The 144,179-nt window shown below is 36.1% G+C and overlaps 1 protein-coding gene across 2 annotated transcripts; it reads right to left on the bottom strand.

Moving 5' to 3' along the window:
• Positions 1-25,755: 25,755 nt before the first annotated feature.
• On the bottom strand, positions 25,756-91,487 carry CrzR (corazonin receptor). 2 transcript variants are annotated; one of them, XM_067790647.1, is made up of 6 exons: positions 91,166-91,487; positions 34,836-35,638; positions 31,412-31,595; positions 31,139-31,341; positions 29,497-29,639; positions 25,756-26,705 (listed from the first exon to the last, which is right to left on the bottom strand). In XM_067790647.1, exons 2-6 carry the CDS (start codon positions 35,553-35,555, stop codon positions 26,249-26,251), a joined length of 1,707 nt encoding a protein of 568 aa, XP_067646748.1. In that variant the 5' UTR covers positions 35,556-35,638; positions 91,166-91,487; the 3' UTR covers positions 25,756-26,248. The 2 variants fall into 2 exon arrangements, with proteins under 2 accessions (XP_067646748.1, XP_067646749.1); XM_067790648.1 differs by lacking the exon at positions 91,166-91,487 and adding an exon at positions 36,595-36,758.
• Positions 91,488-144,179: the final 52,692 nt, after the last annotated feature.

Below are 144,179 nucleotides of genomic sequence, written 5' to 3'. Positions count from 1 at the left end.
TAGTGAAACGGGATTCGCCGCTCGAAGGTGAGGTTGACAATGGAGAAGCTATACATTGCACTACACAACCCCTTGAATCACGAGAGCGCTGTTTTAACAGTGCTGTAGTTTCTTCCAGTGAGTTATCCCAGGATCCCAGACTTTATGATGCTTTGATTGACTTTGTCGAAATCTTTTGCCAGGCTAAACACCGTGAGCACATGCTGATGATAATCTAACCAAAGATTTTTGGTAAATTTAGGGAGCAGGACGTTTTATTAGTAGTAGGACAACCTTTGACCATTTCATCTTTCACGAATGTCAAAGGAGGATGAATACGTCCAATGAGCTACCAGTTTTTTGTTTTAAGATCAAACAGAAAAGTTAAAGTTATTGGTCTTATGTTATAAAATAACTCAGTCCTCTTGGCGAATAGATGGTTTCTTACTGCTACAACAACAGCAACAACAATAGGTTTCTAGGACCCAGTTTGGGGTTCAAGTTGTTGTGTAGCGCAATATATAGCTTCTACAACCCAATTGCCAAACTCACCTTCGAGCCGGGAAACCCGTTTCACTAACAGACGAGGCTCCTCATAGAAGTTGGGGGTGGGGAGGGAGGGATGGCCTGAAGGTTTAATGTGGCCATATAAATCGTTCCTGAGATGGTCGGGCTAGCACCTTAATGGTGCTGTGTTACCGGAGCGTACCGTATCTGTATCCGGCAAATGACCATCCCATCGATAACACTCCCAAAGCCTTCGGGGAGCAACCTTATCGCTACAACAACAACGACAGTAACAGGACCCAGTCAAATTATTGTCTCGAATTGTGATATCTAGTTCGCCCTTAGTAGCCGAAACCTTGAGCCCGCAAGCGGAAAAGACGAGCACCTAACGTTCACACTTCTTTTCCCCGCACATTCTACTTCTGCTCTTTCTTCATGTTGTTAAGACTTCCCTATCTTAGGCACAGATAAATACTGATCATGCCCTAGAACATTTTCCCATGCTCCGTGTACAACTATCCTTTTTCTTCAAGTAGCGATAAACCCTCTCCTCGAAAGTTTTGGAGAGTATTCTCGATGATGATGGTATTTTGCCGCATATTGATCTGGTTATTAACTCGAGAACAATCCGAACCTTTGAGGTGTGTGGATTTTAACCACTGCTGTATATTGCGCTTATCCTCTTTCGTGGATCGAAATACTCTAAGTACCTAACAGCTCCAACTCACTGGCCTCGTATCATGGGGATCAGAACTCTATATACGGCCTTAAACTGTTCATTTATACCTTTCTTTTCGAATAGCAGAACAACTCGCTTCGGTCATTTTAAGGTCCTGTTATTAATTTTTTTATTTTTATAAATTTTTTTTTTTTATTAAGATACCTTTCACACAGTTGTTTTTGTAGCGGTAAAGACACTCTCCGAAGGTTTTGGGTTGTCTTATCGATGTTGATGGACCTTTGTTGGATATAGATACGGTAGGTTTCGGTAACAAGCACCATTACGATATAAGCCCGACCATCCCGACTCCACCTCCTGCTTCCATCAGGAACTTGGGTCGCTAGAGCCTCGACTGCTAAAGAAATATGATTCGCCACGGGTGGGTTAGGTTGACAATTGGGTTGGAAAAGCAATAAATTGCGCTGGCAAGCCTTTGAAAGGGTTGCGCTACACAACCCCTTGAACCATACGGGTATTTAAGTCGCCTCTTACGACAGTCATACGCTTCCCAAGACAGCCGGTTCTATGTACCGGAGCGACACGGATTTTTCCCCACCAAGGGCTGCCATTTTCAGTGTAACCCCATTTAATTTGTTGCGTCCTTGGTCGCACCTATTGGATGGGCGAAGCACTGCTACAACAACAACAGGCATACCTCGCGGGTATATTCTAAGCCCCCTAGCCTGCTGGGGTTTTTGGTATCAGTCAAGGACTGCTCTTTGCTAACTCCTTTTGGAACATCAACCATTTCTTGCCATATCGTCGCCCGCTTGCCAGAAGCATGAATGTCCCAAAATGAAAATGTTGGGGAATCGATTTTCAAAGTTTATTGCTCCCTCAAAATTAGAAGAATTAGTTTGTACTGTAAAAGTGTATCTATATATTATATTTACACCATGCTCTTTCAACTGAAATAATTGTTCTGCTCGCATCCCTTCTATTTTCCGAGATTTAGCACATTCATTTTTCTGGCACAACAAAAATTTAAAAACTGATCTAATTTTTTGTTAACACAGCTATGCAAAAAAATTAAAAGTAGTCGGATCAGGTAATGCGACTCATGTTTTCTATACATTTTGATGCGCTGAATCCAAAGACGCTTTAAGAATTGGCCCAAGTGGTCATGGTATGGCCTTAACCTCAAAACACGTAAAAAAATCACTACAAATTGATTTTAAATAATGTTAGGGCCAATCCAATATCTGTTGGGCCAATCCGGTTGGCGGATTGGGATTCGGAGCATCACAGTACTTGGGAAAACATCCGCGGCTTTGACTTATCGAAAGGATGTATGTAAATGAAAAAGTTACACATTCAATTAAATTTCATATAGACTAATTTGTTTTTATTTAAGATATTATTGCAAACTAGTTCTTATTCTCATCAGATTCAGAATCTTCTGAAATATTGGGCTTGGGTAAAGCGCTGCCCTCAAGATTTTTATAAAAAGAATGATATTCTTTTGATATAAGCAGTAGGGTGGTCCACGTATATATAAAAAAAAAAATTTTTTTTAGAAATTTCACGCTAACTAAATTTTTTGTTACCCATACTTATACCTATATGACACTGCTTTATTTTCGTGTATTTCATCTTGTATTTTATCTTAAATTTTTTGTCGCACTCCTTCCTAAAGCGGCTTTAGTACTGGTGTAAGTGTGTAAACTATATTTCAAAAAACTAACGAAATACAAGGAAAATACAATCTACTTCATTAAAAACAAACGAGCCAGTTTGTATTTCGATAGGTTTTTTGACATTCGGCCGTTTTTTCTTTATTTTTTTCTGACACATGAAAATTTTGTTTTTAGTTTGAAAACTTGGTGCATAAAAACACAATTAAAATCAACTTTCTTGTGAAAAAAGTGAACCATTATAGACCGAAATAATTTTCGTGTGTTATTTGCATTGTTTTTATTGGTAAAAGTGTCAATGTAAAAATAAAATGTAAAACATAAACAAAAACATGTCAAACTCACCAATTTTGGAGGAATAGTGGTCTCGCTTTTTCATATAGAAATTGTTTTTGTGTTTTGAAGTTCCGATAAAGTTTCGTCAGTTTTTTTAGCTTGCAATCCAAGCAAAAATAAAGCAGTATCATATATGCTTTAGTAAACTTTAAATTTCAAATTGAAGGAAAATTGGTTGAAAGGAACAGGGTGCTCATCGATGTTATATTTTTAAAAATTCCCGAAAACTGCTTTATTGTAAATAAAAAGGCTTTATTTTAACACAACATATTTTTTTATAATTTTATTTTGTAAAGAAAACATGTAAATATAATTCATATAGTATTATTAAAAACATATTTGTAAAATATAATTCATGTAGTAAATATTATACAAAACATATTGAAACATTAGTGGGTTTTGTTTGAAACTATTTCTATAAGGGATTTTTTTGTTATATCAGCTGATACGAGTTTACGATTTAATTTAACAACTTGCAGCAGAAATTGGTTCTCATCTTCGTCTTTCGTTAGAGACTTGCTAAATTCTTCGAACAGTTTTACACCTCTTTCTGCAGTGTCACTGACCACGCGTAAGTGTTTGATTCGTGTTTTTCCCTCAAGGTAATCCAAATTGTCATTCCATGTTTCAGGAGAAAGTTGCAGGAAAGAATCTCTAAGATTTAATTTGGAAAGTGTTTCTGCCGTCCTTTTTGTGGCGAAATCGCCCAAAGTAGATTGAGGAGTTAACATTTGGGGACTACCTCTTACTTTTCGTGGCCCTGGTTCAATATTCATTCCTCGAATGATTTCTGCTTTTTGTAAACAAGTCAGATTGTCGGAAAATAGAGCGAGCCCGATAAGCTCATCAGATAAATATCACAAGTGACGTTCCAAAACACTTGCATTTCCAATTTCAGAGTCCATTTCTTCATATGCCCGGAGGTTTTTCCATAACTGCAAGTCACAATAGGGTGCTTCTGTTGCCAAGGGTGTTGTACCCACGCTTGGGTGTAAATCATTGCACCAAATTTCACAAATCGGGAAATTTGCTTTTCTTCTTCGTTGGTCAGGTTAAACTTGTTCTTTTGATTTTTAAACAAAAGTATTTTAAAGGCATAAAGTAACTTGGCCATCCATCGTGCATGATGTATGGGCCCAGGGGCTCGCCAATGAATTTTGGTCGGAGGTTTATTTAAAACGACCAACGTAAGTTCGACGAGCTCGTGATAGTCATCTCGAGTGTTTTCTAACGTATCAGTTCTTTCAATCACTGCTAAAGTATTTTGAACCAGTAAGTTAGAAGATGAACTTAAATCAAGGGTTGTGTAACTATCTCGCGAAATATTTTCCCAGACCTCCTTAAATCTTTTAAATAATTGGATTTCTGGGGATACAGATGGCCCAAAGCACAAATTAAACACTTTGGAAAGAATTATTTCGAGCACATGATGGCGACATGCTAGCCATAATAAGTGCCGATCAAGCTTTATTTCGAATAGAGCACATGCTCCACTTTTATAACCTGTATTTGAAGATGTAGTGTCGAAACTCATAGAACTAACTTGACCTTTTATTTCCCACTCCTCCAAAAGTTTACACACGGCACTTGCAATTTGTTCCCCCGTTCCAGCCTTCAATTTGGGAACACCCAGCAGTTTTTCACCTCCATCTCCAGACACGAGTATAGGTAGCCGCTCCAATTTTTTGTTATTTATATGATCAGGCAAACGCTTTCCATCCCAATGCACAACTATCGGATATTCTGTCGTAAATGAAGCTTTAATTTCAGCATGGAACTCGATTCTTGCTTTCTTTTTTTCTCGTCGAATCGAGCTTCTGGAAACTGGAAGTGCTGACGGGCTACAACCAAGTGAAGCAGCAATTGGAATGATCAGTTTGACTGCCTTACGATCTGATATATTGTTGCGATCCATAGCACTTAATACATGCGGTGTGAGCACTTTACTTTTGGATGGCAAATCGTCTGAAGTCAAAGCTGAGGCTTCTTTTGGTTTTTTTTGCATTGTTATTTGCCGAGTCTTTGATGGACAGCGGTTTGTCAAGCGTCACGATCTGAGACTGCTCAGCTACAGAAGAAATTTCATCAGCCAAGCGTAATACTTAAAGAAAACAGAAGCAAACGTATTATACATTAATTTAGAGAGGTGAGAACAATCTTTTTTATAGAAAAAAGGGAGTCTGAGCTATCAAATGTGTTTGAGTGAGAGTTATAATCTTGGCATAAACGCCGAAAAGGTTAATTTTGTTCGAAATTCGTTCTACATTGTTTCAGCAGAAGAGGTTTAAAGTGTCTCGATGTCCGAGAGGGAACGCAAAAGTTCACTTCATTCAGAAGGAATGGGCTCGAAATTGATCCATTTAAAAGTTTTGTCATAAATATTACACCAAGCATTTCCCTTCGACTAGCAAGAGTTGGAAGATTGATAACCTTTAATATCGTCATTTTCAAATTGTTCACTAGAAGAACTACTGAAGCTTAATTCAAGTTGGTTTGATGTTACCGAGGTAGAAACTGCATTTTGTTTTGCCTTCTGACGCAGCTCTTCCGCCCTTAACTTACGATTTTGCGAGCGTTTATTTACTTTCTCAGCCTTCTTATCAAAAGAAGTCATCAGCATTTTTCGGTCCTGCCTTTGATCGATTAAAAATGTTCGATCTTCGTCAATTTTTATCATATCGAGGGCATCCGCTCCTACGATATCAAATAGTTGGTCTAGTTCCTCAACAAATGACATTTCCCGGTCTTTCTGGCTTTGAGAAGCTCTGGATTTGTTCTTTTTCAAAAGCAACCATATATTGTGTATTCTTTCAAGCTTATCAATACAGTTTCTCGCCTCATTTGTTGGTATAAATGCCTTGCCCCAAACTTCTATTAGTTCCTCAATCACATAATTTGCCGCATTTCGAACACTTTTTTTTTATTCTCAAGAGCTTCTGAAAACCCAAAAGTATTTGTCTGAGAGTGGGAAGTTGATTGAAGCGAGTTAACGGTTGCAAATCTCGTACACCGAGAATGAAAATTCCATCTTTTTGACGTGTTGAGCAGGCCATTATTTTCACTAATATTTTTAGAAATATTTAATAAATGCTTGCATACTTAATTATTTTTTTTAAAATAATTTCAAACACTTGCCGATAAAAATAGTTATTTAGGACCAATACCTTTTTATATTATGTAATCTCCCACTTTATTTTTATTAAAACGCGGATTTACATGTGCACATTGTGCATAGGCACTCTGCGATCAAGTATTTCAAAATGAAATTTGAAATGGCAAACGTAAACACGCGCGACGCTAATATATTTGTGTGTGTGAGAAATGCGTTGCAATAAACTGAAAAATAAATATAAACGTTTAAAGAACAGTAAAATTATTCAACTTACCCATGAATACAGTACTTTAGTTTTCGGTGGAGCACTTAGTTTGAGACGATGTAAAATTTATAAAATCATGGAATGTGGTAATTTTTGGCGAAATACATTATTTCATTTGCGTTGAGCACCTCTTTCACAAGTCGCAAAACTCTGAAATTTCGTATAGATAATGTAATTGATTGGGGTAACAAAATTACGGGTTAGCCTGGGTCAAAATCACAAAAAAAAAAAAATTTGGACCACCCTAAAGCAGTTTTTCACACAATTTTTACAAGTATTTTAGTTTTGATTCGAGAAGAGGCAACGGCTTCGAATAAATCGGGTTGTCTTCAATTAAACAACTATCTTTTTTCGAATATTCAGCTATTAAAAACTCTTCATCGGTATAATTTTTTATGAAGAATACCTTATACAGCTCATCTTTTGTGTATATCAACTAGCATATATATCACATGGGTAGTTTTATAGCTCCCTGAGTAAAATAATTATAAATAACAAAATCGTCATACAGTTGTGTGTGAGCCTCGAAAAGTTTTGGTGAGTTACGAGTTGGTGCCCAACTCGTACTTATACCGCAACATTCCAACATAAGAATGTGTGCTGTTCTTACTTTTTTTCAAATTTTTTTTAGCCATATTAACGAATGTGTAATACAAACAGGAAAATCATTACCTTGTCGCCAGCCAGAAACATGAATGTGCTACATTAATTTTTCTTCTGTGATTGAATTGTACATTCATGAAAATGGCACTGCACATTATTGGGGTTTCCATGTGCATAGGAAGCTCTAGATTTAAGTAGAACCCAGAGAATCTGAAGGGTAATATAACGAGGTCTATAACACAAAATCGGAAAAATTGCACATTCCTGCTTCTGGTTAGTGGGCAACGATATGTACTACTACTATTTCTATAATTTTTATATTTTGCAGTTATTGAGGTACATATTGTTGGTTTGTTTGACGTACATAGTTTCTCGCTTTTCCAAGCCCCTCGTTCACTTTGCCTTACAGAGTCAGAGTATAGCTTTCCTCACGGTCATGAGACCGGATCGTTTCGCGCTCCCTCTTCTGCTTTCAGCAATGCAGGCTTATCGCCTTTAGCCGATCGTTGCATCTTCTTTCCACCAGAGGCTTCATCCTCCTCAATGTACACCGCAGCATGACTGCTGTAAACCTGCTTTCTATATCTCACAGGTTTATACTAGACACTCAGGTTGATTCGACTACATCGCCACAAAATTTGTTGTTGCTGCCCAGTATTGTGAGGTTATCTCAATTTCTTTGAAACGGCTCGCAGAGAGTTCCCTTATCCAGGTCCGCGTTCCCGCGTATAACGTTATTTTTTCCTAGATTGTGGGATTGGGAAGACCTTGGCCACCGACATCTCGCCGCCCTCCTATGAACCGGATGCAGGCTTCCAAGCCGCTCAGCCACATAGTCGGGAGCTATAGAGTTCGGGTAAACCCTCACACCGACGGCAAAGTTAAAATGGTTTTCTATAGGAAGGAACATAAAACTAAATAAGAATTCCAATGTGATTTAAATAGTACCTAACTGTTCTTTTGCAACATCATTTAACTTTAAGTTCTTAGATAAATAATACGGGATCTCAAAGAATGTTAACCATATCGAAATGTCAATGAGATAACAATCTTCCCATTAATGAAAAGGCTGTGACATCAAAGAAATGCGCAACACACAAAAATAACCAAACAAATTTACAACAAGTAAGGAAGGTTAAGTTCGGGTGTAACCGAACATTACATACTCAGTTGAGAGCTATGGTGAAAACATAAGGGAAAATAACCATGTAGGAAAATGAACCGCGGGTAACCCTGGAATGTGTTTGTATGACATGTATATCAAATGAAAGGTATTAAAGAGTATTTTATGAGGGAGTGGGCCATAGCTCTATAGGTGGACGCCATTTAGGGATATCGCCATAAAGGTGGATCAGGGTTGACTCTAGAATTTGTTTGTACGATATGGGTATCAAATGAAAGGTGTTAATGAGCATTTTAAAAGGCAGTGGGCCTTAGTTCTATAGGTGGACGCCTTTTCGAGATATCGCCTTAAAGGTGGACCAGGGATGGCCCTAGAATTTGTTTGTACGATATGGGTATCAAATGAAAGGGGTTAATGAGCATTTTAAAAGGGAGTGGGCCTTAGTTCTATAGGTGGACGCCTTTTCGAGATATCGCCTTAAAGGTGGACCAGGGATGGCCCTAGAATTTGTTTGTACGATATGGGTATCAAATGAAAGGGGTTAATGAGCATTTTAAAAGGGAGTGGGCCTTAGTTCTATAGGTGGATGCCTTTTCGAGATACCGCCATAAAGGTGGACCAGGGGTGACTCTAGAATGCGTTTGTACGATATGGGTATCAAATTAAAGGTATTAATGAGGGTTTTAAAAGGGAGTGGTGGTAGTTGTATAGGTGGACGCCTTTTCGAGATATCGCCATAAAGGTGGACCAGGGGTGACTCTAGAATGTGTTTGTACGATATGGGTATCAAACGAAAGGTGTTAATGAGTATTTTAAAAGGGCGTGGGCCTTAGTTCTTTAGGTGGACGCCTTTTCGAGATACCGCCATAAAGGTGGACCAGGGGTGACTCTAGAATGCGTTTGTACGATATGGGTATCAAATTAAAGGTATTAATGAGGGTTTAAAAGGGAGTGGTGGTACTTGTATATGTGAAGGCGTTTTCCAGATATCGACCAAAATGTTGGCCAGGGTGACCCAGAACATTATCTGTTGGATACCGCTAATTTATTTATACATATATATAATACCACGAACAGTATTCCTGCCAAGATTTCAAGGGTTTTTTTCTAAAGTAATATTTTGCGTCAATAAACCAATCCAATTACCATGTTTCATCCCTTTTTTCGTATTTGGTATAGAATTATGGCAGTTTTTTCATTTTTCGTAATTTTCGACATCGAAAAAGTGGACGTGGCCATAGTCGGATTTTGGCCATTTTTTGCACCAATACAAAGTGAGTTCAGATAAGTACGTGAACTGAGTTTAGTAAAGATATATCGATTTTTGCTCAAGTTATCGTGTTAACGGCCGAGCGGAAAGACAGACGGTCGACTGTGTATAAAAAATTGGGCGTGGCTTCAACCGATTTCGCCCTTTTTCACAGAAATAAGTTGTCGTCCCAGAATCTAAGCCCCTACCAAATTTCACAGGGATTGGTAAATGTTTGTTCGACTTATGGCATTAAAAGTATGCTAGACAAATTAAATTGAAATTTTCTTTTGTTTTTGCATTTTGTTGCACCATATCATTACTGGAGTTGAATGTTGACATAATTTACTTATATACTGTAAAGATATTAAATTTTTTGCTAAAATTTGACTTAAAAAAAAAAATGTTTTTTAAAAGTGGGCGTGGTTGTTCTCCGATTTTGCTTATTTTTATTAAGCATACATATAGTAATAGGAGTAACGTTCCTGCCAAATTTCATCATGATATCTTCAACGATTGCCAAATTACACCTTGCAAAAGTTTTAAATTACCTTCTTTTAAAAGAGGGCGGTACCACGCCCATTGGTCAAAATTTTACTAATTTTCTATTCGGCGTGGTTATAGTCCGATATCGTTCATTTTAAATAGTGATCTGAGATGACTGCTCAGGAACCTACATATCAAATTTCATCAAGATACCTCAAAATTTACTCAAGTTATCGTGTTAACGGACGGACGGACGGACGGACATGGCTCAATCAAATTTTTTTTCGATACTGATGATTTTGATATATGGAAGTGTATATCTATCTCGATTCCTTTATACCTGTACAACCAACCGTTATCCAATCAAAGTTAATATATCTGTGAGCTCTGCTCAAATGAGTATAAAAAGCTTAAACATTAAGCAGTCGTTGACATCTTAACGGGTCGCTAGCTATTCCATTAGTGAATGGAAGCAACAATACGCACACTTATCAGACGGTTCTCGTTTGGTTGCTTCTTTGTTGGTCTTGTTAACTTTGCATGTTGGAAAAATATCTTTTTAATATTTTTGTTTGTTGTTTGTGTGAAATACACACGCAAATGTTGAAGGTCGCTATGCCTTTTTACTTCCTTTATATTGGTTCCGTTTGAAGTGTCCATACAAAATTGGAGACTCTTGCAATCCATTTTTGAGTATCTTCCCGTAAAGCTAAAGTCTTGAAACTTGGAACAAACATCGGAGCCCGGTGACAATTTTACGAGGGAAAAAACTTTGCAAGGTGGTCCAGGAATCGTAGTAATTCTAAAAAACGTTCGAACTTGGAAATTTGCTTTAGAATTTTAAGAAATTTTCCCGATAGCCTTGTTTTTGAAAATAATTGTTCTAATCGTTTCTCTTCACTAAGAGAAAATCTTTTAGATACAATTTTTTTGATTGCATCATATTTATTGAAAAGAGGAGGAGGGTTAATAACGTCTAACATTTTAGATATAGCATCTCGTTGAAGAGTAACTTAAATATTTTGAAATTTTAAATTATCATCATTGATATTGCTAATTTCAAATTGTCCTTCAACAAGTAAAAACCAGGCATCGGGAGATTCTTGCCAAAATTGTGGTAATTTAATAGATTTAGTAGAAGAAATATTTGTAAAGTTATCTTGTGTTATATTAGAGATGTTGATTTGTGTTCTATTAATGTTGGAATTTTGAGTTGTATTGTGAGTCATTGTGTTATTTGTATAGTTGTTATTTTGATTTACCGAATTTGTAAAATTACGAGTTCGTATTGGGGCATGGCATAAAAAAGAAGGTAGTTCCACTCAAAATTTTGTGACGTATTTGGGGATTTTTGAAATTTCATAGTGTTTGTTGTGTTGTTAGAAGCGTTGCCATACCATTACTGTTTAAGGCGAAATTGCGCTTTTTCGGGATGGAAATTTCCTTCAGGATGAAAACTCAATGGTCATCTGAGACAATAATAAATGCTTCAACACGATTTATGTGCATACATATCTATTCAGAATACAGTAAAATATGCAGTTTTATTGAAAAAAAGTGGATAATGACTCATACCTTTATGGCAGCTTGATCCCTAGACAGAAAAAAATACACGAAAAATCCTGTTGCTCTAGCATGGCCCAATAATTATCATACCTCTACATCGGATATTTCTCAAGGCATGTTGAGAAAAAGTGTACCTCCAAAGTCTGCAGTGAGTGGTAGTTGTTTAATTTGTTACGTTTGTGGGACGCCACATCCATGTCGATTTTAAAAGGGTACATCATGTGTATAGACGAGGCTTGCCCCAAGGTTGACCCCACAACGGGCAAAAGAACTCTCATAACTAGTGGTTAACCTGCAGAGCAACAAGGCAATGTTCTCCCTAAAAAGTGGTTTAACAATTTCCTCAAGCGCTACGCTTGAATTATACAATAAATATAAAATGTGAACTTGTAGCCAATTTATCACCATTCAATTTCATAAAAATTGCGTTTAGGTATGCTAAACTCTTTAGAAATTGCGGTTATTTAGGACGTCCTTTGGGCAATCAATTAACAAACGTGTATGTTTTGTCAACTTGTTCTGAGAAAACGTACGGACTGGATCCACGTTTCTTCCACCAACGCAATTTTCGTATTAAAATATTCGTATTATTAATAATAAGATAATAGTTGATAGATAATATTAAAAATTGTATATATATTTAGATTTAAATCAATAATATTTAAAAAAATAATTAAATTTAATTAATTTTATAATATATATATATTAACATATGAATATATTAACATAAAAATTTAAAAAATATTTGGTGAAATTTTTATTTTTTAAATATTGATTGATGATTTGCAATGGCATTTACGTTATTCGAGAAATTTTGATTGCTGATATTGATAAATATTTTCGTTTTATTTGACGTTTAAATTTTGGTAGATATTTCTTGTCTTCTATTTTGGACACAAAATTTCACTTAATTAGATTCCAATTCCAATCAAATTGTAAAATACGATGAATTTGTAAATTTATAATATACATATATTCTATCAAAACTTTTATATATTAATATTAAATATGTGTCAATGATTTTGTAGTTGTTGCTGATGCTTGTTGTTGTTCGACTATTCGCCGTCTCGTTGGATATCCAATTAATTTCTTCGTTGTTAACTTTGTTTCGCAGATATTTCACATTTCGTCACAGATATTAAGTTAAGTAGATGTTTTTGTTTTCAAAGTTTAACTATGTATTTTATTTTTCAAGTTTACACTTAAATGCTGCATATTTTAGTGAGTTAGTATAACAAATGGATTAAGTTCTTTTGTGTTTAATTTATGGTAAAATTCTTAACAATCAGAATATTATAAAAGATTCGCGCAAGATCGCCAATATATTTGGTGGTTAACGAAATATTAAAAATATTAATTTTAGGTTTGAGGTATAAAAATATTATTTTATTTATTTGATATTTTAAAATATTAAGATAAAAAATTTTCTTTTTGAAGTATTTAAAAATTTTCATTTACCAAAAACTAATTCGATAACAAAATATTTAAAATTCAAAGTATAAAATACAAAGTTTATAATTTAACAAGAAATAATAAACACTATATATATATTGCTACACTTAATAGTTGAGTTATTTATCCGACAGTTCAGAGATTCGAACGTTAACAGAAGCTGTAATATAATCAGGAATTTTCCAAAATTCGTTACAATATTAAGAAAGTCCACTTACAAATTTTGCGACCGTTATTTGAGCAACTTCCCGTAGATCTAGATTCATCAAACTAAGAACATACTTCAGAACCACATGATGATGCAACATGGTGAAAAAACCCTTCAAACTTGAAAACTTTGCTTTCGAGTTTTAAAGAACTTCCCGATAACCCAGAGATCTGAAACTTTGAACGAAATTTAGGGCTTTATTAGGTTGCAATATTTAAGATAAAAGAGTATTCTTGATGAGACAGGGATCCAGATATTTAGAGGTAGTAAAAAGTGTAACCTTACACATATTTCATGTCACCTTGACAATGCAACAAAAGGAGAAAATAAAAAGAAGAGAGATAATTTTTAAGTACTTCCGTTAAATAAATGTGGAGTGCAATAAGTAGGCATTCGACATAATCTTTACCTAAGCCCGGCAATGTGCAATCCAACTTTATAGTTTTGTTCTTGATAAAAAATTTTACAGTGGATATGTCAAAATTTGAATATGAAAGTTCAACAATATTATGTCTTTGTTTCAAGAGGCATTTTTCGCTTCTTCTTGCACATTCATACAAAGGAAGTACTTAAAAATTTGTTATCTTCTTTTTGTTTTGTTAATGCGAGCATTAAGATCATAAACTCGAAATAGTTCACCCAGTTCAAGATGACCGATCTAAACGAAATAGGGAACTTTTGTTTATAATTGTTGTGTGTATGGCTGCCTCGATATAATTTATGTATACAAGTGTAATCAATTAAAAACGCTATTCTAATGAAATCAATAATTTCACACAGATAAATTTGGCAAACAGTTTTTACCTTATTAGCGGTAGACATGACAGCTAAAAAAGGAATGTGCAACTAGTCGCTAAATAGAGTCGTTACGGATTTCTCTTTATTGAATACAATTGCAAACTATGCCATTGTGGAAAAGACAAGAGTGATATATTCAGCATAGATGTCAAAATAACAAATAGAACCGATCACCTGATTTTTATCGTCGCCTCATCCTGTATCTTTTTCTATCCCCCGTTGGAGGTAGCCGAGCGTATGCGTCGCCAAATTGAACATCCTGTCAGGCAGATGACGGGTAAAATATCATGTACACAATAAGCTGATTTGGGTTCAGGGGGGCCCATAAGGACCGCTCGTATCAATTTTTTGGAATTATCTGCAACGTACAGATATCGACATATTAGCATTTTATTATACTTATGTATACATATATTGGATACATATATTTTTTTTACGTGCCAATGTACTTACCATTTTTTACATTGTGATGACTGCAGGGATAAGGCTTACAATTCTACAAACACAAATAAGTGGATTTTATAATGGCTTCACTCTGTGACGATATCCTTTGAAATATTTGAAAACCTGAATAAGTACCCTTTCAAGCCACAACAACAACAACAATAAATAAATGTCACTTTTAATTTTCAATAAATGACTTCTACTCGTACCTAAATTAATTCCTTAAATTAACAGATTTAAACTTATTTAAGATGGACTAGAAATTGAGTTTTGAATGTTAACCAAAAGAGCTTAGAAAGTACTTAAGTTCTCGTGTCACGTTTAAATTTTTGCTTTTCTTTCTTGTACTTCACAATTTTTCTGATGTCAATCTTTTATGCCGAATAAATCGAAATTGCATAAATCCTTAACGTTTCTTTTGCATTTGTTGTTTTTGTTTTCAAATGTTCTAAGCGTGCGTTACTGATAAATCAGTTGAACATAAATAATGTGTACATATTTACATATTTGTTGTAACAAGAATGTACAATTTAGAATGTTAAGGCCCAAACACATTCGACTTTTGCGTCACTTTGAAATTTCGCCTAGCAAGAAAACTCAAATTTTGACTTATTGTTATTAATTACATTTTTAAAATTACAAATTTTTTTAATGTAATTAGGGAAATATCATTATATTGAAAATAAACAAAATAAAAAGAATTCAAGGATTTTGTAGGGATTTTGAAAAAACGGAGTGACAACGTAACTGAGAATGTAAGTTTTTGAATTGTTTTTGGGGTTTGTTTTGGAGTTTCATTCCATAGCCTGTGGATTTGAAATATGATCTTTAAAGAATGTATTGAAAGTCACATGTTAACGCAACGTAAACATCAAAACGACGCAAAAGTCGAATGTGTTTGGGCATTTGGACATACATATGTATGTACATTGCCCTGCCTTCCTCTCCATGCAATAAAAAATTAGTTATATTTTCTATAGAAGCTGAACAGTTTTTTGGGTTTGGGGCAAATTGTACGAGTTTTTACAGTTTCCCTCCATGACTAAAGATAAACCAAGATTTAATGAAACAAGTAAGAAAGGTTAAGTTCGGGTGTAACCGAACATTACATACTCAGTTGAGAGCTATGGAGACAAAATAAGGGAAAATCACCAGAATTTGTTTGTACTATAAGGGTATCAAATGAAAGGTGTTAATGAGTATTTTAAAAGGGCGTGGGGCTTAGTTCTATAGGTGGATGCCTTTTCGAGATATCGCCATAAAGGTGGACCAGGGGTGACTCTAGAATGTGTTTGTACAATATGGGTATCAAATGAAAGGTGTTAATGAGTCTTTTTAAAAGGAGTGGGCCTTAGTTCTATAGGTGGTCGCCTTTTATAGATATCGCCATAAAGGTGGACCAGGAGTGACTCTAGAGTTTGTTTGTACGATATGGGTATCAAATGAAAGGTGTTAATGAGTCTTTTTAAAAGGAGTGGGCCTTAGTTCTATAGGTTGTCGCCTTTTAGAGATATCGCCATAAAGGTGGACCAGGGGTGACTCTAGAATGTGTTTGTACAATATGGATATCAAACGAAAGGTGTTAATGAGTATTTTAAAAGGGCGTGGGGCTTAGTTCTATAGGTGGACGCCTTTTAGAGATATCGCCATAAAGGTGGACCAGGGGTGACTCTAGAATGTGTTTGTACAATATGGGTATCAAACGAAAGGTGTTAATGAGTATTTTAAAAGGGCGTGGGGCTTAGTTCTATAGGTGGACCTCTTTTCGAGATATCGCCATAAAGGTGGACCAGGGGTGACTCTAGAATGTGTTTGTACAATATGGATATCAAACGAAAGGTGTTAATGAGTATTTTAATAGGGCGTGGGGCTTAGTTCTATAGGTGGACGCCTTTTCGAGATATCGCCATAAAGGTGGACCAGGAGTGACTCTAGAGTTTGTTTGTACGATATGGGTATCAAATGAAAGGTGTTAATGAGTCTTTTTAAAAGGAGTGGGCCTTAGTTCTATAGGTGGTCGCCTTTTATAGATATCGCCATAACGGTGGACCAGGAGTGACTCTAGAGTTTGTTTGTACGATATGGGTATCAAATGAAAGGTGTTAATGAGTCTTTTTAAAAGGAGTGGGCCTTAGTTCTATATGTTGTCGCCTTTTAGAGATATCGCCATAAAGGTGGACCAGGGGTGACTCTAGAATGTGTTTGTACAATATGGGTATCAAACGAAAGGTGTTGATGAGTATTTTAAAAGGGCGTGGGGCTTAGTTCTATAGGTGGACGCCTTTTCGAGATATCGCCATAAAGGTGGACCAGGGGTGACTCTAGAATGTGTTTGTACAATATGGATATCAAACGAAAGGTGTTAATGAGTATTTTAAAAGGGCGTGGGGCTTAGTTCTATAGGTGGACGCCTTTTAGAGATATCGCCATAAAGGTGGACCAGGAGTGACTCTAGAGTTTGTTTGTACGATATGGGTATCAAATGAAAGGTGTTAATAAGTCTTTTTAAAAGGAGTGGGCCTTAGTTCTATAGGTGGTCGCCGTTTAGAGATATCGCCATAAAGGTGGACCAGGGGTGACCCTAGAATGTGTTTGTACGATATGGGTATCAAAATTAAGCTATTAATGAGGGTTTCAAAAGGGAGTGGTGGTAGTTGTATATGTGAAGGCGTTTTCCAGATATCGACCAAAATGTGGAGTAGGGTGACCCAGAACATCATCTATCGTATACCGTTAATTTATTTATATATGTAATACCACGAACAGTATTCCTGCCAAGATTTCAAGGGTTTTTATTACGCCCTGCAGAACTTTTTCATTTTCTTCTTCTTAATATGGTAGGTGTTACACCCATTTTACAAAGTTTTTTTCTAAAGTTATATTTTACGTCAATAAACCAATCCAATCATCATGTTTCATCCTTTTTTTCGTATTTGGTATAGAATTATGGCAGTGTTTTTCATTTTTCGTAATTTTCGATATCGAAAAAGTGGGCGTGGTCATAGTCGGATTTCGGCACCAATACAAAGTGAGTTCCGATAAGTACGTGAACTGAGTTTAGTAAAGATATATCGATTTTTGTTCAAGTTATCGTGTTAATGGGCGAGCGGAAGGACAGACGGTCGACTGTGTATACAAACTGGGCGTTGCTTCAACCGATTTCGCCCTTTTTCACAGTCCTATAATCTAAGCCCTTACCAAATTTCACAAGGATTGGTAAATTTTTGTTCAACTTATAGCATTAAAAGTATCTTATACACATTAAATGAAATAGGACGGAGCCACGCCCATTTTGAAATTATCTTTTATTTTTGTATTTTGTTGCACCATATCATTACTGGAGTTGAATGTTGACATAATTTACTTATATACTGTAAAGATATTAAATTTTTTGTTAAAATTTGACTTAAAAAAAAAAATTTTTTTTTAAAGTGGGCGTGGTCGTTCCCTGATTTTGCTGATATAGTAATTGGAGTAACGTTCCTGCAAAATTTCATCATGATATCTACAACGACTGCAAAATTACAGCTTGCAAAACTTTTAAATTACCTTCTTTTAAAAGTGGGCGGTGCCCCGCCCATTGTCCAAAATTTTACTAATTTTCTATTCTGCGTCATAAGTTCAACTCACCTACCAAGTTTCATCGCTTTATCCGTCTTTGGTAATGAATTATCGCACTCTTTCGGTTTTTCGAAATTTTCGATATCGAAAAAGTGGGCGTGGTTATAGTCCGATATCGTTCATTTTAAATAGTGATCTGAGATGACTGCTCAGCAACCTACATACCAAATTTCATCAAGATACCTCAAAATTTACTCAAGTTATCGTGTTAACGGACGGACGGACATGGCTCAATCAAATTTTTTTTATACTCAGTTGAGCAGAGCTCACAGAGTATATTAAGTTTGATTGGATAACGGTTGGTTGTACATATATAAAGGAATCGAGATAGATATAGACTTCCATATATCAAAATAATCAGGATCCAAAAAAAATTTGATTGAGCCATGTCCGTCCGTCCGTCCGTCCGTTAACACGATGACTTGAGTAAATTTTGAGGTATCTTGATGAAATTTGGTATGTAGGTTCCTGAGCACTCATCTCAGATCGCTATTTAAAATGAACGATATCGGACTATAACCACGCCCACTTTTTCGATATCGAAAATTTCGAAAAACCGAAAAAATGCGATAATTCATTGCCAAAGGCGGTTAAAGCGATGGAACTTGGCAGATGGGTTGACGTTATGACGCAGAATAGAAAATTAGTAAGATTTTGGACAATGGGCGTGGCACCGCCCACTTTTACAAGAAGGTAACGCTTTGTGCCATATTTTTCGTTTATCGAGCGCCCGACGCTTTTTTACAATTATACTGGTATTTTTCATTCATTATTGTTTTAAACATATTTTGAAAATAATTTTTATCTTTTTAGTTCGATCATATTTAAAATCGTGTTTTTTTAAACTATATTTTTATATGTAGGCGGTGCCGCGCCCATTTTGCAAAATTTTACCATCTTTCTATCTCTTGTCATAAATGCAACCCAGCTCTCAAGTTTTATCACTTGTTTGGACTTTGGTGATGAATTATAGTATTTTCTCCATTTTTAGAAATTTCGATATTGATTTTTTTAAGAGGACGACCACCGCCAAACGATTTTGTTAATTTTCGCAAGAACAACCTAGAAAACGTGGGCGTAGTTCATTACGTAGTACCATTATCCCATTAAAGTTATAAAACCCGTGTGTACAAGTACACGACTTCTTATGACTAGCATGTTGGAGATTTTCGAGCAGTCTGTCTTATCCGTTAACACTGGAACCAAATGTTAATCCATTTATTATCGAATCGAGTATTGCTATAAGACCTGCGGGCGGGTGTCGAAAATCTTCCATACTTGCCGTTTACCGTTTGCAAATGTAAATTAACTTAATTAACTAAGAAGTCTTATGTACAGGGCTGTTGAAAAATTTTTATATTGAAGTGCAAATCACAATACATATGGGGTATTCCATCCCATTTAGACCAATTTTGAACCCCACCCCTTTAGAATTGGCTGAAAGTTTTTCTTCTTTTTCTAGCTTACGAAAGACGTTTTTCAGAAGTTTTTCAAAATTTTTCATCCAACTCAAAAAAAGTTATGAATTTAAAAAAAACACCGTTTTTGTTTTCAAAATGCTGTAACTTTTTCAAAAATTGACCGTTTGGGATCATTTTTTTTTAATATGTTTTTAAATGTACTTTTCGGAAAAAATACAAAATATAATTAAATAAAAAAAAAAAATTCTCGGCCCACTCCGGGATTAGTGGGGATGATTGCAGAACTGATTGAAGTTTTTTATGAGAAAAAAAAAGCGAAATTCGAAAAATCTCGAGAAACTGAAAAATTACAAAAAAAAAAACTTTAAACATTTTTTTGAATTTTTTCCGAAAAGTATATTTAAAAACAAATTAAAAAAAAAAAGATCCCAAACTTTCAATTTTTGAAAAAGTTATAGCATTTTGAAAACAAAAACGGTGTTTTTTTTTTAAATTCATAACTTTTTTTGAGTTGGATGAAAAAATTTGAAAAACTTCTGAAAAACGTCTTTCGTAAGCTAGAAAAAGAAGAAAAACTTTCAGCCAATTCTAAAGGGGTCGGGTTAAAAATTGGTCGAAATGGGATGGAATACCCCATATACAACACTGAAATTTTTTTAAAATTAAAAAAAAAATTTTTCATTTTAAATGTTTGAAGAATTTCGATGGTCCCCTTAATGAATAAATTTTGAACTCAAATTTTTGTCAGTGCTATAGCATTTTTGAAAAATTGTTTGGTGTCAATTTGTTAGTGCAAATTTGAGTCGCATACCAAAGTGCCTTGTCTCCTTATGGAAGTGCTTTTTCATTGAGCTTTCTTATGAATCGAATTTATATGCAAAGGCATATGGGACTGCTATGCCATTTTTTTTATATTCAAAGCAGGAACGGAAAATAATAATGAGTCGAAAAAGTCCTGGTCAAAAAATTGTCCTAGGTGAAAATGCTTGAGTTCCCAGGTATCCCTATAGCAATATCATGTCGAATCATGCATCCTTTTTATTTTTCGAACTTTTTCATGCATCCTTTTTATTTTTCGAACTTATTCCATAAAAGTCCACATATAAAAGTAAAATCTGTATTTTTATTTTTTGAGTCCGATAGAACTAGTTAAACTCGGAGTTTTAAAAATAAAAGTCCGGAAATAAAAGTTAAATCCGGACTTTTTCTTTTTAAGGCCAAAATAAAAGTCCCGCTTGATAACAAAGAAATTGCTTATCCGAATTAAAATTTTTTTATGTATTGTTTGTTCCAAATATGGACCAAATCGGACCAAAAATACGATTTTTTTTAATATCTCGATCCTTGCGCCACCTAGCGGCGATTTTTCTTCATAGGTCGCTTATTTCTATTCATGTATGTATTATGTGTTCCAAAGATGAACCAAATCGGACCACAAATACGATTTTTCGAAATATTTCGATCCATGCGCCACCTATCGGAGTTTTTTTCTTATTATTGCATTGTCATCGGGTGCTGAACTATATTCCAAGTTTCAAGCTTGTATCTTATCGGGAAGTTACTTAAATTTCAATTACAAAATTCTGGAAAAAAAGATCAAGTCAAGCTAAATAAAACCGTTTAAAAAAGTGCAGCTCACGTAAATTTTGATACCTTTCCATAATACGCAAAAATATACCAAACCGTCAAATAAATATTCTCATATACTTTGAAAATTTTCCATTCAATTGCAAAACATTGTATACAAATCTTGATTTATGATAAATCTCTGTTCAATCCAATAAAAAAATCTAATTTAGATAAAGTTTTTATACTAATTTGTGTGGTCCTTTTTGTTTTTCTTGGCTTTTGTGATTATGTATGTATGTGCTTATAAAGGTACATAAATACACATTACATTGTCCATTGTCCATCCATTATACTCTCAAAAAAAAAAAAAGCTAAAACGAAGAACTCGTGCGTTTTTTATTTAGTTTGCTATTGTTGATTCTTAAATATTTTTAAAGCTCAACGTTAACAGAACTTGCTGTGTGCTGATGTACTAAGTACTCAAATCAACATAAATATAAAGTTTCCTTGAAGTTTATTTGAATTTATTAAAATAAATGAATTTAAATTAATTCAGTATACGACTTTGGCTGCCCGTTTGTTAAATCATTTGTTTCAAAGTGGATTACGGATATTATTATATCAATTAAAGATCTTTAGCAAGTTAACGATAATTGAGAACTATAAGTAGAGCAATTATGTTATAGAGGGCTTTATCGCTGCTAAGTTATTTTAACCCGGTATTTTCCACAACTTTTTTAGCCTATTATTAATTTTAACATACGCTTATATATGTATAGGTTTCGACCTCTCGATCACAAAAATCAAGTCGTTCCAGTCAGTTTTCAATACCTTGCGACACTTTTCCGGAAAATTCAGAAAACAAGCAGTACCATATGGTAATCCTGGGAGTCCTGAGGTACAGGGTTTTGTTGAAATAATAATCAAGTTTTGAACATAGTGATTTTTTAATTTCAACAAAAGTATCACATGTTGACTGAAAACGTAAGTTGCTGTTGCCATAGCAATATGCCCATATGATTTATGATAAGCCCAAAATGGATAACTTCTAAGGTGATTATCAAATAAAAACGGAAAAACAAAACGGCTTCAATTCATCAGGAAAATCATCTACCAGAAAAATTATAGGAGAAGTACATTTTCTAAACTTGGTTTCGTATTTAATATTTGATTGACTCTTTGCTTGATAAATTTCGAAGTTCACCAAGTAGCCTGATGGGTTGCTTACATCTGTGGCTACCAAAATTAGATATCATACCATAACGAAAGTAAGATTTTGCTCGAAATTTTTGATTTCAAGTGATCAGTAAGAGGACGAAGTTTCTATAATTTGTAGGCTTTTGCACCTACTTTGCTGTGATGCTTTGAAATTGTCTTCGAAATGACGATGTCAGTGTGTCACTTGCAAAGAAGTTCTGTATGCTTCATCCTGCCTAAAATATTTTGTAGGTAGTAATGATCAGTATGCCGTTAAATACGCGTAGCTAACCGACATCTATATTTGGTGCACACGAGGCTACGCGTCATAGACGCTGCAGGCAAAATCTGTACGCTTTGATGCCGAACACATGTACTTGAATGGAGAGCTGCACACGAGCTGCACAGGAGCTGCATGAAGCGAAAAAGCATGAAAGCTTCATGTAACTAAGCGTACAGCAATGTTGGTCGCTGAGCGTACGTACGCTTGAAAAAAGGAAGAACAAGATGTTTGTTTACATTTTTATACTCAGTTGAGCAGAGCTCACAGAGTATATTAACTTTGATTGGATAACGGTTGGTTGTACAGGTATAAAGGAATCGAGATAGATATAGACTTCCATATATCAAAATCATCAGTATCGAAAAAAAATTTGATTGAGCCATGTCCGGCCGTCTGTCCGTTAACACGATAACTTGAGTAAATTTTGAGGTATCTTGATGAAATTTGGTATGTAGGTTTCTGGGCACTCATCTCAGATCGCTATTTAAAATGAACGATATCGGACTATAACCACGCCCACTTTTTCGATATCGATAATTTCGAAAAACCGAAAAAATGCGATAATTCATTGCCAAAGACGGGTAAAGCGATGAAACTTGGTAGGTGGATTGACCTTATGACGCAGAATAGAAAATTAGTAAGATTTTGGACAATGGGCGTGGCACCGCCCACTTTTAAAAGAAGGTAATTTAGTAGTTTTGCAAGCTGTAATTTGGCAGTCGTTGAAGATATCATGATGAAATTTGGCAAGAACGTTACTCCTATTACTATATGTATGCTTAATAAAAATTTGCAAAATCGGGGCCGACCACGCCCACTTAAAAAAAAAAAAAAATTTTTTTTAAGTCAAGTTAAAAAAAAAGTTAATATCTTTACAGTATATAAGTAAATTATGTCAACATTCAACTCCAGTAATGATATGGTGCAACAAAATACAAAAATAAAAGAAAATTTCAAAACGGGCGTGGTTCCGCCCTTTTTCATTTAATTTGTCTAGGATACTTTTAATGCCATAAGTCGAACAAAAATTTACCAATCCTTGTGAAATTTGGCAGGAGCTTAGATTCTAGGACGATAACTGTTTTCTGTGAAAAAGGGCGAAATCGGTTGAAGCCACACCCAGTTTTTATACACAGTCCACCATCTGTCCTTCCGCTCGGCCGTTAACACGATAACTTGAGCAAAAACCGATATATCATTACTAAACTTAGTGCACGTACTTACCTGAACTCACTTTATCTTGGTATAAAAAATGGCCGAAATCCGACTATAACCACGCCCACTTTGTCGATATCGAAAATTACGAAAAATGAAAAAAATGCCATAATTCTATACGATATACGAAAAAAGGGATGAAACATGGTATTTGGATTAGTTCATTGACGCAAAATATAACTTTAGAAAAAACTTTGTAAAATGGGTGTGACACCTACCATATTGAGTAGAAGAAAATGAAAAAGTTCTGCAGGGCGAAATCAAACGCCCTTGGAATCTTGGCAGGAATACTGTTCGTGGTATTACATATATAAATAAATTAGCGGTACCCGACAGGTGATTTTCTGGATCAACCTGGTCTACATTTTGGTCGATATCGCGAAAACGCCTTCACATATACATATAAGGGCCACTCGCTGTTAAACCCCTTATTAATAGCTTTAATTTGATACCCATATCGCACAAACACATTATAGAGTCACCCCTGGCCCACCTTAATGGCGATATGTCGAAAAGGCGTCCACCGATAGACCTAAGGCCCACTCCCTCTTAAAATGCTCAGTAACACCTTTCGTTTGATACCCATATCGTACAAACATTCTAGAGTCACCTTTGGTCCACCTTTATTGCGATATCCCTAAATGGCGTCCATCCATAGAAATATGGCCTACTCTCTCTTAAAATACTCTTTAATACCTTCCATTTGATACACATGTCAGACAACCACATTCCAGGGTTACCTTAGGTTCATTTTCCTACCTGGTGATTTTCCCTTATTTTGTCTCCAAAGCTCTTAGCTGAGTATGTAATGTTCGGTTACACCCGAACTTAGCCTTCCTTACTTGTTTTGTATGCAAATTTGTGTAATTAGTTAGAAAATGTTAGTTTAGTTAATAAAAGTGGGTCAAAGGTATATTACCAAAGCTAAAAAGAATATTAAACGCCACAAAAGCTTGGTTAGACATTGTTGAAGCGATTAAAAGGCTAAAAAGTGTTGGAAACTAGAAATCACCTTTTCTCTAGTCCGCGATGGTGTAAAGTTGCCTTTCATAATTTACAAAGGCACGGGGATGCAAACAACTTTTAATACCTATTTACCTTTGGTTTCGGGGACGGATATACCTGAAGAAATTTAATTTCTTATTATTTTCAATAACTGTTTGTTTTTGTAGCGACGCTCGAAAGTAGCTTCGTGTGTAGATCTTGAGGCGTAGAGAAATCGTAGCTACATATCATATCTTGTACGCGTCTATGAAGCTACGCATCGTATGCATCTTGCCTATTTCTCGAAGAAGACTAGCGCCGGTAGATTTGCTGTAGATCGTAAAGTATTTTCTATTTGTCTGGTTTTTATTGAACTAATATTTTGATTTTGTGGTGGCCACCGTGGTGTGATGGTAGCGTGCTCCGCCTATCACACCGTATTCCCTGGGTTCAACTCCCGGGCAAAGCAACATCAAAATTTTAGAAATAAGATTTTTCAATTAGAAGAAAATTTTTCTAAGCGGGGTCACCCCTCGGCAGTGTCTGGCAAGCGCTCCGATTGTATTTCTGCCATGAAAAGCTCTCAGTGAAAACTCATCTGCCTTGCAGATGCCGTTCGGAGTCGGCATAAAAACATGTAGGTCCCGTCCGGCCAATTTGTAGGGAAAAATCAAGAGGAGCACGACGCAAATTGGAAGAGAAGCTCGGCCTTAGATCTCTTCGGAGGTTATCGCGCCTTACATTTATTTTTTTAATATTTTGATTTGTACCCAAACTTATGCTTGATTGTCGGCCTTTCACTTTCGGCTGAGCCTGTCTCCGAACTCTCGAGTCAATTCAAATCAGCTGTTTATGGGCATTTTTGACAACAAAATCTGAGCTTGGACATTATTCCCAACATAAACCGCGATACCATCACTGAATCAAAATACGCACACAAGGAAACACCCGCTTAACTACGTTCCAACAATAAAAATTTAGGCCGGCTTAAAAAAATTTTTATTTCGCAAATGGTCATTAAAATACACAAATATATTATATCTATCTATTATTCAAAATAACTTAGCTATATTTAACATTAAAAACTTTTCGTTAACTTTTTATGTGTATTGCACACACCAGAGACGTCCTTATTTCAGAGACCATTTGATGATCCCGGAAATTGTTTGAATTTTTATTCGGTTTCAGTTTGATAATTGAAGCAATGAAAACGGAACTTAGAATAAAAAAATTGCATTTTTCAAGAGCAAAACTCTTATACACATAATCTTTGTAGGTAGAAAATATAAACAAATATATATAAACAACTTATTGATTAGCTTAATAAATATTGCCAAAAAAATTATTATTTACACTACATTAAGTTAGCATTTACATTAAGTACATAAATAAGTCAAATTTTGATAAGGAACCATTTTAGTGTTTTTTTTTTTTCGAAACATACATACTTATTTGTTTATGTATGCAAATGGCAATCAAACACTGGAAATGCTCTCAAGAAAACTCACAGACGCAGGTGCGCTTGGCGCGGAATGTTTACAATGATTTGAAAACAATTCTGGCGATTCAGAATTTTGTGGCCGCGCTTTCGTTGCATTGGGACTATTATTGCCATACACCACCGTACTTAGTGATGAATTTGCATTTTGTTTTGTATCATCACTCGCCCCACTGTCAGCGTCATCGATTTCATTGCAAGTTACTTGGGTGCCTTGGGTGTGTTGATATGATGAAAAGCGTGAACTTCGTTCGGAATTAAATTTATGCATAATTGCGCTTTTCGCGGGCATCTGCAGTAAGCTGACGTGCTCTTTAGAATTACTTCTACTGCTGGGCGCTCGCAAATAACTGGTCTGGCGGGAGGTACGTCGCCCATTGCTATCGAGTTGTGTTAACGCGGTCGTCAAGGAGTGAGTTCGTTGAGAATCAATTCTGCAAATGAGATTTTTACATTAAAAATATGGTGCTCGAGCTAATGTTTCTTGCGATATGAAAGAAGCCAATAATTTCTTCTCGAACACAAGCGAGATTTAAATCGAGAACGCGGCTTCTCGCGAAATTCCCGAAGTCTTGCGAAATTCTCGACATTCAATTTAGTCGCTGCATTAGTTGAACTTCATGTATTTCCGTGTTTTTAAGTGCGGTTTTGTAGAAATTTTCGCTTGTGCTTCAGAAGAAATCCTAAGCTTTATATAAAACTGCCAGTGCAGCGACAAAATTGAATATCGAGAAGCTCGCGAGATTTACGATTATTTTGAAATTCGAGAATCTCGCGAGAAGCCGAGACTCGCAAGAATTTTTTTTCGAACAAACTCGAGAATTCTTAAGCTCTGTTATGAATGTTGTCATATTATGAATGAGATTATGAACACCTAAGCATAACATAAAATAAAATTGCTAAAAGCAATGAACTATTTCAAGGTAATTCAAGTACTTATTTATTAGCAATAAGGTGCACCAATGTTTTTGCGTATTTATTATTGTTGTTATTTTCATAAACAATTTTGTACAGGATACTTTTGACCTCGCTATAATCCTATGAAGGGACGATACTGGAAAAAATTGATTACAAGATTTACAGGGACCACCCTAATGTTTAGGTAATAAGTGAGTGTACCCTATTCCTTCAGGTATGAAGTCACAATTCCCCCAAAAAAGAAGTAGCACTGATAAAAATTGGTCCTCTTGTGATGTAGAAAGAGAGTCATCCTAGAGGTGGGTCCGCATTAACCAGTTCAATTATGCGACAGGAGCAATTATCATCACTAATATTTCTGGCTTCCAGTTTTTATTGTTTGGTCTGTTCTAAAAACAATTCCAAAACAGCTCAGTAATTACCTCGAAACTATTCTGAAAATAATTTCTGAATGATACGAATTGATCCCCAAACAGTGTTGAAACTAACCAAGAAAGATTCCGCCATGGTCACGAATACAACTCTCAAAAAGTCCCGAAATATTTTCCTGGAATACTCCGGAATCTACACCGAAGTAGTTCTGAACTCTGAACACGATTTAGTTCGGGATAATTTCAGGAACTTTTTTGGATAATTTCAAGACTTTTTATTAACAATTTTCGAGCTGTTAAAGAATTTGTTTCGAGACTATTTTGGGATTTTTTCTGAGCTATTTCGGTCTGTTTTCAGCATGATTTATTGATTCTTATTTCACAATTATACCAAGCTAAACCATGTACAAAGCACGCACATTTTACAAGTGAATGTCTGGATTTCCCTAAATGGTGGCCTTAGAAAGGTCTGTCACCAACGGGAAAGGGGGATAGAATATACCCCTGGCAAGTAGGCCTGTCATAAGAGGCGACTTAAATACCCAAATGATTCAAGTTTAGTAGCGTAACCCTTTCAAGGTGTTGCCAGCGTAATTTATATCTTCTCCCATTGCCAATCTCACTTACCCGAGGCGAATATTGTTTCTTTAGCAGGCGAGGCTCTGGCGACCCCAAGTTCCTTATAGAACCAGGGGATTTGGGGGCGGAATGACCTAGAAGGTTCAATGTGGTCATACTAAATCGTTCCCGATATGGTTGGACTTGTACCTTAATGGTGATTGTTACCAGAACGTACCGGATTTTTATTAGATAAAGGACCAAAACCTTGGAGGCATGTATTTATTGCTACAACAACAGCAAAAACCATAGTCTTGCTAAATGACCAATCCTTTCAGCACATCACAGGCCCGCCCCATTGCCTTTCATACCAACAAAATCCGAACTGTGATTGACTTATCTGTCCTTAAAACAATTTTTTTTAATTCCAAATTTCAATATGATATCCTCAAATGACTTTTGATTTAAGGCTTCCATACTACTAAAATTTCCTTTTTTTTAAGAAAATCGGGGTCACATCAATTTTTCCAAAATATCACTAAATTTTTATTTTGCGCCATTGATTTAACCCTAGAAAGATAACGTTATCTCTTTACCCTGGAAATATAACGTACGTCTAAGATACGTGTTCAAGTTTAAGGACCCTAAAGATATAAAAAAAACTAACATTTTTTGTTTGTTTTTTTTTTAATCCTTTATTTGATATATATTCACTTGTTTTAAATGTTCTTTAAAGAAAAATATTGTTTTTTTAATATATTAAAAATTAAGTTTGACTTGTCTTGGACTTGTCCTTACAAAAATCAGTCTTTTTCGAAGGACCCTAGTTTATAGCAAAAAAATTAGAATAAATCACATTTTTTTGTACTTCAGTTGAATGAATTAACTGTTTTAAACTATACTTAAAAAAAGATTAGCTAAAATTACCATTAGTCACGTAAAAGATAATGATACGTCTTTAGACGTATTTTTAAAAATCAATCATATATATTCCAGCAAACAAAAAAGTGAATACTGAAAAACACCCCCCACTGACAAGCTGGTAATGGTAGCTGAGAAAACTGAGAATGGGAATGTTCTCTCTTTACGATTATGGGAGACTGAGAGCAAAATTATAACGACGTACGTCTCACAGACGTACGTTATCTCACTAGGGTTAAACCATCTGCAAAGTGTCAGAACTTTATTAGTTCGTTTTGTTTTATTAATTTTCCGAGAGGGTGAATAGTTGTTGTATTTTGAACGATTTTCAATACCAATCAACACTGGCTCAGAAAAGCCCATGTACAGCTAAAAAATATAGATATGCTTGAAAGGAATGATAATAACCATTTAGATGAGCTTTTCGAATACATTTATATTCTTCGCAAGAACTTACCTATTGAAGCTGTTTGCATTTCCATTTATTTGACTGGCTTTCCGTTTCATCGGACGCAGATGGAAGGCGCCATAAATCACAGGGTTCACCAGGCTATTTGACATACCAAAAACGAAAATCGCTGAAACAAGTCCTTCGGTTAACTGTCGATTGAAAAAATAAAAAGACACATTATTTTCTACGTATCCTGGAAATTTAGAAAATTTTCCGCCCGTGTTTGAATATCTGCTTTGTGAAGTTTAAAAAAATACCAACAAATAGTTTTCAACACCCTGTAAATCGGATAATTTCTACTTCGATCTTTGATGTTAATGGGCAATAAATTGTTGCAAAGCTAATCACCCAGAGCTGATTTTCGCTGTAAAAGTCATTTAACTAACTAGTTTCAGTTTTTATTTATGTGTTTCTAAAACCGCTACACTTCATACAAAAAAAAAAAATTATATATTAAGTATGAGCTAAGTTCATATGTCATTCGCGCGCCATTATCTGAGTTAATAAATTACAACATTTTTGTAATTTGCTACAGCACAAAAGTGAAAATCGAAGATAAAGGAGAGGAGTCAAAGGGCGAAATCCAATGTAAGATAAGAACTTACACATTTAACACAAGCTTATGCATTCCAATAACCTCGCCCCAATCAACCAAGATGTTGTGTTTGTAAATATGAAGGAACTTCAGACTTGGCAATTGAAGTTTATTACGCCTTGTCCATTCACATACAAAATTTCGCGAAGCACTCTTGTAAACATTCTCTCTATACAACAAAAATACTTGCTAACATATTTTGTGTCGTATTCGATTGTAATATTGCAGGTTTTAATTGTGAAAAATGTTAGAAAATTTACCAACCAGTGGGGAAAAAAAATTTCACTTGCAAAGTGTGCCAACACCCTTAGCCAAAGCAAATGTCAAATTCTTCATGATTTGCTTGGAACAAAATTGGGAAGTTGGCTACTTTTCAATATCAGATGGCGCCAGTGTCGCTCATTCTACCATTCTCCATAAAAATACCGTGCAATCTACTCATAATGCATAAGCTTGTGTTATACTGTTTTCACACAGACAGCTTATTGAATAATAAAGGCAGTTTTCTACATTAAGACGCTTATTGAGCTCAATCTTCCCTAAAAAATTCGAATCTATTATTATTTCATTAGTAGCTAATCAAATGCCTAATGAAGTCAACAGCACAATGCAACTCTGTTGGCAGCGTTCCGCTTCCGTTTCCGCTTCTTAGTTTTTGGTGTGTTCAGTGCTTAAAAATGTCATTTGTCAAAGCAAATGTCATTGTCTGCATGGCGGAACGATACAAGGTGGCCGCATCGAACAGCTGATTATAACCTTTTTTATTTGATTTGATACATCAACTACCGGCGCAGTTCGATTTTGACATTTGTCCATCGAATTTACAAGTACATGGAATTTTTTTTGTTTGTAGGTATGTCACCATGCTCCCACCTTGTATCGTTCCGCCATGATTGTCTGTCTCATCCTTCATACTAATCGAGCAGTTACTTCTGTGTGAAAGCAAAAAATTTACAATTTCATTAGCAGGTGAAATGAGATCATTAAGTTTCTGTGTGAAAACAGTATTAAACTCATCTATATGAAAAAGTGCTTATGTGTCGGAGCTGTTACCCTTTTATCTGGATTGAGAAACATTAGGGTAATCATCATCGCATAATATGGTGTCCAACAAATAATAAATGCAATTATAATAACAACTGAAATTCTCAGTGATTTCATTTTTGCTTTATGTATGAGACGTGTACGATTTGCTTGCATTGCATTTACGCCTGAATTTGTGGGCTGCTTTGGGGCCATAAACATTTTTTCACTGCCTGTAAATAATGAGATCGTAAAAGCCATGTTATTGTTTGCTAGAATTGTTGGTATTATTACACGACTTACTTGATATCGTACAAAATGTAGAAACGTAGGTGAGAAATAGTATACATAATGGCAGCAGAAATGTGAAGATCAGCGTAAACGTTGTGTATAATTGTTCTTGCCAACGCGCCGTATAAAAGCCGTGCGTGACGCATTGATGAAACTCTTCGACAAAGGGACCTCGAGCCAAGTGAAATATGAAAAGCTAAAAGATAAAAATCTTTTATTGAGTATGCGAATGTGTAGTTGTGTGTATGCATATTTTTTGTAATACTTAAATTAAAAAGCGCATTTCTCACACATACATACATAGATCAATATGAGTACCTCCGGGCTTCGTCATTCAATACCTTTCAATTTACCAACACATCCACTAATCAATGCGCAAAAGGTTTGTAAAAAAATAAAAATTGCACTATCGCATATGGGGGAGGTTGTCAGTCAGCAGTAAAACTATTTTATGTAAACGCATTTATGGGGACGCCAGTGAAATGTACAGGGTGACTAAGCTTGGTCTAATTAACATTTTATGCATTTCTTTTTGTAAAAAAAAATCCAAACGTAAAAGTAGCTTAAAATATAAATTTAACGCCCATGAAACCATTTGAGCCCAAAATAATTATTTTCAGATCTTGAAAAATAAGAAAAAACAAATAAGGACGGCTCTGTCTTTGGCTGTACCGAAGATTTTATATCTTTAATAAATGGAGCTGAGAAATAATCTTATCCCATTCGTAATATCCGAGTAATCGCCTGTAAAAATATGTAATATATAAAGATCAGATGTGCATAAGCGACATTTTCGATATATATCAAATAAATAATAGATCGGTAATTCTAACAGGAGGTGATGTCCAGAGAGTGCTTAGATTATGGAGGGAATACTTCTCTGCTCTCCTAAATGGAGGCAGCACTTCACCGCGCAGAGATGAAGAACCCGATCCCGCAATCGATGATGATGGAATATATGTCCCCCCGCCCGATTATGACGAAGTTTGAATAGCAATAACCAGATTGAAAAACAACAAGGCCGTGGGCGCGGATGGATTGCCTGCGGAGCTATTCAAGTTCGGCGGCGAGGAGTTGGTAAGGCGCATGCAGCAGCTTCTTAGCAAAATATGGGCGGACGAAAGCATGCCCGACGGTTGGAATCTAAGTGTTCTTTGCCCAGTCCACAAGAAGGGGGATACTGCAAAATGCACCAACTATCGTGGAATCAGCCTTCTTAATATCGCATATAAGGTCCTTTCAAGTGTATTGTGCGAAAGATTGAAGCCCACCGTGAACCGGCTGATTGGACCTTATCAGTGCGGCTTCAGACCTGGTAAATCTACCATCGACCAGATTTTCACAATGCGCCAAATCTTGGAAAAACCCGTGAAAAGAGAATCGACACACATCACCTCTTCGTCGACTTTAAAGCCGAATCAGAATTGGGAAGGACCTCTCCGAGCCGTTCGAAACTAAACGAGGTTTCAGACAGGGTGACCCCCTATCGTGCGATTTCTTTAATTTGATGCTGGAGAAAATTATACTAGCTGCAGAACTTAACCGCACTGGAACAATATACTATAAAAGCGTGCAATTACTGGCATATGCTGATGACATTGATATCATCGGCCTAAACACCCGCGCTGTTAGTTCTGCTTACTCCAAACTGGAAAAAGAAGCGGTAAAAATGAGTTTGATGGTGAATGAGGACAAAACGAAGTACCTGCTGTCATCGAGCAAAGAGTCAGCGCCTTAGCAACCACGCTACTGTTGGCAGCCATAATTTCGAAATAGTAAAAGACTTCGTTTATTTGGGAACCAGCATCAACACTAGCAACAACATCAGCACTGAAATCCAGCGAAGAATCAATCTTGCCAATAAATGCTACTTTGGACTAGGTAGGCAATTGAAAAGTAAAGTCCTCTCTCGGCAAACGAAAATCATACTCTACAAGTCACTTATCGTACCCGTCCTGCTATATGGGGCAGAAGCATGGACCATGACAACAGCAGATGAAGCGGCTTTGGGAGTGTTCGAGAGAAAAGTTCTTCGAAAGATTTATGGACCTCTACGCGTTGGCGATGGCGAGTACTGAAGAAGATTTAATGATGAGCTGTACGAGCTATACGGAGACATCAACATAGTCCAGCGAATTAAAACGCAGCGGCTGCGCTGGCTAGGCCATGTTATGCGAATGAAAGATGATGCTCCGGCCAAGAAAGTGTTTCTATCGGAACCCGCCTATGGAAGCAGAGGTAGAGGGCGGCCCCCACTCCGTTGGAAGGACCAGGTGGAAAACGATTTAAACTCCCTTGGTGTGACCAATTGGCGCCGGTTGGCGGAGCGAAGGAGCGACGTAGTCTTGAAATGAGGCAGAAATTGTGAAAAGCTTCTTATCTGAACAATCGTTTGTAAAGGATATACATATTGTAACGAATTTACTGCAAATCCTCTTATTTGCAACCTTCTGCTAAGTTCGAATCACTAAACTGTTGAATAAATAACTCCAATATTTAATAATGCAAAATGGCCTTTATTAAAGTACTTCACAATAAATAACTCTACTATTGCTCGACAGATAGCGTGCTTAATCAAAATAGGCGTGCTGACTCGCGCCTCTACTGGTGTCGCCTTTTATACTGTTTGGTTTACTCGTTGACATTTCTAGGCGGTTCTGTTCTAGAATCTACTAGTTGGTTATCTGCTATAAGTTTCTCAGCTATAACTACAGATGCACAATTTTTATAGCTTCTCTCACAGCTCATGCGCGTGTGTTTGTGAGCGACACTTCCACAATTATATTGCATATCTCAGATAAGATATCTGCATAAGATATCATCTACATATGTGTAGACATAATGATTGAATTATTGATGTGCATCAAGCCACTGCTTAGCATCGGCTTGGAGATGGCAGTACCCCTTAGTGTTGCTAATATTCGTAAGAATATATTACCTATAGAAAACAACATATACCGTATGCATAAGCATTTGGTGAAATTTGAAGCTTCTATCTGATAAATTGAGGAAGATATGACAAAAAAACCTATTCGGCCGATTCCGACAAATGTCTAATCGGCACATAAATATATCCGCACAACAAATTCCATCAAGATACCTCAAAAATTGAGGTAAATTTTGCAAACAGACGGACAGACGGACATGGATAAATCAAACCATATTGTCAACCTAAACAATTCGGTATACTTATTGGTGGGTCTATCTCTTCTTCTTTAAGGACTTACAATTTTGAGAATCGTGACAAACTTAATATACCCTTTCATTTTCATGAAAGGTAAAAAATTCAGCAAAATGTTACAACTAAACACCGCTTAACGTTCTAATGCCTTTATTTTACATATTTTCATCATGCGTATAAAGTCTACTAAAACGAAGCTGTGCCCGGCATCAGTTATTTTTATACCCACTAAATACATTTTCCATTTCCACTTACCTGAGGTAGACTAAGAATCAACGATATCACATAAGTCCCACCAATGAGTCGATAACTGCGCTTTGAGCGATTCAAGGACTTCATCGGGTATTTAACAGCAATCCATCGATCCACACCAATCAGCACCATAATATACGTTGACAAATATAAACTGAACATTTGAAAGAGTTTAACCAATTTACATGCAATTTCACCGGCTATCCATTGCACTGTGTAAAACCACGCTGCTTCACCAACAATACAAAATCCAGTCACCAGCAGATCGGCAATTGACAAATGAAATATCAATGAATAGATGGCGCTCCAAGTGTGACGTGAACTACTCCGTCGAATGCGCGTCTTATAAATATTCCACATGGTAAGTAAATTTCCAAAAAACGACAAAATAGCCATAATACCCAAAACATACACCTTTACCATAGTCGTTTTAGAGAGTCTCGGTGCATGTTCCAGTCGTACGCCATCATTCTCGGCAGATGTTCTATTAGGATTAAAATCCGAATTATTTGTTGCTATCATAAAAAAGGTTTCCGATAAACGTATAAGGTCCGTATCTGGTGGTAATGTTGTGGATAACATTTTTGCTGTTGTTGTGACATAGCTTTCATGGTATTTCTTTGCTAAATTTTGTGTGTCTGTTAAATTCGTTATAAAATTGCTGTTAAAAATTTCCGCTAACGTATGCTCAAATGTTGGTGCGGCAGCAATTTCTCCTCCCATTTAATTTGGTTGCACTCTTTCTTGTTTCTGTTATTCAGTAAAATTCTATACTTCTTGCAAATTGAATGAAATTTTCATGATGACTACACATTGCAAAAAGAGAATAAAATAAAAATAATTAATATTCAATTATCAGGCATTTAAGTTTAAAACTTGAACAATGTGAATAGCCATTTGTTACAATATAACAACTCTTAAATTCAACTTATATAAAAGTTTCGTAAATTGCGCTTTCAAAACTGAAATGAATGATTACAGCCAAAAACGACTGTTTTTAAGTTTTAGCATAACAGTTTGAAAGGTTGAAATCATTGCGCGGAATTAGGCGTTTGATTTTTTATGCTAAACTGGCTGCTGTCAAGGCCAATTCAGTACCAGTAGTGGAATCCACTAACTTTTTTAATCGCGTTTGCCATCGCTTTATTTGCGAATCGATAACTATAACGATTTCGTTATTCGATAACTATTTTGTATCGATATTTGTTTATCGACGATCAGCTGTGTTAAATAAACTGCAAGTAAATTGGCTGCATTAAAATTCACGAAATTAATATTTCTGGCATTTTTAGTTAAAAAAAAAGAAAATTGGAACTTTAATTTAATACTTTCAAACACGAAAAGCTGCGTTATCTATAAATCAAAAGGCATTTCAGTACTTGGCGTACGTTTTATCACAAGATGAAGAATTATAGGTAAACAATAGGTAAAAACTTGTACAATAATGACTTTTAAAAGCAGTTAGTATAAGTAATTTATTTATTTTTGGCATTCCTTTTGTGCTTTTCGCATTTTTTAGGTTTCGTTAAGCCGTGCTGCCACCTTTATACTATTAAAACAAAATTTAAATGTCAACCATTTCGAGTCGTTAGAACAAAGTTAGTGAATAGTACAATCGATAAAGCAAGCGACAAAATCGTTAATTAAAATCTCGACAAATCGCATCGTTATAAGTTAGAGAATTCCACTACAGGTGTTATTATCCCAACAGCTGATTGCTTCTTCTTGATTATTTTCCATACAACGCCTTGTACTACAACACCTGGAATGCATTCGCCTTGGGCTGCTGTGTAAATGTTGCTGTTGATGCCGGCGTATTTTATGCACAGCGTAGTTTTGTTAAAATTTTTGAAAATTCATGTGTTGTAAATGTTTCTAAAAAAATTCATTGTGTGTTTTATCGAAGTGGTAGACCGCTGAGCCTGCAAGACAAAGGATCATAGATTTCATGAAAAACCTTCAAAATTTTTCCTTAAGAATGACATATTTGTCCAAAATAAATGCATTTCATACGAATATTTTGTACGGATACCTCTCCAATATTGGGCTTATCATTAGAACATTGATAGCATATCAATATTTGCTGATCGGACAGCGTTATCAGTTTTATTTTATTATATCGAGTAAAATGAAAGGTCAAAAGCCGAGGGCATAACTGAAGCCTTTATCGTCATTTACCCTCAAGCTTCAGGATTAGGTGATTAAAGCGTTAATAACTTCTTAACGGTATATTTAGCTATTTGTATAAAAAGTAATTTTAAGGGAATACGTCAAAAAAAATGAGGTAATGCTTAATTTTTATAACCCTATGTAGGTCTGATGATCACTTCAGAATGAAACATCAACCAAAAATAAAATGACAAGTAAATAAAAAAGGCTATCAACTTTGATCAAAATTAGCAATAAATTGTAAAACTTCCAAAATGTCGCACTCTGTGATCGGCATTAATTTAATTTTTTTTTTTTTGTTAACTTGTTTCCTGCTGTAAACAAAATAACAACGTATTTGATTTATTGCGACAATTTGTTAGTATTTTATAACGCAGTTGGAATATAAAATAAATACTTTTGCACACAATTTAAAAATAACATTTTTTTACTCTCAATAAGCAAATAACTATAGAGAGAGACGCATATGTAAATTAGGAGCTGGGAGGATCCTTAAATACGATCAATTTTGTAGTCAAAGTAGTGGATCAGTAAAACCACTGAAAGTTTATACTTAAGTACCTTATTAAACTCAATTTATAAAAGTTCCCACTTTCGCAAATTTATAAATTGTGAGTTTCAAAAGTGTTCCGTTTACCAAATATTTTTTTGTGCAAATTATGATTTGAAAACACGAAGTATGATCCGAAGAATCGCTGCATCACTGAGATGAAAGGCTTTTAATTTGAAATTGCATAGCTAACTCTTTTTTGTGTTCTAGAGAGCTGAAAAAAGAATTGAGTATATATGGAACAAGCCGAATCATTAAGTACAGATTAGTAGGTGGCATACTTTTTCGTTTTGTTCGACGTTTAACATCTTTGGCACCCAACGCGTCGAGAACTTTTCCATATGCAATTCATTTGTAAGGATTCTTTGAATGCTGCCACAAGATATTCATTTTACGAAAACACGTTATTTTCCGTGTGGGACGTTGATTATCTTCTTCTGGCAAGGCTCCTCACAGCTTAATTTACTAATGCTTCCACGAATTCACTATCTATATCAGGGGTATTTTTTTCAATTTTGATTTTCACTTCTCTGCAGTTCGTATTGAAATGAAAATAACTTTTGGGAATCGTGGCCTATTTGAGTTTTTATTGTTTTCCTAAGCAATTGGGGGACAATTTATTTAATTTTTGTGTGAACTAGAAATAACCGATTCTCATTACTTTTAATTCAACCATCGCTGACCTAACCAATTCACCAAATAAAGAAGGTAAAATTACAACAAATATGAATATTTTACAAGTGCCTACATCCCTACATACATACATGGCACCTACTTATGTATGAGTAATTTCTAACTTTCATTCAGCAATCCAGACTAGCTGACAAAGCTCCTGACATTGCAGAAAAAGTTCATACTAAATTATATAAACAAACGATTTCGAGTGAGTAAACAATTTATCTCTCAGTGCACACCCCGTTCCCACCCCTATTAAAGAGACATCGTCAAATCAGCGAGAAAGTATAAAAGTGATTTTTATTATTATTTCAAAATAGACGAGTTGACGCACAAGTCTGAACTATAAAACAATTTGCCTGTCAAATAAAAACGATTATTTAAATTTTGTTTGGCTCTATAATGCGGAATATTAAAATGGAATCATTCCAAATGGTTTGAACTAAAATTATACAATTTCAGTTGGCCATGTTGAATTGTATTCGCACATAAATAAAAAAGTAATTGTTGTGCAAGAAAATAGAGCAACTTCATGTTTGTTGTTGTTATTTTATTCAGTTCATTTAAATAGCTCAATGAGCTTGCCAAAGTAACTGTCGTTTGAGCCGTTATGTTTAATGGCCTGCGGGCAGTGTTTATTTTGTTATGAGCGAAACTAAATTTAACTTAACACCTTGATCGCCAATGTATCACCGGTGATCACAGAGAAAAACTACTCCACGGAGCATGATTTATCCTTACAGCGGAGCTTTGCATGAACTATGAGACGTGTTTCGGGTGCCATTAAATATTATTCCACTGTAAAGTTTCAAAAACGTCTTAGATTCCAAATCCATTGATTTCATATTCCGTTTCATTTTAATTATTGAAAATGTAATTTATGTACATAAATTGGTATCAAGGCAGTATATAACATTTTCTCTACATGAACACAACACCACCTACATATTTCCTAATAGAGAAATTTGGAAAGACCTGTGTACCTTTTTTAAGAACTGTAATCCGACTAGAATTATTTCAACGTGGACAACTGTAGGTATTCATCATTATTTTGGACTACAACATATATAAATGTATAATTATTAAGTCGGTTAATAATTTTTTAATTTTTGTCTGCCAAACAAGCTCAAAACTCAAATCAGATATTTCAACTTTACTTTATTGTAATCAAAAACGAATCGAAACGTAGTACTTATTTGATTTGAGAAACAATACTGAGCACATTGAATCCCAAAACATTGCTTTTAAGGTTTCTATAACGAGCCGTGACTCCGATCTCAGTATAACCAACATCAAATTTTATTGGAGTAGATAATGTTTCTACATAAGGGATGACATGATCGTCGTTTCTTTACTTTGGCTATGCGCTTGGAACTATGTCCTTATACCTTAAAAGCCGACCACTGTAAAGTTTTATTTTTGTGGGGTACAAAGAAATGTTGTGAAGGCTCGATAAGATGCCGATGTTATCAACAGAATAAGGAAAAAAGAAAGCTAAAATAGTTTTCTCCATATGAACTTTATGTAAAATCGAAAACGATTGGGTTTTATTTCAACACGCCTCTCAGGAAAAAGGAAAACGAATCGATAGGAAGAAAACTAAAAAATCGCATACGGTCTAATGAAGCATATATATATATACAGCTGTTGAGTTTGAAATCCTTTGGTATTGCGGTACATTGATATTGTTGCCTTTTGCAGAACGAATGAATGTCATGAAGTGTCAATTTTATTTTTCTTCACAAATTTCTAAGTAAAACATACAATTAAGTGGAAATTTAAAGAGTATCCGTGATTGAGCATAAAAGGCGTTAAAATGTGGAAAGGACGCACATTGTTGAGCATATTAGAGTGCCTCACTAAAATACTTGCGCTTTTTTAAACTCTAAGGACAATATTAATATTTACGTGGATGCGCTGAAAAAGTGAGTTGACGTAAGTACAAGTAATTTTAGAAATTTTTTTCTTTCGCTAGTGTCCCGGTTCATTTGCTTTTTGTTTTGTGGCGGATGGGATGTGAGAAGCCTTGAAACTTCATCACTTAAAGGTCGACTTATCGCTAAAACCTAATATTTCCAAGTGGTGGGACAACGAAATCACGTCCTATGAAAATGAACGATTTCACTAAATAATTTGAGACAAGTTAGAAGAATATTTCCAACCAATTTGTTTTAATGAGTATCAAAGATAAACATTTTATTTTCACGACACTAATATATTTGACAACAAAAAACCCCCGCGCGTTAGGGGGTTAGAATATACCCGCGGTAGGTATGCCTGTCGTAAGAGGCGACTAAAATACCAAATAGATTCAAGGGGTTGTGTAGCGAAACCCTTTCGGGTTGACAGCGCAATATATATCTTCTTCAAACCCAATTGTCAACCTCACCTATCCGTGTCGAATCCTGTTACATTAACAACCTAGGCTCTGGCGACCCCAATCTCCTCATGGATTTAGCGGGTGTTATGGCGTGTATGGTATAGAAGGTCGCAGGTCATAACAAATCGTTCCCGATATGGTCGGGCTTGGTACCGGAACGTACCGGATCTGCATCCGGCAAAGGACCATCAACATTGATAACAGTCCCCAAGACCTTCGGGGAGTGTCGTTATCGCTACAACAACAATAACAACAACAACAACAAAAAATATAAGCTCAGCTTAGCTTGTGATCGGTCGGACAAGTTTCATTTAATCAATTTCCAGTGGCTGCTTATTCATATTTATTTTCTCTCTATTTTTTTAAAAAAGTATGAACAAAAAATTGTTCTAGTGCAATGGTCTAAAATGCGTTTCAAGGTTGTGGAATATGCCACTGACAAAAAACAACTATGGTTCAATTTTAAGTTACTAAACGTTTCGAATGCTTTTTTTTAATTAAATTAAATTTCAGCCTAACAGAGTGTTACTTTCTAGTAGTTTGAAGGTGGCTCTGAGTTTTCAGAATTTTTTTTAAGGCGAAATGCACTTTGCTTAAAGCTTATATCGAGACAGTTTTGCCAAGAAAGTTCCAAAAACTCGGGCGAACAACTTAAAAGTTACATTTTACACTAAAGTTTAATGGGCTACAAAATTGCACTATCGGGTTTTTTATTTGAATGTTTTAAAATTTGTTTGAAAAGTTTTTGAATTTTTATGAAATAGGCAACAAATTTAGAGCTAGGTGTAAACTAATCCGATATCTATAAGAAAAATATTATTAGATAATTGCGAGGTAATCCGCAAGCTTTTAATTCGCAAACTTTTGACACAAAATTGGTTTTTTATTGAAAAATTGAGATAAAGTCACACACTTTTCTAAACACAGCTATGGGTGAATTACTTGTTTCGAGACCTTCATCATACCGTTTTCCGGGAACTGGGATTCGATCCCAGTACCAACATGACGTTGTTTAATGCAAGTGCTTTTAACCACTAGAATACCATGCCTGTGCTGTGAAAAATGTGAAAATTGCAACGATGTTAAGTAAATGTTCCACAGGAGCGGTGTAAGATTTACGAATGAATCGTAAGTAGGGCTAGTATTTTAGCTTCACTTTTATACCCAGCTGTACTTGTACACACGGTAGTATAACTTTAATTGAATAACGGTTGCTTGTACAGGTATAAAGGAATCAAGATAGATATAGACTTCGATAAAAAATTGATAAAACCATGTCCGTCCGTCCGTTTGTCCGTCTGTCCGTCCGTTAACACGATAACTTGAGCAAATATTGAGATTTCTTCATCAAATTCGGTATACAGGCTTATCTGGACCCAAAAAAGATTCGATTGAAAATGAGCGAAATCGGACGATAACCACGCCCACTCTTTCGATATCGAAAATTTAAAAAAATGGATAAAATGAAATTTCGTAGGTTGATTAGTTTTATGGCGCAAAACATAAATTACAAAAAAAAAAGTTCGGAGTATGGGCGTGGCACCACCCACATTTAGAAGAAGAAAATTTGGAAGTTTAACAACATTTAACTGATATTCTACCTCAGTAGTGGTGTGGTTGAGCGGTGCCCCCCATAAATTCAGAAAACAAAAATTCAGAAACACATTTTTTCAGAAAGACAAAATTCAGATGTCCAAACTCAGAGTCAAATCTTAGAAGTCAAATTTTAGAAGTCAAATTTCAGAAGGCAAAATTCAGAAAGTAATCAGACGACAGAAAAATAATTAAATTTTAATAAGTTATTGCATATTCTTTTTTATTTTATTTATGAAATTAATGACGTTCTGCCACCTTTCGATAGAATTATTTGTGCGGACTTCACCCAATTTAGTGATATTATACATATTCCATAATTCGATTGGATATATAACGCCTTCTTTCGACGTTGCTGTGTTCCAGGCTGAAAAAAATTTCAGAAGTCAAAATTCAGAAAGTAATCAGACAGCAAAAAAACATAAAATTTTGTGCAGAATTTAATGTTTTTATGATGTCTGAATTTTGATTTCTGAATTTTTGTTTCTGAATATTGATTTCTGAATTTTTGTTTCTGAATTTTGGCTTCCTGAAAAAAGGGTTCTGACTAATGTTTTCTGAAAAAATGTGTTTACGAATTTTTGTTTTCTGAATTTATGGGGGGAACCGGTTGAGCTAAGAACAAAACTTAAATCAATTTTGAAAATGAGCGTGGCCCGGCCTTTTTGTTGCTCTTTCCAAAACACTTTTAATGCAATAAGCCGAACAAAAATCTCCCAATCCGAACGAAACTTGGCATAAACATTTTTTTCATAGCCACAACTGTTTGCCTGAAAGCCATTCCTACTTCAGTGTTTCAAGTGCACAGCTGTGTATAAATGTTTCACCCGAACTTAGACTTTCTAACTTGTTTATCATTCAAATTGATCATTTGAAAAAAATACATATATTAATTTTTTAGTATTTTTAATCATACAATAATAAAATGTCGAAAATTTTTGTAAGAGGTCTTAAAATAAACAATATATTTGAATTCTGATCTTCGCTTGAGTGGTGACACACTCTAATGTACAGACAATGGTTTGTAAATAAAAGGTCATTTAATTTGAATAATGACAACGCAAAAAATGTTCACAATTTCAAAGGACAAAACTGAATAAATAAAAACGCATAAATTTACTCAATTTTAGAAATTTTGTCTGTCATTCTTTAACAAGCCAACCTAATATAAACGCACGCAAGTCATTTTCTGTCAAAAATGTCTCATGCACATACAACTTGTATGAGAGCAACCCAAATTGAATTTGCTGCGTGAAAACCTAACTCGAGTTCCAATTTTTGTTCTGCGTGACATTTAGATTTGACGTTTGCACACATGCTTTACAATGTCGCAACGCATGCTTATTTGGGTTAGAGCAAAAAACGCCGGTTGTTTGCGTGCACTAAAAAGACGCAGTGCGTTTTTATTAGGTTGGCTTGTAAGAGCTTAGTTAGATTTATATAAGGCTGGATAAACTAAGCAACAGCTTGCCAAATCTTTTCAAATGCGCACAAATGTCTTTAACATACATACAAACATAAAAAGAACAATTTTAATAAAACAATTTCTTTTGCAGTGAAAATGACATCAAATATCAGCTTTGCCATTTTCATGTATGCTTTCAATTAAAGAAAGTAATATTCTTTCGCATACAAAAGTCAAGGCCAAGACGAGGATTACCGACAAAGCAACCAACGCAAATACCAATTCAAATTAACTTTTACGCACAGTCAGATCATAAATAATATTTCATTAATATGTTTATGCTTCTGTTATTTATTCAAAATATTAATTGAGTGCCTTTTGCATTAGTCGAAAGATATACATACATACATACGTTTTGATATAGATATTTAGACACTTGAACTTAAGACCAATTAAAAGCTACTTAATTATATGATCACAAGACTGTATATATATATTTCTGTAAATTGACGTATATAATTCAAGATTTCTCGTCTCGATATATTATTCATACAATTAAGCATGGAGAACCTAATGCTGAACTGAATACTTGAGTAGGTGCCTTCTTCGCATAGTAAGTCCTGAGTACTCATGCAGGGTGACAGTCTGGTTGGTGTTAGCTCGGTTTGATAATGCTTTATTCAATTTAAAACTATTTTTCATTTCAAATGAAATAATTTTTTTATTAGTGATTTTGGGCCAATAATTTTTATAAATTTTTTAAAAGGAACTTTTTGGCCGATACATAAAAGACAACAACTTTGGTAGGAGAATAAAAAAAAACAAAGTTTTTGTCTTTTATTTAGTGGCTGAAAAGCTCCTTTTTAAAAAATGATTTATTGTCTTTGAGTTAAAGAATGTACTGTTGTAGTTTGATATACATACATATGTAGTGACTTCTGAGTGGGTTGTCACTCTATATCGGCTGCCGATTCAAAAAGCTGTTGTACAACAAACTATTGTACTTTTCAAATTTTAAAATCTTGTTTCGAAGCCACCCCATTTCAGATTTTTATTCAAAACCGAGCCTCAGAATTTGTTTCAAAAATGCGCTGTCTGAGCATAAACGCAATACGTTCTAATTTGAGTTTGGACGATTATGAACAAATTCTGATATAGCGCGTTCTGCAACCGGATTCTTAGAAAGACCATTTTTGAAGTAAATCTGAATTGTGAACTGGCAGCCAAGAAAGGGTGATATTCCGCTCACCAGTCCATATATGAATGTGTTATTATGAGTAATACAAGTTCTTATAAAATAAAATGTAAGATTATATGTGCTAAGTTCATTTGTTGTTGTTTCATTCATATTGAACTATTACTTTCTGATAAAGTTGAAATAACTATAATTGTGTTCACATACTCTGTAGGTAAAAATACTGACCTTGATTTTGAGTGGGAGTTTAAACTGCGGTTAAAGTGACTAGAGTTTAACAATGCCATTTTTTTTACCGAATTCTATTGGAACGACTTAAGTTTTTTGAGTAAATCGGCCTTAACTTAACCGCACCTCAAACTCGCTTTGAAAACTGGGCATTCGACGAGAAGGACTGACTTCAATAGGGAAAATCAGTATAACACTTTTCGGAGTGATATCAAAACTGATTTTCGATTTAACGATGTTGCTCGTTGTATTCAGTAATGGCAGATGTGAAAAGCAAGCCTCAGTGGCGTGGTGGTAGCGAGATCCGCCTTCCACGCCGAAGGTCCTGGTTAGTGGTCCCGGTCGAAGTAGCATCCAAATTTGTTATACTCAGTTGAGCAGAGCTCACAGAGTATATTAACTTTGATTGGATAACGGTTGGTTGTACAGGTATAAAGGAATCGAGAAAGATATAGACTTCCATATATCAAAATCATCAGTATCGAAAAAAAAATTTGATTGAGCCATGTCCGTCCGTCCGTCCGTTAACACGATAACTTGAGTAAATTTTGAGGTATCTTGATGAAATTTGGTATGTAGGTTCGTGGGCACTCATCTCAGATCGCTATTAAAAATGAACGATATCGGACTATAACCACACCCACTTTTTCGATATTGAAAATTTCGAAAAATCGAAAAAGTGCGATAATTCATTACCAAAGACGGATAAAGCGATGATAGTTGGTAGGTGAGTTAACCTTATGACGCAGAATAGAAAATTAGTCAAATTTTGGACAATGAGCGTGGCACCGCCCACTTTTAAAAGAAGGTAATTTAGTAGTTTTGCCAGCTGTAATTTGGCAGTCGTTGACGATATCATGATGAAATTTGGCAAGAACCTATTACTATATGTACGCTTAATAAAAATTAGCAAAATCGGGGCCGACCACGCCCACTTAAAAAAAAAATTTTTAAGTCAAATTAAAAAAAAAGTTAATATCTTTACAGTATATAAGTAAATTATGTCGACATTCAACTCCAGTAATGATATGGTGCAGCAAAATACAAAAATAAAAGAAAATTTCAAAACGGGCGTGGTTCCGCACTTTTTCATTTAATTTGTCTAGGATACTTTTCTAAAAATTTACCAATCGTTGTAAAATTTGGCTGGAGCTTAGATTCTAGGACGATAACTGTTTTCTGTGAAAAAGGGCGAAATCGGTTGCAGCCACGCCAATTTGTTATACACAGTCGACCTATGACCTTCCGCTCGGCCGTTAACACGATAACTTGAACAAAAATCAATATATCTTTACTAAACTCAGTCCACGTAATTATCTGAACTCACTTTGTATTGATACAAAAAATGGCCGAAATCCGACTATGACCACGCCCACTTTTTCGATATCGAAAATTACGAAAAATGAAAAAAATGCCATAATTCTATACCAAATACGAAAAAAAGGATGAAACATGATGATTGGATTGGTTTATTGACGTAAAATATAACTTTAGAAATAAACTTTGTAAAATGGGTGTAGCATATTAAGTAGAAGCAAAATGAAAAAGTTCTGCAGGGCGGAATCAAAAGCCCTTGGAATCTTGGCAGGAATACTGTTAGTGGTATTGCATATATAAATAAATTAGCAGTACCCGACAGATGATGGTCTGGGTCACCCTGGTCCACATTTTGGTCGATATCTCGAAAATGCCTTCACATATACAACTACCACCACTCCCTTTTAAAACCCTCATTAATACCTTTAATTTGATACCCATATCGTACAAACACATTATAGAGTCACCCCAGTTCCACCTTTATGGCGATATCTCGAAAAGGCGTCCACCTATAGAACTAAGGCCCACTCCCTTTTAAAATACTCATTATCACCTTTCGTTTGATACCCATATTGTACAAGCCCATTCTAGAGTCAACCCTGGTCGACCTTTATAACGATATCCCGAAAAGGCGTCCACCTATAGAACTAAGGCCCACTCCCTTTTAAAATACTCATTAACAGCTTTCATTTGATACCCATATCGTACAAACAAATTCTAGTGTCAGCCCTGTTCCACCTTTATCGCGATATCTCTAAATGGCGTCCACCTATAGAACTATGGCCCACTCCCTCTTAAAATACTCTTTAATACCTTCCATTTGATACACATGTCATACAAACACATTCCAAGGTTACCCTAGGTTCATTTTCCTACCTGCTGATTTTCCCTTATTTTGTCTCCATAGCTCTCAACTGATTATGTAATGTTCGGTTACACCCGAACTTAGCCTTCCTTTTCGAACATTACATACTCAGCTAAGAGGGAAGAGGGAAATAAGGGAAAATCACAATTTAGGAAAATAAACCTAGGTTAAACCTGGGATGTGTTTGTGTGACATGGGTATCAAATGGAAGGTATTAAATAGTATTTTAAAAGGGAGTGGGCCATAGTTCTATAGGCGGACGCCATTTCGGGATATCGCCATAAAGGTGGACCAAGGGTGACTCTATAATGTGTTTGTACGATATGGGTATCAAATTAAAGGTATTAATGAGTATTTTAAAATGTAGTGAGCCTTTTCAAGTTATCGCAATATGGGTGGACCACCTACTAAGTTTCATCGCTATATCCGTTTTTGGTAATGAATTATCGCACTTTTCGGTTTTTCGAAATTTTCGATATCGAAAAAGTGGCCGTGGTTGTAGTCCGATTTCGTTCATTTTAAATAGCGATCTGATATGAGCGCCCAGGAACCTACATACCAAATTTCATCAAGATACCTCAAAATTTACCCAAGTTATCGTGTTTACGGACGGACGGACGGACATGGCTAAATGAATTTCTTTTTTCGCCCAGATCATTTTGATATATAGAAGTATATATCTATCTCGATTAGTTTATGCCGTTACGGATTACCGTTATACGAACAAAGTTAATATACTCTGTGAGCTCTGCTCAGCTGAGTATAAAAATATATATTATGTACAATATGGAATTTATGGAATTTTTTTGTCGCAGACGAAAAAGCCTAATTATCGCTAAAGGTTACAATGAACTTATGAAGTGTTATATTTCTTTACAGTCAATTTATTTTTTACTTTTTAGTTAATTTTATTAACCAATAATAAAAACTTAATTTTAAAGAAGTTTTTTTCTTTAATTTTATTAACTTAAGTAGTCCTGTGGTGGCAGTTTTCCTCTGAGTGTACAATGAAAGTATTAACTTACGCGTATACTTATGCTAACAAAACAACTGGTGGCTTTTGTTTCAATTTCTCCGTTTTTCCCTAACAACCATTCCTACATGTACCAGGTGGTAGTTCGGCATTACTTAAGTATGGTATGAAAGTACATGGGTATGAGCTAAAACGTTCAATAATTAGATATCAGATAACTCTGCAAATGTAATAGTATTGCTTATATATAAACATGTGTATGTGCATATGTAAACATATAAAAATAGTACTTAAATAAAATAGTAAACTACTGATAATCTTTTATTTATTGGAACGATTCTTGGTGTGTGAAGGCGTGAAATATTTAGTACAATGGCATAAATATTTATTATAATAGATATTTCAAACAGGCGAACACATATGGAAAAAATGAACAAATACTTGGCGCGGTTTACCTCCAAGGAAATATAGGCCCAACTTCTCTTCCAACTTGCGTCGTGCTCGCTCTAATTTTCCCTATAAATGTAAGTCCCTCATGTTTTGTGCCGACCTCGGACGGCATCTGCAAGGCAGATGAACTTTCACTGAGAAGCTTTTCATGGCAGAAATATACTCGGAGTGTTTGACAAATAATTGCCGAGGGGCGACCCCGTTTAGAAAAATTTTTTTATAATTGAATAGGCACGAATAGTATATAAATTATTTATATAATCTCTATTAACCTGCCCTTGAAGATTGTTAGGTAAGAATAGCAGACGGTTTGACAAAATTTTGCTTGTAAATCTTGAAAGTCATGCAGTAGTTGCTAAGAAAAGTCCTTTCGAATCGTTGTATACACTGATTTGCACAATTTCGGACACGTTTCTGTGAAGGCAAATAAAGTTGATTTGTTAGTTTTGTTAACATAATTTAAGGCACGTAAACTTGATTGCTACTTCGCTGACTGAGATGTCTACAAAATCATACAATTTCCACCCAATCTATTTATAGTTAATTGAAAGTACTCCAGCAAAAATTCGAATAAGCGTTTGTAAGCAATAAGGAATACTATTTTCACTCCTGATAGATATACCCTAGAATAAAGTAAATAAAGCACATCATACGCCTTATAATAACGCCATATTATAGGCTTATTTACGATACAAAATAAGCCCTATCCCTAAAGTAAATAACAATAAAAATAAAACTTTACCTAAACTTAAACGAGTTGAATGATAAATAAATACTAACCATAGTCGTTAACTTTTCGTAAAACTTTTAAGGAAACTGGATCTTCCTTTTATTTGAAAGGTTTTAAGCGCAAATAAAACTAGTTTCATTAAGTAAATATCCTTTTTATGGTTTCACAAATTCAATTAAATTCTATACTTTTCGCTATCTGAGTAAATCTTTTTCCGGCTTTTGGTATAATGCGCAACTTGAACGTAGGAGCAGAAAATGAATTTTCGATGATAGATTACCAAATTATACTTAAATAACGACTTGAAAAATGTGATTATAAAGACGAGTAAGGGAATTTAAAATCAGACGGTGAAAATAAATGTAAGACGCGATAAACTCCGAAGAGATCTAAGGCCGAGCTTCTCTTCCAATTTGCTTGTGCCTCTCTTGACTTTCCCTACAAATTGGCCGGACGGGACCTACATGTTTTATGCCGACTCCGAACGGTATCTGCAAGGCAGATGAGTTTTCACTGAGAGCTTTTCATGGCAGAAATACACCCGAAGCGCTTGCCAAACACAGCCGAGGGGCAACCACGCTTAGAAAAATTTTCTTCTAATTTAAAAACTTTATTTCTAAAATTTTGATGTTGCTTTGCTCGTGGTGTGAACCCAGGGCATACGGTGTTGCAGGCGGAGCACGATACCATCACACCACGGTGGCCGCCAATGTATTCTTATATTATAACGCCTTATGTAAGCCTGATTTTTATTGCCTTTTATAAGCCTTATTATAAAGGTCAAACTACAACAAATTGTATCATAAATTAAGACCTTATGGAAGCCTTATTTTATTTAGTCCACAGGTCTTATAATAAGATTATAATATTTTACCTTATGTAAGCCTTTTTAATGGGCTATAAGCCTTATTTACAACGTTATCTTTCAGATAAACCTTATTACAGGAAAATAAGGAGTATTATAGGCAATACGACATATAGCTAATAAGTTAAGGTCTAGCTTACGGCACATAAGTGTTCGGAAAGTTTATTTAAAAAAATACGATGGCTGAGTCCGTTTAAATTTTATGCTTAAAAAAAGCAATCTGTAAGTAGCTTTTAGTAAAAGAGAATGTAGTATACTGATAATTTTACGAACTTACTTACTTACTTAATTGGCGCTTAACCGTTTAAACGATTATGGCCCTCCGACACGGCGCGCCAGAAGTTTCTTCGCTGGGTTAAGCGCCAATTGGTCACACCAAGTGAGTTTAAATCGTTTTCCAGCTGGTGCTTCCAGCGGTGTTGGGCCGTTATCTTTTTCTGCTTCTATTGACGGGTTTCGATGAAAATACTTTCTTAGCCGGATCATCATCTCTCATCCGCATAACATGGCCTAGCCGACGTAGCTGCATTTTAATTTAATAATTTAAATTTTCCGAAAACTAGTCGTAGTAAGCAGCAATAATTGAAAAAAATGTCTATTAAGGTGAATATATAACACAAAAACAAGTAAGGAAGGCTAAGTTCGGGTTTAACCAAACATTACATACTCAGCTGAGAGCTTTGAAGACAAAATAAGGAAAATCACCATTTAGGAAAATGAACCTAGGGTAACCCTGGAATGTGTTTGTATGACATGGGTATCAAATGGAAGATATTAAATAGTATTTTAAAAGGGAGTGGGTCATAGTTCTATAGGTGGACGCCATTTCAGGATATCGCCATAAAGGTGGACCAGGGGTGACTCTAGAATGTGTTTGTACGATATGGGTATCAAATTAAAAATATTAATGAGGGTTTTAAAAGGGAGTGGTCCTTAGTTTTATATGTGAAGGCGTTTTCGAGATATCGATCAAAATCTGGACCAGGGTGACCCAGAACATAATCTGTTGGGTACCGCTAATTTATTTATATATGTAATACCACGAACAGTATTCCTGCTAAGATTCTAAGGGCTTTTGATTTCACCCTGCAGAACTTTTTCATTTTCTTCTTCTTAATATGGTAGGTGTCACACCTATTTTACAAATTTTTTTCTAAAGTTATATTTTGCGCCAATAAACCAATCCATGTTTTATCCCTTTTTTCATATTTGATATAGAATTATGGCATTTTTTAATTTTTCGTAATTTTCGATATCGAAAAAGTGGGCGTGGTCATAGTCGGATTTCGCCCATTTTTTATACCAATACAAAGTGAGTTCAGATAATTACGTGAACTGAGTTTAGTAAAGATATATCGATTTTTGCTCAAGTTATCATGTTTTTATTTTTTTTTATCATGTTAACGGCCAAGCGGAAGGACAGGCGGTCGACTGTGTATAAAAACTGGGCGATTTCACCCATTTTCACAGAAAACAGTTATCGTCATAGAATCTATGCCCCTACCAAGGACTGGTAAATTTTTGTTCGACTTATGGCATTAAAAGTATTCTAGACGAATTAAATGAAAAAAGGCGGATCCACGCCCATTTTAAAAATTTATTTTATTTTTGTTGCACCATATCATTACTGGAGTTGAATGTTGACATAATTTACTTATATACAGTAAAGATGTCAAATTTTTTGTTAAAATTTGACTTAAAAAAATTTTTTTTTAAAGTGGGCGTGTTCGTCATCCGATTTTGCTAATTTTTGTTATTGATATTAGAGAAAAATTGTAAGTTTACAAACGGCGATGGTTACTAGAACATCTTTCTGAATTTCACTTCTTCCTCAGCTAGCTTTTCGGGAGCTGAGCGTTGAACTCGAATCTCCAACATTCATATCAGTGCAAAGGCAGATACCTTTAGCTGCTAAGCCATATGAATGTCCCGTTGTTCGCTGTACAGTTGGTCTCTAAGAGTTGCCTTTTTTGTTTCTATTGCTTTTAATCACCGTGTAGGCACATACACTCTGTATGTAGTTTATTCCTAATAGTGTGGATATGATTTTTTTTTTGCTAATTTTTATTTAGCACACAAATAGTAATAGGAGTAACGCTTCTGCCAAATTTCATCATGATATCTTCAACGACTGCCAAATTACAGCTTGCAAAACTTTTAAATTACCTTATTTTAAAAGTGGGCGGTGCCACGCCCATTGTCCAAAATTTTACTAATTTTCTATTCTGCGTCATAACCTCAACCCACCTACCAAATTTCATCGCTTTATTCGTCTTTGGTAATGAATTATCGCACTTTTTCTGTTTTTAGAAAATTTCGATATCGAAAAAGTGGGCGTGGTTGCAGTCCGATTTCGTTCATTTTAAATAGCGATCTGAGATGAGCACCCAGGAACCCGCATACCAAATTTCATCAAGATACCTCAAAATTTACTCAAGTTATCGTGTTTACGGACGGACGGACGGACATGGCTAAATGAATTTCTTTTTTCGCCCAGATCATTTTGATATATAGAAGTATATATATATCTCGATTAGTTTATGCCGTTACGGATTGCCGTTATGCGAACAAAGTTAATATACTCTGTGAGCTCTGCTCAGCTGAGTATAATAATAATGAAAAAAAAAAAAATGATTGTTAGGATCTTGAGCCCGATTGGAAATAATGATCATGCAAATCAAATAGGCCGACAAAGGGCAACAATTGTAAATAAAATACTCGTGCAAGACATTTACATTTGCCAACAAGCTCAAGTTTGTTTAAGTTTGTTTTATGTAGTTACCTTTTATGAGAAAAAATTTGGGCAAAATTATCCATTCTTAAATTGCCAGGTTTGAGGAACTCCTGATAAAAGCGCGCAAGTCTATTATAAAAATTATTGTGTGAAATGATCAAAAGGATGTATTTCTCAGCATTTGAAAAAATTCTATAAAAAAATCTTTCCATGAACTTTTTCAATTTTGCCGGCTTCGGGACATTGTGCGCCGATTTTTAAGAAAGCAGCACCAACTCTTTCGTACATACACACGTTAGTATATCCTAAGAACCTTGAACACAAATCGGCTCCGATTTCAGAAAAGTCTTTTTGCTGCAACGTAACAAAAGCAAACTAAATATTGGACAATATAGGCACATATGTTCATATGTATATACATACATACATACATATGTCCTTTGGGAATAACGAAATAAGAAGTCGTGTGTCGAGGTCAAGTTATGGGCTGGTAAATGCTTAGAACTCTGCGTCCCGCATTTGATTAATTGGGTGCGTACATATGTATGTATATTTAATAGAATTTCATTGGAGTCCTACATTACTTAATTTACATATGTTAAAAGTTGTCAACGTATTATTTTATGTACACACATACATATGTATGCGTACGTATATTAGGGTAGGTCAATTCGCACGGCGCTGAATTTTTTTAACATTGTGGCTATAAGATTTAATATACTAAGCGAAAAAAGTCCACAAACGCTTGACTATAGTTTTAGTTTTAAGAAACTAACTACTTAGGTCCTTATTTTAAAAGGTTATTTCATTTGACGTATCGAAACTTGTGGTATTTTGTGTTTATATCTGCATTGGGTATGTAAGAAAGGTACTGGGGATTCGTTGACGTGACGTTGCCATCTGTACCGTTCAAAACTTACGCTTGCTACCTAGAATTTAATCATCCATCAATCACCATCCGTTTTCAGCTACATTGTTTTGATGAATACCCGAAGTGATGACCTGTGTACAGCTGTCATTTATACATATAAAAGTGTAAGGCATCAAAGCGTAGAAATATCCTTCGTACGTGACATATATTACACATCTATGACCATATAATTCGTATACAGTATATCTGAGGAACAGTGTCGCAAAAAAATTTACCCATCCTAGTGTATATGTAGGAAGGTATGTTTTATATACTTAGGTAGCTTATGTACATTCTCAAGTTTTCTCTACGTATTCCAAAAGGAATTTCAAAACAGTTAAGTGCGCACGGGGTATTTTTTTTTATAGATAGAAGTTTGCAATGTGAAAGTAAGTACAATTGTATGTACATTACATTGAGTTCATCCCCATACCGAAAAAAAAGTTGTGAGTTTTATTAAGAACACTTTTGGCCTTATCGATACTACAAATAATCTCAAAAAGATATTGTGACGAATATTAGTGACACTACCGTGGCGGCCACCGTGGCGGCCACCGTGGTGTGATGGTAGCGTGCTCCGCCTACCACACCGTATGCCCTGGGTTCACACCCCGGGCAAAGCAACATCAAAATTTTAGAAATAAGGTTTATCAATTAGAAGAAAATTTTTCTAACGGGGTCGCCCCTCGGCAGTGTTTGGCAAGCGCTCCGGGTGTATTTCTGCCATGAAAAGCTCTCAGTGAAAACTCATCTGCCTTGCAGATGCCGTTCGGAGTCGGCATAAAACATGTAGGTCCCGTCCGGCCAATTTGTAGGGAAAAGCAAGAGGAGCACGACGCAAATTGGAAGAGAAGCTCGGCCTTAGATCTCTTCGGAGGTTATCGCGCCTTACATTTATTTTTATTTTTTTTATAAGTGATACTCCCATCACTAATCTGATACTTAGTAAATAAAGGCACAACATCAATGAAGCAAGCTGCTACACTTGTATGTACGTAAACGAATAAATCATTATGTCTACACATATGTACGTACACGCAGCAGAAAAGAGATGCACAAACACATGCAGATATCTTATCTGAGATGCTCGCGAAAGTATGCAATTGTAATTGTGGAAGTGTCGCTCACAAATCCACGCATATGAGAAGCTATATACGTGCATCTGTAGTTATAATTATATGGCGGTAACTAAGTAAATTCTGGAAGCACCTAAAAGATGCCACGAGGAAATCACAGAGTATAAAAGCACCAGCGGTAGAGGCGCTAGAAGCAGTTTTCAGTTAAGCACGCTATCTGTCGGGCAATAGATCAGTTTCATTTAAGCTATCAGTCAGTTTGGTTATTAGGCAAGCTAGTTGCAAAGTATAAGTGTTATTGTGAAGTACTTTAATAAAGGCCATTTTTCCATTATTCCATATTGGAGTTATTTATTCAACAGTTTAGTGATTCGAACCTTAGTAGACGATTTGAAATAAGCGGAATTGCAGTAAATTCGTTACAATATGTTGATGTTATAAAACTCAGGTTGATTAGTAGCTATAAATAACATAAAAAGTGCTATAACTTTCTGTTTATGAACTTAGGAAAATAGTTCAGAAGCAACAATCTCATGCATTTGGAAGGAGTTTAGCCTGCTAAAACCAAAAGGGTGCTTTAGGAGTAGGATTAAACCCGATTAGCTGACCTCATCATGCGAAAACGAATTCATAGCTCGCAAGGGCATTTAAGGCAAATATTTCTAAGACAAAGATAATGACGCAGCAATTCTAAAAATCAGACGTCAAATAACGAAGTTGCAATAAAAAAACTATTTCGGCTTTATTTCTATGATAAACAAAAATTTAAAAAAATTTTTAAAAAATTTTCCGAGACGCTTTCAAAATAATCTTCATATTTAGGGGCGGACCTTTACAACTTTTTTTGCGACCCAGTCTTATGTACATGAATGTATGCGTATGTGGCTCATTCCACAGCAGTTGATGTCGAACAAATAGATATTTTAGTTATACTATTTTTAGAAGTTTTAAACAATTATAATTAATTTCTTGTTTTTTTTGATTTCGGAAATTTTTACTAATACATAATTGATAATTTTAGGTTGTTCTTGAATAAGATGTATGAGACCATACGAAAAGTGGGAATTAGATGGGCAATATCATGAAAGACTTTAAGAATAATTGTGGGTAGGACTAAGACTGGTTTTCGAGCTTTGAGTTTGAAGCTTGTGTCCACCTAGAATATTCATCCGCCCCAGTGTGTATCGCAAAGTACAAACAAATAAGAAATCTGTTGCGATTGAGTTAGCAATTTATACTGGTTCAAAGATTTGGCAATTAATTGGCAAAAATTCAATCATTTTGCCAATTGGCACGTAGGGGGGAGGTAATCGTTTCAATAAGAAAAAGTGTTATTTTTGCATTTTGTTTACTTCTGCTTATTAAATAAAAAATGATTACCTTCAAGAATGTAATGTTTCAGTTAAAGAACACAAAATGTAAGTTAAGATGTCGCATCCGCCACAGTGAAATGTGCCATATTTATGTGCCTTTGAAATAAAGTAAACAAAACACCTATTCGATTTATTAATAGCCAAGTTGTGTTATGGGTTCGACATGAAAGGCGCAAGCTCAAATTAAATAAATATTTAATTTAGAAAAAAAATGTAACTTGCAACGCAAAGCGAGTTGAAAGGGGCGAAATGCTAACAAATTAATAAACTTTTTTGTATGACTGTAAGTATATTTCTATATCAAAACGTTAAGTGTCGCAATCAAACTTCTAACTCAATGAAATTAATCATGTACGCCCGTGTAATATGTACAGATGTATGTATGTATGTGTGTGTTGTGGTGTTGTCACTGTATTTGTTTGAATTGAAATAGCACCACAGTTACCACTTTGGTCCATTTGGACCAAAAATCGTCGCTTCCAACCCCATTTGGTCCGCTGGTGCTTTTTCTTCAACTTTGGTCCTTTTTAGGTAGTAGCCACGATTTTGGTGCAGTTTTTCCTTTTCCAAATTACTTCAATGGATTTATTACCACAAAAATTGCTCAGTCAATAAAATATACAATGAACAATTACATTTCACTCAGGAGATAATTTAGGCGAGACATTAAAAAAAGAAGTTCTGGATCTTTTAGCAAACACATAGTCATTAATTTTTGATGAAACAACGGACTTATCAGATAAAAGTCTTGTTGAAGTGGTTAGATATTTCGATTGGTTATCAAAAACTTTTCGTGATAGATTTTTATAACTAGTCCAGCTAAAAGAATTTATTTTAAGAACACGACTGTCTCTAAGAAATACGGCAATGAACTGAAAACTAAGTAAAAGAATGAAACTAATTTGTTTTTAATCAAGTGTACTTGCCACTCACTTAATTCAAGCATGGCGAGAGATATAGGAAAATTATAAAAGTGCCACTGTAACAGTGCCAGAAATTGCTTCACACCTAGCATAGCTTATAGCGAGCACTCTGCCTTGAGCCTAACACTCTCAAAATGTTTACAAAGAAATTCTGTGCAATACTCCTCGTTTGGAACGTCGATATTTAAATCTTTCTCACACAGCTCAATGAGTTCAAGGAATTCCAGGACTATAGTGCTGCTAAATCAAGCAAGGTATTTGAAAACTAAGTATCTTGGCACAAGAAATATTTTAACTGGAAGGCAGAAATTCTTCTTGAAAGCGATACATTTATAAATGTACTACGAATTGGGATTACAAAAATATATTTTTATATTCAGCTTTTGAAGCAAATGCAAAAGAGATTTGATTTCGGAAGTGTTTTGTGTAAAATGTTTCCTGTAGGTTTATTTAATAATTTGGGAAAAATTTAAACAACGTAGGTGTTTGCAGAACCCCATAAACTTCAATAACCACACTGTTAACTAGTTTCCCGTACTGATTACATGTAGTCCGGTTCCGGTATGGCACAGTTAAAACTTTAAAGACGCTTCATTTTTAATCTCAGTCTCAGGCTGATTCAGTAAATGTGAATTAAAAATTCATACTTTCTGAACCTAGGCTATGGTATGAAGTTTAAACGTTAAGCATCTATAAAAATAGCATTAACAGCATTGCTTAATTTCATTATCGATTTACTGAGTTAGCCACAACGTAATTTTTTGAACCGTTCCTTACTAAACCTAACTGTGCCATACATTTATACTTATCTTAGAAATGCGAAAATGTAATACCTAAAGGTTTATACAAATTTTATATAGGAAACAATGGAAACGTCCTAAAATTTTTGCATTTAAAAACGAATACGACAATGTAGTAAACTGCCGAATTGTATGTATACTAATAAAATAAAACAAAAATGTTGTCATTTTTTTCGCTGAATTTTGGTCCCAAATGAAAACATGGTGTGGCAAACGTGAAAGCACTTGTATTCGATAATTTGCTGTTACTCGCTACTTCGTATGCGTGGAAGTTTTAAAAATAGTTTTAGTTTTTATTTTTGCAAAGAATCACGACCGGGTTTTTGAAAACCATTTACGTATTCAATATTGCAAATTACACAAAATTGTTTAAAGCTGATTACGGGTGAGCAAGCAAGATACCGCGGTCCGGGCATATCCTTATGGGAAATTTCTGACTTTTAAGTTGAGTAGGATAATTGTTTGATTGTATGATTAAACCAGATATAAATACTCCATGGCCCCGAATAATTTTTGCTTCAATGACAATTTTTGGAAGTTATGTCACTCTAAGACGCCTTTGTTAACCTTTTTCAAAACACTGTAAATTATGATAGTTGGTCATTTAATTTTAAGCTCTCATATAGCCAAGTATTTTTCTAATGCATTACCATAGGTAATTATGTCTTCGGCAGCAGGCGTGTTGTGGTGGTAGCGCACTCCACCTACAACACCGATGTTCCTGGGCTTAAGTCCCAGTTAAGTCTCAGTTAGGAAAACGTTTTTTTCAAACGCCTCGATAGTAGTTTGCCAAACGTTCCAACTGTATTTATGCTGAAAAGCCTCTCACCGAAAATTCATCTGTATTGCAGCTGTCGTTCGATGTGGCATAAAACATGTTTGTGGGTCTCGTCCCGCCAATTTGTAGGACAATTTAAAATGGAGCACGAAGCAAATTGGAAGAAAAGCCCGTCCAAAATCTTTCGAAGGTAAATTGCGGAAATTATCATTATTTTATGTGTACGTGCATAATCATAAAGGATGGTTTGCGGTAGTCATTGAGTTGTGAGTTACAAAGTTCACTTTCGAAGTGTCATTCTTATATTTCCTGTAAGCTGAGCAACATACCGAACTGAGTACTCTACCATGCCTGTTCTCTTTTGTATCTCATACTTTTTTACAAAAGCTATTGTAGAAATTTAAGAACCACTTTTCGATCAATTTGTAAAAATGCAACGAGCGAAAATAATTTTGCTAATTTTATATTTATATTTTTTTAAATATCATGAATTGTCAACACTCATGAGACCTAATTCCGCGAATGACGTCACTAACGTCATTGGAAATTTATTTTATTATAACCAATAATCATTACAAATGTATGTACATACATATCGACGTGTCAACTCCAAAAACCACGGAAGATCAAGTTTTACTCTATCTGTTTCGTTGCCCAATTATATCTCCATAAAGCTCGTCATTAAACCTTTTTTCTATACATGCAGTTTATGTTGAACCATTCCAGCCGTATCACTAGCTCTAACGTTGGTTGATAGCTTCTAAACTTGTTGGAGTGAAATTTTCCCTTTATCAAAACTCTCTTGAGTACATGTTGTTTGCTACCTATGCCAACTTTTGAAATTAGTCTCATAGGGCACTCGAATCTCATTGCTACACCGCCATTTTTGGTTGAAACTCTGGTAAAAAACTTTCGGCTAATACTTTTTCTATCACTCTTTTCTGTCTTATCAATGTGCTAAGGTACCGAAACTGGATTTGAAAACGCTGTTTCCGGAATGTTTCAGTTACGCGTAAGGCGTCTTTTGACTCTTATGATCAATACCTACAGAAAATTTGAAATCTATCTATAAACTCATTAAATTTGCGTATGTAATAATTGAAAAAATCTATATTATTGTAAACACACTGCAAAAAAAAAAAAAAACAAGTAACTGAGTTTGAGTGTTAGTTTTCGTCAGACAAAAGCATTTCAGTGCTAGTTTTCATATGGCACTTCGATATAATAATCACGTTGTACTTACATTAATTGTTTAAGATAATATTTCTACAAAAAACTCAAGTCTGAGTGAGTATTTGCATGAGATCTATCAAAATGTAAGATGAGTTTCGTTGCAGGTTGGAATAGCACTCTGTAAATCCAGAGTTATCGACGTAGGATTTCCTAAAATAAATGGTATTAGAAACTAAATGAGGTTACACTTAGTCGGGAAAAATTTCGGCTGTTGTGGAATGCGATCTCCTTTGTTGATGAATACCTATTGGTGCTATAGTTGTAAGGTCGATATGAAGGGCAGATAAGCGGTAGATGGCTAAATCGGTGATTCAATATCATAGGTATGAAAAGCGTTAACGAAACTTGACAGACATTCGAAATTCCGGTATATTGGAAAACGTTAAATAAGTGAATGCTAGCTCGGATATACATTCCAGATTTTTACTTTTGTATTTTATTTGAATGCCGGTGGTCTTTAGGTGAAATATTCTCTGAAAATCAAATCGCCATCAATTATTTGCAATGCGCAGCACAAGTACAGTTATTTTGGCCTTCCGATGCAAAAATCTTATCAGATTTATTGAAAAAAAAAACAATAGAAACTATTCAAATATCCATTTTATCAACAAACCCTTCTACAAACTAATTAAAACAAAAATAAAACAATCGATCCAACGCTCAATTACAAAAGCAATAACGTACGTTCTAGGCACTCATAACACTTATTTTGATGGATTGACTAAGGCCTGCTTGGGATACACACAAGTTATCTGAAATTAACTACAAAATTTCCTTTGTACCCTTGATTGACAGTTTTGTTTTTCGATGTTTTTTATGCTTTATTCCTATGTAAATCTGTTAAACTCTAGGCGTTTACAAAAGTAAGCCAGAGGATTTGTCTGCATGCATATATTACCACACTAACATATGTATGTACATTAGACTGGGTCGATTTATTAACCGATATCGCGCCATCGATTTTTCGATAGGATATTGCCTCCGGAAAAAAAGTTCCACTACGCATACCAAAAAATAATTTTCGAGCCTGCGAAATTTCATTTTTTTGTTTTTTTTTACATTTTTTCGACTTTGATTTTTAAGGTTTTTTTCATGACCTACTAAAAAATTTTCATTTCATTGTAAAATTTTCATGTATACCCTGTCCGACCCAAAAATGCCCGCTAAAAACGTTGGCGATAACAGTTTTTTGAAGAAAACTAAATTTTTTTAGTAGGTCATGAAAAACACCTTAAAAATCAAAGTCGAAAAAAAGTAAAAAAAATTAAATTTCGCAGGCTCGAAAATTATTTTTTTGGGTATGCGTACTGGAACTTTTTTCCTGAGCCCAAATCCTATCGAAAAATCGATGGCACGATATCGGTTAACTTTCGTCCATACAAATCGACCCAATCTAATGTAAATACATCATTCCCTCAGGTATCAACTTTTTACAATTTCATAGCAAATAATTTTTTTTTGGTCCACAAAAAAAAAAAATAGGGACGCTCATGAAAAATAACACTAAAATAATATGGCATATACAATAATAATAACAACAAACACTAGGTAAAATCTTTGTTTGTAATTTGAAGTTGAAAGCTGCAGAAAAGAACATATTTTCTGTTCATCTATATGTATGTAAGAATGAATGTCCGTTTGTGTGAGGCTTATAGAATCAAAAACTAACCCGGCGATTTTGTTCAAACTTTCACATAAGTTGCATATACCTCAAGTGGTGGTTTGTACATAGGTTTGGTTGCGATCGACGCACAGGGTCTCGAGATATAGGCCAAAACGTGGACCCGGGTACCCCTAGAATGTGTTTATAGAATATGGATATCAAATGAAAGCTTTTGTAGAGGGTAATTTTCATACCCCTGGGTGACTAGGGTCTCGAGATATAGGCCAAAACGTGGGCCTGCTAACGCCTAGACAGTGTTTTTACGTTAGGGGTATCAAATTGAAGCTGTTGATGAGTGCTTTAGTACAGAATAAGTTTTATGCCGCTGGGTGACTAGGGTCTCGAGATATAGGCTAAAACGTGGACCCGGGTACCCCTAGAATGTGTTTATAGAATAATAATAATATTTATTTAGTCTTGAAATTATTACATTTCTTACAGACTATGTACAGGTAAAGATAGACTACCAACTAAGTTAACAGGTCATTTAGTAGCATTTTAAATCTTTTTCCACAGTAGGAGAAGTCCAAAACTGAAGAATTTGGGAGCAAGTTAAACTCTTTAAGAGCTCTAACAACAGGCGTATTGGCCGCATAATTGGTCCTCGCCAGCCCAACGTAAAATGTGGCAAGATTCCTTAAACAAATATTAGGAATAAGAAAGAATATATGTACGTTCAAGTAAAAAGGGGCAGTCAACCACCCCAGATATTAAATTAAAAATGAAAGTGAGAGATAGGAAGGTTCTCCTACAATTTAATGTCTTGAGATCAATAAGCATACATCTAGATTCATAAGCCGGAACAGGAAGATCAAAATGAAGGGGGCGCAGAGCGTACTTTACAAAGACTTTCTGAACTCTCCCCAAATTACTTATATGAGAGGAATAATACGGACGCCAAATAATAACAGCATATTCAAGTCTCGAGCGCACCAGTGAGGTAAAAAGAGTTTTTAAGGTATACGGATCCGAGAAATCTGAGCTGAAATGTCTGACAAAAGCCAGCATAGAGTAAGACTTAGCTATAATATAATTAAGATGGCTTTGAAACGAGAACTTCGAGTCAAAAACCACCAAAAGATCAGTGATTTTGGAAACAATGCTTAGTTGTGAGCCTGCAACAAAATATGAAGTAGGGATAGGAGAGCGGGATTTGGAATAGGAGACATGGGAGCATTTTTTAATATTTAAGGGAAGCATATATTTCTGGCACCAATATGGAATATGGATAACAAATGAAAGCTGTTGATGAGTGCTTAAGTAGAGGGTAATTTTCATACCCCTGGGTGACTAGGTTCTCGAGATATAGGCCAAAACGTGGGCCTGTTAACGCCTAGTCATTGTTGTTACATGACCCGAATACCCCTAGAATGTGTGTGTAATATGTATATCAAATGAAAGCTGTTACATCAACCTGGCAAAACTGATAAATATGCATGCGAAGCCGAAATAAAGACATGAATTAATAATACCCACAAACCTATTTACATACGACCTATTCGATTTGCCTGAAATTTGGTATAAAAATTTGCCTATATTAGTATTTACGATGCTTTTTTTCGGGAAGTAGACCAGAGACGGTCTGGGACTGGGATTGAAACTCGAAGTGGGACTGGGACTAGGACTCGGAATGGGACTGGAACAAAATACATACCACCCTCTGGGACTGGCAATAAGGGATGAAGAAGAATGAAAAGAACTTGAGAGAAGAGAAAAGAGAGAAGGAGACTTAGAAAGAGATAGAATGAGACGAAGATGGAGATAGATGAAGCGAAAAAGACGGAGGGAGGAGTGAATAAAAGGATTAGGAAAAAGTAGGGTGGGGGGGGGGGGGGGGATGAGGGCAGAGTTAGAAAGAAAAAGCTTATTAAAATGTATGCAGATATACCAAATTTAGGCCAGAACAACGTCTGCCGGGTCTGCTAGTTTCATTATAAAATTAAATTTATTGCTGTGTGATGGCATCTCTGACTTAAGTGACTACTTGTGCATTTAAATAAACTAATCTTATGTCCCGTTCCATAAATACTAATATTTTGTATGTAAATATGCGCATAGGGCACTTAGAATATAAATGCAAAAAATATATTTAATATTTGCCATTAACACTGCATAATTTTTATTTCATCAAAGAAGTCTCATAGAAAATTATGTTAGTTTGTTATTGTTGTTTTTTGTATGTAAATACAAGTTTTTAATAAGAATCCCTAAAACAGTATGAAAAATTTACATTTTTATGTTGAAAAGTCGTTTTATTGAGTATTTTTTTTTTTTTCAATTTCGTTTCTCGAGCAATTTCACAAACTTCAAACTTACAAAAATTTATTTATTATTTTATATTATTACACATTCATTAAATCCGTAAAATATACAAAGTAGAAATCTTAATAACAAAAATTTTGGTCGATTTAGTGGGAAAAATGCGCGCATGTATGATTTCACATTCGGTTTACATATGGGCCGCCGTTCGACATGGCGTATGAGCAACATTTTGGCATTTAACGAAAAGAAGCGCACAAGCATTTGGTATGGAAAAAAATAAATAAATATACATACATATATGATCTACTAACATATTTGTTGATGTGGTGTCCACTAAGGAAATAATAAATTTATATTGTGCCAAGTGGCATCAACTTTGTCATAATGTCACAACAACAACGAAGTCTATTATGATTTCCATAGTCAAAGTTAATTCATATTTATGTAGGCATCGCTACTGATTCCCTTACTTTCAAAACTGTCACGTTCTATGACACGTACAACGCTTATACACACTCACGTTTCGCGTTAATTTAATAAGTTGGTGCACAAACCAAATATAAAAAATTAATTTCCATTTAATGTCTTAAACTCGTTTAGTTTTGAACGGGTTGGAAAGGTCCTTCCCAATTCCGACTGAGCTAATGGTGTGGCTCAATGTCATTTTGCACAACCATTTAAGTTTTGCGGGGAAACCAAATTCAGACATAGCGGCGTATATGCAGCTTGTTGTTGTTATTGTAGCAGTGCTCCGCCCCATCCAATAGGTGTGGCCGATCACAAATTGCCATCAATATCCTCTAACGGGTGTCCAAGGAAACTTGCTGTTTCAACAGGGGTGGACCATAATGAGAGGGGTGTTAGAGGCGTTGGTTCCACATTACAATTGAAGAGATGGTTATGTGGGGACACAGTGCAAGCAGGGCATATATTTTTTATGTCGGGGTTGATTCTGGATAGGTAAGAGTTTAACCTGTTACAGTATCCAGATAGAAGTTGAGCTAGAGTGACACGCGTTTCCCTAGGGAGTGTACGTTCCTCTTCTGCAAGTTTAGGGAATTGTTCTTTGAGTACAGAATTCACCGGGCAATTCCTGACATAGAGGTCCGACGCCTATTTGCGGAGTTCACTGAGGAACTGCTTGTGTTATCAAGTGCCGCATTTCCTCATAATGCTTACGGAGATGACTCCTTAAGCCTCTGGGCGGTGTTAGCTCATCAATCAGATGTTTGTTGTGATGCCCAGGTTTCTGGGTATTCAACAGGAACTGTTTGGTTAGCAATTCATTTATCTCCCTGATGGGGAGTATTCTCGCCTCATTATGTAGATGGTGTTCTGGGGACATAAGAAGACAACGCGTGGCGGTTCTGATGGCAGTATTTTGGCAGGCCTGTAGCTTCTTCCAGTGAGTAGTCTTTAGGTTTGGCGAACCTGTCGGGGACGCGTAGCATGCAATCGGCTGGCCAATTGCTTTGTAAGTGGTAATGGGTGTTTCTTTGTCTTTTCCCCAAGTACTGTCAGCAAGAGATTTGAGGATTTTATTACGGCTCTGGATTTTCGGTACAATTGCGGCTGCATGCTCACCAAAATGTAGATCCTGATCGAACGTCACACCCAAGATTTTAGGTTGTAAGACAGTCGGTAGCGTAGTGCCATTGAGGTGCATGTCCAAATGTTGTAAATAAGGTCGCCGATGATTTAGTCGGTGATAATGTCAGGTTTCGCGAGTTGAAAAAACTGGAGAGATCGGGGAGGTATCCGCTTATTTTGTTGCAAATCTCATCGATCTGTGGGCCTGGGCCTGTGGCCATTATTGGGCAGTCATCGGCGTAGGAAACGTAACTCCTTTTGGTGGCGAAGGTAGCTTTGATATGTAGAAGCTAGACAAAAGTGGGGATATGACACCACCCTGTGGCACGCCTTGTTTAATTCTTCTGCATATAGGCAGCTCTTTTCGTGCTATTGAAGGCGGTTTTAAAATCGACGAAGAGGTGTGTCGATTCTTTTTTCGCGGGGTTTTCCCGAAATTTGGTGCATTGTGAAGACAGGACCTTAAGTGCGATATTAATAAAAGTGATTCCCTTTCTAGGAACTGGGCAAAGAACACTTAGATTCCAATCGTCGGTCATGCACTCGTCCGACCATATTTTGCAAAGAAGCTGATGCATGTGCATCACCAGCTCCTCGCCGCCGTACTTGAACAGCTCCTCAGGCAATTCGTCAGCGCCCGCGGCCTGTAGTTTTAATCTGGTAATTGCTGTTCTAACTTCGTCATATTCGGGTGGGGGACATTTACTCCATTTTTTTTTTTCAGTCAGAATGCGGCATTCTTCATCGTACTAATGTTTTTCCGTAGTCGCCGGTACACGGTTGCCACACCATGTTTTCATTTGGGACCAAAATTCATCGAAAAAAGGGCCAAATTTCAAAGAAATGGACCAATTTTTTTTAGTTTTAATTGGCTTACAAACAATTCGACAATGAACGAATGTGTCGAATTCTTTGTAAAATCTTTAATTTCAGGTTGTGGTAAAGTACAAAGTCACACACACTTTCATTCTAACAAAAAGCGTTATATAAATAATTGTTTTAACGAAAAACCTTAGAAGAAAACCCGTGCCGGAAGCCAAACTAGTTCTGTTTTATTTAAATTAAAATCTTATTTTTAAACTAAATTTCTCCAGAGCTCGGTTGTATAAATTTTATTATAAAATCAGTCTAAAAGTTAAAAAAAAAATGTTTCCAATAGCTGGGTGCTCCAATTTTTGTAAATTTAATTCTTTACTCTTCCCTTTACCAGTGCACCCTCACGCTTCAGTTTTCCCATCTAAGGCCTAGGTTCAGTAAGTGCGGGTTTTGAAATGTACATTTTTTCCATGTAATTTGTGTTAGAGAATAATGTACATTTCAAAACTCACAATAATTGAATGTAGTCACAGTCCTGAGATTTACTTTTGAAAAGTCAAAAAAGTTTGAGTTGTGTAGTAATGGTCGAAATTTCATTTTACGAGGTACGAGAAATTACTTATTAGTAACAATGTTATTAGCTGTGTTTTTTTTTTTTATATCTATAGACGTTTACGCTTAAACTTTATATGGACTACTAAACGTCAAACTTTAAATACACCTCTGAAATTGCTGCGCATAAAATTTGTACTACTAAATTTCAATACGCATTATACTCAGATGTAACTGAAATATGTGTCTATGTTTCAACTCTTAAAATGGTGCGTAAACATAATTCATCGCAGCTGATTCAGCTATACAGACATGCAACAGAGGTTTGTGTCTCCGCTTTTCGGTACACCCTGTGCTGTAGCTAGTTATATAACCAGCCGCTAGATGGGTATCCTAAGCTTTATCTAAGCGAGGATAAGCGTTTTTTTACGCGCAAACGTAAACGTATACGCTTGTAAAAAAACACGGCTATTATTAATGTTTCTGGGGTTCTGCTCACCAACGGGAATAATTTGGCACAAAGCGTTTATAGCAAATCTACGTTAAGTTATCGCTTTCCAAAAATATTCCTGCCTTACTTCCAATAAAAATACTCCTTGTGTTAAGATACTTAGTATTCTAAATTATGCCCAATTTTAATTGTACACAAAATTACTCAAAAGGTGCCTCATATTGATGGAATTATATCAGCAGACTAACTGTTTCTGATTGAACTCTTTAGTGCAGGCCGGAAATATGGAGAAACTTTTAGTTTTGTTACTGACATTGAATTTTATAGTTGTATAGTACAAATGCTATTAACTTCCGCAGTGGGAAGAACATAATAGCCTTGGAATTCCTAAAACTCATCAGTTTGTTTTGTGCTGTGTGAAAAAATTTGAAAATCGATATCCCAAACGAAAAGTAACACTCTCAAAATGTTTACATAGGATTTCTTTGTAAAAATTTTTTAGGGGTCACTATTTGTTGGCATGTCGATATATTGTTTCACAAACTCTCATTACCTATCGATTTGCTTGCGTGCATAACTTGAACATAAAACAGTGGTAAATGCACTTAATACAAAACAAATTAGTTGTTGTTGTTGTTGTTATTAAAGCAGTGCTTCGCCCCACCTAACAGCTGCGACCGATCACAAACAACAACAACATCACAAATTGTCACAAAAGGGAGCCCAAGGAAACTTGCTGTTTCAACAGGGGTGGACCATAATGCAAGGTGTGTTAGAGGCGTTGGTTCCACATTACAATTGCAAGCGGGACATACATATTGTATGTCGGGTATCCAGAACGAAATTGAGCTAGAGTGACTCGCGTTTCCCTGGGGAGTATGCGTTCCTTTTCCGCACGTTTTGGGTACTGCTCCTTGAGTTCTGGATTCACCGGGCAATTCCCGGCAGAAAGTTCCGACGCCTGTTTGTGGAGTTCACTAAGGACCTGCTTGTGTTTTTTTGCTTCATACGGCTGAGTTCTCAGGTGCCGTATTTCCTCATAATGCTTAAGCCCCTAGGCGGTGTTGGCTCATCAATCAGATGTCTGTTGGGAAGCCCAGATTTCTGGGTATTCAACGGGAACTGATTCGTTAGCATCTCATTTCTCTCCCCGATGGGGAGTATTCTCGCCTGATTATGTAGATGGTGTTCTGGGGACATAAGAAGACAGCCCGTGGCGATTCTGAGAGCAGTATTTTGGCAGGCCTGTAGCTTCTTCCAGTGGGTAATTTTTAGGCTTGGCGACCATATAGGGGACGCACAGCACGCAATCGGCTGGCCAGTTGCTTTGTATGTGGTAATGAGCGTTTCTTTGTCTTTTTCCCAACTACTGCCAGGAAGGGATTTGAGGATTTTATTACGGCTCTGGATTTTCGGAACAATTGCGGCTGCGTGTTCACCAAAATGTAGATCCTGATCAAACATCACACCCAAGATTTTGGGGTGTAGGACAGTCGGTAGCGTAGTGCAATCGACGTGGATGTTCAAAATGGTCGACATTTGGGACGTCCATGTTGTAAATAAGGTCGCGGAGGATTTAGTCGGTGATAATGCCAGGTTTCGCGAGGTGAAAAAACTGGAGAGATCAGGGAGGTAGCCGTTTATTCTGTTGCAAAGTTCATCGATCTGTGGGCCTGGGCCTGTGTACATTATTGTGCAGTCATCGGCGTAGGAAACGATAGTAACTCATTATTTTATTTAGTTTTCAGTACGAGAATGTTTTCACCAATTGGACAACTCCGTCAAATTTCTTTGAGATACACGTGCATTTGCAACAACTTTTTTTAAGCTCAAACAGTGACAAAAATCTATCACGAAAAGTGTTTGATAACCGATCGAAAAACACATCTAGCCACCAAAACAAGATTTTCTGATTGGCCGCTTGTTTCATCAGCAATAACGATTGGTTTGTTTTAAGATCATCACTTTTCTAAACTATCTGCTAGGTGAAGTGTCATTATTCTGCTACATTTTAATGACATCAATTTTTTTTGTAGGAAATCCATTGGGATTAATTGTAAATTATATAAGAGTTAGTGAAGGTGTGGAAAGTTTTTTGGGCAGCGTTGAACATTTTTCCTGAAAACAAACAATCTTTATTACAGCCTAAAAAGGACCAAAATTGGAAAAAAGCGGCCAGCGGACCAAATGGGGTTGGAAGGGACTATTTTTGTCCAAATGGACCAAAGTGGCAACGGTGCGCCGGTAATTAGTTTTTTCCTCGGCTGCGATACAAAGTGCTGTAGAGATACGGGATCGGGTTCACTTGTACTCTTAGAGAGCAGGTGTGAGAGTCAGAAATCATTAGCAGTCTATTGTAATTGCAGCCTTTCGACGTCTAGCTTTCCTTGTGTTTACTGTCCCTTGGTTTTAGCCGCGCAGAGTCGGGCGCATATTTTGGGAAATTGTCTACCGAAACTTGTTAACGAGAAATTATCATAATTATTTATTAGCAGTGCATATTTAAATATTTATTTATTTCTGTTTTTACACCCCCAATTTATTATATTTTGATCGTTTTGTTCTTTTCAAAGCAAAGTGCAATTTATCGCTAATAGCCAAAAGACTTTTCGTTATCGGTCGTCAATAATAAATTTGTATGACAATGACACGTACAAAAACATTTAAAGGAAACCAACAAAGTATGGGTGCTAAGGCGATTGCTTTATTCTTTTCTAATATTTCTGTGAAACTTTCGTATGTGCAGGTACGTAGCTGTATATATATTTCTATGGTATGTATGTAATTGCAAAATTATGCGAAAATCTGCAGGGCTTATTGCTTTCTTTATAAAATGTGTACAAAATTTCACGATCTCCTATTCGCCGTATGTGCTATGCTTTAATCAAATTTTACATTGGGAACCATGGAAACAACTCAAATCTTAAAATTTTACATGAATACGATACTGTTGGGAATTGTCAACTTGTCATATCTTTGTTTACACTAAAATAATTGACTATGAAAAATAAATATATAAAATAAACGCCAACGCCTCATTCGACTCATTCTATGCTAAGTTAGCTTAGCACTTTTCAGAATTTAATTAAATTTGTAAATAATACGAACCATAAATTAAATGCTGTCAAAATTTTATATTATCCGCCCATTACAAGCAAAAGTTAAAGGCAATGATGTACAACAAACGAGAATTGTCAAATATTAAGTTTAAGAGCTTTTCATGAAAAAATCAATTTCAAACTTAACAGAAATTGTTGTGAGTTATCAATAAATAGGCACATTCAGCAAAGATAGGCAGATGCTTAAATGAGGAAAAATATTCTTAAAGAAGAAGGATGACACTACAGCTTGCTAAATGGCATATTTTTGTATCGGGTAGATTTAACTCACTACGGTGATATCCTAGACTACAGTGATAGATGGATAGTCTGCCTAGACTACAGTGATAGATGGGTAGTCCGCCTTTTCATTACCTTCATGTCCCTGATGGCCTAACAAAACCTTGTCACCCACTAGCTTAAAGTATATGTGTATTACTGTAAGGCATGTAAGTCTGACTGACATATTGAAGATAAGCCTCTTTGTATAGATTCTCTACCGCAAGCTTCTTTTGCACTTTGATTTCTTGAAGTTCGGCCACCGTTTGTGTGTCATCGAATTTTGATCCTTCAGTGAGCAAGACCTCCGCGTCAGGGTCAGTACATGGGGTCCCCGCTCTTCAAAAAGTTCTTTTACTTTATATTATTTTAATTAAATTTTTCCGCTGCTCGTTTTTGATCACCTTTGAAAATACGTTTCACCCCAATGTACCTTAATTATTTAACTTTGATTGTAAGCCATTAATCAAACTCAACAAGTTTGCCAATTTTATGAGGCCTCCATGAAAATCAATTCTTAGTAAATATTTGCTGAGTGTAGGATCATTACTACCAGAAATAAAATTCAGCTTTTCCATCCATTATCCACGTTTTTATTTGCGTTGGGTTGAATTGATTTTCTTTGCTCATTTCTACCCTCCGTCTATGTAACGCATAAATCTATTAACTGGGATTTTAATTATGTATAAACATAACAATGAATGATTAAATTTTTCTCTCTAGGAGCTATCCCCGGATATACACGCAAAGTACCGACTTACACGTATGCCCTGCAGTGAAAATGTATGCGTTGCGCAATGCCATGCGTGTATATATACAAAAAACGTAGCAAATGAGGCCAATCCTCGGAAGGGAAATGTCGTAGTTTTTTGGAAACTTTGAAGGCGACCAATAGTTGTTATAAGTTCGTAACTTCACAAGTGTTATCATTATATTCTTCTTCTCTTTCTTCTGGCAGTAATATACTCCCCAAAGATTTTGAGGAGTATTGTCGATAATGATGGTCCTCTAGCGGATATTGGAATGGAACGTTTCCGAGATCAGCACCATTAAAGTACTAATCCGACTATTCCAGCAACAATTTGATGTGAGCACGTCGAACTTTCTAAATCTGTGGATTTAAGTCGCTTCTTACAGCAGGAATACCTAAAGCGGGATTTAGTAAGTCCCTTAACCCGCGGGGTTGATATGGCTTTGCATTTAGTGAAAATTAGAGGAAAGCAATATGTTATGCCACTGTCTCGAAATACTTCTAGTAACCACTATACACGCATCCACTGTATTATGTGCTCAACAAGAGAATGAAAGAGACAGACACAATACAGGTGAGCACTTGCAGGCATTTTATTATTATTATCAAAGCTGAGGGTTTCGTAACGCTAAGTTTATATCATGGAATCATGGAATCTCAGATGAATTGCGTATCCTGCACAGGCCTTCCACTTTCGATAAAGTTTCAGATTCACCGATCTAACTCTGTCGGTATGTCTGGACATCAGCCAGCTTTTCAAAGATTACACGATCCACTGGTCATATTTGGTATCCGCCAACTGATTCACCGTTATCCTATTTCACAGACTGGGTATGGTGTCAACAATCCTTTAACCGTTCTTCCATTCTGCCGGCGGCTTTGGCATAGTCCACTAACATCACTGCGGGTAGCAGACGACTTAGTCTTTTATCGCTCAACTCCCCATCATTCCGACTAGTAAGAACTCTAAAATGTGTAATACTTCGTTTTCACTAGGTCACATTTGACCACAGACTTGGCCATATCATGGAAACGGCTTGTCATGCGTTTTCCGTCCTTTTTGACTACAAAGGACAACTAAATTGCATATTTGATGTTAAAATTTTATTTTGACCTAATCAAAATCAAGCATAAGAAACTGATTCAAATAACAACAATAATCTGACGTGCTTACGTAAGAAAACGAGTTGGCATCTCTTCTCGACTTAGAATTGGCTGAGTGGTGACCCCAGCATTTGACGAAACCCACCTTATAGGAATGTAAAATAATCGTTTTCCAACTTGATTGAAGTACATAATGAACGTATGGGAATCCAACAAAGGACTTCTGCCGCAGACTCCCAGCTCTGGCCAAGCCGCGCATCGAATACCTGAAAAAGTACTTCAGCAACAGTTAAGCAAAGCTACGCTCTACTGAAATTGAAGTACTTACTTATACTTAAGACAGATATCACGGTCCAAAATCTTGCTCATACAAAGCAGGAATAGATCGAGCTCATATAAATGGTAGGTTAGTAATCAAAACTAAACCTCATCTCGGAACTTCGAAAAACTGTTACTGTTGTTGCAGCAGTGCTTCGCCCCACCTAATAGGTGCGACTACTCACAAATTGTCATCAATGTCCTCTAACGATAGTCCAAGGAAACTTGCAATTTCAACAGGGGTTCAACGGATTGAAAGATGGTTGGAGTCATGTGGGGACACACTGCAAGCAGGACATACATTATGTATGTCGGGGTTGATTCTGGATAGGTAAAAGTTTAACCTGTTACAGTATCCAGATCGAAGTTGAGCTAGGGTGACGCGCGTATCCCTATTAAAAGTGCTGTCCTATTTGGCGAGTTCTGGGTATATATCTTTAAGAACTGATTTCGCCGGGCACTTCCTGGCCTAGAGATCTGAGAAAGATCTTTTTGTGGAGCATCCGTTTGTGTTTTTTCCTTCATACGGCTGTGGCGCTGAGGTGCCTTATTTCCCCATAATGCTTGCGGAGATGATTTCTGGGAGGTGGGGCCTCTTCAATCAGATGTCTGTTGAGATGCCCAAGTTTCTAGGTATTCAACAGAAACTGCTTGTTCAGAATTTCATTTTCTCCATAATGGGGAGTACTGTGTAGATGGTGTTCAAGGGACATAAGAAGACAGCCCATAGCGGTTCTGACAGCAGTGTTTGGACAGGCCTGTATTTTCTGCCAGTGAGTAACCTTTAGGCTTGGCGACCATATCGCATATTGCTTTGTAAGTGATGATGCGCATCTCTTTGTTTTAACCACAAGTGCTGCCGGCAAGAGATTTGAGGATTTTATTACGGCGCTGGATTTTAGGTACAATTGCGGTTGCATGCTCGCCAAAATGTAGATTCTGATCGAACGTCACACCCAGTATTTTTGAGTGTAAGACAGTCGGTAGCGTAATGCCATCCACGTTGATGTCCAATATGGTCTACGTTTTGTAAATAAAGTCGCCGACGATTTGGTCGATGACAATTTCAGGCCTAGCGAGGCGAAAAACCTGTGATACATTTTCATAAATTTCAGATTTTAAAACAACTCAGACAAGTCCTTGCATTCTGTTTCCGCATACCTAGTTCCTAAGGGGTTGACTCAAGTTGACTCAACTTCAGCCACGTGATTGTACAAGATCATTGTTTGCAGCTTATGTTTTAAGTTCCATTTGTAACACAATGAATGGTGTGAAAAGGAATGAAACATTTTATTTGTCGGTACTCAAACGCTTATCCTTAATTTGATAAGCGCAGACCTCTGCGAACTTCGTGATTCTAATATCATTTTTCATTTAACTTTTTACTTTGGGCAAACGACATCATTTACTTTTTATATCAGATAAGTAATTATGAAGTGAGCTCAATTTGTGAGCAAGTTAGGTATGAGGAAGATGTTTCGATACATTAAATAAATACCTTCTCATTTCAAAATAAATTTTAAGATAAAACAATTTTTAGTTTTGCTTAATTTAAAGAAATATTTTGAAATAGAGTTTTATATTTTAAACCAAGTATCGCAATTTGTTTCTCTCCTATTCTAACATAATTAAATACAAAATTTAGATAAACAAAACATAAATTTGTTGGCAAACTAAATTTGTTAGCTCTCTCACCGTTCCCCCTCATAAGTTAAGGAGCTACTGCCGCGTCCATGTGGAAAAGGTATTGTGTAATAACGATGAAAAAGTACTCACAAATATTGTCCATCTGTTAATAAATATTTTTAATTATGTATTTTTAGACAGACAGATCTGCGTAGTTTTTAGGAGCATCTTAAGAGGCCACTTTGTTTTTCACAATGAAATGTGAGTTATTTTTCGCCAATTTGAATAAATAAAAAAAAAAAAATAAATGTAAGGCGCGATAACCTCCGAAGAGATCTAAGGCCGAGCTTCTCTTCCAATTTGCGTCGTGCTCCTCTTGATTTTTCCCTACAAATTGGCCGGACGGGACCTACATGTTTTATGCCGACTCCGAACGGCATCTGCAAGGCAGATGAGTTTTCACTGAGAGCTTTTCATGGCAGAAATACAATCGGAGCGCTTGCCAGACACTGCCGAGGGGCGACCCCGCTTAGAAAAATTTTCTTCTAATTGAAAAATCTTATTTCTAAAATTTTGATGTTGCTTTGCCCGGGAGTTGAACCCAGGGCATACGGTGTGATAGGCGGAGCACGCTACCATCACACCACGGTGGCCGCCGCAATTGAAATAAATTTGAATAAATGCATCACTATTTATTGGCTCATAACCCCATGGGCGATTTTACCCGTTATCATTCAGCACTATATATTAGACCTGCACATGAGATCGCGACATTTTGGTTCAAGTATTATCTGTAGATCAATTTTAGCAAACACAGCATTCTTTGGGACGAGTAGTCAAATATTAATATTGTCCATATAATGGCACACAATTTGTTACAGTTGGCCATATTGCCCTCAGTGGGTACTGGATTAACGCTTAGAAGTTGCAATAATTTTTCTCCGGTAAAGGTTTTGATTCAAAAGAGTTCCTAATTGAATCATTGTGGATAAGTACAAGTGTGTTGACTTCTTTCTGACGGGCACTCGCTTAAGTTAGCATAACGGGAAATTCTGGGTTGCCATTGTCTTTTCCGTTGAAAACGGTCAATTAGGGCTCTGTGCAGGGACGTAAAAGATTGAAACAGGGTTTATGTAGCCACAAAAGTGTTGCTCCTGTTCCTCAGCATTTAATTTTATATCAAGGCGAAAATTGTTCAGTTCAGAGTTATGGATTTTCATTAAAAATTTAATTTATTACATAAGGTTACTTCCCTCATAGAAAACGTAGAGTTCTTCAAATTATTGTGAAAAACTTGTTAAACTCAACCACAAAGTATATCGGTAAAATATTTTCTAGGATTTCTGAATTTCTGCACCCAAGTTCATTATATTTGTGTAATACAAGAATCTGGTAACAGCATTTCAAAAGAAAAAACAACAATGTTATTGCAAAAAAACGTATCTAATAGTCAAACTTGTATTCATTCATATTTTTGCCTGCTCCTTCGGTTGGCTTCCACTCGCAGCACCGTTTTATTTGTGGGGGATTTACACAGACGCTTTGGTTGTGTTACATCGATCTAACGCCTTGGCAGGCCCATAATATAACAATGAGACGCCTTGCTATTTTCTTCACTTTGAAGCCATCAAAGGGTTGTAAATCCTCCTTTGACAATTTCTCAACTTTTTGAATCCCTTAGCATTCGACAAACTTTGCATAGCGAGATATAGGAGATACTATACATTTAGCGCATATGTCGCGCGAAGCATCGCAATAAAAGGCATATTAACATAAACGCTTTGATTAACATAAACGCTTTGATTACCCGCCTTCGCTTTGACAACGCCATACGAAAAACATTGAAACGCCTTGCGTTATCTTTTCTTTGAAGCGACCAAAGCGTCCATATAAATTTGCCCTTATCATTTGTGTAAACAGACATGGAAATTTTTCAATGAGGGAAACATATTACACGTGTAGCGCTTTATATTTTGTTAAGTTTCTCATGACTTTTTATTAAACTATCAAATGCAACTCAGCTTAAAGTACTCTTACGTGCCAAAAATGCAACTCTAGACCTGAGATTTGCATCAGGTGAGCGAGGCTGTTTGTAATTTTGACATTTATCGCTTAGTTGACACACTTCGTATTGTACACAATGGATTGAATCGTTGTTCGACTAATTGAATTCATTGGAACACGAGGAATATTTCAAATTCACTGGGTGGCGTGTAATTAAAACGCAGCCAAATACTACTATGTATAAAACAGCTGATAGGGTTTTTGTATGTCAAATGGGTTTAGTAGCAAAGTTGGTGAAACCGAAAAAAAACTTAGCCTCAATTCTGGGCTAACTTAAGTTGCAATTAAGTTTTAGCCTAAGTCGAGTTCGTGAAATCGGCCCTAAAATTCGACAGCGGTAACTTCGCTTAACCACAATTTTCATAATTCTGCTTTTCACTAACATTTGCCAAATCCAAAACTTGACAAAATAAACACAGCTATTATCGCTATCGATTTGGAAATTTACTTTTATGGTGGTCTTTGTTGATAGGGTTAAGCTGACGAGAAAGTTGTTTAAATATATTTATTTAAAGTGGTGTTGAAATGAAGTTAGTGAATGACTCAATCAACAATGCAGCCAATAATTGACTACAGTAAAAGTCTCGATTTTAAGAATGTATTATTATGTATTAAGGAAATCTAAATAATTTGTTTTTTAATAAAAAATTTAGACGCCCATCTTTTATCTTTTGTTGTGAACAATAATAAATAAGTTTTAAATTTGTTACTTCGTATTCAATTGCAATCAAAAAACTAGAACTGTTTCTGCAAAAGAGTAACCATGGTAACTATCTTTCGTGAAATAAACTTCTTACAGACCATTTTCGCTGAACATATTTAACTACAGTCTAGGACCCCTGAGTTATTTTTCACTGGTGTTTAAAGGTATGTGGTGACAAGCGGTCTTTGGCCAAGCTGTAAAAATTGTTGGCGTCAAGACCTCAAATCTTAACTATTAACAACACGTAGCAACTTCTTGGGGCCTGAAGAAAAAAATAGAAACATTGGTGGATGGGGATGAAATGATGGTTATGGTGTAAGGACCATTAATGCTTAGGAACTAAAGCTTAAACTCTTCAGGCTTCTGCACACATGACCGACGGTAACCTTTTCACCAATTTAACCTTTAAATGCAGATTTTTGGTGCAGCATCGTGCATTGCCAGATGAATAGAATGTATGAATTTCATGTAGAACGGCACATCGCGCGACACTAGTGCTATCTGACATACAAATGATGGCCACCTTCAACTTTTGCTATATGTAAATCATAAGAGAAAGAATTTTACTTTTCTGCAAATTTGCTGTTGTATAGTGATATTCGAAAATCTTTAATATTTTACCCAAATTGGTTTAATTGGGAAGTAAGGACGATGGTCCATACTGTTGTTGTTGTATCTTGGTACAATTTGAGACTCCAAATTTTATTTACATTTATTTCCTGTACCGCAGTTGCAGTATTTGGTACGTAATTGTGAGGTCTTTATTGACCGACCAGTTTACGCTTACCTAAAAGGTGCAGTACTATTTAGAAAATATCGGTTGAAGATATACTGAAAATAACCATAACTGTCTTCTACCTACAGTGTCGCTTACGATAAAATTAAAATTACGTACATAAAAAAATCAAACGATAAAACAAACTTTTTACATTTTCTATGAAATCGAACTCAATGAATTTGAGGGGAGTTGTGACTACATAGATTAGCAAGCTATTTCCGATATGAAAAAAAAAAAAAAATTGTAAAAATTGTAATTGAATAAATGTAACTATAACCATTTTTCTTCAGTTATTATTTTCTTAATTCATTGCACTGAATTGATGTATTGATCATTAATGATTTATATCTGACAATTATGGCTATAAGTATATAGATCTATTTACATATATACTTATGTATTTACATATGTTTATATCGCACGTTTTATTGTAAACAGAAGTAATCTAAAATTGAAACTTTTTGGGAAAACGAAAAAAAAGGTTTATTTTTTCATAGAGTTCCATTATAAAATGTTATTCGCTATTGTGGTCTTTTTGGATATTCTATAAATGTCAACATAATCTCGTCTGATGGTTATCTTCGTGGGTCATTAAATCAAAATAATCAAAATTTCGAGTTGAATCAGTTTACAATAAAACGTGCGATATATAAAATAAAAATGCTTCTCTTATCGCAAAAGTGTAACCAAGCGTCACTACGAAATGCATTTTGTTTTGATGAAAATGAAAGTTCAAAGTTTAATCAGCACAAATAGTATATGTATATTAGAGATATACGACGCCGCTGCCGCCGGTACCGATTTTGGTCGTTTTTCGCACGCCGCCGCCGAATGTCAAAAATATCAACGCGGCAGCGGCGGCGGCGGCGTCCGGCACGTTACTATATTTTCTACTCATTTAAGACTGTTGGTCGGATATGGTCGAAAGTGGTATCAACGGATGCGCATCACTGCAGTTATAAGAAACTATTGCGAAATTTAACTCTTTCCAACTGTTCAAAAGTTATTTAAAAAAACAGACGCTTTCGGTGTCTGCTTAACACGGACTTTGCATTACCCAATTCACAAATTATTAAAACAAAACACTAAAAGAAAAGCTATATAATAAATTTATATGCTCACTTTGCATATTTTTTTTTTTAAATTAATTATGAACAATGAATTCAAATAAAATGCCCGAAGGCGAACATGTTTTCAAATTGTCTTCAAGTTGTTAAAAAACGCAAATTAACCAAAAAAGGTACCGATTTTTTTTTTTTAATTTATATTGCGATTGGCTGAAAGAATAAGCGAAGTAAGTGATGCAAAATCCTTTAGTAGGTTCTAGGGGCATAAACACTCCTTTGAAATGATTCTTAGCTCATACTTAAGTTGAGGATATATGTACGCATGAGAAAGATTTGAAAAATCACTTGGCCTTATGTTCACACTTCTGTTGTTTATTTGCGAAACTATATAATAGCGTCTGAAATGTTAATTTTGATTTTCACTCTTCATCCTTCAACACCGAAGTCTCATTTCCCAAAGTGGGCGGCCCTATCCAAAACTAGTCCCTTGGAGTGAATCGCATTGATTATAGCCTATCAACCAGTTTAAATATCACCTACGCGTTACGGATCCTTTTACAAATGTGAATACTTAGGCACATATATTTACCAGGTGAGACTTTGTCCTTCGCAAGAACACTCAAAGTGGTGAAGCAAAAGCTTTCGCAAGACAGTCGAACTAATGACCGTGTGTGCTACTACTCTAACGTAGTGGACAGTCCAACCAGTCTGAAAACTGAAGCTACGCGGTCATCCATAATGAGCTCTTATATCAACTATGTTTATTTATTTACTATATTAAAGTCAACACATATACAAAGCGGTCGACTACTGGATACAAGATACAGTACAAATAATAAGAAAAAAATCATAAGTGTAGAAACAAAATTTAAAATAAAAAAAAATTATAAGCAATTAAATTAATTAGGTTAAATTTTAAGTATAATCAATATCAAAATCAAAACTAATATTGAAATAAAAATTGACATCTTATTAAAAGTCTTAGAAAAATATCATGCCAGACGTGAGAGTATTTCCTTACGGATAGCAGCAACCGAATACTCAAAACTAATACAGTTGTACAGTTAATTATAGCGCGAGAACCAATTGCGAAGAGTATATTTGACAAAATTAGCCGGAGTACATAGTGTCTTGTAGTTCTCGCAGGAACATAAAAATTCAGTCTACTCATAAGGTCAGTGGAGTCTATCTCACCGATAATCAGTTTATGAAGGAACATTACCCCGAGTAATGTTCTTCTATTCTCTAAAGTTGGCAAACTAATGAGAAGAAGTCTATTTCTATAAGGCGGATATGAGAATTTGATTCCCAGTTAAGACCACGTAATGCGAAAATTAGAAACTGCTTCTGTACCGATTCAATTCGATCTATATGATTTTCATATCCCGGAGACCATATACAGGAACAATACTCTAGCATTGGGCGTACCTATGATGTGTAAAGGGTCTTGTTAAGATAAGGATCGTAAAATTCTTTAGCCCATCTTTTAATAAATCCAAGTACACCCGATGCTTTGTTTATGATAGATGAGATATACATGTTAAAGCTCAGTTTCGCATCAAAAAGAATACCTAGGTCACATACTACTGATATGCGCTCCAAGGGAGCACCATCTAGCATATAGGATTTTAAAACTGGGTCGACTCTATGAAATGTCATTAATTTACTTAACACAGCTGTCGCCTTGTCCGTCCTGATGTCACGTTGTTTAAATTTTTCCCAAATTATTAAATAAATTATAAAATTAAAAAAATTGCTTCAAATAAATGTTTTTATACATTTAAAAAAGCAATATGGACAATCCCCGATTAAGTCATTAATTTACATTTGCAGCTATTCAAAACTAGTAGATTTACTGTACAACATAATTTAAATGATTCTAAATCGGCCTGAAGTAGATCCAAACGAGAAGAGTCAGAAGGCAAGTATGTATAGCATAGTTTTACATCATCTGCATACATTTGAGCTCGCGAATACGAAATAACCTTAGGTAAGCAATTTTTGAAGAGTGTAAAAAGTAATGGACCCAAATGACTACCCTGGGGCACACCAGAAGTTACTTCTATCAACTCAGAGAAATTGTTTTTGAACATAACTCGCTGAGTTCTATTTACAAGATAGCTGCGAAGCCAAAGTAATAAATTCTTCGGAAAACCCAGTAAGTCAAGTTTATGAGTTAAAAGCTCATGATTAACAGAATGCTTTGCTGAAGTCGGTATCGGTTAACATCGGTTTGCTTATTGGATAAGAATACATCCATAACTAGAGAAGTGAACTCAAACAAGATGGTTGTGGTTGATCTTCTACGCACAAAACCATGTTGGCTGGGTGATAATAAAAAACCACATATTTGCAGGTGATGATATTTTCAAACATTTTTGGTATAGCCGAAAGTTTAGCCATGCCCCTTTAGTTCTCAATCTTGGACCTACTACCTTTCTTATGTAAGGGAGTAATAAATGATTGCTTCCATATTGAAGAGATTAGAGAAGATTCCAGAGATAGTGTAAATAATTTGACGATCGACTTGGATAAATTGACAGCGCAGAACTTTAGCACACAACTAGGAACACCATCTGGATCCGGAGAAAAATTCGGTTTCAACTCAAGAAGACTCTTATGAACAATATCTATATCTATGACAGGATCAAGAATACAATTAGAACTGTCTAAGGTGTACGTATAGAGATCTGATTGAAAAAGTTCAGATGAATAGGTCAACTTAAAAAATTTTGCAAATAAGTTGCCGACATCATCATCAGACTTTCATCCTTACATCCATAGACAAAAGCAGATGGAAATCGTGAAGTTTTTCTCTTCGAATTGACAAAACTATAGAATTGTTTAGGGTTGTTAAAAAATGTAAGCTTACACCGGTTTAAGTAACATTTATAGCACTGTTGATTAAGGCGATGAAAGTTTGATCTAGCAACTAAATATTTAGAAAAATCGGAGCATGATCCTGATATTTTAAAACGTTTGTATAGTCTAGATTTAATATTATATAGTCTCACAAGATGTCTTGAGAACCACGGCGGTTTGCCCTTTCAGCACTGCCATGGCGAAGAGGCACACAGCAATCGAAGAGGCCATCGAGAGAACTGTAAAAAATATATGTTGCTGACTCGATATCATTACAGGCGTAAAGATCCTACCAGTCATGGGTAGAAATAAGATAATTTAGTTTATTAAAATTTGCCTTATAAAAAAATATTGATCGAAAACTAGATTTTCCTTTTGCTGCTTCAAACAACACAGGCTGATCATAATCAAGCATTATCTCAAGTGTAGGATGTAGTGGATCCTCTGGAAGTGATAAAGGAGGATTTCGTTTGAGGGCAATACCCACAGGGTTATCCGTGAGCGAGATGGCTGCAAAGCTACAATATGATTTGGATGAAATATATAAGTAGCTGTGCTTGAACAAAAACTTAAACTTATTATAAGCAAAACAAAATTGATGGTCATATCGAGAAGAAATTTCGATGTAAATAACCTTAATAACATAAATATAAACCATCAAACTATAGAAAGAGTATCAAGTATTAAATATCTGGGTATTAAAATCGATGAAAAGTTAAGTTTTAATGATCATGTTAATTACACCGTCAGCAAAATTACAACAAAGGTATATTTTATGCAACGCACTTGCAAATTTCTAAAGAGAATGTTCAAAATAATGATATACAGAGCAATAATTGAAGCTCTTTTAAACTATTGCCCAACCATATTTTTTATAATGAATGATAGCCAAATTTATAAATTGGAAAAGCAACAAAATCGAGCAATGAGATTCATTCTTCGTAAGCGCTATGACACGCCCATCAGGGATATGTTGTCGGCTCTTAACTGGTTAAGTGTTAAACAACAGCACTTTTATTACACAATGACGGCGGCCACCTAGGTGTGATGGTAGCGTGCTCCGCCTACCACACCGAATGCCCTGGGTTCACACCCCGGGCAAAGCAACATCAAAATTTTAGAAATAAGGTTCTTCAATTAGAAGAAAACTTTTCTAAGCGGGGTCGCCCCTAGGCATTGTTTGGCAAGCACTCCGAATGTATTTCTGCCATGAAAAGCTCTCAGTGAAAACTCATCTGCCTCGCAGATGCCGTTCGGAGTCGGCATAAAACAAGTAGGTCCCGTCCCGCCAATTTGTAGGAAAAATTAAAAAGGAGCACGACGCAAATTGGAAGAGAAGCTCGGCCTAAAATCTCTTCGGAAGTTATCGCGCCTTACATTTAATTTTTAATTTAATTTGTTAAAAACATTGTCGATGGTACCCTACCAGAATACTTAAGGGTTAATATTAAGTATGGCAATGATATACACAATATACACACTCGTAGAAGAAATGATTTTAAATCACCTGCGTTCAGATGTGAGTCAGATAAATGTAATCTTTATTACAAAGGGCTAAAATGTTTTAATGAATTACCTAATAACATTAAGCAATGTAATAGCATAACTAAATTTAAAAGAAATTTGTTTGAATATTGTAAAACTATTTTTATTTCTTAGATTATAGCAAAGAGTTTATCTCATATTTATAAATGTTTTTTTTCTCTCTCTCTGCAGTTATAAATATTTTCCCCCTCTTTATTTATGTCTTCCTTTTGTTTCCGTTAACTTTTAAAACTTATTATGAATGAATGAAAGCATATGCTTTATCCCTTGAGTTCCTATAGGCTTAAGTTAATTGTAATTAGTTTTAAGCCTACTCTGTAGAAATTTGTTTTGATCTAGACTCAATAGAGTCGTAATAAATAAATAAATAAATACCAAATCCAGTATTTAATTTTTGCAATTTAGTATATTGTTTAATTGTAGTAAATTTGAATCAAGCAGGCTTTTACAAAACTCGTGCTGAGTAGTGGACGTCAAAAAGTTTAATTCGCTGTTACTAATCCAATTTACCACCATGCGGGTCTCTATCTCGCAACTGAGAGTAAGCACTACATATAGATAAGCTATGTTAAGTATAAACATGCATATCCGAACGTGGCGGTATATAGCAGCAGCAAACAAATAAATTGAAACATAAATTCAATGTCAAAGCCGATAAGGCCGAAAACAGCAGTTAACATCTTTCAACTTAAAATCGGTCGACTTTCATTCTAAAATAACCTTTTGATTTAACGAAGACTATTGAAATCAATGTTATGAATGAGTTTCAAATGGAAGGTATTGAAGAGTATTTTAAAAGGGAGTGGGCCATAGTCTTATAGGTGGGCGCCATTTCCGGATATCGCCATAAAGGTGGACCAGAGGTCACTCTAGAATGTGTTTGTACGTTATAAGTAAGTTATATTTTGCGTCAACAAACGAATCCAATTACCATGTTTCATCTCTTTTTTCATATTTGGTATAGAATTATGGAATTTTTTTCATTTTTCGTAATTTTCGATATCGGAAAAGTGGGCGCGGTCATAGTCGGATTTCGGCCATTTTTTATACCAAGATAAAGTGAATTCAGATAAGTACGTGAACTAAGTTTAGTAAAGACATATCGATTTGTGCTCAAGTTATCGTGTTAACGGCCGAGCGAAAGGACAGAAGGTCGACTGTGTATAAAAATTTGGCGTGGCTTCAACCGATTTCGCCCATTTTCACAGAAAAATGTTATCGTCATAGAATCTTTGCACCTACCAAATTTCACAAGGATTGGTAAATTTTTGTTCGACTTATGGCATTAAAAGTATTCTAGACGAATTAAATGAAAAAGGGCGGAGCCACGCCCATTTTGAAATTTTCTTTTATTTTTGTATTTTGTTGCACCATATCATTACTGGAGTTGAATGTTGACATAATTTACTTATATACTGTAAAGATATTAAATTTTTTGTTAAAATTTGACTTTAAACAAATTTCTTTTTTCAAAGTGGGCGTGTTCGTCATCCGATTTTGCTAATTTTTATTTAGCACACATATAGCAATAGCAGTAACGGGCCTGCCAAATTTCATCATGATATCTTCAACGACTGCCAAATTACAGCTTGCAAAACTTTTAAATTACCTTCTTTCGAAAGTGGGCGATGCCACGCCCATTGTCCAAAATTTTACTAATTTTCTATTTTGCGTCATAAGGTCAACGCACCTACCAAGTTTCATCGCTTTATCCATCTTCGGTAATGAATTATCGCACTTTTTCGGTTTTTCGAAATTTTTGATATCGAAAAAGTGGGCGTGGTTGTTGTCCGATTTCGTACATTTTAAATAGCGATCTAAGATGAGCGCCCGGGAACCTACACACCAATTTTCATCAAGATACCTGAAAATTTACTCAAGTTATCGTGTTTACGGACGGACGGACGGACATGGCTAAATGAATTTCTTTTTTCGCCCAGATCATTTTGATATATAGAAGTCTATATCTATATCGATTAGTTTATGCCGTTACGGATTTCCGTTATGCGAACAAAGTTAATATACTCTGTGAGCTCTGCTCAGCTGAGTATAAAAAATGATAAAATTTGAAGGTGTTTGTATGATATGCTATATGTTTTAAACGACTAATATTTTCTTAGACACCAAACCTTAAACCCTTCAGTATTCTGCACACATTGCCTAAGGACACCTTGTGGCTAGTTCAGTTTTCCCGGAAAAGTTATCTGTGCGATGCCATCTTTTAAATAAATAACATTATTAATTTGTTGCGAAATTGCTGTTGCGCAGTATAATCAAATATTGTTTTTATACCTTTCATGAAAATGAAATGGTATATTAATTTTGTCACGAAACCCAAAATTGTAAGTCCTTAAAGGAAAAGAGGTAGACCCACCATTAAGTATACCGAAATAAACAGGATGAAGAGCTGAGTTGTTTTAGCCATGTCCGTCTGTCCGTCTGTCTGTTTGTATTCAAACTAGTCCCTCAATTTTTGAGATATCTGAGAGATGAGATCGGTCGTATATATAGTATATATCCCCCACAACCGATTGTTCAGATAAGAAACTTTTCGTAAGTACAGCCCTATTTTAAGAGCTAGAGGCTTCAAATTTCAACGTATGCTTACGTATATAGCATATATTGTTGTCTGGAAAAATCATAGAGATCGGTGGTATATATATTATATACCCCATATAAACTGTGATTTTTGCCCCATTTTTACGGCTAGAAGCTTCAAAATTCATAAAATGTCATCAAATAGTTACGTTTACGTCATATCTTGTTGAAATACGTGATTCGTAGTCATAGTTTTTACACGCAGACCACAAAAAACCTGAAACTTTGCATCCCCACACAAAGTACCTACTTATTTTTATACTCAGTTGAGCAGAGCTCACAGAGTATATTAAGTTTGATTGGATAACGGTTGGTTGTACATATATAAAGGAATCGAGATAGATATAGACTTCCATATATCAAAATACTCAGGATCGAAAAAAATTTGATTGAGCCATGTCCGTCCGTCCGCCCGTTAACACGATAACTTGAGTAAATTTTGAGGTATCTTGATGAAATTTGGTATGTAGGTTCCTGAGCACTGAGATGATCGCTATTTAAAATGAACGATATCGGACTATAACCACGCCCACTTTTTCGATATCGAAAATTTCGAAAAACCGAAAAAGTGCGATAATTCATTACAAAAGACAGATAAAGCGACGAAACTTGGTAGATGAGTTGAACTTATGACGCAGAATAGAAAATTAGTAAAATTTTGGACAATGGGTGTCGCACCGCCCACTTTTAAAAGAAGATAATTTAAAATTTTGCAAGCTGTAATTTGGCAGTCGTTGAAGATATCATGATGAAATTTGGCAGGAACTTTACTCCTATTACTATATGTACGCTTAATAAAAATTAGCAAAATCGGAGAAGGACCACGCCCACTTAAAAAAAAAATTTTTTTTTAAGTAAAATTTTAACAAAAAATTTAATATCTTTACAGTATATAAGTAAATTATGTCAACATTCAACTCCAGTAATGATGTGGTGCAACAAAATACAAAAATAAAAGAAAATTTCAAAATGGGAGTGGATCCGCCCTTTTTCATTTAATTTGTCTAGGATACTTTTAACGCCATAAGTCGAACAAAAATTAACCAATCCTTTTGAAATTTGGTAGGGGCATAGATTTTATGACGATAACTGTTTTCTGGGAAAATGCGCGGAATCGGTTGATGCCACGCCCAGTTTTTATACACAGTCGTCCGTCTGTCCTTCCGCATGGCCGTTAACACGATAACTTGAGCAAAAATCGACATATCTTTAATGAACTTAGTTCACGTGCTTACTTTAACTCACTTTATCTTGGTATGAAAAATGAACGAAATCCGACTATGACCACGCCCACTTTTTCGATATCGAAAATTACGAAAAATGAGAAAAATGCCATAATTCTATACCAAATACGAAAAAAGGGATGAAACATGGTAAGGTAATTGGATTGTTTTATTGACGCGAAATATAACTTTAGAAAAAACTTTATAAAATGGTTGTGACACCTACCATATTATGTAGAAGAAAATGAAAAAGTTCTGCAGGGCGAAATAAAAAACCCTTAAAATCTTGGCAGGTATTACATATATAAATAAATTAGCGGTATCCAACAGATAATTTTCTGGGTCACCCTGGTCCACATTTTGGTCGATATCTGGAAAACGCCTTCACATATACAACTACAACCACTCCCTTTTAAAACTCTCATTAATGCCTTTAATTTGATACCCATATCATACAAACATATTCTAAAGTCACCCCTGGTCCACCTTTATGGCGATATCTCGAAAAGGCGAAAACCTATAGACGAAGGCCCACTCCCTTTTAAAAATACTCATTAACACCTTTCATTTGATACCCATATCGCACAAACAAAGTCTAGAGTCACCCCTTGTCCACCTTTATTGCGATACCTCGAAAAGGCGTTCACCTATAGAATTAAGGCCCACTCCCTTTTAAAATACTCATTAACTCCTTTCGTTTGATACCCATATTGCACAAACGAATTCTAGAGTCACCCCTGGCCCACCTTTATGGCGATATCTCGAGACGGCGTCCACCTATGGAACTAAGGATTACTCCCTTTTAAAAAACTCATTAACACCTTTCTTTTGATACCCATATTGTACAAACAAATTCTAGGGTCACCCCTGGTCCACCTTTATGGCGATATCTCGAAAATGCGACCACCTATACAACAACCACCACTCCCTTTTAAAACCCTCATTAATACCTTTAATTTGATACCCGTATCGTACAAACACATTCTAGAGTCACCCCTGGTCCACCTTTGTGGCGATATTTCGAAACGGCGTCCACCTATAGAACTAAGGCCCACTCTCTTTTAAAATACTCATTAACATCATTCGTTTGATGTCCATATTGTACAAATAAATTCTAGGGTCACCCCTGGTCCACCTTTATGGCGATATATCGAAACGGCGTCCACCTATGGAACTAAGGATTACTCCCTTTTAAAATACTCATTAACACCTTTCATTTGATACCCATATCGTACAAACGCATTCTAGAGTCAACCCTGATCCACCTTTATGGCTATATCCCTAAAAAGCGTCCACCTATAGAACTATGGCCCACTCCCTCATAAAATACTCTTTAATGCCTTTCATTTGATACGCATGTCATACAAACACATTCCAGGGTTTCCCTCGGTTCATTTTTCTACATGGTTATTTTCCCTTATGTTGTCACCATAGCTCTCAACTGAGTATGTAATGTTCGGTTACACCCGAACTTAACCTTCCTTACTTGTTTATTTTATATTTATCTTAAAAATCGTTTCGGTATGTACACCTGTTCACTATATATTTCTTATCTTATACATCCGATTATTTGGGATTACGAACGGGATAAGATTATTGTTCAGCCCCATTCATGAAAGGTATGAAGTCTTCGGCAGAGCCGAAGACAGTCCCGTCCTTACTTGTTTTTTTTTTATTTTTTTTTTATTTTAATAAGTTGATAGCAGTATTTTTGGGGGGAAAATCAGTGAATACTATAAATAAGAAAAATACAAAAAGCGATAGCCGCTGAAGATTCTCTGCTAATTTGCGTCGCCCTCTTTTTTATGTTTTCTACAAATTGGCGTGACCCACATGTTTTGTGTCGACTCCGAACGGCAAGGCAGATGAGTTTTCACTGAGAAATTTTTAATGGCAGAAACACACTCGGAGTATTTGAAAAATCACTACCTAGGGGCAGGGGCTGAAACTGTTATTCCTTTTATAATATAATTCCTTGCAAAACTATTAATTTTGGACTTTAAATATATTTGGATCAAGATAAAAATTATTTTCGAATTTTTATTCTTTGAGTCCGATGGAACTAGTTAAACTCGGACTTTTATTTTTTAAGGCCAAAATAAAAGTCCCGCTTGATAACAAAGAAACGGCTTATCCAAAATAAAAAAAAAACCAGATTTAACTTTTATTTCCGGACTTTTATTTTTAAAAGTCTGAGTTTAACTAGTTCTATCGGACTCAAAAAATAAAAATACAGATTTTATTTTTATATGTGGACTTTTATGGAAAAAGTTCGAAAAATAAAAAAGATGCATGATTCGACATGATATTGCTATAGGAATACCTGGGAACTCAAACATTTTCACCTAGGACAATTTTTTGACCAGGACTTTTTCGACTACGAAAAAAAAAAATAATTATTTTCCGTCCCTGCCTAGGGGTGACACCGCTTAGAAGAAGCTTTTTTCTAATCAAAAAAAAATTGTTTTTAAATGTTTGCTATTGCTTCGCTCGCAACTTGAACCTAGTCTTCGTGGGGTAGGCGGATCACCCGATCACCACACCACGGCGGCCGCCAATCGGTGAATGTCAGCAAAATTAAAATTTATGTCTCAACTTTTTAGCCTTGAAATAATATAGTATAAACAAAAAAACTTCAAGTGATATACTTTTTTTACAAAACTTATCAAAACACAATAATTTGAAAAAGTTTCTTGATAAAATATAAAAGGAAAACAACACGAACTCTTCCTAAAATGTTTAACCCCGCTTACAATAGAGGGAAAATGTAGAAAAAATAACAGAGACGATCTCTCTCGTGTAGTACAAAAGGTGGCCAACTTTCGGCAAAATCAGTTAGTTTGTATGGAAGGCACCTTAAATACAGCAACGAGGAGAAAAATAGCAATAGCAATTTTTATCAGATTACGTCAATAAATTCGTTTTTTTTTTGTCGAAAAAAGTTGAAAAGATCGCAAAAATTTCTAAAAATCGAAAACCAAAAAAAAAGAAATAGAATTTAATTGACAAACTTTGATAAAAATTGGCACTGCTATATTTCTGTTTGCTACTGTATGTATGAATTTACATATATAGTTCTGCCATTATATATATAAACATACATATGTACATACGTATGTATGCAAGTTTATATATCTTAATTGTAAGCTTTGCTTGCGCTTCCAAACTGGTAAGCACTTTTTTATGTTCTCCAGCACCGTTAATGTAATAAATTCCGTTTTTAATTTTGTCTATCAAAGCAGAGTATTTTACTAATTAATTATGAATTTCATTCACCTTAAGCAATTTTTATGTATATGAAGTAAATAAGAACAAATACAAATTATATACGAATAAAGCAGTTTATAAATCAAATTTTCTGAGTTTGTATTTGAAAGTGAATTTGTGGCTTTTAGTAACTTTTTGATCGTTATACACAAAATGCTTGATACTTTCAAATATTCCACTTAGTATTGTGTTTGAACAGTTGCTGAACACTTTGCCAGCAGTACAAACGAATTAAGTAAACACAAATATTTATTTTCACCTTAAATTTATTAAAAGGAATAATTTATCTCTTATATTGTATATGTCTGTCATACACATGTCTACTTATTTATGTATTTTTGTACACTTTTCAATTTATCTTTTAACACGAAGTAATTTGTTACTCGAAAGCACCAAAATATTTTTCCATTAGCCAATATTCTAAATCATTAATCACCTGAAACATTTGAATTTACAATCACCAAAACCACAAAAATAAATGCAAATTCAATTACCAATAACAAATCTGTAGCGACTTTTCGAATATTAATCATTTAATTGTGCCAATCTTTGAATGCTGCTATTGTTTTATTATTTCGATTTATATGTGCATATAAATATGCATAAAGATTGTAGATATATTTTAACAGCGACACTTAAACGTTCGCCGGTATATGGACGGTTGTTGTATGTAATAACAATTTTCTCTTTCACCTAATTGTGACCTTTATCGTGCTCTCCGATTTCGATAAACACTTGTACGCTTTGTATTTTAACGGTATTTACTTAGTTGGCATTCTCACAAACATCCGTTTTACGCGACCGACTTGCCGGAATTATTATCATCAACTGAATGACAAGAATGATTTTTCATTCGAGCATTCGAGCCAACTGAATGTCGTAGCAGTGACAGCAGCAGCAGACCGAAGCTGCACACACAATTGTACGCACATACGCACATACAAACACATGTTTAAACAACACTGAACGTTGGCTCGACGGTGTATTATGTTCGTACAAGTTGCTTCGGAAAATTCGCATCTGTGCGCTTCCGTTTTCATTCATAAAAACGTAGATATTCCAACACAACCACAACAAGCTCCATAACATCGCTGCATTTAAAAGCGCCGTCATGTCTTTATTTATTTATTTTATTCATTTATTTAAGTCTATAAATTTTAAACCTTACATATACTACAAAGAAAACTTGAAAAATAGTTATGCCTAAAAGTAATCGGTGTGCATAGAAAGCAGACTTCAAAATATTCACAAATTCAGCCCTTTGTATAGAAAAATCTAGAGCGTAATTTGTTCTAAAATAATCGCAATAAAATGGAAAGGAATTTCTGAGAGATCTCTGGGGAACATTAAATCGAATCCTTTCCAGCAAATATGGGCAATCAATGTAGCCATTAATAATATTATACGTGAATGACAAGCACAGGATAGATCTACGATTTTCCAAAGACTTGAGGCTTAAAAGTATAAGACGTGCAGAGTAGGAAGGAATCGGCTCCGAAAAGTTTAACAGCCGCAGGGCATATTTAAGGAAAATTTTTTGCATTTTCACAATTCTACAAATGGCCGTTTGGTTGCTTGGTCTCCAAATGAAGTCATCATATTCAAGATGAGATCTAACGTATGACGTGTAAGGCAGCTTAAAGGTATAGGCGTCTGAGAATTGTTAGTCTTAGCGCCGTAAAAATCCGAGCATAGAATACGCTTTCGATGTTACGTAGTTAATGTGATTAATGAAAGAAAACCTTTTGTCGAAGACGACACCCAGGTCTTTAATCTCATCAACACAATGAAGTTCATAGTTAGATATACTGTATTTTGTAGACAAAATGTTAGTTGATTTTGAATAAATAATTTAAAAGCATTTACGCGTATTTAAAGAGAGGTACCATTGGTGAAGCTTATTTACATCATCCTTCAGATTGATGGCATCTTCTGGCGATTTAATAGCTGAGAATATTTTTAAGTCATCTGCATAAAGTAAACACTTTGCAAACTAAAGACAACTGCTGATGTCATTAATAAATAATATAAATAAAAGTGGATCTAGTATACTTCCCTGGGAAACGGCAGAAGTCGCAACAAACGGACTACACATTTTCTCATCAATGGTAACAACGCAGTGTCTATTACTTAAATAAGAACATATCTACAAAAGAAACGTTGAATGAAAACCGAGAAAAATTTTTTTTTATCAGAACTGTGTGAGGAACTCTATCAAACGCTTTGGAGAAGTCAGTGTAAATGCAATCAACCTGTAGTCCAGCAGAGAAAGACTTTACACAGTATTCGTTAAAAAAAGGAAGATTTCAATCCGTAGACCTATCAGCAACCAACCCGTGCTGGTGGGGGATATAAGGGATTTAACAGCAAAACTTAACTCAACGTTACAGCATGCTCAAAAATTTTAGAGATCGTAGACAGCTTGGATATTGGTCTATAGTTACGCACGTCGTTCTTCTTCCCACTTTTGAAAACGGGCGTAATCGAATCATTGATGAACGTCCCAGATGATAATGATTTATTGAAAATCAAACCCAAAGGATAGACCAAGGCTGGAAAGTTTTTTAACAAGGCAGAAGAAAACCCATCTACGTCAGTTTGGGAGGAGGATTTAAGTATACTAATAGCTTTACTAACATCCTCACAGGAGAGGCTAAGTGCACCGAACTTCAGAATAGTAACAGCATTCATTGAAAAATCAAACGGTTTATTATCATCCGGAGAAAAATTTGACTTAAAAAACTTAGCAAATAAGTTAGCTGCCTCATTTAGAGATCACGCAGGCTGATCAGCAAGCAAAACTCCGAAGGGTACACTGGAGCCACCTTTTTTTGAATTTATATAGTTCCAAAAAGTTTTAGGATTCGATTTAATATTCGACTCAATATTATGAATATAGCTATTGTACAGAAACTTATCTAGATGATTAAATATCTTTAAATAGTGCTTGTACTTAGTAAAGAATATATGACCCTTGAACGTTTGAAGTTGCGCAAGTATTTGTTTTTTATGTTCTTTAGTTTTTTTTAATTCTTTCGAATACCACGGAAGTTTATACGGCCTCTTTCGCTTTCGCGTGTCGAATGTGGATTATGTTGTAAGGCGCGCAAATGTTGTTAGGCAATTAAAGCAAAATTTATTTTTATTGCATACATTAGGGCGTTTGTTCAATATCATCGAAATATAGCAAATATTCACAAGCGTTTACATGTGTTGATGTAGGTGTATATGTGTAAGCACGCGCTGGAGTTAAACATGTGTAAGTGCAACAATAAAAGCGAATTGTCTTTTAACTCACAGGAACAAATAAAATGAAATATTTGAATTCGATTATATGTATGGATGTATGGAAGCAGCCCTCGTGGTATAGTGGATAGAGTGCGCTCATCCCATACAATAGATTACAAGTTCAAGTACCGTGGCAGGTGACAACAGTAGTGCTACGCAGATTGCAGTTTAATTTGTTTTTATTCTATTTTTATTCCGACTAAATATACTTATAATAGAAAGAGTAGATATTAGATAATTTAAAATACATAGTTGTAAGAGTGTTACAGATGAACACGTATATATGCTCAAAAAGGAGCTGTATGCCCAGTTGGGGGCTGATGTGAGGTTCCGAGTAAGGAGCTGAAAGGAGCAGTCGCAGAATGCCCGGAATTGGCGCGTTCGGAAGAAGAAATTAAAAAGAGCAAACCTCAAATTTTAGAAGACGCTCGGCCTTAAACTTTTCGAAATTATATTACGAGTTTATTGGTATTATTATAACATATGTCAATATATGTAGAATATATATCCATTTGTTTATATTATTGCACATCCATGCGTGAATTATACAAAGGCTTTCGTTTATCAAAGCAACAAATGATGACAACCTTAACTGATGTTAAATTGATATCGATAAGCGCTTCGATGCTTAATAATATAAAATGTGTAAACTATGGGTATTTATGTACATGTGTTCGTATGTTTATATGTATTTATTTGATGAATGCTGAGGAATAGCAAGTTAAAATGTAAAAAAAAACTTCCTCGATATTGAGACTGCCGCCAACAACGCAAAAACTAAGGCTATCTGCATCTTATACGACATGAAACCCTGCACTCTATAGATGCATGGATCGATTCTATGCTCAGGAGTATGGTGGTCAGCGCAACTTTAGAAAATGGCTCCATACCTCCGATACGGGCCCGACTATCACGTTTTATTCGTATTCCTTTAAGCTAGCCTGGCTATAGACAAGGATTGTAACATTGGTGCCGGAGAACGTATTGTCCCGCAACAGTCTCTTTCTGTGGCATAGATCCCCGCCTGCGGTACGACTTGTTAACCTGTTATAATCGTTTACAGAAATTTACCTGTGATCAGAATAACTAAATCGTCGGCGTATGCGATTGCGTATTGTACTAACTTCTAGTGTAATAAAGTCGCTGCCGTCTATATGGCGTCTCAATAGCTCCCCTCACTGGGTCCTTTCGCTCCGCGATTTTGAATGGAATGAATTTACAGATGAAATGGCCAGGAAAGTTTCCGAAATGTTCAGGAAGAGTTCCAAAATGACTATATCCAGTGGAAAATCGAAAAAATATGAGATTAGGGAAACGGACTTGCTATGAACCAACTCATATGATATGCGAGGTCTCAAGATCCTTATGGCCATGCTCTCAAGCTAAACAAATCTCCAGTAAGACTACTTTCGAGTAATGTAGGATTCTTATTATTTTTATTTAACTTTGTATTTTAGTTACTTTGAACTTTGTAATTTTAAAATGTTTTATCAATATTTTAATTTTCAATATTGATTTTTCAATTTGCAAACATTTTCATTATGGTGAAAATTTTAAAATAAAAAGACGCATACATTTAGGCGCATTAAAAAATATAGTTTAAAGTTTTTATAAATAAAAACGTGGTTTAAATCTCCACATTGGCGATCTCTGCCTATTTAAAAAATTGTGTTGTCTGCAACTTGAAAGCCAAAAGAAGAGCAATTAAAATTATCTCAATTAGAGAAGTCACGTGAACGCGAAGAGAAACGCAAGCCATTGCACATCAATATTATACTGTTTTCACACAGACGGCTTATTGAATAATAAAGGCAGTTTTCTACATTAAGACGCTTATTGAGCTCAATCTTCCCTACAAAATTCGAATCTATAATTATTTCATTAGTAGCTAATCGAATGCCTAATGAAGTCAAAAGCACAATGCAACTCTGTTGGCAGCCTTCCGCTTCTTAGTTTTTGGTGTGTTCAGTGCTTAAAAAAGTCATTTGTCAAAATAAATGTCATTGTCTGCATGGCGGAACGATACAAGGTGGCCGCATCGAACAGCTGATTATAACCTTTTTTATTTGATTTGATACATCAACTTCCGGCGCAGTACGATTGTGACATCTGTCCATCGAATTTACAAGTACATGGAATTTTTTTTGTTTGTAGGTATGTCACCATGCTGCCACCTTGTATCGTTCCGCCATGATTGTCTGTCATATAGCATTGCCATTTTATTCACTTGACATTTCATCCTTCACACTAATCGAGCATTTACTTCTGTGTGAAAGCAAAAAATTTACGATTTCATTAGAAGGTTAATTGAGATCATTAAGTTTCTGTGTGAAAACAGTATTAATTTCGACAAGACAAAACATCTTAGCGATGCACAAACTCAACGCCATAAACGTGTGTGCAATCGCTTAATAAAAGCAGCTGAACCGCTCTAGTGAGTTGAATTACTGAAGATAAAACGAAATACACATTTGATTGTAACTGCTTGTCGAACGAACCATGTTTTAAAAAAAAGAGCTAAAAAAACTAACGAGAGAGCGACTTATTTTTGTATTATTGCAAAATTCTCTTCGCCAAAAATATTAAAAATAACAAAAATATAAACTTTAAAAATTTTAACAACAGTTCAATCATATGAATTTAATTGAGCATGAATGAATATGAAGTTATTTGTATGAGAGTAAAGCAATCCAGACATTGTATAACAAAAATTTTAAAATTTCAGTAAAGGGAGAAGGACTACTGTCCAACTAAACTTTTTGAAAGCAGCGGAGTGCATTTTCAAAACTACTATCAAACTTGAACCCCTTTGGTATACAATTTATGAACGTATACTATACATATTTGTTTGGAGCCACATTTAAGCGGCGTCTATAATAGTTCTTATCCATATTACACCCATCTACCCCTTCATCAAAGCCATTGCATAAACATCAGTTGCAGCAGCAGAAAGAATATCCGTATCAAGTATTTTTTAATAACGACGTCATTCACCTGCATTGTAACAATTATTTTGGCGAGGAGTCATATCTATTTTGTATTTGTGTATGAATATATTTCATGTATGTAAGTATACTGATATATATAGAACATATATTTTAAATTTATTATAAACTCTCCTTAAATTATTTATTTAATACATTTTTCGAAATTCATAATATAATTACTGGTTTATTTTACGGTTTTGTTTTTGAACTCTCTTTTTCAAATTTTTCAACATGTTTCGTTCACCACAACAGAATACACAAACATCTACACTTTCTAATAATCTAAATGATTCATTTATAAATATACCAAATGTCACTATACAACAAAATATTATAAATCCGTATGATAATTACAATCAAAACGAAATTTCAGCAACATCAGTCAAACTTCCACAATTTTGGTTTATACGTGCTTAAACACAATTTAGCACTAAAAATATAACCCAAGAGAATACCAAATACGAACACATTATAACAGCACTTCCACGAGAAATAATAGTAACAATTTTAGATTTTATCCAAAATCCTCCGCTTACTAACAAGTTTAGTGAACTTAAAAAAGTTTTGATATAAATACATTCGCTTAGTGAAAATTCAAAGCTAGACAAAATTTTAAGTGATTCAGAAATGGGTGATCGAAACCCTTTGAGTTTTATCGGTCATTAATTTTGTTAGCCGTTCAAATTTTAGTGAAAATATTTTAAAAAGAATTTGGTTGAGAAAACTTCCCAAAAATTTAAATGCCATTTTGGCAAGCTCAAGTTCTGACAATATTAATGAATTAACAAAATTAGCGGATAACATTTTTGAAGTTATGAATAAAAACGAAGTTTTCTCAGTAAATACAATTTCAGATACAAAAGTTCAAAATTCTGTTGTTGAAAATCTAGTTAAAACCACCTCTTTGATGTGTGAGAATTTTCAGAAACTTTCGTTGGAGTTAGCTGAAATTAAAACAGAAATGTATCGGAATCAATCTAGGTCGCGTTCTAATTCTAGGAACAATTTTAGAAATTCTTTTAGGCGTCGTTCTAACTCGCGTAATAATCCAAATTGGTTGTGTAGATTTCACTACAAATTTGGAAATAATGCTAGAAGTTGTGAACAACGTTGTTCTTATAACAAAAACAAAGATTCAACAAACTAAATTCTTCCGTTGTTGCAGCGACGAACAACGGAAATTTAGAATTTTCGACGCGTCGCTTATTTATTTTTGATAGAGAAAACAAACAAAATTTTTTAGTTGATAGTGGAGCAGAAATTTCGGTATTACCCGCGTCTAAATTTCCTCATACGAAACGTTCAGACATAATTCTCACTGCAGCTAATGGCTCAACAATTGCCACTTACGGGAAAAGGATTTTAAATGTACATTTAGGTTTAAGACGTGAATTTCCCTTTACATTTTTGATTGCGGATATAGCCAAGCCAATAATTGGTGCTGATTTTCTTTGTAAATATGGTCTTTTATAGACACTAAACATAAACGTTTAGTAGATCCATTAACCAATCTCTTAATACAGTATCCTACTTTTGTGATATTCCATTACCTAAATTATTTGTGGTTGGCAATTGGCCTGGGGCCGGAAGGTTTTTGGGGGCCTTGTCGGGCAAAGCAGTATTGACAGTACGCTAACTAGGATTTCATAGATACATACATATTTTGTTGCTACAAAAAATTGTTTTAAAATTGAAGACCACTAAACTAAAATCATAAGCATCCAATCAAATACTATGGGGCATAGTCATATTCGAAATAAAATGTGATTTTAAGTTAGATAAACGTTTTTGACACAATTTTATAAGCGCTATCTGTCAAAAATGCTTCAACTAACTTAAAATCACATTTTATTTCGACTATTACTATGCCCCTATCAGTTTGGTCGTATTGCTTTTTCATTTTTGTAAAAGTCAGCGTCATCTGTAAATACAGGCTGATAATAAACTAGAGCGTTAATTTGAAAAAATTAGTACACTTGACTTGTTTTGCGAAGCGCAAATTTGTGTAAACATACGTACGTATGTAGGTCAGTTTCGCGTTAATTGTTGCAAGCTTCGTATTTCTTTTATATTTGTCAGTGGTGCAATTATTTGTAAATTTTTTAATTTGTGAATGTAATTTCGGTTGTAATTCTTCACGGGCCTTCTAAAGACATACACTAAGCACTGATTTATAAAATTTAAAGGTAAGAATCTATTAAATAAATGAAATGAAAAAAATGAATGCATCACTCATTTGCTTCGAGAGTGTCACAACTCAAAAATCACGATTTTACAGTTAAACACAAAAAAAAAAAAAAATTTCCATGATATATCTATATTGTGTAAAAAATGCTTGATGATTCGTGGAAAATTGGGGGCTTAAGATAAAAATTAATTTCTAGCTTCACGCGCCCAATAAATGAAGGGTTTAGAAGCAAAAGGCTCAAAGTGAAATTTTTTGGACGTGGAAACAGAAAATATACGTAGCCTGATTGATGATTTGAAGAAGTTCAGGGATCAATGGTCGATCATACTTCAAGAATGTAAGGTTCTGGCAGGGAGTATAAGAGTTGTGAATACCTTCGCAGAGAAAAGAAGGAAGATAAGAAAGCGCCAGTTCGATGAATTACCTGACGAATCACCTGAGTGTGATTCCGAAATTCAATTCAAGCAGCAAGTTTTTTACGTTCTTTTGGACTGCTTGATTGGTAACATGAAAAGATGTTTCGAAACCGTAAATGACATTGCGATTAAATTTAGTTTTTTGTGGAAGTATCATCATCTGACGGAAGAAGAGCTCAGAGAAAAGGCAACGGCATTATGCACGATTTATGGCATCGATATTTCTACGGATCTAATAGATGAAATCATTCATCTCAAAGCCATCCACTTAGAAAAGTTGGGATGTGATTCGCAGCCACCATTTCAACTTCTGAACAAATTTCAGGACTTGAAGATGGAAGTATTATTTCCTAACATCTGCATAGCATTAAGAATATTTTGCACACTTCCAGTCAGTGTGGCTGAAGGGGAGCGTTCTTTTAGTCTATTGTTATACTAAGAGCCAAAATCGCTTGACAAGCTTTGGAAAACTGGGCTTGGAGTCCAGCCTTGCTCGCCGCATTAGTTTTGAATCGGTAATTTTCAAATTCGCACACCAAAAAGCACGGAAGGTTTTCCTTGGCTGATTCAAACTCTTAAAATGTACATATTTAGAAAAAGTTAATGTTTATGTAAGTGCTCCAGTAAATCTTATTTTATATGAAATAAAACTGGCAATGTGAATTGAGAAATGTATGTATTTTATGTTATTTTTTTACTGGATTGAGTTTATTTTTTAGGGGGGTCCGTAAACGCGAACTGTCCCAGTGGCCCCGCTCGCCTCTCTGCGGCCTTGCAACTCCTTTCGGTATGTTTGAATTCATGAGAATGCCTTTCGGACTTAGAATTCTGCACAAACCTTTTGTATATGCTTATATCGACGACTTACTTATTGCAAGTAAAGACGAAGAACAACATTTAAAAGATTTATGTATCCTTTTTCAACGCCTTACAGAGTACGGTTTAAACATTAAACCAAGTAAATTTACTTTTGGTGTGCAAATTATTGAGTTTTTAGGATATAACATTTCTGGAACAGGTATTCGACCTTCTGATGAAAAGGTATCAGCTATTCGCAATTTCGAACGTCCAAAATCTGTTAAGCGGGCACATAAATTTATTGGTATGGTAAATTATTATCATAGATACATTCCAAAACTAGCAGAATTTACAAACAAAATTTATGATCTAATTAACAAAGCAAGTAAGAAACGTGACAAAACTTTGGTATGGGACGAGAATTCGAATGAAGCTTTTGAATGCATTAAAGATAAATTTGCATCTACGATATTGTTAAATCATTTTAACAAAGATGCTAAATTATCTTTGACAGTAGATGCATCTAACACAGCGATTGGGGGCGTTATACAACAAAATTACAATAGTAAAATTGAACCCATTGCATCCTTTTCTAAAAAAACTTTCTCCAACTGAAATTAAATATAGTGCCTTTGATAAGGAGTTATTGGCGATTTACTTAAATATAAAACATTTTAGATATCTTTTGGAAGGACGACAATTTAGAGTTTATACGGACCATAAACCTTTGACTACTGCTTTAAATTCAAAAACAGAACGAAGTCCTAGACAAACGAGACACTTGGAATTTATAGCACAATTTACTGATGACATACAATACATTAAAGGATAATCGAATGTTGTAGCAGATACGCTATCTAGCGCTTTTGAGGGTAATGCAATATATAATGCAGAACTGAATTCTAAAATTTTACAAACTGAACAACAAAAAGATGATGACTTAAATCAACTTGTATCTGATTCTCAATATCTAAATTTAAGGCTAATTAGTATTCCCATTTTAAATTTTAATATTTGGTGGGAAATTTCAGGAGAAACTCCTAGGCCATTTGTACCGAGTAATTTGCGAAAAACAGTATTTGATATTTTACAATAGCCCATCCGGGTACAAGAACTACACGACGGCTCATAGTTAAGAAATATTATTGGCCTAATATGAATAAGGATATTAATATTTGATCAAAAGAATGTCTTAATTGTCAAAAGTCTAAAGTTTATCGTGATACTAAATCCCCTGTTGTCCAAATTCAAATTCCCAAAAATAGATTTGAACACATCCATTTAGAAATAGTTGCACCATTACCTATTTCAAAAGGACATCGCTATATTTTAACGATTATTGAAAGATTTACCCGTTGGCCTGAAGCATATGCATTAAAAAATATTTCAGTAACTACAATTGCAAATAAGTTTTTATATTTCTCGGTTTGGAGCTCCGTTAAAGATAACAACTGATCAAGGTAGCAAATTTCAATCGAAATTGTTTTCAGAGTTAACTAAATTACTTGGTAGTCACCAAATTAAAACATCCGCATATCACCCTCAAGGAAATGGTATGGTTGAAAGGTTTCATAGACAATTAAAGACTAGCTAGAGAGGACACAAATAATTGGTATGACGAGTTACTTGGTTTGCGATCTATTTAGAAAGAAGATATTTCGGCTACACCAGCGGAAATGGTTTTCGGTCAGAATTTACGTTTGTCAGGGGAACTTGTGCCATCAGCTAAAAATGTCTCATCAACTGAAATTTTAAGTAATTAACGTGAACATTTTCGAAATGTTAGATCAAATTTAAGTAATCATAAAGATTCTGATACTGGAATTTACGTTCCAAAAGATCTTCAAATTTGTAAATTTGCTTTTGTTCGAGTCATTAATAAATATTCATTACAACAACCATATGAAGGACCTTACAAAATTGTGGAAAAAGACCAAAAATGTTTTAAACTTGAAATAGATAATAATATTAAAACTATTCCTATTGATAGATTAAAACCTGCAATAATTGAAACAACAGACACAAACAATACCAAGAATTTACATAAAAAGAGAGTTATGTTCAATTTGTTTGAACTTTGTAATTTTAAAATGTTTTATCAATATTTTAATTTTCAATATTGATTTTTCAATTTTCAAAAATGATCATTATGGTGAAACATTTAAAATAAAGAGACGCATCCATTTAGGCGTATTAAAAAATATAGTTTAAAGTTTTTATAAATAAAAACGTGGCTTAAATCTGCACTGTCAACACATGGTGTTTATAATTGAACGGATGCTCCGACGGCGTTGCATTTCAACTACATACCCATTCAGGATGGGGAAGAAGATGAGTCGATTCATCACTTCCTCTACAGTCTGGCAGAGGTCGGTAAGGTGGATCTTTCGTCCTACTTGAGTTCATCAGGAAAGCAAGGGCTTAGGGAATCACTAACAGCGCTCACATTGGATAAATGTCCACGAGTGGAAGTGTGGAAAGTACTTAAGCTCTTCCTCTTAACCTAGCCTAACCTAAGTGAATAAGTGGGCTAATGTGTTTCTTTCTAGGCTTTCGTAGTATGACCGTAAAGTGCTTACCTAAAATACACAGACTCTAGGTTCATAATCTGGATGATGTTAAGGCAAACATGAAAATGCTTCAGAAAAAGTTTTTAAAACCGGTCATTCAAAACCATCAACCGAGCACAAACGCATCTCATTTCTACCACCACCATATTGAGCACTTAATGCGCCAACTATTGAAGATCTTTCAACTTTTAATTTTCTCCAAAAACTCGCGGCAACTTTACCAATGACCAACAAGAAACAAACATCCAATTTGGTTTAAATAGTTTCATTCAAAACAAAGCATAAATACCAATTGTTTTTGTTTTATCGGCCTATTGATAAATGAGTGTTTTTTTAAGAAAAATGTTACCCTCATTCGTTGCACTTTAAAAATATATATTTGGAAATAACTAGGCCACCTAGCGCTCTGCAAAATTTTCCATTCAAGGGGAAATATATCATGAAAGGAGCCTACAAACCTACGAGAACGCAGAGAAAAACCAACAGGGTGACATTATTTTCAGAAAGAAAACATAATAAGTTATGCGAAACGACACATTTTATCGATTGTCTGGCCGCTCTAAATCAGGCAAATTATGATTGTTATATTTTTGTGAATATATAGGAATCCTTTTAAAAATCAAATAAATATATACACTTATTGGAAATGGGACAGTTTTAAGATTAATTCCAGAAATTCTTACAACATCCCCAAATAAAAGTAACTGATATTTTCTCTCTCCATAGAATGCAGCTACCTATTCTAATTCGGCTATGTCCTAGGAGCAACTCAATTTTCTAGCTCTATATTTCATCAAACGTCCTAATAAAAAGTTATGAAGTCGACTGGAATTGAACACAATGAGCAAAAAAAAAGTCAGTTATTCAATTTTCTCAAATAATGAAATTATTTTAAATGACAGAAAACTATGAAAAACACGTTGAAGTTTTCCAGACAATGACACGCAAAATTGCAAAGACTATAAAAACATTTTGATTCTATGATAGAATGCATTGTAAATAATAAGTGACTTCGCATTAATTTCCAAGCGAGTTGTTTTCAATTACTTTTAAAGTGAGTAAATTTTGAGACTCTGCTTTTTCCCGCACGGGAAGGACTTGAATGTATGTGTGGTCGTATGTGTTTACACATGGGATTATATAACATCCACACAAACTTGCCATTCACATCTTTCATTGTGGCAAGCCCACAAATTAAATTATTTAATTCAATTAAGAAAACAACCAATCCTTCCAAAGTGCTTTATGGATAATTTTAAGTGCAATTTGTTGGCAGATGCTGATACAGGGGCAAGGTTAGGAAATATTTAATGTCGGCTAAAAGAAAATACAAAATCTCAAGCAAAAACTCTGAAAGTAATCAAAGTAAAACGCAAGTTTTTTCTTTGAAGGTCTGAAAGTCTGTTGTAGAACAACGCGTCACATGCTTATAAGTTAGGCCTCGTCAGTAACAGCAGATATGGGAAATGCTGCAGGAAGAAACTGTTGAGCACGTTCTGCTGTTGTTGCTGAGCACGCGCCAGAGCTGCCAGATCTCGAGGCAGCAATTAAGCAAGGTCCTAGAAAACTTGTAGTATTTGCCAAGAGGACGAAGTTAAGCTATAACATAAATCTTGGCGTGTAATTGGTCTTCTTCCATTTGTTCGTCAAACAAATTCTGGATACATTCTAACTGAGGTATTTTTTGACGGGCCAGTTCAACCTAACATAACCTAACCTCATAACCGCAATTTTTGCACTTATGACTTTTTTTGCAAATATCTCGAAGTCTTAAATTGTATTAATATAGGTACATGGATCTAGTCCAGAGTACAGACCACTTTATTTTTTTTTGTGCCAGTGTAATTGATAGCTTATATGATTTCAAAAATCTGCTCGTACATATTGTAACGAATTTTGGGGATTTCTGATATTTATGCACCTTCTGCTAACGTTCGATTTGCTAAGCTGTTGAATAAATCACTCCAATATTCAGCATTGCAAACTGGTCTTTATTTAGATTAGTTTGGGGGTAGTACTTAACAATTATACTTCACAACCAATAGCGTGTTTAAATCAAAACTGATTAGTCATTCCTAAGTTTGCGCTTTTTTTATACTCTCTGTTGACTCGTCCGCATATTTCTACTAAGATCTAGACGTTTCGCCTTATAGAACTGTTGTATCTCCTGCTTGGTAATTGAGCTATATGCGTGTGTAATTGTGAGTAGCTACTTCGGCTAATGACTTGTGTTCATGTACACAAGTGTAGCTTGCTTTAATGTTTTTGTTGTTGTGCCTTTATTTACTAACAGCTTACTGATGCTAAAATTCGCCCAATATGTACATATATTAGACTGGGTCGATTTATTAACCGATATCGCGCCATCGATATTTCGATAGGATTTGGGCTCAGAAAAAAAGGTCCACAACGCATACCCAAAAAAATTATTTTCGAGCCTGCGAAATTTAATCTTTTTGACTCTTTTTCATTTGATTGTAAAATTTGCATGTATACCCTGTCCGATCCAAAAATGTCCGCTAACAACATTGGCGATAAGCTTTTTGAAAAAAAAAAAAATATACATATGAAAATTTTTTAGTAGGTCATGAAAAAAACCTTAAAAATCTCAAAGTCGAAAAGAAGTAAAAAATAAAATAAAATTTCGCAGTCTCGAAAATTATTTTTTTGGGTTTGCGTAGTGGACATTTTTTTTCCTGAGCCCAAATCCTATAGAAAAATCGATGGCGCGATATCGGTTAACATTCGTCAATACAAATCGACCTACCCTTATGTGTATACCTAAAGCGCCAAATACACGACACGAACATTTCCGCGAACATTCCCGTTATGTCATGTTTCTGCGACCTTTTCTGTCGTGTATGGTGGTGTTTGCCAGTTCGCGCAAATGTTCGCCAAATATCAAAATATTTTAATTTTTGGCGAACATTTGCGCGAACTGTTCGTGTGTGTATGGCGAAATAGCTCATAATCGTAGTAATTTCTGAACGGAACAGACGTGCGCGGAAAAGTAAAATGGACAATAAAAAATTTCTGAGTGAATTTATTGAAATGTATAAATCTTTGCCATCATTGTGGCAAGTAAAAAGCAATATTGCTGCAGCACAATTGTTGTCCGTATTCATCGCTGTCTGAAAGAGAACTAATGTTCGGCCAAAAGTTCGTATGGTGTATGGCCAAAGCTGCGAACAAGATTGCGGAATGTTCGCGGAAATGTTTTAACGAAACCTATCGATGAGTTATCGATTACTTATCCAAAGTTGTATTGTTTTGGTTTTCGAAGAGCTATCTACTTGTTATCGCAGTGGACCCAATTTTCTTTTGGCATGTTATTAAACTGTTTTTGATTTGTTGTCGAAAGTGGTCGATTTGATATCGAAAAGTCATCAATTTTTTATCAGAGTTTCGCCAATTTCTTTTTCGGTGCGTTGCCGACGTAGTACAGATGACTCGGCGGTTTATTATGAAACAGATACCGATAAAATTATGTTATAAAATCGATGACACACCTTTAACCCTGCAGAAACTTACGGCCCACCATATTTTATATATTTTTAACTAGAAGACCCGGCAGACGTTGTCCTGCCCTAAATTTGGCCTATCTGCATACATACATTTAATAAACTTTTTCCGTCTGACTCTGCCCTCCCCCCTCCTTTTATTCACTCCTTCCCTCCGTCTTTTTCGCTTCATCTATCTCCATCCTCGTCTCATTCATCTCTTTCTCAATCTCCTTCTCTCTTTTCTCTTCTCTCAATTTCTTCTCGTTCTTCTACATCCCTTATTGCCTGTCCCAGAGGGGGGTATGTATTTTATTCCAGTCCCAGTCCCAGTCCCACTCCGAGTCTCAATCCCAGTCCTAGTCCTAATCCCAGTCCCAGTCCGTCTCTGGATAATATATTACTCTGTACTAAAGCACTCATCAACAGCTTTCATTTGATATCCATATTGTATAAACACTGTCTAGGCATTCACTGGCCCACGTTTTGGCCTATATTTCGAGACCCTAGTCACCCAGGGGTATGAAAATTACCCTCTACACAACTAAAGACTCCCCTGAATTAAAAAAAATGTCATAGTACTTCCCTCTCGGCGGGCCTGGTGATTTGCTATACTTGATATCATGTTGTTTAATTAGGAGTCCATCGCGGCCTAAAATGTTGTGACACGTGTTTTTTATATATTGTCACGGATATTAGCATCACTAACTTATCCCATCACTAAGGCGATGCTAAGGCCATGCCAAGCAGTATTTACGTTAATAATCAAATCAAGTATACACATATATAAGGCAGTCCAGAGAGATGTCACACACAGATGCATTTACTTATACGCCTATGTATGCGCGAGAGACTGTAAACTACAAACATTCACATAAATAATTCAATCATTATGTATCTACATAAACGAATAAATAATTGCGTCTACACATATGTACGTATACGAGCAGCGGAGCGGCAATGCACAAGCACATGCATATATCTTATCTGAGTTGTCACAAGAGAGAGCAATAATTTGTACACGTAGTTGTGGCTGGCGATTTTGTAGCCGAACTAACTAGTAACTTCTGGAAATCGAAGAGCCTAGAAGTATGCAGCGTAAACTATAAAAGCGGAGCAGGCGAGTAAGAAGTAATTCAGTTTGATTTGAGTTTTCAAGCAGTTGCGATTAAGACGATATCTAGCGAGCAATAGCAGTATTATTTTGAATAGTAGAGTTTCATTGAGCTATCAATCAGTGTGGTTATTAAGCAAGCTATTCGTTGCACAGTTTGTTATTGTGAAGTACTTTAATAAAGGCCATTTTGCATTATTACAAATTTGAGTTATTTATTCAACAGTTTAGTGATTCGAACTTAGCAGAGGATTGCAAATAAGAGGATTTGCAGCAAATTCGTTACAATATTAAGATTGGAATGGAAAGTTAAGTTGGTCATAAGGTGTTTTTTATACATATATAGGTAGATAAATGTGCGGAAGCCTGTGGAGTTTTAGCTTTCCTAACCAGGGATACTTTTTAAGGCCATCGTTTCTTCTTCTTCGTGCAAGTATGGAATGTAAAGATTTTTATAAGGAAGAATATTTACTTTGGGCACAATTCATCAATGTTTTTATGCAAATAAAAATAAATTAGACGTGATTTATAAGTGTATTCATTATATAAAACACTAGCAGACCTGCCAGACGTGGTTCTGCCCTAAATTTGGTCTATTTGTATACATTTTAATGAGCTTTTTCCGTCTAACTCTGCCCTCCCCCTTTATTTTTCTTAATCCTTTTATTCACACCTCCCTCCGTCTTTTTCGATATCTATCTCTATCTTCGTCTCACTCTATCTCTTTCTCAGACTCCTTCTCCTTTCCTCTTTTCTTTTCTCTCAAATACTTCTCATTTTTCTTCATCCCTTATTGCCAGTCCCAGAGGGTGGTATATATTTTGTTCCAGTCCCATTACGAGTCCCAGTCCCACTCCGAATCTCAGCCCCAGTCCTAGTCCTAATCCCAGTCACAGTCCGTCTCTGGTCTACTTCCCGGAAGAAAGGATCGCAAATACTAATATGGGCAAATTTATATACCAAATTTCAAATCGAGTAGGACGTATGTAAATAGGTTTGTGTGTATTATTAATTCATGTCTTTGTTTCGGCTTCACATGCATATTTATCAGTTTTGCCAGGTTGATGCGACTAAGTCGGAACTGAAACTAGATGGCTTGTTAGCAATTTCTCATCGAAGTGTTAAAGGTAATAGAGTTATCGGCTTGCTATAGAAATATTACCAATTTATTATCGAAAGTTATCAAACTTTCAACGAAAACCTAGCGATGAGTTATCGATTACTTATCCAAAAGTTATCGAAAAGTTGTCAAAAATTTATTGTTTTTGTTTTCGAAAAGCTATCTACTTGTTATCGCAGCGGACCCAATTTAATTTGGCATGTTATTAAACTGTTTTTGATTTGTTGTCGAAAGTGGTCGATTTGATATCGAAAAGTCATCAATTTTTTATCAGAGTTTCGCCAATTTCTTTTTCGGTGTGTTGCCGACGTAGTATAGATGACTCGGCGGTTTATTATGAAGCAGATACCGATAAAATTATGTTATAAAATCGATGGCACACCTTTAACTCTGTAGAAACTTACGGCCCACCATATTTTATATATTTTTAACTAGAAGACCCGGCAGACGTTGTCCTGCCCTAAATTTGGCATATCTGCATACATACATTTAATAAGCTTTTTCCGTCTGAATCTGCCCCCCCCCCCCTCTTCACTTTTTCTTAATACTTTTATTCACTCCTCCCTCCGTTTTTCTCAATTCATCTATCTCTATCTTTGTCCCACTCTATCTCTTTCTCAGTCTCCTTCTCCTTCCCTCTTTTCTCTTCTCTCAAATACTTCTAATTTTTCTTCATCCCTTATTGCCACTCCCAGAGGGTGGTATGTATTTTGTTCCACTCCCATTATGAGTCCCAGTCCCACTCCGAATCTCAGCCCCAATCCTAGTCCTAATCCCAGTCCCAGTCCGTCTCTGGTCTACTTCCCCGAAGAAAGGATCGCAAATACTAATATGGGCAAATTTATATACCAAATTTCAGGCAAATCGAATAGGACGTATGTATGTAAATAGGTTTCTGGGTATTATTAATTCATGTCTTTATTTCGGCTTCACATGCATATTTATCAGTTTTTCCAGGTTGATGCGACTAAATCGAATAACAAAATGAAAATTACTTTAAAGCTCTCAGAAACAGCTTTCATTTGATATCCATATTACACACACATTCTAGGGGTATCCAGGTCCACGTTTTGGCCTATATCTCGAGACCCTAGTCACCCAGCGGTATAAAAATTACTCTGTACTAAAGCACACATCAACAGCTTCAATTCGATACCATAATGTAAAAACACATCCTAGGTTACCCTGATACACGTTTTGGCCTATATCTCGAGACCCTATTCACAAATAGGTATGAAAATTACTCTGCACTAAAGCACTCATCAACAGCTTTCCTTTGTTATCCATATTGTATAAACACTGTCTAGGCGTACCCGGGCCCACGTTTTGGCCTATATCTCAAGACCCTAGTCACCCAGGGTACGAAAAATACCTCGTATCAAAGTAATCATAAACAGCTTTCATTGGGTAGCCATATTGTACAAACACATTCCAGGATTACCCCACCACGTTTTGATCTCAATAACCTAGCCATAATGTGACAAAAAGTATCCTATGTCCGTCTCCTGGTTCCAAGCTACCTCTCCACCAATTTTTAGCCAAATCGGTTCATCCGTTCTTGTGTTATAAATAGTGTAACTAACACCACTTTCTTTTATATATATACATCACATTAGAAACTTCAAAAATAACAGTATTTCTCCACTATTTAATGGATGTTATTATACACATAAACCTTCCTCTTCAATCACTCTATCTATTAAAACAGTAGGGAAGGCTAAGTTCGGGTGTAACCGAACATTAGATACTCAGCTGAGAGCTTTGGAGACAAAATAAGGGAAAATCACCATGTAGGAAAATGAACCTAGGGTAACCCTGGAATGTGTTTGTATGACATGGGCATCAAATGGAACGTATTAAAGAGTATTTTAAAAGGGAGTGGGCTATAGGGTGACTCTAGAATGTGTTTGTACAATATGAGTATCAAATTAAAGGTATTAATAAGGGTTTTAAAAGGGAGTGGCCCTTAGTTGTATATGTGAAGGCGTTTTCGAGATATCGACCAAAATGTGGACCAGGGTGACCCAGAACATCATCTGTCGGGTATCGCTGATTTATTTATATATGTAATACCACGAACAGTATTCCTTCCAAGATTTCAAGGGTTTTTTAATCCGCCCTGCAGAACTTTTTCATTGTCACACCCATTTTACAAAGTTTTTTTCAAAAGTATATTTTGCGTCAATAAACCAATCCATTTACTATGTTTCATCTCTTATTTCATATTTGGTATAGAATTATGGCATTTCTTTCATTTTTCGTAATTTTCGATATCGAAAAAGTGGGCGCGGTCATAGTTGGATTTCGGCCATTTTTTATACCGAGATAAAGTGAGTTCAGATAAGTACGTGAACTGAGTTTAGTAAAGATATATCGATTTTTGCTCAAATTATCGTGTTAAGGGCCGAACTGAAGGACAGACGGTCGACTGTGTATAAAAACTGGGCGTGGCTTCAAGCGATTTCGCCCTTTTTCACAGAAAACAGTTATCGTCCTAGAATCTAAGCCCCTACCAAATTACACAAGGATTGGTAAATTTTTGTTCGACTTATGGCATTAAAAGTATTCTAGACAAATTAAATGAAAAAGGGCGGAGCCACGCCCATTTTGAAATTTTCTTTTATTTTGGTATTTTGTTGCACCATATCATTACTGGAGTTGAATGTGGACATAATCTACTTATATACTGTAAAGATATTCAATTTTTTTGTTAAAATTTTACTTTAAACAATTTTTTTTTTAAAGTGGGCGCGTTCCTAATTTTTATTTAGCTCACATGCAGTAATAGGACTAACGTTCCTGCCAAATTTCATCATGATATCTTCAACGACTGCCAAATTACAGCTTGCAAAACTTTTAAATTACCTTCTTTTAAAAGTGGGCTTTGCCACGCCCATTGTCCAACATTTTACTAATTTTCTATTATGCGTCATAAGGTCAACCCGCCTACCAAGTTGCATCGCTTTATCCGTCTTTGGTAATGAATTATCGCATTTTTTCGGTTTTTCGAAATTTTCGATATCGAAAAAGTGGGCGTGGTTATAGTCCGATATCTTTCATTGTAAATAGGGATCTGAGATGAGTGCCCAGGAACCTACATACCAAATTTCATCAAGATACCTCAAAATTTACTCAAGTTACCGTGTTAACGGACGGACATGGCTCAATCAAATTTTTTTTCGATACTGACGATTTTGATATATGGAAGTGTATATCTATCTCGATTCCTTTATACCTGTACAACCAACCGTTATGCAATCAAAGTTAATATACTCTGTGAGCTCTGCTCAACTGAGTATAAAAAATACCAAAAGCTGTCGGAATGTGTGGGGCGCACTCAAAAAATTGATACGCGAAAAATAATAGTGGTTAGTGGTGATTCATTTTTAAAAGTGTTTCCGCATGAGGAAAGAGCTCTTTTGTTTTGTTATTTTCTGAATTTAAATTGGATATTCTGAACTCGAATTCTTATAAAAATATTTATTTTAAACAAATAAGAAACACGTATGCTTTTATCACGTACAAAATTAAAAACGTAATGAAATAAAGTAAATAAAAAGCAAAAAGCATTGTTTCATTTTTGGCGGAATCTAACAATGGTCAATTATGATAGTAACCTGATATCTACAGTAAACTATCATTTATGACATTTTTTTAATAGTTAGAGTGCCAGCACTGATCCAGGAAAAGGAATGAGAGTGAGCAGTACGGCTATATACTTAACCAGTAGGCCATGTTGGTGTATAAGAAGGAGACAAAAACTCACACGTACGCAATTGTTTACATCACATTTGCGCAAGTCCCCTTAAGTTTGTGATAGAAAGTTTGTATGAGGCGCTGATCGTTAGGTTGACATTGCTGATAATCAGATGATAGTCATATGATAGTCAGTATTCTTGTAGGGATCATGACCGTGTAAAAAATAGCAATATCTCTTTCCTCTTTCATTCATATTTATGTATGTATAACTATATATTCACGTTTTGGCAATACATATTTTTACTTATCCATATATAGGACTGCTAGTCGCTCTAATTCGAACAAGCTCACAGAAGCGTGTACTACGCAGAAGGACATCACCGTGGCGGTCATAGATTAGATTGATACGAATCTTTTGCTTACGCTCTCATATTTTCGCTCTCACGAGGGATTTATCTTCTAGTTGTTGCTGGCAACAATCACAGATAAATCCCTCGCGGCAGCTGAAGCGGGAAAAATATGCCAGGCAAAACGAAAAACGTGCCAAAAATTTTGGTAAACTTTAGTTTGACCTACAACTGTAGAATAGCGTTCAAAAATTATGGAAAAAAGGATAAAAATACTTGTTTTAGTGTAAGTATTATTAGTTCGAAGGCGTAGGGTAAATATTATTTCCCATTCAATAGTTATCACTAAAAATAGGGTTTGTAAATATGAACTCCCGATGCAACCAGCCCATTTTGATCACAGAACCTGGAACGCCAGACATGCAGGATAAGCCCTATCCATTAAATAATGTTAACTATTATGTCATAGGTCCGACTTACTGAAATTTCAAAAGAATATATGGTTTTCATTGCGAGTTAAATGCGTTACAATATTTGACTAATTAATTTAATCGAAATGTAAATTTTACTTAGATTTGTTTATATTTAACTCTAACTAGTCGTATTATTGTGAAATAACTTTAAGGAAATAAATATTTTACGACTATCATTTTATTAAGTGATTGAAACTATAATCGCTGAAATGTATGTCAAAAATCCCCATTTTCAGATCTATACATTTTTGTTTGGAGTGGCATCATTGATAAATGTTATAAAAAATGTGCATTTTGACAGCGCTCTCTCGAAACAAAGAGTTGCAAATCCATTCATCTATGGTGGCGGTAGCCACGGTTATACCACACACCCGGTCTTAGCATGGCGTAGCCTAGGGTTATTTTTATAAGCGCGGCCAAAGGCCGCCTAGGCAGAAAGTTGGTATGGATTATTAACCTTTTTTGGTCGCGGCGATTTTAAACCTAATTTGAATTTATTTCACACATAAAATGGGGATTTTGGTTGGGGATTTTGATTTTGGGGATTTTGATTTTGGGGATTTTGATTTGGGGATTTTGTTTTGGGGATTTTGATTTTGGGGATAACGTGGTAGACCCCAAAAAATTAATGAAATATGTACAAAAATGTCAAAATCAGAAAAAAACTTTTTTTTGGGTTTCAACTTATTATCACAATAGTCTCGTTCGAAGACCAAATTATTCAAATCGTAATAAATTCACGGTCACTTTTATTATATGTATGCAAATGCGCAAAACAACCTACGTATGGACGTACACACATACATACATACTTATTAGGTATGAGAAGCATATAAACTTCTTCAAAATATTTCCAGTCCATGAATAATATTCTGAAGGGCAATGTAAACATATTTACGAATAGCTAGCGTATGTTTACTTGGAGCACTTTTATATTTCCGCAAATATTTGCATAATTTTATCAAAATATCAAATATAAATTTTTCTATGCGAACCACAAACCACAAATGAGCCGCAAGCTTCTTTAGGCTTCTTTAGTTCAAATGTTGCAATTACTCGTCATTTCTTATGGTTTGTGGTTAGATTATTTTATGTTTGTCACATACTGGCCGAAATTAATCGCATTCTTTTCTTTTAGTACATTAAATACCTTAAAGACGCAAATTTGGCACAGAGTCATTAATGTCATATTTTATGTACTTTTTATTCATATACATATGTATATATATATATCTATATATATAAAAAGAAGTGTACATTTTGAATGTCACTCCATAACTCGAGAACGGATAGAAAGATTGCCATGAAATTTTTAGGAAAGATACAGGAAGGAGAGATGATGGTTAGTTGATTTTGAAATCCCATATCGGTTTATCCATATATCTATATATATAAAAATTAATGTTTGTATGTATGTCATCGATTAACTCAAAAACTACTGGACCGATTATTATGAAAATTGGTATATATATGTATTTTTCCACGGGGAAGGTTTATATAATGAGTACTTTGATACCGGGTGACTAGGGTCTCGAGATATATGCCAAAACATGACCCGGGTAACTCCAGGAAGTGTTTGTACAATATGGGTATCAAATGGAAGCTGTTTATGAGTACTTTGACACTGGGTATTTTTCGTACCCCTGGGTGACTAGGGTCTCGAGATAGATATAGGCCAAAACATGGACCCGGGCACCCCTAGAATGTTTTTATAAAATATGGATATCAAATGAAAGCTGTTGATGAGTGCTTTAGTACAGGGTAGTTTTCATACCTCTTGGTGACTAGGGTCCCGAGATATAGGCCAAAACGTGGACCCGGGCACCCCTAGAATGTGTTTATACAATATGGATATCAAATGAAAGCTGTTGATGAGTGCTTTAGTAGAGGGTAGTTTTCATACCTATTGGTGACTAGGGTCTCGAGAAATAGGCCAAAACGTGGACCAGGGCACCCTAGAATGTGTTTATACAATATGGATATCAAATGAAAGCTGTTGATGAGTGCTTTAATACAGGGTAGTTTTCATACCTATTGGTGACTATGGTCTCGAGATTTGGCCAAAACGTGGACCCGGGCACCCCTAGAATGTGTTTATACAATATGGATATCAAATTAAAGCTGTTGATGAGTGCTTTAGTACAGGGTAGTTTTCATACCTCTTGGTGACTAGGGTCCCGAGATATAGGCCAAAACGTGGACCCGGGCACCCCTAAAATGTGTTTATACAATATGGATATCAAATGAAAGCTGTTGATGAGTGCTTTAGTACAGGGTAGTTTTCATACCTCTTGGTGACTAGAGTCTCGAGATATAGACCAAAACGTGGACCCGGGCACCCCTAGAATGTGTATGTATTTTGGATATCAAATGAAAGCTGTTGCTGAGTGCTTTAGTACAGGGTAGTTTTCATACCTATTGGTGACTAGGGTCTCGAAATATAGGCCAAAACGTGGACCCGGGCACCCCTAGAATGTGTTTATACAATATGGATATCAAATGAAAGCTGTTGATGAGTGCTTTAATACAGGGTAGTTTTCATACCTACTGGTGACTATGGTCTAGAGATATAGGCCAAAACATGGACCCTGATACCCCTATAATGTGTGTGTATTTTGGATATCAAATCAAAGCGAATCCGAAATAAAGTCATGAATTAATAATACCCACATACCTATTTACATACGTCCTATTCGATTTGCCTGAAATTTGGTATATAAATTATATTAGTATTTACGATACTTTTTTCCGGGAAGTAGACCAGATACGGACTGGGACTGCGATTAGGACTGGGACTGAGACTGAGACTCGGAGTGGGACTGGGACTGAGACTCGGAATGGGACTGGAACAAAATACATAACACCCTCTGGGGCTGGCAATAAGATATGAAGAAGAATGAGAAATACTTGAGAGAAGAGAAAAGAGAGAAGGAGACTGAGAAAGAGATAGAATAAGGCGAATATGGAGATAGATGAAGCGAAAAATACGGAGGGAGGAGTGAATACAAAGATTAGGAAAAAGTGTAGAGGGCGAGGGCAGATTTAGACGGAAAAAGCTTATTTAAATGTGTGCAGATATACCAAATTTAGGGCAGAACAACGTCTGCCGGGTCTGCTAGTATATATATACATACATATATCTTAGTATGTCATTAATAGAACTGGTACTCCCAAGCAAATGCTACAGAATTTATTTGCATATATCTGTAACCTCCATTGGTTAATGCATTATTTATCACCTAAAGGTAAACAGCGAAAAGAGATTTGCTCCCTAAGATAATTTTTAATGTTGACAAAACATATTCGTGATGCTTAGTGGAGGTACTATTTAGTAAAACAAAAATAATTCCTAGTCCCATACTTCTCGGTATTCTACTATCTACGATACAAGCTCTTAGTATCCGGATCAGACCCTTAATCTTCCAAGGAAAATTTCTTGTGAATATTCCAACAGCTAACCCATCTTCTTTAAACACGAGCCATATGTAAGACAGTTATGCTGAAAGATTTATAGAACGTAAGTTTTGTACTATAAAATTGCCTACTCAATCCAAATTAGCACTTGTTAGCAAGAATGCTTAATTTGTAAGCTGGCAGTGCTTTTTCTTTTAACACTGGCTCTCAGTTAAACGAAGGTTTTCACAGCTTTGTATTTGTATTTTGTATTTGTATTTTGTATTTGTATTTTATTAAACATTTTCCAGATGCATACTTATTAACCTAAGATTACAATATTACATTAAATAATTTCAAATTACTATGCAGCATAGGAAAAGTATATGGCATTTTTTATATTAAAGTTTAACATAGTTCTAAATGCCAGTCCTAGCTTTGGTATATTGATTTGTGTGGGGTGTACAAAAATAAAAATTTCATAAAGAGTTTAAGTTATACATTAAATTAAATCATCAAAGATTTGAAAGAGAATCAATACTAAATATTTGCAGCTTCCTAAGGTATGTACGGTTTATAGGGTCGTCCTCAGCATCGCTTCTAATTCAAAGTGATTATAACCAAAAAGATACAGCTTAACTTCTTTTTTAAATAAGTTGACGTTTCTTATTACCTGTATAGTGGCAGGAAGGGAGTTGAAAAATTTGCACGACGTGTATGTGTAAAAACTTCTAAAGTTCGACGTCCTAGTATGCGGAATTTGTACCATCGGAAGTAGATTTCTTCGTAAGTTGTAGACTTCCGAAGGAAAGCTTTCCAGGTAGCCACACCGTATAATGAATGTTTTTAAAACTTTGTAAAGATAGAGATGTCGACACGGAAATATATCTAGTTTCCTAAAATATAGCATAGTGTGAGACCTATAGTTTGCACTACAGATTCGCCTTATAACCCCCTTTTGAATTGTTACCACTGCTGACAGCTTATTAGCCGAAGCGCCGCCCCAGCATGTGATACCATATTGCAGTTTAGATTGAAATATTCCGTAGTAAACTGTTTTTAGAGTGGATATTGAACATAACTTTTTCAGACGATAAAAGTGACGAGTGGTATATAGAAAGTATTTTTTTAGAGCATTAATGTGCTCAGACCAACTCAAGCGGCATCGCGTCACTTTGAGTGCACGCTATATGGTGCATGTTAAAGCGAGAGCACACTGCGGAGTGAAATATGACATCATAACTTGGTTGTTCTTTGAGAACATGACTGAAATACATAAGTCTAGTTTTACTACTTACAATCAGTTTGTGTGAAGCGAACCAGGTTCGTAACAAATGTATATCATGGTTAATGTCACATATTAATTCAAAGTAATTCGGTGTACTGTACGCAATTGCAAGATCGTCTGCAAAGGCAGTGGCCTTGCCTCTCAATGGAAGCTTAAATATTGAATTAATATAAACTAAGAACAATATTGGACCAAGAACTGAGCCTTGGGGAACGCCCAGATTAACAAGCTGTAAGCTACTGTAGCTACATTCTACTTTAACTTTTTGTGTTCTGCCCGATAGATACGATTTAAGCCACTTATGCATAACCCCGCGGAATCCTGCACTATATAGTTTATCCAATAGTACACCCCTATCGACCATATCAAAAGCTTTTGTTATGTCCACAAAGAGACCAGCACAACTTCTTTTTTCATCCAGAGCTTTGTAGACGTTGGTGCAAAAATCTAGCAAAGCGTCTTCTGTTGAAAGGTCAGAACGAAAGCCAAACTGCATGGAGCTAAAAAAGCTCGCTTTATTTAGAAAATTAACAATTCTGGTTTTAACAGCCTTTTCAAAAACTTTAGATATGGCCGAGAGTAGTGAAATAGGTCTGTAATTATTAACATCTTTTTTATCCCTTTTTTTCAAAATCGGAATTACAATCGCACATTTCAAACCATCGGGAAAAATACCCTGAGTAATGCTGGTGTTGAATAAGTATATCAGTATATCAACCACATTAAAATATATATTTTTTAAAATTAAATTGGAAATACCATCCTCACCGGATGAACTAGAGTTTTTTAAGGTTTTTATAATACTTATAAATTCGAAACCTGTGATAGGGTCAAAAAAGAAGCTATTTTGAGCATCTTGGCCCGATGGTAAATGGGTCGCAAACCGACAATTGCAGTTAGTTAATACTGTCTTCCCAACCGTTGTAAAGTGCGTGTTAAGTTTATTAGCTACTTCCACAGCATCCGTAATCGACTGACTTCCAGCTTGCAATGCTATTCGCTCATTATCTTTTTCACCGTTTCGATTAAGACATTATATTATTGACAACTTCCCATTCTTTCCTAATATTACCAAGTGCTGAATTAAACTTGTTTCGAAAGAAGTTTTCCCGCGTCAGTCGTATGGCCTTATTGGTGCTATTACTTATTTTGTTGTATTTAGTGCGGAGCCTTCTATTACTAGGATGCTTAGCACACTTTTTTCTTAGTTGGTTTTTGAGCTTTATTTTCTGTAGGACATCCCGAGTAATCCAAGGCTTAAGTCTCACATTTTTTTTACGATTATTTACAGTATACGAAGAGTTGAGAATGTGCGCGCTTAAGGTATCTAAAAATATGTAAAAAGCTACTGATATGTCATTTTCAGCGAGGACATTCGACCAACTTTCGAAACATAGCTTATGGTTCAGCATAGGGAAATTAACTTTGGTATATGATTTCTGAACGCGATTTGCTTTTGGTTTGTCGAAAACAATTCCAAATATTTGCAAACCCGTCATCGTGTGATCAGTTACTTGCAAGTCAATGTTAAAACTATTACAATATCTATATGGTACGGCATTAAAGCGGCAAAAAATATGATCAATACACGTACCCGAACTTAAGCAACTTAACTCAAGCTCATTAATATATGAAGTATAACCATTTCCAGCCATCAAGGCCAAATAATCGTCAGTTGTATTACGGTGATGCAAAAGGTCTAAATTAAAATCCCCCAATATGAAAAAGTTTGTAGTTTCTTCACACAGCACGAAACTGGAGTATTCTTGAATAAATACAGAAATAGGAACAGATTGTAGTCTGTATACCCCTAGGAAAACAAATTGTTCGCCTTTTATATTAAGAGAAAGTGAGGTACACTCATAAGTATCGCGCACACAGGCTCCAACACCTCCCGCACTGTATCTATCATTCGCATCGGCATAAAAATTGAAATGAGCTATGCTGTAGTCACTTACTTCATAAGAATATATCCAAATTTCCGTTAAAAATATAATATCTGGTAGGCAACCTAATGCATCGATATGACTTAAAAATAAATCAAAATTCTGCCTAAGGCTACGTATATTCTGATACACAACTTTTATATCGTTAGAACCTACTGAGGGCGCTTTTTGAAAAAAATGTTTGCTAGCGATGATTGGGTTGTCATCAATCAGAACGTCAACAAACATCGAAGAAAAATAAATGAAGAAAAAAAGAACAAAGAGTATAGCTACAGAGTAGCTAATCAACAATAAATTTTATGTCTTCAAAAGTTCTGATGTTGATAACCCTCTCATTTTCTGCTCTTTTTAATAGGAAGCTCGATTTCCCTAACCATAAATATTTGTAGTGTTTCTATTTCTTTAATTTATATGCTGCCGTAAACAAAGCTCGATTAAAACCCGTGAGTGCATCATTAATATATATTTTGTTATTGCTAGTTCCATCAAACATTCGCGCTGTCAGCTTATGCGGCAGTTACCCACCGACGTGTGCCGTACGTACGGACGTTTGTCGTACGAAGCACGTTTGACCGAACTCTCAAGCCCGTAGGAATAAATGTGTGCGTCTGTGTACATGTACATAACATATTTGTGTGTGTGTTGTTTATAGCAAAGCATTGTTGCCATTGACCAGTTGGCATGTATGCTTATGGAAACATCAACTTTTTCCAATTTAATTTTTGATATTGTAAAAGGCCGGAATAAATATTAAATAAGTATAAATAGATTACATATTTATAATCTGCACTTTTACATATTATTTCGAATTATTTTCACAATTTTTCAAACTTTAATTAGGTGTTTTTGCATAAAATTGCAAACGTTCAAAAATTAGCGCACAAAAGTTTACTAGGCAACTCTGTCTAGTGAGAGAGCGATCAGCTGACACGTTCTTACGGAAAAAATCAAAATTGTTTTGATTTCTACGTTCCGGGCTACGTACGTACGGGCCGTAAAGCCGTGGTTACTCACGAACGTACGTAGAAAAAACGTGTCAGCTGACACGACCTATCTTATGAGTGTGCAATGTAAACGAAAACTCACCGACGTGCAACGCCCGTACGTACGTAGCCCGGAACGTAGAAATCAAAACAATTTTGATTTTTTCCGTAATAACGTGTCAGCTGATCGCTCTCTCACTAGACAGAGTTGCCCAGTAAACTTTTGTGCGCTAATTTTTGACCGTTTGCAAAAACACCTAATTAAAGTTTGAAAAATTGTGAAAATAATTCGAAATAATTATGTAAAAGTGCAGATTAGAAATATGTAATCTATTTATATATAATTAATATTAATTCCAGCCTTTTACAACATCAAAAATTAAATTAGAAAAAGTTGATGTTTCCATAAACATGCATGCAAAATGGTCAATGGCAATAGTGCTTATCTGTAAACAATACACACACAAATATGTTATGTACATGTACACAGACGCACACAATGATTCCTACGGGCTTGAGAGTTCGGTCAAACGTGCTTCGTACGACAAACGGCCGTACGTACGGCACACGTCGGTGGGTAATTGCCGCATAACTGCCGCATTACGTGCTTTTGTTTTTCTCGCTGCCAGAACTCTCTTCTTGGTATCAGTTGAGGAGAAATGCACGCGTATAACTTTGCGGGTGAGCGAAGCGTCATTTTTTTGCTTTATGCTTCTTACTACGCATTTTTCAATCTCAGATGGTGTTACTGAGATGCCCAAAGTGTCCACGATTTTCTGCATACATTCTTCCGCATTGTTGCTGTGCTCATGTGGAATGCCAGCAATTTCAATCACGTTGTTAAGGTCTCTCTGGTCTCTCCAGTTAAGCTTGTTCTCTAACGTAGTCACCTTTTCTTTTAGTGCTTTGTTTTCATCAGCAAGCATACTCAGTGCGCTAAGCATTTCAGAGTTAACACTTCTGAGTGCAATTATCTCTTCATATAGCAGCTGAAGAGTTATTGGCTTTTTGCTGCTATTCGGTAATCCGAAAGGTTGTTGACCCGTAGATGCCTGAATTTGACTTTTTATTTGATCGTTACCTTTATTTTTCATGCTAATCGTATTGGCATGTGTGTTACACTGAGCTGCACGTTGTTTTTGTTGCTCTGCACCTGCTGTAGCCGAATTAGTGTCCAGCGCAGTGGGAGTTGTGGAGGCGACAGGTGGATCAGAAACAGCCAGGGACTGCGTCTGCATCGATTTGCGACGGAGGATGGAACATCCCTCACATCTATAGTTAAGATTATTGGCTTTCATATATTCCACATCAGCCTTGTCCATCTTGGCGCACAAACAATGAAATATGCACTTACAATCTGCACAGGTGACTTTGGCAGGATCTGCGCGGTCAACTTTTTGCTTGCAAACTCGACAGTTCATAATTATTTATGTAAATTATTTAGTGTAAAAGAAAAAACTAAATCAGTTTAGTGAAACGAAATAATCAAATGCGCGCTACCCACACACACCGAAAAACACGTCCACTCGTGACGACGATCACTTATGTATCCTTATAACTTCGTCTTGACTTCGTCCACCACAAGTTCTACTTTTTTCGGCACTTTATTCAAGTTATTTAAGGGTGCCTTTCATTGGGGCGTTGCGCCTTGCACTCACCGGCGTCACCCCAAATCGTCGACTCGTAGGTGTTTTTACACCCTCCCTCCCTCATGTAGGAGCGGAGCCTCCTCGTGGCGGCACCTGGTAACGCTTCGGCGGCTAATTCGAGCGGCGATCTTTTTTCCCACCCCCCCTTAACCCTATCTTACTTTCTTTTTCTCTTCCCTTTTCTCTTCCTTCCTCCCTAATGGGCTGGATCAAGGTGTTATACGACCCGCGCCGAGGATCAGCCTGGCTGGGGGCCCATAAATAGCCCAGTCGCTAACGGAGTGCATCGAATACCGGGCGACCGTCGATGCTATTAAGCCTTACCCATCACGGATCTCTGTCCGGGTGGACTTTATATGGCCAAGGGCCAATCTAGGCAGGGTAAGGCTGAGGGAAAATCCAGCCCTGGTATTCCGAAGGCCGGTACCTCTCTGGGAGGCCTTTGGGGCGTAGCCACCCGCATGGCTGCCACTCAGCGTCAAGCGTGTGGCGGTTTGGCTGTTGGGTGCTCTAGGGATGTGGCGGTGGCCGGCTCTAGAGTCAAGGGATTAAAAAAGCCCAATCACCTGGACAAGCACTCCTCGCCGATAAGGGAGGGGGAAGTTTCTGCGGAGGACTGGACGAAGGCGCAGCGTGACCTTCCTTGGGCGAAACAGATGTTGCCAGACTTCAGGCTGGACTGGGTCGAGAGCGATGAAGCCTCGAAGCGCCAACGATATATGGATGAATCCAACCCTACGGCACCGAAAAGGGCTATGAGGCAGGGAGGCTGGACGCGGTCTTTCGCGGAAATAGCCAAGGATCGGCAGATCATTGGCGTTATAGACGAGAGCAGCGAAGGTGGCAGGATCCCGAAACAGCAGTGGAAGTGGATTGAGGCAGCGCGCGCTACTGTGGCCGTTAAGGTCAAAAAAGACAACCCTGGTCCCCCGCCTTCTTATACCGATGCGGGGTGGTTCCAGGGCAATATTAAACTAATTGCATGTGACGACGCCAGGTCGGTGAAGCTTTGCAAAGCCGCCGTCTCGCTGATAGGTGAGGTGTATCCGGGCGCGCGCCTCAAGGTAGTGGAGGCGTGTGATATCCCCTCACTACCAAGGGCGAGAGCCTGGGTTCCAGTGACGCCAACGGACCCAGCTGATATCCTGGAGCTGCTCCAGGAGTACAAACTGGGTCTACCGACCCAAAACTGGAAGGTGGTTAACGTGGAGAAGACTGAACGGGCCCCGATGCAGATAGTCCTGCTGCTCGACAGCGCAAGCGTCGAAGCGCCGAAAAGGCAGATTTCAGGGTAAGCTACGGCTTCAAGAATATAAGCCTTAAGGTTTATAAGGCTGACGTTGAAGCCTTGGTAAACCTTGCGTCTCGTACGGAAGTGGTTGAACTCCCCACCCAGGGAAGACGAGATGGAGGTAGACGAGGGCGAAGAAGCTGGTGGCTACGCTTCGTCAGGCTCGAGCGGAAGCTTGGCTCCCAGAGGGTTTTACTCTGAGGGTCAGCTTCTGGAGGATGGCGATTCGGACGCGACGCTCACGGAGGACAAACAAACAGTGATTCGGGTCCTCCAAATAAACCTGCATCACTGTAAAGCAGCATCAGCTGCACTCCTACTGCACCTGTCTTCAGGTGCGGTAGACATCGTACTAGTCCAGGAGCCGTGGATCTCTGGCAATAGGATCTGTGGCCTGCGGACACCAACGTATAAGCTTTATAGCGCTCAGGAAAAGGGTAAACCTCGCATATGTATATTGGCTAAGTCTACTCTTAATGTTTTTCTTCTACTCAATTTCAGCGATGGGGATCTGAGAGCGGTTAGCGTCGAGGTGCTAGGGAGAAGCTTTAAACTTGACCCCTTCTACCTAGCGCACGATCAACAAGGCTCATTACCACCGGATAATTTCAGAGAGTTCGTGAGAGCAGCAAATTCACGAAATGATTTCATCCTACTCTGAGGCTATGCCAATGCTCACCACGCCCAGTGGAGCAGCAGCGATACAAATGACCGAGGTTAGTCTTTATTTAACTATCTTTTAGGCACTAATCTAAGTATATGTAATAGGGGAAAAGATCCCACTTTCATTACGAGGAACCGCGAAGAGGTCCTTGACATAACCCTGGTCACAGACTCTTTCAGTGGAGTTTCATTTTTCATGGAGAGTTCTAAAGGAGCACTCCTTTTCTGACCTTAGATATATAAGCTCTTCTATATCACAGGCGCACACAGTTCCTAAGTACATACAAAATATTAGATGAACGAACTGGGGCTACTATAAGAAGATAATAGGTAAAACGCTATCTGAAGAGGTGCGAGCCCCAGAAAGCGAGGAGGAGCTAGACGTGTTTGTAAACAATTTCAGTCAAAAATGTAGGAATGCTTTAGATAGGGCTTGCCCGACTAAAAAGGTTTTGGAAACTCACAAACCACCATGGTGGTCGTCCGATCTTGATAAGCTTAGGAAGTCATGTACGGCGGCCTTTAATAAAGCAAAGCATGATTGACATGAATCCTCATGGGCTGCTTATAAAACGAAAATAAATATATATAAAAAAGCAATCCGAAATGGAAAGCGATCCTCCTGGAGGGATTTCTGCGGCAGGATTGAATCCACATTCGCGGCCTCCCGGTTAAGGAAGGTGCTATCGAAATCTCCAACTCAGCTAAGTTACGTCCAAAAGCCGGATGGGCACTGGACGGACTCCAGCGCTGAAACCATAAACTTGCTAATGGATACACACTTCCCAGCAAGTGCGGGCGTGTCTTCAAGTATTGTCAGCGGAGGGTCACCTAATGATCAGCTAATAAGCGAAATCACAGATGATAAAAGGATAGATTGGGCTTTACAGCCTTCAAGCCCTATAAATCGCCGGGGCCGGATAGAATTTTTCCGGCTCAGCTACAGTATACTGCCAAACTTATAAGGGCCTGGATAAAAGGGATGTTTATAGGTTGTCTTAGGCTCAATTACGTACCAGCATCGTTGAGGGAAGTCAACGTAGTCTTCATCCCCAAGGCAGGGAAAGCCTCCCACTCTAAACCAAATGATTATAGGCCTATAAGCTTATCCTCTTTTCTGCTTAAAGCACTCGAAAGACTCCTAGAGGACTACATCAGGAGGAGGATTGAGCCGCCGCTGTTTTCGCAAGCTGAACATGCCTATACTAAGGGCAGGTCAACTGACACGGCCTTGCACTCACTGGTATCCGTTATCGAAAGGTCACTAGACCTCAAGGAATACACATTGGTGGCATTTCTAGATATAGCGGGTGCCTTCAACAACGTTCTCCCGGAGGCCATCACCTCGGCGCTGACAGATCTGGGGGTGGACGCGTGCCTGGCAGAGTTTATATACAATCTGCTTACATGTAGGCAGATTAAAACTGAGCTAAGTGGATGCGTGATCCGCAGACCGGTCGGCAGAGGCACTCCGCAGGGAGGTGTTCTCTCTCCGCTACTTTGGGTGGTTCCCGTCAACCAACTACTACGCCTCATGGAATCAGAAGATCACCAAGTGATCGCGTATGCAGATTACATCTGCGTCACCATGCGCGGGAAATTTCCGCAAACTCTTTGCAACCTAATGAAAGGGGCACTATCCAAAATTTCGCACTGGGCCACAGCCACAGGTCTGGAAGTCAACCCGTATAAAACCGAGCTTGTCCTCTTCACGAAGAAGTACAAAGTACCAAATCTAACACTGCCAAGAATTGTGGGTATGTTTTTAGCGTTTAGCGATCAAGTCAAGTATTTGGGAGTCATTCTGGATAGGAAGCTATTATGGAGTGACCATATAGTGGAGCGATGCAAGAAGGCATCAGCAGCGCTGTTCACCTGCAAGAGGGCAATTGGCACCTCCTGGGGATTCTCCCCTAAGGTGGCCTACTGGATTTATACAGCCATTGTGCGCCTGATTCTTCTTTATGGTGCCTTGGTCTGGTGGCCTGCACTGGCTAAAACTACCTATATTAAAATGCTTCAAAAGGTGCAACGGAGTTCGGAGCTCTGTATCACCGGCGCTCTCGGTTCCACTCCATCTGAAGCACTCAACACAATGCTATACCTTCCAACCCTTGACCTGGTGGCGAAAGAAATAGCGGTCATCGCCGCTCTACGCATAAGGGAAACAGGTCTCTGGTCAAATGGATCTAGTGGACACGCAACTATCCCGGGCACGAACACCCCAGTCCCAATACCGGTGCGCACTGACTACTGCACGCCAAAGAACGTCTTCGTTAAAAACTATAGTATATATATACCATCGCGACTGGACTGGAATACCAGACAACATACGGTACCGGGTGCCATCAACATACTCACGGATGGTTCTAAGCTTGACGGGAAGGTGGGAGCAGGCCTCTTTTCGCCGGATCTGGGTCTAGAGGTCTCTTTTCGCCTACCAGATCACTGTAGTGTTTACCAAGCGGAAATGCTGGCAATACACAGGTCTGTGAACCATCTCGGGTCTACGCCTGAGGATGGTAAACGGGTGTTTATTTTCTCAGACAGCCAGGCCGCATTAAAGGCTCAGGACTCATTCCTCGACAACGCAAAGTCGGTCACTGAATGCCGCAGATCTCTTAACGAGATGGCTCAACACTTCAGTATAAGCCTTATATGGGTACCTGGGCACAGGGATATTGAAAGCAACTGCAGAGCAGACGAGCTGGCCAGAAGAGGCACCACCGTCCATATCCTTCCGGGAAATGATTCGGTAGGTTTACCCATGGCCACTTTCAGGCTTCGTGTGAACACAATTGCAAATCGACTATGGTCAGCCATATCATCTTGTGAGACATCCAGGCAAATATGGCCCTCAATTTGACAAGGGGCGCACAGGAGCCCTTCTGATTTTAAACAAATCAGTTCTATCGTCCCTGATAAGGGTTCTAACAGGGCATTGTTTAATAGGCACGCATGGTGCTAGAAGGGGGGAAACGACCTTCGACTATTGTCGCAGCTGCAGATGTACAGAAGAGGAAGGGAGTGTCCAGCACCTTCTCTGTCATTGCCCAGAGCTTAGTAGGCGTAGGTTGGCCATTCTTGGTAAACCTTTTCTACATGAATGCGCTGAGGTATCTAGCTATGAAGTAAAGGCTCTATCAAAATTTATAATTTCCACGAGGTGGTTTGGCCCGCTTTAGGCAGGATAGGGGTCCTCTTTGAGACCGTATAGGGTATTACAATGGGGCCATTAGTGGCCTAAGTAGTGAGCTGTTACCATAGTGTCCAGCTCAGCCCTTGCAACCTAACCTAACCTATTCAAGTTAGAAGCGACAGAACTTACGGCTTGTCTATTAGTGTATGGTTCAATCCCTCGAAGAAGGCACTACGAATAAGAAACTGGAACTATATCATTGTCCTTTAATGCATAAAAAATGTGAAGCAGATATACACATACTCTAGAAATCCCATTTTATAAAGTGTTTTTGGTTTATGAAAAACAAATATTTGCAGTCAGTTGAAATTTAATTATAGGCAATGTGCTTCCAACGAAACTTGTCCCACCCGTCACACTAAACCGAGCTTTTAATTTCGTCTTTGTTTAATGTTAAAGTTCCGTTTAATGGGACAATTGTCTACATTGTTAGTTTTTTAGAGAAAATACATTGCTAATTGTCGCGTAGTGACTGGCAATTCAATGACTCATCTATGGATATGACGCCTTTGACACCTCCTGCTTAAACTCCCGTTCGATGGCACTGTTAACTCTCTCTAAACATATTTTGGGGGACAAATGAGCAAAGGTTTTCGAAACAAATTCGCGACAAGCGGACGAGTACCAGAGATCTCTAAGATTGGAAAATTCATATCGGGAAAAGGACCCCTTATATACGTAACATTCCCTTAACCTTAAGGCATAGGTTTTCTTTTTAGGCAGCAATAAATTATATCAATGGTTACGATACGTTTATATTTTTGCGATTCGATACCGATGTGTTCTACACGATCGTTTTAAAACAATATTTTGAGAAATCGAGTTTGAAAGTCTGGAATCGTATTAAATTAGATGGTGAATTGGGGGCCTGCATCGTATATCGTGTATACAATCAATCATTATTAAATCAAACTGATTACTGATTGTTCAGCTTGCGCTGCTTTTATACTCTCCGTTGCCTCGTTCGCATTTTTCCCCAATGGTCTAGACGTTTCACCTTCTAGAACTCTTGTATCTCCTGCTTGGTAATTAGTTATATGAGTACATGCATATTTGTGTTTATAGTCATATACGTGTGTATGTGTGAGTAACTACTTCGGCTGATGGCCACATCTGTGTGTGTGAGATAGCTCTTCGTCGCCTTCAACATAAGTGTTGCTAGCTTTAACATGTAAATTCCCATAAAAGTGGCTGCTTCATGTTTTTGTTGTTGTGTCATTATTTACTAGCAGCTTAATGATGCTAATATTCGTCACAATATGTTTAAATTTTTATGGGATTTTCCAAAGTGCCCAATAAGAACATTTACATCGATTATGAATAAGCTCAGAAATACCCCTTGTTGGAATTAATGGATTCAACCAAATACTTTCTATTTTACTCTTATTGAACCACTGACTGCCTGCTTCTCTTTTCAATATTATGAGCCTTCTAAGGAAATCATATTAGAATTGACAAGGATAATTCGTAATTCTTTTTAATGATGGGCTCAGCTAGCGCTGGCTGTCTAGGTACTGTATAGGTTTCCCTATGTTAATCCCGGCAAAAAAATACTAGCTGGAACTTTACAGTTTGTTACTTCCTTGTACGGGTGGCACCGTCCAGTTTTTCTAGTCTGGTCCCGCTCCAAAAAGTCTAGGCACGTGATCTTTTATTAGTTTTCTGCTGTTCCATTACTCTATTAGCGATACAAAGCAAAAACTTTGGAAGAAAGGGAGTGAGTACAAAGTACTTGCGAATTTTGATGTGTAAACATACAGATGATGGCTTCATGTTGTACCACAAAAGAGGTAACTTTACCAAAAACAAGTAATTTTGGGGTGTTTGAGAAGACCTGCATCGGATCGGGCTCTTATCAGTAAAACCCGATGTCGACAAGTTATTGTTTTATTATTTCCTAGTTTGATTAAGCAATCATAATTCTTCGATAAAAATCGAGACCTCATGGGTAATCGAAATTTATAACACTGTGATGTGAAATCGATAACTGGTCAAAACACGTCGATAGCAAACCGACAACTCGTCGATAAGAAAAACGAAATTTAAAAAATTTTCTATCCGGTAAGCGTCTGTAATTATCCAGCTGGCATCTGGAATTGCTCTTAAATAAAATTGTCTACTCAGGGAACATTTAGAATCATCTGAGATAAACTAGACAGGTCCCTTTCAGTACAGATAAAATGTTTGATTCAACCAGAAAATGAAGTTACCTAAGAAATACTAGGCAGTTTCCATACGGCCCCTAGATAAAATTCTTATATTCGGGAAACACATGGAACAATTTTGTCTGGGCTTTTCACAGAAAATAAGGGAAATCGGCTGTAAATATACAAATACATGTTTCCCGTGTTGAAAGCTAGACTGAGAATATATTTTAGGAGATGACTACATAGGGCCCGGGCTATGTTGGAGTTTGCCTAATTCGAGGAATAGAGACGAGATACTCCTAGAAGTTTGGTAAGCTTATTTCGCTTAGTTCTGTTCGACAAGAGAAGTGATGAATCTAGTCCTCTAACCTCGTCAATTTATGGAATGCGTAAGTATTTTAACCCACTCAGCAACTGCCCTGAGAATTATTTGACTTCACAGCCGTACACGTGAGTCCATTGAAGTTAAGCTATTTAACAGTTTATTTTCCAATTTTCCTCAGAAGATTAAGGAAAGGTTGAGTTCTCAAATTTAATTGTATCAATTTCAGAACCTTTTCTGACCAACTCGTCAGCAATCTCGTTCCCTTTGAAGTTGCTGGTGCCATCAAAGATGTAGACTGTAAGAACTCGAAAAATTGTCAGCACTTCTGCATACTTATAGCCTTCATGGCTTTTGATTCTAATACATTTAAAGAAGCAGAGCTATCGGCGAAAGTATATTGCAAATACCTCGACTTTGCAGATACTACATTAATCAGAAACTCCATAATATTACTTGATGGCTTACTTGATAGCTTGATAGCAGTAGAAACCCTGGAGGAAAATAGCCCAAGCTGCAATCGTGTTAACTTTTATATTGACAGTCAAGCAGCAATTAAAGCAATAATCTCGCATACCACAGCATCTAAATGCGTGTTAGAGTGTAAGCAGGAGAGAATCGGGACAGGGAGAAGCATACATCTATATTGGGTCCCAGGGCATACGGGAATAGATGGGAATGAAAAAGCGGATGAACTAGCTAAAAAGGGCGCATCCCTTGAAGCTTGCTCCGTAGACGTCCCAATTAGACTGGGCGAAATTAAGCGAAGGCGAGAGGTGCACATGATCGACCAAGCAGGAAAGGCGTGGGTTCAAGGGCGGGGCTGTAAAGTGTCGAAGATTATGTGCAGGTCTTACAACCTTAGACTAACAAAGTTGCTTATATCATTAAAAAGAGAAGACTGTAGACTCATGACGGGTATTCTGACTGGACACTACCTTCTGGCGTCACATGCCTTTAAATTAAGCTTGGTCAGTGATAGCAGATGTAGGAAGTGCGGGCTGGAGGAGGAAACGATCGAGCACGTTCTGTGCTCTTGCCCTGCGCTTGCCAGGCTAAGAATCCAGCTATTAGTAGTGATGCAGCTGTCAGATCTAGAAGCAGGAAGTGGCTTAAATCCTAGGAAGCTTCTAGTATTTGCTAGAAGGACGGAGTTATTTTATAACGAAAGTCCTGGTTTTTGATAGGGTTTTTCAGTTTGGTCGTTAAAACAAACTTCTGGTAACACTACGGAATTATTCAGCCTATGTGAGGTCCTCATGGACCGGCCAGTTCAACCTAACCTACTTGATGGCTCCTCTACACTTCCGTCCATAGCAAAAAGGTAGTAAAGTGCATGTACTGTCTTTAAAGAATTTTGATGCCAATATATTTCTGGGACATCAATTTACTCATTATGGTATAAATTAAATCTTAATTTCTCTTCAAAACAAATGATCCAGCCAATTTTGAAAGGATTTTTTTAATTTATCTGAAATTGAAAAATGAAGTAATTCACTAACATATGCGTGGGATTTCGTATTCCCAGCGTCTGTCTCGTGTAAATTTCACACCTCAGTTTTATATTATTTTGGCTTCGTATCAAATGAGTATTCGTCTTTTAGTGATACAATTTTAAAACTTCTATAGCCGAGTTCAAATGCTCAATCCTTCATATAGAATACCCCATACATAAGTAAGTTCACACCAGTATTTTCCCATACCATTTTGAGTACAAATTAATTTATATTGGAAATAACCTGATTAACATACGTAAGATGCACACCTGCGAGTAAAAATATAGCAGCAAAAACAATTTTTTTTTTTTGGTTTATTTTATAAAGTCTATAAAGATATGCAAAACAATTTGGAGGAAAGTCAAAAAAAATTTCGAAAATAGAACCTTGGGTTTCAAGAAACTTTTTGTATATGCTTTTTAAAGTAGCACGTTCATTTTAGTTAGACAAAGAAGAATTTTAAGCTGTTTCGAAAATGGCTTTGACTTTTGACAATTTTTTTGTGAAGGATGTTCTAGATTTTCTTTCATACAAAGAGTGAAACAATTTATTTTTTAATGGATGAAATTTGTAATTTTTGAACCTAAAAAAGTTTTCTGAAATTTATACACAATTTATTTAATTTTCCAATTTTTCGAAAACGTTTTCGAAATTGCTTTATTATACAGTTTTGGTTACAGAATTCGGTGAAGTTTGTTTTTTTTGATTAACGTATATGGAGATACAAGGAAATAGCTGATAAAGTTTACAAATAATTTTTACTGCTTTGTTTTTACTCACAGGTTTATATACATACAAATGTATGCAAGAATTCCTGCAGCCAAAAAAAAGTTTGGTTACTTTTGCCACAATATGACATTGCGGTGGCATCTAAGTGAGCTCTTGTGTGGGTTGCCTTGGATATTGTTGTGCTATTTCGGTTAACTTGCAATTTCCCCGAGTTCTTACTCATGTAAGTATGTACAAATTTTCATGTTACAAAAACAAAAGCACAATGTTTGCTTTAAAAATTTAAGGTTTTGCTTAACGAACGTTAAGTACGAGTTAATTTCTGTAATCAAAAACTAATAAAGGGGAAGGGAGAGTAAGGGTAAACAATTCTAAAAAGTTCTGCAGCTAGACCAAAGTTAGGGCGGAACATGCCGGGTCTGAATTTTCAACTCCTATATTGGAAGCACTGTTTGGCCGATTTGGATCAAATATGCCCCAATTTGTAGGAAATAGGGTTCTTCAGTGCATAGGGGGTAATTTTGGTATGTTGGACCGTGGCGTATGTTTAAAGCTAAGATATAAAAAAGCGATACATCGTTAAAAACAATTAAGCATAGTTAGTTAAAGTTGGATTGAAGCTACACCACCTAAGCACGGTGTTGTACAAAAGACTATACTGCCGTTCATAGCAAAAATGTAGTAAGGTTCACTTATTGCATTTTTGGAAGTTCGATTCCAGTAAACTTCTGCGACATCAATGTATTCATTAACTTTAAAACCTATCTTTAAAAATTAAAATTTACAGATAAAGTAAGATTTAAAATTTGTATTATATTTAGAATACATAGAAATGTTTTATTTGAACATTACAATAAAAAAGTGAACTTAACTGCCTTTTCGCTATGGACGGCAGAATAGTCGCAACGACAAGCGTACTTATATTAAAGGCTTTTATTTTTAAACTCACGTGTTCTCCTCAAAAGCGAATGCTACTTGCATTTTTTTTTTATCGAGTACAATCGGTGACTAAAAAATTCGTCTGCGGAGGGCCGTAGTTAACCTGGCCTGACTATCGGACTATCTCTTTTGGAGCTATTGCCGTACTTGACCGTATTCCACGGCTAAAAAAAGTATATTGAATATATTGGAACGATTTTCCGTCATGCCAAATTTGACAGGTTTGGAGGCAAAACTGTTTCAGCGTCGTGCGTTCCTCGCGACCGAAAAATGACACTGAAGATGGCACAACGCCAAAGTCGGATTATCTCTTTAGACGGAAGTTCCGTCTTCCAATCACACTAATCATGCAGTTTGTCGAAAAAATATGGTAACTTAAGGCCTTGTTATGTAGACTGCCGTCCACTACTTTCTTAAACCGAAGAGAAGTTAATTAACACAGGCCAACAAAGTCTGAAAAAAGTTCAGACCTAAAAAGGAGCTAACACTTTTCGAAAGGCCTACGGCTCGCTTAATTGCAGTATCGAATCACTTTAGTTGTTGTTTTGGAGATATTTTACATCTGGATATGAAGTCCCCTTTTTCGGGTGTAATCGTACGTAATCTTGCCCCGAAATCCAAATGTCATTTTAAAAAACTCCCATTTAAACGCCAATCATGTCCCCCACGAACGTAGCAATATGTGTAGCACACTATCAGGCAAACTTTATTTACATTAAATATTTTATTCAATTAAATTAAATTATTTTTGAGTGCTAAACGACTTTCGACACTGTAAAGAAAGTGAAACAACACCTTTTAGTCGTTTAAGTTTTTTTGTTTTTATTTATACAAGACAAATGTTTCAACCCTCGGGTGGTGTCTTCTTCAGTTGCTAGTTTTCAACTAACCATTGTCAACAGAAATAACAAAGTTACAAAGTAAGCCTATCCAAATTTGTCAAATATTATCGGCTAATACAATGAAAAAGCAAAAAGACATAAAGAGAGTATAATACAACAACAAAATTAAGTAATAACAAAATATGGATCAAACGAAGTTTAATGGAAAGCTGAGTAAAGATTTGTATACAGTGGGCCACTATCACGATTCACTGACACACTTTTATTTACATAAATATGTAGGGATTCTAAAATATTTAATCTACTAATATTAGATTCTACTTTAATTAATTTACAGTCGTCTTCACTTATCGAGTGTTGATTCGATAATGCATGTTCGGCTCAATACTTTGTATGTATTTTAAATGCGCATTGAAACTTATGCGTACAGTGCGGATCGATTGGCCTATGCACTTTGCACCGCATTCTACTCCGTCGTCATTTATGTGAGAGCAAGTGATTGAGTATACTCCAGGATTGTCCAAAATGTCACCTTTATCCTTGGATGATCTCAATAAGGCCTTCAGTTTTGTTGTTGATTTTGGAGTCAAATTTAAACCAGCTTTTTTAAAGATATGTTTCATATCAGAAAAATAATATGGGTCGTAAGTCAGGCTGCACCAAGTCATGTTGTCTTTTTCGCCCACTGTGCCGAAAAACGAACTGCACTCTTTTTGCAATTTTTTGCGTTGGTGTTTTCTTATTAGCTGCTCTACCATGCTGGCGCAATACCCATTAGTTTCTGCGATGCTCACTATTTTGTGTTTTTCTTTGTTGTAAGCAGCACAGCTTAGTGGGACGTTTACATTGGTTTTGGTGTTGTGTAGCAGATGGTGTAATCATCATATTTCAGCAAAAAAATTTTGTTTTATTAGTTTAATTTAATTTGATTTCGAATATGCAGGACATGCAGTAATTATGTGATCTACGTTTCTAAAATTAGGCTTCAAATTTATTTAAAAAGATGTAAGGAAGGCTAAGTTCGGGTGTAACCGAACATTACATACTCAGCTGAGAGCTTTAGAGACAAAATAAGGGAAAATCACCATGTAGGAAAATCAACCTAGGGTAACCCAGGAATTTGTTTGTACGATATGGGAATGAAATGAAAGGTGTTAATGAGTATTTTGAAAGGGAGTGGGCCTTAATTCTGTAGGTGGACGCCTTTCAGAGATATCACCATAAAGGTGGACCAGAGGTGACCCTAGAATGTGTTTGTACGAAAGGTTGTAATGAGTATTTTAAAAGGGGGTGGCCCTTAGTTGTATATGTGAAGGCGTTTTCGAGATATCGACCAAAATGTGGACCAGGGTGACCCAGAACATCATCTGTCGGGTATCGCTAATTTATTTATATATGTAATACCACGAACGGTATTCCCGCCAAGTTTCCAAGGGCTTTTGATTTCACTCTGCAGAACTTTTTCATTTTCTTCTTCTTATATATTTTGTTTCAATAAACCAATCCAATAACCATGTTTCATCCCTTTTTTCATATTTGGTATAGAATTATGGCATTTTTTTTTCATTTTTCGTAATTTTCTATATCGAAAAAGTGGGCGTGGTCATAGTCGGATTTCGGCCATTTTTTATACCAAGATAAAGTGAGTTCAGATAAGTACGTGAACTAGGTTTAGTAAAGATATACCGATTTTTGCCCAAGTTATCGTGTTAGCTGTGTATAAAAACTGGGTGTGGCTTCAACCGGTTTCGCCCATTTTCATAGAAAAAAGTTATCGTCATAGAATCTATGCTCCTACAAAATTTCATAAGGATTGGTAAATTTTTGTTCTTATGACATTAAAAGTATTCTAGGCAAATTAAATGAAAAACGGCGGAGCCACGCCCATTTTAAAATTTTCTTTTATTTTTGTATTTTGTTGCACCATATCATTACTGGAGTAGAATGTTGACATAATTTACTTATATACTATATATATATAAATATTCAATTTTTTGTTAAAATTTGACTTTTAAATTTTTTTTAAAGTGGGCGTGTTCGTCATCCGATTTTGCTAGTTTTTATTTAGCGCACATATAGCAATAGGAGTAACGTTCCTGCCAAATTTCATCATGATATCTTCAACGACTTCCAAATTACAGCTTGCAAAAATTATCTTCTTTCAAAAGTGGGCGGTGCGACGCCCATTGTCTAAAATTTTACTAATTTTCTATTCTGCGCCATAAGGTCAACCTACATACCAAATTTCATCAAGATACCACAAAATTTACTCAAGTTATCGTGTTTACGGACGGACGGACGGGCATGGCTAAATAAATTTCTTTTTTCGCCCAGATCATTTTGATATATTTTGATATATAGAAGTCTATATCTATCTCGATTAGCTTATGCCGTTGCGGATTACCGTTATGCGAACAAAATTAATATAACCTGTGAGCTGTGCTCAGCTGAGTATAAAAAATGTATGTAGAAAATATCGCAAGCCAAATATGGTTTAAAGAACATACATTTTCAAGGAAAATAATTGAACTTTCAAATTTTATGTTATTTTGCACTTTCAGGTATAAATATCTCCAAAGCCAGAATCAATTTAAAAATTCGTATACCGGATTCAGCTCAACGTACCGAATGCCTCTAGAAAAGTATATCTGCCGGCCTGTGTTTTCGAAAAATTATCTACTATTTATCGAAACTCTATCGATATTCGATTATTTATCGGAAGTGTATCGAAAATATACCGCTTTTATATCGATAAGCCATCGATTTCTTATCGAAGCATTATCAATTTAATATCGGCGTGTTATTGATTTGTTATCGACGACTCAACTTCTTGTTATGAAACAGATGCCGGTAAAACATCAATATAAAATCGATCTGCAACCCACACTTCAGCAATCCGATAAGAAACCAATAATAACCCGATGACTAGGCGATAACTAACCTATAACGAGCGCTTCTCAAAAAGCCCGCAACTAATTATTTCCGGTAAAGTTGTGTTTTGATTAACTTGCGGCACCTGGTCTTAAAACATTTCAGATAGAACCGTTAAAAAAGTTTCGACGTTCAACTAACATCTTCAGTTCGCCCGCAAATAACAGTAAAATATCATTGTTGAGAGTGGGTGTGTAATAATTTTGACTTATTACACTTGTAAAATCTAATTTAAATCCACTTAGTTAATGTGAAGATAAGATTAATATACATTTTTACATTCTCCTGCAACATTTGAGCGCTGCGATTGTAATAATAGAATTTCCAAGTTAAATTGCAGGTGTGCATATGAATTTCAATTAAAGAAAGTAGTCCAAATTGTTAGACGTTGCAGTCTGTTTTTGTTCCCTTTGTTTGTCTGTTACTTATTTCATCACATTAACTGAAGTTAATTTGTTTGCTGCTGTCTGTATGTATGTACATTCTCTACCAAGCGTGTTGGCGCAATACCTGTAATTGTACTTTAAGGGTATGGACTCCATCAATCGGAAAAACATTTTTCTCAGCACCCAGCTTAATTATCTTTTTGTTAATAACTCATCCTTTTGATCATTGATTTCAATCCGTGATACATTGTTGTAAAGGTATTCAGTCATGACATACTTCGGCTGAAAAAGTCCTTAACCTATGTGGCCACTTTCAGCTTTTATGAACGTTTTTCTAAAACCGGCAACCTTCATTCGAGCAATGAACCACCAAAAAATTATGAATAAAGTAAGAATAGGTTCAGATATTGCTGCCTTTTTATCACACAAAGCAAAAATGAAAATCAAATTTTAGTTTCATATAAAATAGAGAAAAGTCCAATTTCGTTGATTTCACAAAGTGCGGAAACATTTTTTTTATAGTTTGCGAACTCATAAGGTAAATGTTCAAATCCGTGGGGCACATATTCAACTGTTTTCACGCCATACATCGTGATATACTTTAATGTTCATGGGGCTTATAAATTTCTCTCTAGTAGATATGTATGTACGATTGCGATAAAAAAAAAGCTCTCGAGCAAAAAAAAGATAATTAATAACACTAGTTTACAGCCAAAAGGCACCAGAGACGCCATTATGAAATTCCTATGTAGAATCACCCCCTGATTCCGAAAATCAAGGTTGTTTTTAATTCTATGCTAACGTTTTCGAGATATTTACGAATAACGGTTTTTCCCAAAAAAAAAAAATATTGGGTCCACTTAATCATATATATCTCAAGAACGAATTGAGCACAAAGCCTTTAAAAGGTAATAAAATTTGCTATAAACTGTTCATACAATACTTTTTGCTAGGCCCTGCAGATTCAAAGATAACGAACAATCATTACGGATTTTTTCAATTTTTTTTGTAAAAATATAAAAAAATGTGTACTTTGCGAGGAAGGATCACGATTTGCAGTTTTTTTTTCTCTCTCTAAGCTCTGTTTTATTATAAAAAAATAAGCTTTCATTCAACAAAATCGATGAACTAGTACAATAGTTATAAGCATTCAAAAAAAAAATATATTTATATCTATCTATAAATCTTATAAAATAAAGTCGCTAAATGCCATGTATGCACATAACTTCACACAGAATGCTCCGATTTTAAAACGGTTTTTTGCATTTCAAAGCTTAGCTACGTGAGATGGTACAGTTAATATAATTTGAAGGTATATATTATAGGGGCGTGGCAAATTGCCAAAATGTAGTAAAAAATCATAAAATTTTTGTTTACACAGCTATAACTCATAAACGGATGGATGGATTTAAAAAATTCTACTTTTCAGTAAAACTTTGAAATATTTACCTTCGATCTGCCTCAAAAAAATACTTGATTCCTTTCTTATATCAGCCAAATTGTTTAAACAAAAGTAACATTTTTATCAAAAAATGTGTTTGTGTGGTTGTTCGCCGTGAACTGTGCGCGCTAATTGCTTTTGAGGGAGGCTTGATGCGACACATACATACGTACATATATGTAGCATTGGCTGCGTTATTTAACTTCGGGCGTAGGTTTATAGGTATGTAGGGATGTACATCACTACATAGTATAAAACAAAGTCGCTTTTTCTGTCCCTATGTCCCTTTGAATGCTTAAACCTTTAAAAATACGCAACGGATTTTGATGCGCTTTTTATACTCAGTTGAGCAGAGCTCACAGAGTATATTAACTTTGATTGGATAACGGTTGGTTGTACAGGTATAAAGGAATCGAGATAGATATAGACTTCCATATATCAAAATCATCAGTATCGAAAAAAAATCTGATTGAGCCATGTCCGCCCGTCCGTCCGTCTGTCCGTTAACACGATAACTTGAATAAATTTTGAGGTATCTTGATGAAATTTGGTATGTAGATTCCTGGGCACTCATCTCAGATCGCTATTTAAAATGAACGATATCGGACTATAACCACGCCCACTTTTTCGATATCGAAAATTTTGAAAAACGGAAAAAATGCGATAATTCATTTCCAAAGGCGGTTAAAGCGATGAAACTTGGTATATGGGTTGATGTTATGACGCAGAATAGAAAATTAGTAAGATTTTGGACAATGGGCGTGGCACCGCCCACTTTTACAAGAAGGTAATTTAAAAGTTTTGCAAGCTGTAATTTGGCAGTCGTTGAAGATATCATGATGAAATTTGGCAGGAACGTTACTACTATTACTATATATGTGCTAAATAAAAATTAGCAAAATTGGATGAAGAACACGCCCACTTTTTAAAAAAAAATTTTTTTAATTCAAATTTTAACAAAAAATTTAATATCTTTACTGTATATAAGTAAATTAAGTCAAAATTCAACTCCAGTAATGATATGATGCAACAAAATACAAAAATAAAAGAAAATTTCAAAATGGGCGTGGCTCCGCTCATTTTCATTTAGTTTGTCTAGAATACTTTTAATGCCATAAGTCGAACAAAAATTGACCAATCCTTCTCAAATTTGGTAGGGGCATAGATTCTATGACGGTAACTGTTCTCTGTGAAAATGGGCGAAATCGGTGGAAGCCACGCCCAGTTTTTATACACAGTCCACCGTCTGTCCTTCCGCTCGGCCGTTAACACAATAACTTGAGCAAAAACCGATATATCTTTACTAAACTTAGCCCACGTACTTATCCGAACTCACTTTATCCAAAATTACGAAAAATGAAAAAAAATGCCATAATTCTATACCAAATACGAAAAAAGGGATGAAACATGGTAACTGGATTGGTTTATTGACGCAAAATATAACTTTGGAAAAAACTTTGTAAAATGGGTGTGACACCTACCATATTAAGTAGAAGAAAATGAAAAGGTTCTACAAGACGAAATCAACAGCCCTTGGAATCTTGGCAGGAATACTGTTAGTGGTATTGCATATATAAATAAATTAGCAGTACCCGACAGATGATTTTCTGGAACACCTGGTCCACATTTTGGTCGATATCGCGAGAACGCCTTCACATATACATCTAAGGGCCACTCGCTTTTAAAACCCTCATTAATACCTTTAATTTGATATCCATATCGTACAAACACATTCTAGAGTCACCCCTGGCCCACCCTAATGGCGATATCTCAAAAAGGCGTCCACCTATAGACCTAATGCCCACTCCCTCTTAAAATGCTCAGTAACACCTTTCGTTTGATACCCATATCGTACAAACATTCTAGAGTCACCCCTGGCCCACCCTAATGGCGATATCTCGAAAAGGCGTCCACCTAAAGACCTAATGTCCACTCCCTCTTAAAATGCTCAGTAACACCTTTCGTTTGATACCCATATCGTACAAACATTCTAGAGTCACCCCTGGCCCACCCTAATGGCGATATCTCGAAAAGGCGTCCACCTATAGACCTAATGCCCACTCCCTCTTAAAATGCTCAGTAACACCTTTCGTTTGATACCCATATCGTACAAACATTTTAGAGTCACCCCTGGCCCACCCTAATGGCGATATCTCGAAAAGGCGTCCACCTATAGACCCAATGCCCACTCCCTCTTAAAATGCTCAGTAACACCTTTCGTTTGATACCCATATCGTACAAACATTCTAGAGTCACCCCTGGCCCACCCTAATGGCGATATCTCGAAAAGGCGTCCACCTATAGACCCAATGCCCACTCCCTCTTAAAATGCTCAGTAACACCTTTCGTTTGATACCCATATCGTACAAACATTCTAGAGTCACCCCTGGCCCACCCTAATGGCGATATCTCGAAAAGGCGTCCACCTATAGACCCAATGCCCACTCCCTCTTAAAATGCTCAGTAACACCTTTCGTTTGATACCCATATCGTACAAACATTTTAGAGTCACCCCTGGCCCACCCTAACGGCGATATCTCGAAAAGGCGTCCACCTATAGACCCAATGCCCACTCCCTCTTAAAATGCTCAGTAACACCTTTCGTTTGATACCCATATCGTACAAACATTCTAGAGTCACCCTTGGTCCACCTTTATGGCGATATCTCGAAAAGGCGTCCACCTATAGAACTAAGGATTACTCCCTTTTAAAACACTCATTACCACCTTTCATTTGATACCCATATCGTACAAACACATTCTAGAGTCACCCCTGGCCCACCCTAATGACGATATCTCGAAAACGCGTCCACCTATAGACCTAATGCCCACTCCCTCTTAAAATGCTCAGTAACACCTTTCGTTTGATACCCATATCGTACAAACATTCTAGAGTCACCCTTGGTCCACCTTTATGGCGATATCTCGAAAAGGCGTCCACCTATAGAACTAAGGATTACTCCCTTTTAAAATACTCACTAACATCTTTCATTTGATACCCATATCATACAAACACATTCTAGAGTCACCCCTGGTTCACTTTTATAACGATATTCCGAAAAGGCGTCCACCTATAGACCTAATGCCCACTCCCTCTTAAAATGCTCAGTAACACCTTTCATTTGATTCCCATATCGTACAAACACATTCTAGAGAGACCCCTGGTCCACCTTTATGGCGATATCTCAAAACGGCGTCCACCTATGGAACTAAGGATCACTCCTTTTCAAAATACTCATTAACACCTTTTTCACCCTTTGATATCCATATAGCACAAACAAATTCTAGAGTCACCCCTGGTCCAAGTTTATGGCGATATCTTGAAAAGGCGTCCACATATAGAACTAAGGCCCACGCCCTCTTAAAATACTCATTAATACCTTTTATTTGATACCCATATCGTACAAAATAAATTCTAGAGTAACCCCTGGTCCACCTTTATGGCGATATCTCCAAAAGACGTCCACCTATAGAACTTAGGCCCACTCCCTTTTAAAATTATCATTAACACATTTCATTTGATACCCATATCGTACAAACAAATTCTCGAGTCAGGCCTGGTCCACCTTTATGGCGAGATCCCTAAATGGCGTCCATCTATAGATCTATGGCACATTCCCTCATAAAATACTCTTTAGTGCCTTTCATTTGATAGACATGTCATACAAACACATTCCAGGGTTACCCTAGGTTCCTTTTACAACATGGTGATTTCCCTTACTTTGTCTCCACAGCTCTCAACTGAGTATGTAATGTTTCGGTTACACCCGAACTTAGCCTTCCTTACTTGTTTATACTCAGTTGAGCAGAGCTCACAGAGTATATTAACTTTGATTGCATAACGGTTGGTTGTACAGGTATAAAGGAATCGAGATAGATATAGACTTCCAAATATAAAAATCATCAGTATCGAAAAAAAATTCGATTGAGCCATGGACGGACATCCGTCCGTCTGTCCGTTAACACGATAACTTGAGTAAATTTTGAGGTATCTTGATGAAATTTGGTATGTAGGTTCCTGGGCACTCATCTCAGATCGCTATTTAAAATGAACGATATCGGACAATAACCACGCCCACTTTTTCGATATCGAAAATTTTCGAAAAATCGAAAAAGTGCGATAATTCATTACCAAATACGCATTAAGCGATGAAACTTGGTAGGTGAGTTGAGCTTATGACGCAGAATACAAAACTGGTAAAATTTTGGACAATGGGCGTGGCACCGCCCACTTTTAAATGAAGGTAATTTAGAAGTTTTGCAAGCTGTAATTTGGCAGTCGTTGAAGATATCATAATGAAGTTTGGCAGGAACGTTACTCTTATTACTTTATGTCTGCTTAATAAAAATTAGCAAAATCGGAGAACGACCACGCCCACTTTTTAAAAAAAAAATTTTTTTAATTCAGATTTTAAAAGAAAAGTTAATATCTTTACAGCATATAAGTAAATTATGCCAAAATTCAACCCAGTAATGGTATGGTGCAACCAAATACAAAAATAAAAGAAAATTTCAAAATGGGCGTGGCTCCGCCCTTTTTCATTTAATTTGTCTAGGATGCTTTTAATGCCATAAGTCGAACAAAAATTAACCAATCATTGTGAAATTTGGTAGAGGCTTAGCTCCTAGGACGGTAATTGTTTTCTGTGAAAAAGGGCGAAATCGGTTAAAGCCACGCCCAGTTTTTATACACAGTCGACCGTCTGTCCTTCCGCTTGGCCTTTAACACGATAACTTGAGCAAAAATCGATATATCTTTACTAAACTCAGTTCACGTACTTATCTGAACTCACTTTGTATTGGTGTAAAAAATGCCAAAATCAGACTATGACCACGCCCACTTTTTCGATATCGAAAATTACGAAAAATGAAAAAAATGCCATAATTATATACCAAATACGAAAAAAGGAACGAAACATGGTAATTGTATTGGTCTATTGACGCAAAATATAACTTTAGAAAAAACTTGGTAAAATGGGTGTGACACCTACCATATTAAGTAGAATAAAATGAAAAAGTTTTGCAGGGCGAAATCAAAAGCCCTTGGAATCTTGGAAGGAATAATGTACGTGGTATTACATATATAAATAAATTAGCGGTACCCGACAGATGATGTTCTGGATCACACTGGTCCACATTTTGGTAGATATCTCGAAAACGCCTTCACATATACAACTAAGGGCCACTCCCTTTTAAAACCCTCATTAATACCTTTAATTTGATACCCATATCGTACAAACGCAATCTAGAGTCACCCCTGGTTCACGTTTATGGCGATATCTCGGAAAGGCGTCCACATATAGAACTAAGGCCCACTCCTTTTTAAAATACTCATTAACACCTTTCATTTGATACCCATATCGT

The sequence above is a fragment of the Eurosta solidaginis genome, chromosome 5, assembly GCF_040869045.1.
Source record: "Eurosta solidaginis isolate ZX-2024a chromosome 5, ASM4086904v1, whole genome shotgun sequence".
NCBI classification, from domain to species: Eukaryota; Metazoa; Arthropoda; class Insecta; order Diptera; family Tephritidae; genus Eurosta; species Eurosta solidaginis.
The sequence above is the reverse complement of the archived record's forward strand: the minus strand, read 5'-3'. Positions and strand labels throughout refer to the sequence as shown.

Bases quoted from the DNA above. Each gene is read 5' to 3' on its own strand.
- CrzR (XM_067790647.1), bottom strand. From the start codon at position 35,555: ATGGGAGGAGAAATTGCTGCCGCACCAACATTTGAGCATACGTTAGCG. The intron at 29,640-31,138 runs GTAACAGCTCCG...TTCAATCGACAG, and splicing joins TTCTCAATCCAGATAAAAGG to TTAACCGAAGGACTTGTTTC. The intron at 26,706-29,496 runs GTAAGTTCTTGC...TCTCATTTGCAG, and splicing joins AATGCAAACAGCTTCAATAG to AATTGATTCTCAACGAACTC.